Source organism: Vipera berus, assembly GCF_964194415.1.
Source record: "Vipera berus genome assembly, chromosome: 7".
Classification (NCBI taxonomy): Eukaryota; Metazoa; Chordata; class Lepidosauria; order Squamata; family Viperidae; genus Vipera; species Vipera berus.
Genome location: NC_138209.1, coordinates 21,681,764 through 21,825,942, shown reverse-complemented (window position 1 = coordinate 21,825,942; position 144,179 = coordinate 21,681,764). Strand labels below are relative to the sequence as shown.

General features: G+C 39.1%; 1 protein-coding gene across 2 annotated transcripts; it reads left to right on the top strand.

Moving 5' to 3' along the window:
* The first annotated feature begins 73,644 nt into the window (after positions 1–73,644).
* Positions 73,645–135,566, top strand: CXXC4 (CXXC finger protein 4). Of its 2 annotated transcripts, XM_081332266.1 has the most exons (3): positions 73,645–74,948; positions 117,135–117,185; positions 135,139–135,566. In XM_081332266.1, the coding sequence occupies exons 1-3, from the start codon at positions 73,803–73,805 to the stop codon at positions 135,181–135,183; spliced, it is 1,242 nt and encodes a 413-aa protein (XP_081188392.1). In that variant the 5' UTR covers positions 73,645–73,802; the 3' UTR covers positions 135,184–135,566. The 2 variants fall into 2 exon arrangements, with proteins under 2 accessions (XP_081188392.1, XP_081188393.1); XM_081332267.1 differs by lacking the exon at positions 117,135–117,185.
* Positions 135,567–144,179: the final 8,613 nt, after the last annotated feature.

The following is a 144,179-nucleotide window of genomic DNA, read 5'->3' as shown; positions in this document are numbered from 1 at the left end:
GTAACAGCATTCTGTACGCCTTTGGCGTCTAGTCATGCTGGCCACATGACCACGGAGACGTCCTTGGACAAGCGCTGGCTCTTCGGCTTTGAAACGGAGATGAGCACCGGCCCCTAGAGTCGGAAACGACTAGCACGCATGTGCGGGGGAACCTTTACCTTTAATACAGTATAAATGTCCCCTTTCTTTTTGGCAACAGCTTCATGAAAAATATCATACTGCTAGGGTTTTAAAATCTATTTGCTTTTGTTATATGTGAAGTGATGATTTTATTCTTCCAAGACTTGAGGTAATTCATGATGGTACAGTGACAGAAAGATATTTGTTGTTTCTTATTCTCAACATTTCTGAATTAACAGAAGGGAAGGCAATTATAGGTGATTTTTCAAACTGCCTTTGAAGGATTAGGGAGTGGAAATGCCCTTTGCTCTTTTCTATAAGTCAGATTTTTAGGTATTTGAAGAATATTGTAAACTGGGCCCACTGTCTTGGCTTCCTGAGAATTAGAGAAAGGAATTAGGAACTTCAACTAGTATATTCACTACTCCTTGAAGCTAAAGGAAAAGAAATGCACACTCAATATGTCCATCTGTGTCTTTCTAAATATAATTTCTAGGCAAGAAAAGGCATAGGGAAAATCATGCTAGGGGAGAGAGAATCCTATCCCATATTATTAGGTCTCAGTTAAAATCACCCAGAGACTGCTATTAGCATTAGAGTAGTTGCTTGTGTTAGTGCCATTGAGTGCAATTGTCAGAAATTTGTGGAGGATAAAAATTGCACTGGACTTCCTTGGATTTAGGGGTGGGAAGATTTAAATATCCTCTTTTGCATAAGCAGCACCCATGATTTGGTAATTTGGTAATACAAAGTCGGAGCTAAGAAAAGGGATTACAAATTCACAGAAATAAATATTTCATATGATGTTTTTTTTTATTTTCCCCCCTTTCCTCACCCCCCTTCAAAAGAACAAAACAAAGCAAAATTGGTCAGTTCAATCAGTCAGTGGTAGAAGAAAGGTTAATTGAATAGCATCTTGAGATGCTGGTTTTAAAGAGTCATGTATGGGCAGCATGGAAAAGGTGATCCCCCCTTTTCTTTTTAAAGACTGCAACAGCCGCTTTCCCTTTTATATAAAAAGTTGAGAGAGTTACAAAGAATCTGGCATCTCATATATTTAGTCTGCATACACCTCCTTGATGCCAGGAATCCATTAGTAGTGAGAAAAGAGAATGCTTGCATGCACAAACATAAAGTAACACAGCACCAAATTAACGCATCACTTGCATTTCACACTGCCCCTGCTTTGGGCTAATTAGCAGATAAATTAAAACTCACACTTGTCAGCCATGGCAAGAGCACACTGAAATCATTCTGGAGGCAATGGCACAGTGTTAAAATAACATGAAAATATTTATACCTTAAATAGTGCTCACCTTAAAGCTACCAAAATATTTTCTTGCTAAGGAGCAGGCTCAGATCGGCTGATTACTTTTTGCAGCTGTGCTAGAGTTGAGATTTATTTAAGTTAAATAAATAGAAGGAATATGGTGACTGGCTTTATACAATTACATCCTAGCTTCAAAGCAAAATGCTACAGATGCTATGGAACTGTATATAGTTTCTCTGCAGAGGTATGTTTTCTGATGGCAAGGAATATTCCCAGATGTTTCACATTAAAGCTATTGGATGCGTGAATTCTGAATGACAATGGCAGACTATAACTGGTATCTAATTATATTTTGCACTATGGGGCAAAGCTACCATAGCAGTCAATCCAGAAGAACTGCAAGAAATAAATCAAAGAAGAAACAAAGGAGGGTGGTTTGTTGATTCATGGCACAACATCTAACGAGAGAAACATGGAAAAGGAGCATAGAATCAGCCAGGTTTTTTCCCTAATTTCAATCAAACCAAAATAGGGAAGGAAGGGACGATGAGAGTATGTCTTCCTTTTCATCTGTGTCCGTTGTTGGAAAATCAACAACGAGAAAGACACATAGCAAATTGTTCGTGTGAATCCCCAATAATAAATCTTAAATATTTTGTACACATAAAGCAAAGGCATCAGTCATAGGAAAGACCTCAAAAGTTGGGGGAAAAAATAACGATAATTGAAAAAGCAGTTGAAAAACAAGATAGGTAGATACTGCCAGTGATGACATGATGAGCTTACAAAAATTTGAAGAAGCAGTTACTGACAGTCAATCCTTGCGAAATTATTTTCATAAAGTCATGAAGAATGAGAAAAAGTCAAGCACTGCATAACAACAATAATACATAGCAATGTTTCAGTCTTGTTTTGGCTGTTCTAAATCTCTTAAAAATGCACAGAAAGGTGTAATGAAAGGAAAGGAAGATAGTAGCAACAGAATTGAATGGATGGACCTCAATCATAATTATTACCAATGACTTCAGTAAATTTTGGAGGAGAGAAAGCCTGTTAGATCACTGGAAAGTCTCTCAGTGTGTAATAATATCCATCTGGTTGTGTCAGAACCAAACATATTGGATCAAACCCAATGCAACTTTCTTACTTTCAGGAAATTAGAAAGAAAAAGAATGCAATTAAAATAAATAGGAAGAGCATAAGCACCTGTAAAATCTGATGGTTTTGTGAGAATGATTTTCCAAAGAAGATGATGTTACAACTTAGACAAAACACTGACTGCACATTATTCAGAAATTGTTCTCAAATAGCCACTTGGCTCTTGTGCAAATAAAAACAAACAAACATCTAACACCCATCTTCACACTTTACAATACTGTCAATTTACCATTAAAATAATGCATTGTATAATATGAGACCAGGAATACATGGCAGGAAAAACACACAGTCTGTGAGCCAAAAGCTATCATCTGCATATGGAGTTCTGCATTTGAGACTTCTCCGTTCAATTTGGAACTGTTATGCTCACCATACTTTAGCATAAAAAAGAATGAATTCAATTCCTACTCCCTCCCCCCATTTTTTGGCATGGTTAAACATCTATTCTTAGCAGATACTCTTACTATTTAAGTCAGTCTTTCCAAACCTTGGACAATAAAATGTTATTGGACAACAATTCCCATCACCTCTGACCATTGGTAATATGGAATGGAATGTGGGGGGAATGGTAACGGGGGAATTACACTGACATTTGAAGTGGAGGCCAATCATTTCTCTCTCTCCTGTGCCCCCCACTCCGCCCCCCCACCCCAATCATCTATCTCTTTATTGAAACTCATTTAGAAATCCTTCAATCCAGTCTTCAAGGGATATTTTCTGAAATAGCCTTTTGGAACTTTAAGTCTCTCCATGAACTAGCTTCTCTTTACAGTACTTAACTAACATTCTTAATTAAAAGCCAGCAAAACCTAGCAAACAAATCAAGAGAAAATCGGAATAACAAAATATACAGCAATGATACTTCAAATGAAGAACAGAATCTACTTTTCAATCAGGTGGTCACATCTCGACAAAATATAATAATTACAGATCCAAGGGCACCTCTTTCCCTTGCTTTGAGGTACTTTTCCATTTTTAGAAGCACTCAGATGATGTCAACATTATAAATATATTCTGTAGATAATTATTTTATCTTGTTCCCTCTCAGCTAGAAGATGTAATTCTACCTTATCTACTAGTCAACTTGAGCCTTAATATAGGATGGGGAACCTTGATCTGGCAGACATTTGCAGCTTAGCAATTTCAACCAGGTTGACTCTAGGAGGAGGACATCAGATGCTCATCAGAATGTACAAGATCAAACAGAGAAATGGTTCTTGAAGTCACTTCTGGCATTGGAACTCCACCTTTGATTAGGTCTGAAATAGCCAGTAGATAAAAAGGGAACAGAATTGGAGTGTACTGCTTTTAAGGATCTCACTTCCGTTTTGGGTGAGTGGGTGAATAATATTTAAATCAAACATTTTGTAGAAACAGTCAACTGTAGAGCATGATTCTGCAATTTAATCTGGATATCATTAAGGCATGTATTGCTTTAGTGTGATTTTTCTGAAAGATACAATTATTGTAGCAACACAATGTTGGTGAAGCATTTTTATTTACTGTCTCCATTTCAAATAGCAAAGAGAAACACAAAATCAAGGATAGGTGTGAACCAATTAATTAAGTGAGAATATAATTTAATACAAATACAAATCCTTCAGTGGAGCTTTCCCCAAGTAACTCTTGGATTTAATTCCACTTTTTTTAATCCCACTAATGTAGACATTGATTCATTTATATAACATAGAATCAAGGATAGGTGTGAAGCAATAAATTAAGTGAGAATATAATTTAAATAAAAATACAAATCCTTCAGTGGAGCTGTCCCCAAGTAACTTTTGGATTAAATTCCACTTTTTTAATACCACTAATGTAGACGTTGATTCATTCATACAAGCAGGTAAGCATAGTCCAATTCACTTGATTTGGACAGCATATTGTGTGAATCTAACCATTATATTAAACCATAAATTATTGATTTGCATTTTACATTAATCTAGGCAGTAGCAATTTATAAATAAAAAATGGCTAAACAAAGCATGCCTTAGCATGATGTGCAAATCCAGTGATATTGTGTGTGTGTGTGTGTGTGTGTGTGTGCGTGCGTGCTATATGCTGAGCCATAATAAATGCTGAACTATAACTTTTAAAGACTGTAACTTTGTGGTTGAGGAACCAACATCAATTCTATTTTGAACAGCACACCTTAATTAAGCAAATTGTTTTTACTGATGTGCAAACCTAGTTATTAATTACTTATCTGAAACTGATAGAAAAAAGTGTTCCCATTCAGACAGATGAAAAAGAGCTGGGAGAGAACAGGAACCTACTGTATGGTTCAACTAAATTAAAAATCATATATGTCTATGTATATAATTTAAAGAACCACTAACTCTTTCTCTTCCTTCTACAGTTGCAGTATTTCCCTGCCCTCCTTTATGTTTTTAAGAAATATATCTCATGCTATCAAACTTCATCCTTACATAATTATTTTTCTACCTAGTTTGCTATGGCAAGGAAGGCTTCATAACTCTCAATAGTTCCAAATATTACTGTATTTTCAAAACTCCTAAAAGCAGCTAGTGCTTGCTCTGCTCTGAAAAGGTGGATCAGTCTCATCCTTCTTCTACCAGAAAAGTACGATGGGAATAATTAAACAAAATTGAGTTTGCTGAATGCTTATGTTTCTGAATGGAGAGAAGTATTCAAGAGAAGTATTGAATGCATTCAAAGGTGATACCATGAGAGGATTCACAAAAAGCAAAAGGACTACCTTGTCAATGTCAGAGGATAGACGAAAGATAAGAAGACTTAATCTTCACCTGAGGGTCATGCCTTGGATCTAGGCCAACTACTGTTTCAACTAATTGAGAGATGGAAAATTGACAATAAATTGTGTAAATTCTTTTCTTAAGTCTGAATATAAATATTTCTAATAATTATCCACAAAGAGAAATGCACATATCCTAGGTACATTCATGTATTAAGTGCATATTATAACTTGCTTCATGCTTAAATGGTTCACTGGGGAAGTGATAATACTTGACTGTCCTGATAAAACTTCTAAATTGTTTCTAATGGATTTATGTTTACTTTTAATGATGGACATGTCTTTTTTAAAGGAATGTGGTCATGTTTTATTAATGTTAGCCACCTTGAGGATCCTTCTGAAGGCTAATGGGCAGGTACAACAAATTTTATTAAAAACTATGAACAAATATCCACCTATCCACTTTATATTGCTCTGGTCCTCCTTCAGTCTATTATTCTGCTAAAAGTACAAGTGTTTTATAGGTCACTTGTACTCAAAAGGCCAATCAGAAGTCAGATCACTTGGCTACAAAGAAAGAAACAGTATCAATTTCTGCCATAGTTGGCTGCATAGTTGATCAATCATCTTGCCTCTGAAGATACCAACCACGGTTGTCAGCAAATCAGAAAATCTGTTCTATACACCATGTCAGTAAATCCCAGAGTTGAACACTGCCCAATACAAGTGACTCAGGTTTTTCTACCCCAATTGGACCAATAAATACTGCTCAGTTTTTATTTCTACACTAATATATAGACTAGAGTCATTAGGCGATTCTTTCACCAAGTAAGTTGAGTCTCCCATCCTAACTTCTTCTTTCCCAAATTTTATGAACTTGAATTTTCTATGGATCACCCCTTAGAATGAAAGGTTCCAGAGTCTGAGTTAAAGGGCACATATGAATATTTAGCTGACTAATGACTTCAACTTTTGGATTTGTATTCACTTGATAGATGCACCATCACAATTAAAGTATTAGCATCTTGGCAGTTTTTAAGTGGGTAGTAAGTTCTTGTTTTGGTCCATTGGCTGCCAACAGAGCTAGCAGCAGAGGAGGAGGAGGAGAGACTGGGTCAACTTGGGAGCCTTTGGAAGGCTCTGATGAGGAAGCAGAATCAGAGTCAGATGCAGAGCCAGGGGCCATCTGTCTACATCCAGGCGGATAGGCTGCTGTCTTTGGAGCCTGAGTTAAGTGAGGGGGAGGAACAGATGGGACCCATCCCAGATGCACGTATGCATGGAGAGGAGAGGAGAGGAGAGGAGAGGAGAGGAAGGCAATAAGCTGCCTCTCAAAGAAAAGAAGACATAGATGCTAGCCAGCCCCTCCCTGGCTGGGAAATAAATAGTAGGCGTTTGGGAGTGGCCTGTTGTCACAGACAACCATATATTTACCAAGTCAGATTCCTTTACCAGAACCAGGTTTGTCAGGACTACTTGTTTTGTATTTGAGGTGCTAACTGAGTCTCCCAGCTGGGAATTAATAGGTAGTGAATTTGCCTCAGTTGCTGTGAACAGGGACTGTTTCTGCTTGGTTTAATCCTTGAAAGACTTTCTATCTGGAGGTCTCAAGTGAACAGAGACTGTTCTTGCCCTGTGTCAGGAGGGGGAAAGACTTTCCTTTGTGAATACTTCCTTTTGGTTTCGTCTACCCAATGTGAGCAAAGATTGTTCCTGCCCTGTGAATAAGCAACTTCTCATTACATGTGAAGGCTGGGTCAAAACAGTTCTATCAAAAAACTTCAACCGTAAACTCCTTGGGCAGTGGTGTTTGCAGTGGGAGGGGGGAGCAAAAGATAAAAGAGAGGTCATGCAAACTGCCCCTTCTGCATATTCACCAAGATGTCGTGTGTATGCACAAGAGATACAGACTTGCAGCACTACTTTTGTCATTTTGACAAAGATGGTGGCTCTTGAAGACATATCTGCTTCTGCATAATCTCATGTTGCTTTGTGGAACAGCCTGAAAAATCAAGAGACTACATACAATTTGAAGCTGTGCCTTTTTGAAGAAAATAAAAAGAACCCTAGAATTGATATAGTGTTTGTATTTCAATAATACTCAAGTTCTCAATGAAAGGAAAGAAAGGAATAGGAGAGGCTGACATACTTCTCACCTCCTGATAGTCTGGAACAAAACACTTAAGAGAGACTGGATGGCACTCAGCATTGAAATCTGATGCCTGCAAAATGTGTTCATGTACTTTGCACACTGTAATGCCGATTCCGAAATTGTTATTCACATAAATCTCCAATACCAAGTTTGATCACAACTGAAAAATCTACCAAGAATATTCAGCATTGTGAGAAAAAGATAATTGTGATCAGAACTTTTACAGGGATAGCATGAAGCATATAGATAATTGGGAGGCGGCAGGAGGGAACGTTTGCAAGCCAGGTGTGCCCCTCCAGCTCCTCTATGTTTGGGGGATTTGAGATGGTTAAGTTGCCATAAAACCCTAACTCCACAAAAATGCTTATTTTTCCATTTTATCATGGATATGAAAAGGCAACTAGGGTGCCCTATTTTTTCCCTCAAGTCCCCCAAATAGGCAGAAAGTTCTGTCTACACCAAGATGTAACTTGGTGTAAGAGGGCATAGAAGAGCAACAAAGATGATCAGGGGACTGGAGGCCAAAACATATAAGGAACGGTTGCTGGAATTGGGTATGTCTAGTTTAATGAAGAGAAGGACTGGGGGTGACATTTATTTATTTATTTATTTTATTACATTTATATACATTTCCCGAAGGACTCAGGGCGGTTTACAGGGAATTAAAAACCAAAAATACAAAAGTTAAAAACCAAGTTTAAAAAAGATTAAATTTATCCCTGTATAAATAAAACCCCAATTAAAATAAATTAATCCTCAGCCTGGGCCAGAGAGCTCGAAGAGCCAGGTCTTCAGGCCCCGGCAGAATGAACGGAGGTCGGGGGCAGTCCTCAGCTCCACTGGCAGCTGGTTCCAAAGGGCAGGCGCCCCCACTGAGAAGGCCCTATCCCTGGGTGTTACCCGCCGGCAATCTCTTACCGGTGGCACCCTGAGAACACCCTCCCTGTGGGAGCACACTGGATGAAGGGAACTTGATGCCGGCAGCAGGTGTTCCCTCAGATATCCCGGACCCAAGCCATGTAGGGATTTATAGGTCATCACCAGCACCTTGAATTTCACCCGGAGGGCAACCGGAAGCCAATGCAGCTCGCGGAGTAGAGGTGTTACATGGGAGTATCGGGAGACCCCCATCACAACTCGCGCGGCCGCATTCTGCACCAGTTGAAGCCTCCGAGTGGTCCTCAAGGGCAGCCCCATGTAGAGAGCGTTGCAGTAGTCCAAACGGGAGGTCACGAGCACATGAGTGACTGTGCGTAGGGCATCTCGGTCCAGATAGGGTCGCAACTGGCGCACCAGGCGAACCTGGGCAAAAGCCCCCCTGGTCACGGCTCCTATATGGTCTTCAAAATTGAGTCGTGAATCCAGGAGGACGCCCAAGTTGCGAGCCCTATCAACGGGGGGTAACACCTCACCCCCCATCGTTAGAGATGGAATAGTCTGGTTGACCCGAGATGCCGATATGCACAGCCACTCAGTCTTGGCGGGATTGAGACGAAGCCTGTTTCTCCCCATCCAGACCTGGACCGCCTCCAGGCACCGGGACATCATGGCGAGGGCATCGCTGGGTTGGTTCGGGGTAGAAAGAAAAAGTTGGGTATCATCAGCGTACTGATGATACCCCACCCCGAAACCACGAATGATCTCACCCAGCAGCTTCATATAGATGTTGAACAGGAGGGGCGAGAGAACCGACCCCTGAGGAACTCCACAAATGAGAGGCCTCGGGGCGGATCTCTGCCCTCCCATCAACACCGACTGCGAGCGGCCCAGGAGATAGGAGGAGAACCACCGTAAAATGGTGCCTCCCACTCCCAACCCCCTGAGACGCCGCAGCAGGATACCATGGTCGATGGTATCAAAAGCCGCTGAGAGATCTAATAGGACCAGGACAGAGAAGCAACCCCTGTCCCTAGCCCTCCAGAGATCATTCACCAGCACGACCAATGCCATCTCCGTGCTGTATCCGGGTCTGAAACCCGATTGGTACGAGTCCAGATAATCAGTTTCCTCCAGGAACAGAGGAAGCTGATGCACCACCACACTCTCAACAACCTTCGCCAAAAAGCGAAGGTTGGAGACTGGACGATAGTTATTTAAAACAGCCGGGTCCAAGGCAGGCTTCTTGAGGAGGGGTCTCACCACCGCCTCCTTCACCTGAGATGGCAATCAAAAGGGAAGTCTCAGCCGTCCTCTCACTCCGGCTGAGGGGTCCAATCTGGAGTGGAGAGAAAAGGGAGTCCTGGGCCAAGCCGTGGGCTACCCAAACACTGGGCTACCCAAACACTGGGTAGCAGTGTTCCAATATCTCAGAGGTTGCCACAAAGAAGAGGGAGTCAAGCAATTCTCCAAGCACCTGAAGGCAGGGCAAGAAGCAATGGATGAAAATTAACCAAAGAGAGAAGCAACCTAGAACTAAGGAGAAATTTCCTGACAGTGAGAACCATTAATCAGTGGAACCATCTGCCTCCAGAAGTTGTGAATGCTCCAACACTGGAAGTCTTTAAGAAGAGATTGGACAGCCATTTGTCTGAAATGGAATAGGGTTTCCTGCCTGAGCAAGAGGTTGGACTACAAGACCTCCAAGGTCCCTTCCAACTCTATACTACTGCTGCTGCTGCTGTTGCTGCTGCTGCTGCTATTATTATTATTATTATTATTATTATTATTATTATTATTATTATTATTATTATTATTATTATTATTATCATTATCATTATCATCATTATCATTATCATCATTATCATTATCATTATTAAACCCTTATTGTCAAAGTACAGCCATGTATACATTGAGATTGGCTGAGCCTCCCTTCATGCCCCCACCACCACAACTCACAGTGACAACAAACCCACCATCTTGTTACACCATGTGAGCTAATTGCACAACACACTGGCCTCACAAGTCAATCCTACATAAAGTTATTTCCCATTCAAGAGCCTGAGAGCCCATGGATAGAAGCTGTTCTTCAGCCTGTTGGTACGGCTGGCTATACTCCTGTATCTCCTACCCGATAGCAGGAGAGTAAAGAGAGTAAACAGGTACTGACCAGGGTGTGAGTATTATTATTATCTTTCACCCTAGGAATGCAACAAAATTAAAAGTGTACATGTACATATTAGTGCTTGGTGTGTACTTTCCCGCACTATGTGGCTCTCTTTTGTACTTAGATATTCCCACATTTCAGGTGATGCTATCATGGAGCATATGACTTCATTTTGATATCCATGTGGCTTTTAATAGACATGGATTCATTTGGAGATGCAGGACCAGATCCAGAATGTGATGAGTACCCAGCTTGGAGGACTGCCAGACTAGAATTTCAAGTCAGGTCTGATAGCCAGAACTCAATGAGCCAGATTCATAGTGGGGCAAGGCATCATGAAGCTGCAGCTGGCCTTTTCTTCAGATGCTTCCATGCCTGTCCTTTTCTTTCACCCTCTATCTGAAAGCAAAAACAAGAATATTGAACAAAACTGAAAGTTCTTTACAGAAAGATAGCAACAAATTCTGGTATAACGTAAAGACACACCAAATCACTTTCGTATTACCCAAGGTAGATTTAAGGTAATTTTTGGAATTCCTGATGGTGTTGGCATAAAATTTCAGCTTTTTTCACCATTAGTGTCATTTGGGGATGCTAAGACCTGTAGTTCAGTAACAGTTGGGAGGTTATAGACTCTTACATATGGCATGTGCTTTTGTGGGTCATAATCCACTCCATCTCATGCATGGAGTACAGACCTGAAAAAAAAATAGATATATCCACAACAACTTAATAATTCTTTGTCACGTTTTGGTACCATGCATCTGTTGAACTTGATTTTGATTCAAGAAAACATGTGATAATAAATTAGTTAATTTTTAGGACTAGGATGAAAACCCTTTATTGTTCAGGTCCTATATTTAATATAAATGAGGCCATGTCATACATAAGTGAGGACAGGATTTGCTGTTTTCCTTAGGTTTGTGCAAAGGAAGAATTCAAAGAATATATTTGTATACACATTTTGTTGAGTTTATAGTACATTTTTTTTGCATGCCTCCTGCCTTAAAACATTGGAAAATGCTTACCAACTTTCAGCAGTTGTGATCAAAATGTGTTTCATGAGCTACAAAAAATAAAAAAAATAAAAAAAATTCAAAAGCACATGTACCTCAAGACTGCTATTTTTGCTGCAAAAGACTAGCACAACTGGCATTCTGCCAATGTATATTGCAATCACTCTTGGAAGGCTTTAGGTTTGATTCTGTTCTTGGTTAATACACTACAGGTAGTTTTCAACTTATGACCATAATTGAGCCAAGAATTATGGTTGTAAGTTGTGCTGATCATTAAACAAGTCATCACACGACCAACTTGATTCTATTACTTTGTTATGGTTATTAAATGAACCCATTGTCCATAATAGACATTTTATTTGCCAGAAGCCAGAAGTAAAATGCCAATTTCCAGCAAAAAAAATTGTAAATTGTGGACACAGGATGCTGCAAACAGCCATAAATGCAAACTGGTTGCCAAGCAGGCAAAACATGATCCTGTGACCCTGTGTGGAATCTGGCTATTGGAACTTTGAATCTGGATTATGAGTATCTTTTTGGGTCCATTGTAACTTTGAGCAGTCACTAAGTGACCAGTAGGTTAAGGATTATCTGTAAATGCCCATTTATTCTATTCTAGTTTAGTCCAGTCCAGTATTATATTTTGTAAAATATTATCATTTATTTCTTTTTTTAATCTCATTCCTTTTGTGCACCTTATAGAAATATCTCTCTCTCTCTCTCTCTCTCTCTCTCTCTCTCTCTCTCTCTCTCTCTCTCTCTCTCTATATATATATATATATATATATATATATATATATATATATATATATATATATATATAATTATCTATCATCTATATATCATCTTTCTCTATACATATCTGCATACCTACCTACCTACCTACTTACCTACCTACCTACATACATACCTACCTACCTACATACATACAATTAAGTCTATGAGATAAGCTTAGGGATTAAGAATTGTCAGACCACTTCTGGCAGGGTGTGGACTAAAACTAATTTTCTCTGTTGTATATGTTTTCTTTTCTGTATGCCTATTAACTATGGGAACATCCAACTATTTGAGTCTTCACGGTTTAAAGTGATTTAAATCCATACATGGAAGCATTCTTCTCACTACTGTTTGCAAAACCTAGATGCAGTAGATGGAGACATTGACACATTCTATGGCAAATTACAACAGTTGTCTAATGCAACATTAAGAAAGGAATATAACACTTAATAAGTGATTAGAATGTAAAGGGTGAAGAATTTGGAATTATGTGAAGATTTGAATTGTGTAAAAATAATAAGAGAGGAGATAGGTTCATAAATGTTTGGTGAACATAATTATTTATTGCCCACACATATTTTAAATGACTTAATTATATATTCTATACGTTGATATCACCAAATGGACAACATTGAATTAATAGCCTACATCGGGGGTGTCAAACTTGCAACATCATGTGACGTGTCACGATGTATTATGACTTTTTTGCCATTGCCGGAAATGGGGTGGGCGCAGTTTCGCTATGATGCATCCAGACCACAGGCTGGCAGTTTGACACCCCTGGCCTACATAATAGGGAACAGAATCAGTAGAATACGTAACAGGGAATAGATGTTGAAGAATACAAACTTATTAGCCAGGACATATCCAGGTGTGGTCTGTGCATGAATTGTTAGTGTCAAATATACAGGTTAAACACAGAAATTCAAAGAGATGAGGTGTGTCAGAAAGATTTGAAATGGAAGACATAGAATTGGAATAGAAAAAAAAAACACCACATCAGTTTCAGCACTGTTAACTTATATGAAAAAGAATCCGAAGTGCTATGGGAATAGATAAGAGTGTGAAAACTGCAATGGAAAAAAATATTCCCAAAACTTCAAAGAGGAAAAGATCAAAGTGATTTTCAGAACAAGCCATCGTGTATAATCAAGAAAAGACAAAAAAATGAAGTAAGGACAATAAAAATTATATATGACAATTCAATGCAAGAATTTCAACGTAAGGAAAGATATCTCAATCAAGAATGTTGATGGAGAAAAATAATAAGAAAATGATCTTTTAAAGTAGATTAGAAATTTTACTACTAATGCATGAATTAAGGTTGAGCAATGATTCAGATACAAAGGGAAAAGGTGATTGGACCAACATGCATATTGTATGCACTGGCAATTCCTTAAACAAATTGCTGCCAAACAAGCCCAGAAAAGATAAATTTGATTTAAAGACCTGCAGTTAGGTGTTCATATGTGTGACATGCATGTATTCATTCAAATCAACGTTTCCTTTTCAAACCCAGATTGCTATGCAGACCTGGTAGGAATACTAAAAAGTAATCAAAAATACTAAAAAAGTTTCTTGAGAGCTGTACCCCTCTGCAGGGAGGCAGGACCTATTAGAATGGTCTACCCCCATTGGCTACTGGACCCAGATGGGTTCCAGCAGGAACTGGCAGTTATTATTGCAGATAGGCTGTGCAATCCAGGCAAGCACTTAGTCACTGTTTGGAATAGGAAGGTGACTCAGGCTCTGGATAGGATTGCATCCATGCGACCTCTCCTCACCCGTAGACCTCTCTGCCCTCCATGGTATACAGAAGAACTGAGAGGGATGAAATGGCTGAAGAGAGATCTAGAGCGCTTATGGCAGAAGACGAGGGATGAACTCGATCAAACACGGGTAAGGATGTGCTATTAAGACCTAGCTACTTCTCCACACTAATTGCGTCTGCAGAGAAATGAAACTGAACCCTGGCAAAGACTGAGTGGCTCTGGGTTTAGGAGTTTTTGGCCCAGGGAGAATTGCCACCTTTGGTCTTGGATGGGGGGGCATTGCCCCAAACAGACCCTGTGCTTAATCTGAGGGTTCTCCTGGACTCACGACTCCTACTCAAAGAGCAGGTGGCAGTTGTGGCCAGGAGGGCCTTTGAACAACTGTGGATTGTGCGCCAGTTATGCCCTTTCCTGGACCAACAATCCCTACTCATGGTCACTCATGCCCTAGTCACCTCCCATCCTGACTACAGCAACACAGTCTACATGGGGCTGCCCCTGAAAAGCATCCAGAAGCTCCAGTTGCTGCAAAATGCAGCAGCCCGCATGGTTTTGTGCAGACCTTGGTGTGCACATGTATCACCTCTGCCAATGAACTCTGGAGAACCCAGAGTGGGATGGAGTCCACTAAATGGTTAGTATGAATGTGTGTTGTCTCCGGGGTGAGCTGGTGGGGAGTTATTATTTTATTACTTTTATTATTATTATTTTTACTTCTTTTATATGGTGTTTTGATATCTGTGTAAGCCGCCTTTAATTGCCATGTGTGAGTAGGCAGCAATATAAATTTTCTAAATAAGTAAAATAAATAAATAAATCAGGAAAGAGGTTTGATAAAGGTAAGAAAAAAAGAGAAGGAAAAGAGAAGGATTATACTGAAACCATGTATTGGATTATTAAGAATAGAATAATAATGACTTTATTGTCACTTTGAATGTACATTAATCGGCATGCATTAAAATGAAATTTCATTGCATTTGGCTCTCAAACAGTCATCACCTCCGATATACACTACATAAATATGACAAAAATAAATAAATAAATACAGAATACATATACCCATTAAATGACCAAAACAGTAGCAGAAAATCTTCAGAAATCATCTTCTCTAGAGAATAAGGTAGAAATGGCAATAGATCAATTGATTTTCAGAAAAACAGCAGGCACAGATGAAACATCTACTGAACTGTTTAAAGGTGCAGGAGAATAGGCAGTTAAAATGCTAACAGGCCTGTCAACCAACATAAACTAAAGGTGTATGGGCTATGGATTGGAAAAGTGTTGTGCATATATTGTATTCCTAAACTGAAGAAGGGCAATGCAAAAGAACACATAAATTATACCATACATAGGTAGTCTTTGACTTACAACCTTTTGTTTAGTGACAGTTCGAAGTTACAATAGCACTGAAAAAAAGTGACCTAGCACTGTTTTCACTTAACGACCGTTGCAGCATCCCCAGGGTCACTTGATCAAAATTTGGATGCTTGGCAACTGGTTCATATTTATGACAGTTACAGTATCCCAGGGTCATGTGCTCACTTTTTGTGACTTTTTGACAAGCAAGGTCAATGGGGAAGCCAGGTTCACTTAACAACCATGTTACTAACCTAACAACTGCAGGGCATCACTTAACAATTGTGGCAAGAAAGTTCATAAAATGATCAAAACTCACTTAACAAATGTTTCGCTTAGCAACATAAATTTTAGGCTCAATTCTGGTCGTAAGTCAAAGATTACCTGTAATTAATTCCTCATGTTGGTAATATTTTGCTTAAGGTCTTATGAAAAAGAGTAGAACCATACAAGGAAGGCCAAATAAACAGACAGGCTTTAGGAGTGCAGAATGACATGGGACCAGATGTATAATGCAGAGAGCAAGAAAATACACACATAAAAGATTTACCCTATTTCATTGATTATGGATCTTTGGATAGATCCTGCAGCTTGTGAAACAAACTAATAGGTATGCCAAATTACCCCTCTTTATACTTCTATAGAATCTTTATAATGAACAAAAAGCTACTGCAAGTATTAAATCTAGAGAAACACAGTGATTCAGAATAGAAAAGAGAATGAAACACAATGTATATTTTTCTAATATCTATTTAATCTATACAGCAAATATATTTTAGGAAAGACAGTATTGAAAAGGAGGATAAATGGAGTCAGAACAGGAGATCAATACACTAATAATATGCAGATGACATCATATTGTTAATTGAAATTAAAGCCTTAGAAAAGCTCATTGTGAAAATAAGAATGGGAGGCCAAAAATATGACATGAAGTTAAATATTAAGAAGATTACAATACAATGCCAGCCTGTATGTGTAGTGAACTTACACTTGACTATGAAGAAATAAAGGCAGTTGATAGTTTTATTTTTTGGATGTAAAAATTGATAAAGGCAGGTAGAGTGTTGGAAAAGTCAGGAGGCGATAAATTGTAGCAAAGAATGCAATAACAAACTTAGACATGAAAGACAAGGGCTTTTGTTATCACAGAAATAATATTACAAATTATCTACCCCATTGGCTTTTCCTGATGGCTATAGCTGGTGAAAGACTACACATAGGCCCTCTTAGGAACTGGCATTTTTGTGCTGGTTGGATCCAAAATGTCAAATTTCTTTTTTGAGATCCCTAGCCTGGGCATCTTATCCATGTGTTCAGTGAATGGAAACAAGGAAAGAATGAGCCAGATCTGCAAAAAGAAGAGCCATTGACAATCTTCTCTCCTTCTAGTTCAATGTCTGTGGCGATTCTCAGTCATCCAGGTCATAGTTATCCCAAAGATGCTTTTCCATGAGGTAACTGGACTTCCTTGTTTTTCTTTGAAGATGTTTTGCTTCTCATCTAAGAAGTTTCTTCAGTTCTGACTGGATGGTGGGGAATGGAAAGATTTATGCTCTTGCAGACAGCTGTTCATTTGCATTCTTTTAGAGAGTCATTAAAGCTACCTGGAGGCTTATCTGTGTCTCCAGGATCACCTGAGTAGTGCAAATGGGTATGGAGCCTTCTTGGAACTGCTAAAAGGACTGTGTTGTAGACAGAAGACAGATGATGTTGGATCCCTCCCCTGTTTTGAAAGAGGGCTGTTCAGTTTGACATAGATGGCCTCTTTGAAAAAGGAGTCAAAGAGGCCCTCTATGTCAAAATTGAATAGCCTTCTCTCAACAGAGGGGGAGGGATCTGACATCATCTGTCTCCAGTCTTCAACAAAGTCCTTTCAGCAGTTCAGAAGAGGGAGTCAAGCTATTCTCCAAAGCACCTGAAGGCAGGACAAGAAGCAATGGATGGAAACTAACCAAAGAGAGAAGCAACCTATAACTAAGGAGAAATTTCCTGACAGTTAGAAAAATTAATCAGTGGAACAATCTGCTTCCAGAAGTGGTGAATGCTCCATCATTGGAAGTTTTTAAGAAGAGACTGGACAGCCATTTGTCTAAAATGGTATAGGGTTTCCTGCCTGAGCAGGGGGTTGGACTAGATGACCTCCAAGGTACCTTCCAACTTTATTATTATTATTGTTGTTGTTGTTGTTGTTGCTGTTGTTGCTGTTGTTGTTCCAAGAAGGCTCCACACCCATTTGCACTACTCAGGTGATTCTGGAGGCACAGATAAGCCTCCAGGTAGCTTTAACAACTCGCTAAAAGAATGCAAACAAACAGCTGCCTGCAGGAGTACATATCTTTCCATTCCCCACCATCCAGTCAGAGCTGAAGAAGCTTCTTGGATGAGAAGCAAAACGTCTTCAAAGAAAAACAAGAAAGTCCAGTTGCCTCGTGAAAAAGCATCTTTGGGGCTTCTTCTAGTTATTTTCGTTCCAACAGTGCTCCAGATGTAGTGGTAACTTTGGTTCAGATTGCCCCTCATGGTCAGATTAGAATTTCTGGGTAAACTTCATCCACTAAATTATAGGAATTGTGTCTTTCACTATTCCATTTTTCATCAACAGCTTAAACTGAAATTTAAGATGTCCATGAATGATTCTTAAGTTTGAGTTGTCAGTAGATAGTCAGATAGGAATGATTATCTATGACTTCCAAATGTCACTGTTTTAATGCAGGAGTTAAACAATATTCTAAAAATGCATTGTATAATATTAGATTCAAAACCACACTATAAAATTCTGCCATTCCCATATCCATCCCTCACTGATTATTCTGAAGACAGATTCCCATCCCCTGTGATTGTTAATAAAAACAACACCACATGTTTTTCAACCATTATTACCCAGACATGTATACGCTTTCTGATTGACTACTTATTTGGACATATCTCGCTCTCTCAAAGAAAATGAAAATGCTGCGGGTTTTTCTCTCTCTCTCTCCCGGCCCCTTCTTCTTCTTTCCAATCCTGTATTCTGTATTGATTTAAGAGACACCAGGTCCACAGAGGAATCATGTCTCTCTCCATGATTATGCTTTGTATGTGATGTAGGATTAAAAAGGTAAGATGTGCCTAGTACAGGAAGAACAATTAGCACACTATAGTATGGGGGAAAATGAGCAATAAGTACAGATAATACACGGATGTAAACTGAAGAAACTTTTGACTTCTTTTTTTAAGGATTCAGTTGAGACATTTACAAAATACAAAACAAAAACAAAAACCCACATTCTAAAATGTTTTGCAGTAAGGGAGGTTGAGACGCAAACAGCTTCAAATTTCTAGTGTGCTAACAATGTGTACAGCACTCTGCTTCCTGGCTTGCTTGTGGACAGCTCTTGTTTGTTTCTATATTTGGCACTGACTCATCTATGCCATGGCTAAGCTGTGCATGCGTGAGATGTCAGGTGCACAGGAGTTTACATCATCTGCCATGTTGATGCATGAAATTTTTGAATTTGACCTTGAGAACAATTCAGCAGCATAGAAGACAAAGGTCAAGCATCAAGACTGCAGACAGAAATGTCAGTCACAACATTTCAGACACCATTGGTAAGAACTGTCATGAGAATTTAGCCAGACAGTTGCTTAAGAAACAATAAAAAGCAGAATGGACCCAATCCCTTTGGCAGTATTTGTTTGCTTAAAATAATTAAGAGACATTCATCAATGGATCTGCCTTAGGAAAAAAGAGATCTGGTCACCTAAAATCAGGATGTCTAATTTTTTGGATCACCTTCATTATTAAAATTCTTTGCTGGTCATATACTAAGTCTAAGTGGGGTCACTCTGGACAAGCAAGAAACACAACCCAGTGAGTCATAGTTGCTAAGATGAAGAAAAACCCGGTGTTCCCGATTTTTGTGCATGGAACCACTTTCTGCTAAAGCCATGTTTCCAGTGAATTCAGCTCTCAAATCACTGCAAAATGATTTCTATTTCACCAAAAATTTGTTTACTATATTTAATTTATTTTTACTTCTTTCCCCAGATGGTTCCACAGAGCTTTTCAGACCTTTTTTTTAGAAAATAAAAATAAAAGCAAATAATAAATCTATTAGATAATTATTTTTAGATCATCTTATGTGCCTGGGAATCATTGGGCATCTATTAGAATGCTCTGGAGCCTATACTGTGAAAATTACTTTAATTCATCATGATTAATATAATTACTCCCATGCATTTAATTATTTCCCCCTTTTCCCCCTTTTGGGGACACTGGGGAGCCATCCCCCAAGACTGAGGAGGTATGCAGACTGTTTTGGCAGGCACATATTGTGAATCCCTGGCTTAAAGGAGACAAAATCGGATGGATGAAGGTGGAAATGTAGCTGACAATTTAAGAAGCTCGAACTTACTAAGCACAGCTCATCTAAGACCCCTCTCGGTCAGCACACAGAATGAGCCCATTTCAGAACACAGACTGACCTTTGCACTTAAATGTTTGTGATTTTTTTAAAAAAAACATATTCTTATATGAACTTATATATAATATATATAAGCTATATCATTAGCTATATTGCTCAAAGAAATGTTCTTCTGCTGTATTCTGTACCTAGTTAAATTGTTATACTGTGACAAACAATAAATGTACACATTTACTTTTAAGGTTCTTCTCATTCTTTTTTAGTTTTAAACTTATATCTGTTTCGCAGATGTATCTGACATATAACAATGAAAGGACAAACAATAGGGTATGACTTGGGAAAATATATGACACTCATCAGTAATTAGAATAATGAAATTATGAAAATAATTTATTTCCTATTTAGGCCAAACAGGAAATATTAGAGATTACAGATTCTGGGATGACTACAATGTCTGTCCACCTTTGCATACAAATAATACTTGCTGAAATTATGCAGTTTATATAGTGATTATGCTGTTATACTGTATCTTATATGCCTGGCTACTCTTTCCACAAATTTCAAGCATCAGAATGCTAGCAGAAGCACAGAAAACTTAAGTGCTTGGGATATGGGTGTTTCAGGTTGAAACAAAACAGATTCTGTGTACAGGTAATCCTTGTTTAGGGACTGCCTTGTTTAGTGACTGTAGTTACAACAGTGATGAAAAAGTAGCTTTATGACCAATCCTCACAGATATGGCCTTGGAGGTTTGTAAAGCAAAGGAAAGCTAAAATAAGATCATGAGCACAATTGTGGTTTCACTCAACAACTTCTTAACAACCAAGTTGCTGATCATAATTGTGGTCACTAAACAGGATTATCTGTATCATAATACCAGTGATTGCTTTGCTGCTTTCCCTTTGGGAAACAATGATTAGCAAAAATCAGGTTGATTTCTATACATGTTTTGTTTTGGTCAGAATCCAGTTCTCACAAATGTTTGCTGCCTGATAAATATTCATAGCACATTAGTTTGTTCTTCTTGTGGAGCTGTTGGTATCCCAATTGTCACGTTGCTCATGTTCTTTTCTACAGCTTCTATAATCATTATGCAGAAAGTTTGTCACTTTTTTTCCTCAGAGAAGTGATGCATCTTTACACAAACGTGACAGTGCAGAATTTCAGTGGCTGCAATTTTTTCTATAGCACAGAGAAATCTCTTTACCTGTTGCAGCAATAGAATTGTTCTGGATCATGGAGAAAGATGGACAATGGTGTTTGTAGATATACCATGCAACATTAACTTGGAAGAGACTCACCCCTCCCCCAGATCTATTGGTACTACTTGTATTCAAGGCATGTTCAACATGAGATAGTTGTGCATAGTCTTCCCCCTTCTTTGTGCTTCCAAGATCTTTCATTTGGTTGTCTTCCCAATATAAGCCACACCCACACAGCTAATTTAAACAAGTTAAATCTCATATCTTCTTTTCAAGGAATCCTATGATTTATCATTCTTTAATGAGTTTGAAGGATTGGCAAGACAAGTCCTAACATTGGATAGTGTGAGGCAGTCAAGAATAACATCAAACCAACTCTCAGACCTGCCACAGCTTAAACTCCTAAATAGAACCGATCTTTGTCTCCGTTTGTTGAGAAAGGTATAGTTTTATTAGAAGTGTACTGCAGAATGCAAAGCCAGAACTGAGAAACGTGCGCCCAAATCCCTATGTTTAACTCCCTCCTCTTAGCTCCCTCCCATCACCCACCCCCAGGCAACCAATGAGGTTCAGGCAAGATGTTTTCATAACAGACAGTACAAGCACAGTTTGGGGTGCAGCTGGTATTTGGGTGACCTTGAAGCAGGGTCTCAAGGAGATACATAACTTACTTTTGTTTCCCCCCCCAAACCTTCCCTGTTATATTTTCTCCCTGCCCAGAGTTCGTGACAGTCTGTCACTGAATAGTAGTAAAGCACAAGCAAGCATGAAGTGGCAGCTGACACCAACAATCAAGAAGGAAACAATACCCCAATCAAGGAACAGCCAAACAAGCTAACGGTAAACACCCCAACCAAAGAACCCCTAAGACCACCCCCCACCAACACTGACACGGCAAACCAAGATAATACAGTATAAACTGAGAGAAAACTCCACTCCTTACTCGCAGTTTTAATTTTATCGAGGACTGAGGACCCTTCACTTCTCCCATCTGCTCTCAATAGCTCTGAAAAGCTCAGGAGATGTGGCAGACAGGATTATCTGTACATAAAATCTCTGAAATACCTATTGTTCTGTTCTCTTTTTCTTCTTGGAGCTGCCTAGTCTTTGTAATTGTGTTTTTAGCTCCAAGACCCATGGTAGTAACATTACTGGAATAGATTTTTTTTAAAAGGCTTGGAGACTTTTAAAATAATAACAGTATTTTCAGAAGCTCAATGCACTTATCTTAAAACTCCTCTCATAAAAAGGAACAAAAGTAGTGTTCCCCAAATTGTCTCTTTTTCCCCTCTCCCTCCATGTAGGTGATCTTGGTGGGATTCAAATAATTTAAAAACTGGTTCTCTGCAGGTTGGGATGCAGCGGGGAGGCGAGGGAGTCGCTACCATGAGGCAGGGGGGAGGGGGGAGCTGCCCCATGCACCCTGCAACAGTTTACTGTGCCGAAGGGTCCCTGCAGCCAGGCCTACCACACCCTGACACCTGTCATGCCTTGCCTGTTTGGTAGTGACTTCTCCCACTTTCTCCTTCTTCTTCCTCCTTTGAGCAGCCCTTCGCTCCTGTTGCTTCTTTATCAGTCCCAGAGTTTTGTCCGGAGCCTGTGCAGAGAGTCTTTGGAAATGAAGCCCTGCAACTTAGGGACGGTGACTGGAGCTCAGGACCCCAAGGTGGTTAAGGTAGAAAATGGCAGTTTGGGGGTTAATGTCATGGTTCCGATAGATGAAACCCATCAAATGAATTTCCAGGCAAAATTCTTCCTTAAAGAACATTTTATTCAGGAAACAAAGTATCAGCACTGCATAGTTGAACCAAAAAACTAAATTCCTTTCCCCCCCGGATACAAAGTAACAAAGTGCAATTCCCACCCCCAATAAACTGTCATAAATCACATTCCCCAATTAGGCTTTCTCCCTAGCTCCTCAGCCCGCCAAAATGTTATCAGCTTGTCCTTGGGCTCCCTCAGTAGCATTATTATTATGGCTACCTGAGCTTTCATCCCAACCCCCTCCCCCCCCCCCCCGCTGCACCTGATTTCTAAAAGCAAAAAAAAGCATAGTAAAGGAGAAGTTAAAATGGCTGCATTTTCAACAGTTGTCAGAGCGGGAACATCCAATGTTAGCAGCGTTGACACAGGTAGGGTGGGAAACATTCCCTTCGCTTTTGGACCAGCTCCGAAATGGGCTGGAAGGAGCGGCCCAAGGACTCTGGCTTTGCAGCAAGCAAGGGGATTGGAGGCATGTGAATGAATGCTAGTCTGGCAACTCAAAAAACTGTTTTTTTCCCCCGTGCTGGATTTTAACTTTCTTTAAAGTTTACTTGATACAGAACGGGCATGGGAATGGTTCCCACCCCACCTGATCTCTGTGGGGCTTCATTTCCAAAGACCGTCTGCACAAGCTCGAGACAAACTGAGATCTAGAACAGAAAAAGCAGCAATGGCAGGAAAGGGCTGTTCAAAGGAGAAGGAAGAAGGAGAAAGTGGGAGAAGCCCAAGGAAGACCTCCTCTGTCACCCTGCAAGTGGAGACAGAGGTGTGTGTGGGGGGGAGAAGGCAGGCGATCCGGATGTGCTGCACAATGGCAGCAAGCAGAGGCAGGGAGGAAGCCTTCTCCTGCCTGCCTCTGCATGCTGCTACCATGCAGTATGTCTGGATCACCTGTTTCCTCCCCTCTGTCTCCACTTGCCTCCACTGTCTCCACTGTCTCCTTGGGCATGGAACAGGGCGTCAGCTTCAGTTGGTGCTTTGGAGAATCTCCTCCATCACCCTGAGGAGCGTGAGAGTGGCAAGACCTGAACGGCTGAAGGGAGGAGCTGAGAGATAAAACCTCAGCATCAGATTGAAAAAAAACTTGGAAAAAACAGAGATGGGAAGACCAGGAGTGGAGACTCAGATTTATCATAACTAGTTTGCCGAACTCAACAAAAGATTAGGTATAGGTTCTGCCAAACCAGTGCAAACCGGCTGAATCCCACCACTGATAGTTCTGGAGTTTGAAAAAGAGGGCGGGGAACACAAGTAGCTCATATTATTATTATTTATCATATGGTACCTTCACATCATATTTTGATTAAAAATGCAAGAGATAGATATAAAATATGAAATATAAAATATTATAAAAGTATGTCTAGATTACAGTTTTGTCAATAATTTATTTCAGAATCTGCACAAATGCCCTTCTTTTCCAATCTAAGCACTGGCATTAGAATGATGTAGAGCAGGGATGTCAAACTGCCAGCCTGCAGGCCGGACACATCATGTGGAAGCCGTGCCCACCCCATTGCTGACAATGGCAAAACCGTCCCGATACATTGCGTGATGTCACAAGTTTGACATGTCTGATGTAGAGGATTATGTGGGGACTGGAACCATTGCATTGCATATCATCCATGATGTCATAGACACCCATCCAAGAAGAGTCTGTAACATTCATGAATCATGGTCCAACAGCATTGTAATTGCAAACCTAATAAAATGACGGTAAATGCAATACTAATACTGAATAGCGAGGAACATTTCCATTGCCCCTTTATTTTTACTCTCTCTCTTTTTATTAAGTTTTATTCGTTTATAACATAAAATACGAAAATGCAAAAGCAAATAGTAGGGGACAACAGTAGAAAAAGAGAAAAAAAAGGGTGTGAAGAAAGGGGGGGGGAAGAAACAAAAGGCACTGACTTCCAATTCTCTCTGTTGCAGTAAAATCAGACATTAAAATCAAATCTCAACTTTTTACATTTCTGTAGTAGTATGTAGTAGCCATTTCTATATCAGCAAATCAGTCTAATCAGTAAAACCCAAAATCATGATAACATTTTTTCCACCTCAATCACAAAGTCCAGAAGTGGGTTTCCAAGTAGAAACAAAAGTACTTATATTCTTTTCTTTTATCAGCACAATTTAGCCATCTCATTTTTTCACTCATTGCTATCTCTGTAAATATTTAGAGTCACTGTCATTATTTTTATTCTTTCTTAACAAACTTCTTATTTTTTCCTGCCTGTGTCTTTTCTGGGGTAAATGTGTTGACTGGACACTTTGAGACATCTGTATGGCAGATTTTACCTTTATAGTAAATCATTCATGCTGCCACATTTTCAGTAATCCAAAACCTATGTTAGCTTGTAAGAAAATATCTGTGACACCACTTTCACTGGCACACATGTTTTAAAACATAGTTATGTCTTTTTTTTCCCTACTCCTTTCCCCTTCTCTTTTTCCTTCTGCAAATGGCTAGCGAGATATTTTGTATATTGTATGTATTAGTACTAGAATAAATGCCTGAATGTTATCCAAGTCATATCATTATCTATCAGCAGAGCTTTGCTTGGATATATAATTCAAATTTTAATTTAATTATTTTAATTGGACAAGGTCAATTTCAACTGTAATGCTGGCATGGAATCCCTGTGGATTTTTCATAGCAAAATATCTCTGTGTTTTTTAACTACGTGTAGAGAGATCTGCTTTAAATCATTTTGAACATTTTCATGAGATTGCTGGGAATAGTGAATGGTACATCTCCACCAGCATTACTCCTAATGAAAACCATGAGATCAATTCCTCCTCCCTTTTTCAGTCTTCAGCGTGCTTCAGACTGCTCCTCAATCTTTCAAAGTAAGTTTTAAAGGCATATAGGAATTTCATGGGACAGAGAAGAAGAAAGATATTTATTTATTTGTATCCCGCCTTTATTATTTTTACATACAACCCAAGGCGGCAAACATCCATCACACTTTCTTCCTACTATTTTCCCCACAACAGCAACAACCCTGAGAGAGAATAACTGGTCCCAAATCACCCAGCTGGCTTTTGTGGCTAAAATGGGACTTGAACTCACAGTCTCCCTCTTACTATCCTTGTGCTTTAACTACCAGTTTTTGCAATAGTATCCCATGAGTGGTGCAGCATGCAGTCTAGAAGGGATGGGAAACAAAATGGCTTCCAACTTCACTGGAAATTGTTCTACCAAGGAATCCTTGGTTATAATCTCAAATGTTCCGCCATCTTTATCTGGGTACTAGTTTTTACTGCCTTTTGCACTCCAACCCTGTATTGTTAGCTTTGTTCTTATTATGGATGTGATCAGTGCTTTTTTTGTAAAAGAAAAAGGTGCCGGAACTCACACATGTCATACAACCCGCCTTGCCTAGCCTACAAGGTTCCATCCAAAAAAGGTGCTGGAACTCCGTTCTGAGCATTCTATGACAAAAAAAGCCCTGGATGTGATTGACTTTCTCTTCAAATGTGTAGTAAATTAATCCCAAAATATTACTCAGGTGATGCCTATCAGATGTGTTACAAGAAATCTTCACCACTCAAAAGATTCAGATCAGTGGTATCTAAAGAAAGCACTGATAAAACAAGCATTGCTATTTTTATTTGTGCTTAGTTGCATTCACTTTACATTTGTGCTCCCTACATTCTGTCCATCTTATAACTCCATTCATCACTAAATTATCTCTAAAAACCCAAAGGTAACCAGGTTCCACAGTGCTAAACAGGTCATAGCCCTTTCCAACTCGCCATTCTGACATGACAAATGCCTCAGCAGGAACACTAGTCTTCCAGAGAGAAATTTCTTTAGAACAGAAATTCAAGTTTCCAGGATCTAATAGATCTAGTGTAGCTTCCAGGAGGGTATGCCTTCCTCTAAATCTCAAGAGAAAGTAGTTACTCTATGAACGACAGGACTTCCCATCCTAATTTCAGACTCTTTCCTCTAGGCCAGGGGTAGGCAACCTCGGCTCTTTTATAATTCGTGGACTTCAACTCCCAGAATTCCTGAGCCAGCCATGCTGGCTCAGGAATTCTGGGAGTTGAAGTCCACGAATTATAAAAGAGCCAAGGTTGCCTACCCCTGTTCTAGGTAAAACCAATTCAAAATACAACCATGACACCTATGTTGGGCTCTTGATGAATGGTGAGATTCTCATAGCAGCCTTGAAGTTCTCAGCTGAACTTATTAAGGAGGCTTCAGCATGGAGTTCTTTAATATCTTCCTTCAGGCCAGTTTGAGATTTCATTAGAGAATACAGTACGATGAACAAAGTACCAGCAATACATGGGTTTGTCTCTACCCAAACATTTAACATTAATCCTGATGCTAGAGCAAAAGGATTTCCTTGTGAGAATAATGTCGTCTCTGCACCAAACAGCAATCTAGATAGTGCTGGACCAAGTAGCCAGGAAGACAGCACTGGTGAAGAACAACACCTCCAATTTCATCTATCCAATCTAAGTAACAAGAATCAGGTAAGCCTTCTTATTGATTATTAAACTATGGGTGGGAATGTTATTACAATCAACCATGCATTTAAAAGGAGACCCAGTTTGGTGTAGTAGTTGACGTAAGATTAGAAACCAGGATATTGTGAGTCCTGCCATAGGTTCAAAGCCAATTGGGTGATCTTGGCCCAATCACTCTTTCTCAGCCCTAGGAGGTAGGCAAACCACTTTCGAAAATGTTGCCAAGAAAACTGTGGGAGCTAGCCAGACAGTTGCCAGAAGAGAACACTGACTTGAAAGTACTATATACATGTGTGTATGCATTCGCTTGTGTGTGTACGTGCACCTAGAAGATAGGTTGCCTTAACAACTTTGATCTTGAGGGATGGATAGTTTTCAAGTATGTCAACCTGAAAACCTTTCTTTTTCTTACCCATCTTTTCTCCTTGCTGGAAGTAATTTAAATAAAAATACATTTTTTTCTCTTTCTCTTCTTTCTCCCCCATAGAACAAACTGATGAAGATGATATCCATTCAGTCATATCTGACTTTTTGTGATTCTATGGGCCAGGTCTCTCCACATCTTCCAATCTTGCACTACATGCTTACAAATTTGGAGCAAATGACTTCTCCTTGTAAGATATTATTAAGCACCCATCCAAAAGATTTTCTTCCTTTTTGCTATATTTTCTTTCGCAATTACAAAATACAGTTAACCTGGGACTCTGTATCCTGTCCGTTCCTAATAGTTCAAAATAACGTTCTAATTGCTTAATTATTCCAGTATGATCAATATTTTTTAAGCTCATATTCTGAGTAATTTTCAATATCCTGATCACCCAAAGCTTAGATATAAAAGCTCTTCCAACTTTTCAGTAAGACTAGATTCATTTGTCACTGGCTTTTCAGCCTTTCCCCTAATAGCTCTTCAAATTCTTCATCTATCTGTGTGCTCCTAATACACTGAAGATAGCTGTCAATTGGTTTCCTTCATTTCCGTTTCATTTTTTTTTAAAACAAAAGGACATTTCCCACTTCAGCGTTTCCTGCCAATCTTTCTAAAAGTTTAATTCTGAGTGGAGTGTCATAATTAGATCTGCCAAATAGAATAGTACAATAAAAGGAACCACAAAGTCATATTTGAGAAATTCTTACTACTGTGTGTACTGGAATGAAACTACAGAGGATTATTATTGCCAGAGAAAATGTAATGTTAACATATGGCATGGTTACTTTTATAATAGTACAATCAGTTTTATAGAACAATTGACTCAGCATTTCTAGCACAGCAAAAATTACTGGGTTTTTAACTACCTTTCATATTCCATAATGATTATCCAATCACATGAAACCTACCAGGCCACACCTTGAGATAACACTGGAGAATGTCTGTGCTGGGTGCAACAAGAAATGTTCATAAAGTTCTATTTGTTATACTCCATCTGATAACTATTCAGTAACTTTCTTTAGCACAAAGCTCTGTGAAAAGGAAAAGGAGTACAAAAAAAGAAGAGAGAGGTCAAATTTGCTTAAGTTTAATTCTTTCTTAAAGAACATACCAGTTAGGGCAGGGGTCTTCAAACATGGCCCTTTTATAACATGCTGGGTGAGGAATTCTGGGAGTTGAAATCCACAAGTCATAAAACGGCCACGTTTGAAGACCCCTGAGTTAGAAGAACAATTTGTGGTGGGCGCTACCATTGGCTAGGAGGAAGTTCAGTGGAATTCAGCTGGTTCAAACCACTTCGGCAGAACTGGTAGCTAATTTTTTGTTGCCCAGGCCCAGAATGGACTTCTGGAAGCAGCATCCACACTGAGAACCAGTTGTTCACATATTTGAATCCCACCACTGAGAAAGTGCCTGCCTCAAAAGTTGAACATTAAGAAGTAAAAATACTGATGAAGTAGGGATGCATAGATGAGTTTCTATCCACTTCACTGTCTATATAGTTAGCCATTTCTGTATTCATTAAGGAATACTTTAAAATACAAAATAAGAGGCAACTATTTTCATATGTACTTTACCAGGCACATACATTTGTTGTACATCTTTTTAACATACACATTTTTGCATCCAAATGATAGAGATGGCCATATCTAATTCACCTTGGCTAATTTTAAAAATGTTAAGCATGGGCCTTAGATTGGAGACTACCAGAAACTCTAGACTTCTAATGTATGCTGAACAGCTAAAAAAACCCATCCTGCAGGAAAGCAATTATAAATACTGTATGTCCAACCTCCTAATATATAGCTTTTGGTTGTGCTTAAAAAGAGCGGAAGACTTCTTCAATCAATTCAGAAATCGATAATCTCATGGAACAAGGCATTCTAGAGCCTGTTGATGTGGGGGGAGTGGGAAACTCCCATCATTAACCCTCTGAAGCCTAACGGGGAGGTTTGTATATGTGCAGACTATAAATGTACATTGAATAAGGTTCTTAGTCAACATGCTTACCCAGTTCCTGTAGTCAGCCATATTTTGGCTTCATTGCAAGGGGGAACTATTTTTGCTAAGCTCGACTTAGCACAAGCATATCAGCAATTGCCGGTTGATGAGGCCACAGCCGTGGCTCAAACAATCGTAACGCACAGGGGAGTATTCAAAGTCAAACACTTCCAGTTTGGAGTCAGTGTGGCACCAGGTATTTTCCAAGGGGTTATGGAATGCACACTTAAAGGTATTCAGGGAGTCTGCCCCTATTTTGACAATGTTCTCATTGCCGGAGAATCCACTGAAGTATTGGCCAATAGGCTCAGGGCTGTTTTACAGAGGCTTCATGATGCAGGCCTCAAATTAAAGAAAAACAAATGTAGTATTGGGGTTTCATCTACGGAGTTTTTGGGTTTCCGCATCGATGCTAATGGAATACACCCCACAGATTCAAAAGTGAAGGCCATTAAAATGGATCCAAGGCCAAAGTCAAAAGGGGAGCTGCAGGCATTTTTGGGCTCCTCAATTTTTATCACACATTTCTACCTCATAAGGCTGCCATAGCAGAGCCCCTACACAGGCTGCTTGATAAAAAAAAAAGCCCCATGGAAGTGGTTGCCCTCACATGAAAAAAGCTTCCAAACTTTGAAAAGTCTCTTATCTGAAAAGTCTACTGTCACTCATTACATTGAGTCTAAACCACTTTGTCTTGCATGTGATGCATCTCCCTATGGGGTGGGGGCAGTTTTGAGCCATGTTGAGAGAAATGGGAAACAAGTTCCCATTACCTTTTATTCCAGAACCTTATCATCTGCTGAGCGTAATTATGCTCAGATTGATAAGGAAGCTTTGACCTTACTGGCAAGTGTTAAAAAATTTCATGATTATTTATATGGCAGGGAATTCACTGTCCACACAGATCACAAACCTCTTTTGGGGTTGTTTACAACAGACAAACAAAATCCTCACATACTTTCACCCAGAATGTTAAGGTGGTCCATATTTTTGTCTGCATACACTTTTAAGTTACTTCATAAACCAGGGAAGGAAATGGGCCATGCAGATGGCCTAAGCAGACTGCCACTGCCACTAATGGTGCCTGACCCTGGACCTGCTGCTAAAATATTGTTATATTGTCTATTCAGGATTTACCCAAATTTCCCCTTCATGCTGGGGACATTGCTGCTGAAACTGCCTCAAATAAAATTCTGAGCAGGGTATTGTCTTGGGTATACATGGGGTGGATGGATAAAAGCCCAGGATCAAAATTCCAATGTTATTTTGTCAGGAGACATGAGTTGTCTGCTCACAAGGGCTGCATTTTATGGGGCAACAGAGTTGTAATTCCCACCTCATTGAGGGATAGAGTCTTACAATCTCTACATGAAGGCCACCCTGGCATTGTAAGGATGAAGGCCTTAGCTAGAAGCTACCTTTGTTGGCCAGGTCTGGATAAGGCTGTAGAGGATCAAGTTCATGGTTGCTATACTTGTCAGCAATCTCGGCCTGAAATGCTTCAGGCCCCAGTTCACAAGTGGGAAGAAACACATACGCCCTGGTCCAGGGTCCACATTGATTATGCTGGGCCTTTTCACGGACAATTTTTCCTGATAGTTGTAGACAGCCATTCCAAATGGCTGGAGGTAGCCCCAGTTCCTAATATGACTACTGCTAGGACCATCCAGGTGCTGAGAAAACTCTTTGCAACACATGGGTTGCCTGATGTTCTGGTTTCTGATAATGGGGCTCAATTTACTGTTGCTGAGTTTCAAGCTTTTCTCAGGGCTAACCTCATCAGACACGCTACATCTGCACCATTCCACCCTTCGTCAAACGGACAAGCCGAACGGATGGTAAGGACTACTAAGGACGCACTCAGGCGTATTATCATGGGTGACTGGCATCACAGACTGGCTGATTTTCTGCTCTGCCAGCACTCCACTCCCTGCACAGCTAGAGGTAAAAGTCCTGCTGAGCTTCATTGGGGGAGATGATTAATTACTAAATTGGACAGATTGCATCCAGACCACGTGGCAGCAGAAGCCTCCAGGCCGAAGCCCCCGAGGGGGTTGCAAAAAAAAGCAATATCCAGTTTTACTCACCTCTGAATTAGGAAATGATCCAATACCATCACTACCCCTCTAAATTATAGAAAGCACTGAAAAATCCCTTCTAATTCTCTTTCTGCAAGGCTGGTCTTTAAGGCACAACATGTTTTACACTGACAAGCTGCTGTTAACACATTTTTGTTAATAACTGAATAGCAAAGTTCCTGTAGGCATGGCATTTTGCAGCTCTAAAATCAGATACCATCGTTAGAGTTCATATCTTTCTCTGGGTACCGATAAAGCATGTTCATTTTTAACATGCTGAAAAACCTTGGTAGTGCCATAATACATTCATAAGTTACCTATGGAGAGCTGCCCTTTAATAATTTTTAAGTCTCAGCAAGAGATAGTTATATGGTATATAGACAATTGTTCCAACACACAATTTGATGCAATTTGTAATGATTGTGAGTCTTTGCAGAGGTGCATCCTCTACTTAGGAAGTGGATGTCTGGGGGTCAAGTAGAGCACATTTTAGAAAATAAAATTAGAGCCATAGTTAAAAAAATATGAATTCCACATATGTATTCTTAATCAAAATAGAAGCTGTGTGCTTGTCCAGATTACTTATCCTTTTGGATAATAAGATAGTTTGTCTTTTACATACCATGAAGGAGATTCTGTGGAAAAGAAAGGTGCGTGTCCCCAAGACAGATTAATCAAATGGATACCGACTGAAATTTTAGACATAGACATAGAATTGTTGGACTGTAAGGGAACTTGGAGGTCTTTTAGTCCAACCCCCTGCCCAAAGCAGGAAATCTTATATTATCTCTAACAAATGGTTGTTCAATCTTGTGTTGAAAATCTCCAGTGACGGAGCATATACAAATTTGGGAAGCGAGCTATTCCATTGATTAATCCTTTTCACTGCGAGGAAATTTTTCCTTAGTTCCAGGTTGGGTCTCTCTTTGAAGAGCTTTCACCCATTTCACTCTTGTCCTTCCCTCAGGTGCTTTGGAGACTAAATCAGCCCCTCTTCTCCTTGAGAGCCCCTCAAGTACTGAAAGACAGCTATCATGTCACCCCTAAACCTTCTCTTTGTTAGTCTAGAGATACCTAGTTCTCTCCACCATTCCTCATACAGTTTAGCTTCTGGATCCCTTATCATCTTTACTGCTTTCTTTTTCTAGGGCCTCAGCATCTTTTTTGTATCTTGGTGACCAGAACTGGACACAGTAGTCCATGTGTTGGCTGACCAGTGCTCTATGAAACAGTACTATCATTTCTTGTGATTTTGATGCTGTCCCTCTGTGGATGCAGCATAGGACTGCATCAGCCTTTTTGGCAGTTACAGCAACTGCTGACTCATATTTAGGTGGTGGTTCATTAGGACACCTAATTCCCTCTCACACATGTTACTTCTGAGCCAGGTACTACCTATTCGTATCTGTGCATTTGGTTTTTCCTGCCTAAGTGCATCAATAGATTTAGATTTTTCAATAAATCAATAGTTTTATATTTTTTTAGCATCAATAGATCACTTTATGTCATAAAACTCTCCAAATGTCACTGAAATCCAAGTTCCACCTGCTCAAACCACTCAAAAAGGTAGGGATTCTATGTTATCTACCAGTCTTGCCCCGAGAAGTGGATGTTGGATGACAAGGGAGTGAAGCAAAGTCAGGGAGGATATGAAGACAGAAGTAAAACTGAATTCTTTTCATTTGTCTTTAACATTTCACATACTGTATAAGTTGGGTACTTGAACTTGTACTGGCTTTCTTAGAAACAAAATCAAAACAATTAAAGCAAATTAGCGTAAACAAGAAAAGATATTCTCAGACATCTTGGGGTACTGTATAATATTAACTATATCCTGATGGCATCTACCCAAAATTATATGTAAAATTGCTAAGCACCTAGCAAAAATATGCATTTTTTTCTACAAATTAAGGATGGTAATTTGTGGGGTAGGGTGTCGATTACACTTTTGACCATAATAGGTATGACCATCATACCTATTCTACTATTTTATTCTACTCTTCAAAGGCTGAATGCTTGCAGCAGAGCTACGTTTGTTGAATGAGCAATATTTACAGAAATAAATGAAAAATGGAGAAGCAGCCAAAACTTGGTACTCTACAAAAAAGTCAATGAGGCATTTAACTTATTTGTTTTCAATTCCTCAGTGAAGATCAGAGATTCCAGGGTTGTATGCTGTCACTTGACTGGAACTGAAAAGTATCTTCAACTGTTGGTTAGATAAATTCACTAACTTTATTCCGTGAGAACAGGGAACATGCTATGACATTCTCGTTCACATCCTGTGGGCCATCTGGGTCCTTTGGGAAGTCCAAAAGCACATAATGGGTCTCTCTATTATGTTCTCCAGTACATTGTAACTTCCACATTTATCTTTTTACCGTACATACTTAGAGATATGTTATCTCAAAGCTGAAATAGCTGGAATGTTTGGAATATGAAACATCTGCACCACTTTGGTCAGTGCTTTTTTTGTAAAAGAAAAAGGTGCCGGAACTCACACACATCATACAACCCACCTTGCCTACCCTACAAGGTTCCATCCAAAAAAGGTGTCAGAACTCCGTTCTGAGCGTTCTATGAGAAAAAAAGCCCTGACTTTGGTTATTTTAATAGATAGTGGCACACCTATCATCTTTGAATTTGTTTAATTTTCTTTTAAAGTAATTTGATCCAAACTTGGTGGGGGACAATATGAGATCAGCTCAGTAAGCCTGGTTGCCCAACAGCAGCAAGGTCAAGAAGGACTACATTGCATATGCTGCATGACCCATTCAGTTAAACAGCATTTATGAATGTGGAAAAGTATCTCTATTACTCTTGCAGTTATGGAGAAGCATCATCAGCTCTGAAATCATCATCATTTATTATCAAACAGACAGGGATGACCTTATCATTAGACAGAGTCAAACCATTTGGGCAACCATCTCCTTATTTTGAAGAAAGAGGCTGTATGGGACATGTGCTCCCTTGTTATATTAGCTGACTGCCCTGAGGGGTAGAGAACCCTGTTTCTTTACTGTTATTGAACATGAGGTTTGCATACAAAACAGAGAAGCCACCATATTGCCTTTGGCTTCTGATAGCAAAATACTTTAAGGCTGCCCTGCCAATAGCTTCTAGATGTCATGTACAATTAAAAATAAATTTAATATTCTCTTACTAAGGCATAGCTATTGATTAATTGATACATATTTTCACACAATGTTGAATGGACTGGGAAAGAAGTGTTTTGTTATCAAAACCTAAAATCTCCCTTCATGGGTGAAAAACTAGACTCCTAACAGTTATAGTATAATGAAATAAATATGCAAGTGTGTGTGTGTGTGTGTGTGTGTGTGTGTGTGTGTGTGTGTTTGTGTATTCATCTCAGTATGGACCATAAATGTATATCCTTATTACTGATAATAGGAAAACAGGAAACCATGTTAAGGCACTGAGATTCTCCTTCCCTACTGTAAATGTATCTGCCCACCTGTTTAGATGAAGCAGTTGAAAATCCCTCAGAGTTTTTACAAAATATAAATTCACTGACTTAGAAACCTCTATATAATTTGTTGTTTTTCATAGTCTGGAAGATTAACTCTATCATTTCCTCAGGAAACAAAACTGAATACCTTGCAGGTCTTACAGGCTTATTTTGCTTCCCACTAAAAATTGGCTCTTAATTAATATTGGGTCAAATCTCTCCTCTTGTTTTCTCAGTATTGTCTTCCCAATGAGTGACTCTTTTGTTTTTCAGCTTCATTCTCCTGATGCTTTTCAATTTCCTTTAATGGTGTTTGAGTTTATTGACACAAGAAGGAGAAGTGTGGGTTTTTTCCCCTCCATTGCACATCTCACTAGCACTTCATAGCCCTGTCTATCTTAGCTTCCGGATCTGAAAAAGCCCTATGGAAAAAGTTCTCTCGGGAGATTTCTTCAGGATTGAGCTGAGGATTCTGCAAATTCCTTGACAGGTGACTGTTCAATTAAAGAGAGGAAACATACAGTATGTTCTTGAAAAAGTAAGTGCAAGAACCCCATGAGAGTGCCCTACATATAGAAAGACTATATATAATCTGAAGTAGTGCTTTTTTTGTATAAAAAAGGTGCCGGAACTCGCACACACCTTGCCTACCCTACAGGGTTTACCTTTGTAATTGAAAAAAAGCCCTTCAATTTTTAGTGTATCTAAAAGACTAGAATTTTGTTTGAGGTAAGTTAATACTATTAATGTTACCATGCACTGTGTGGCTTTAAATTACAAGAAGGCATTTTATTAAACTTTTGGGACATTTACCACTGGCATACCCATTTAGTTTAATGAGAGGAAATGTCAGCTTTCTGTGTGGAATGAAATTGGCCCAATAAAACAAAATTTGGTTGCTTGTAAAAGATTGAATTATTTTTAAGAAGTTGTCAAACAAGGTGGAAAAATTTACATGTGGAGTTTAATATGGATATTGACTTGAAACAAATCAAAGTTGAAACAAATCAAAGTTGAAACTTTGTCAGTGAACAGATTACTTTTAATTTACCTTTAAGTTAAACCCAATTTAATAAATAGATCTGATTAAACCTCATCCTGTAGGTCTACCTTTACATCTGACCAATACATAATTAATATATATTTTTATTAATAATAATACCTCCAAATCACAGGACATTGGCTTTTTTCTTATTCTTTCCCTCTGCAATTTGAATATAAAGTATAAAAAACTAAAAAGAGATTTTCGTAGACATCCCAGCCTTTGAACTACCCAAGGAACTGAAAGAGCAAAGTTTCGTTGTTGGGCAAGCTTCCACACCAGCTCTTTCTTTCCTCTTACTTCTCCTCTTTTTAACCTTACACCCCACCTTCTGTAAGGGAAGGCAAAAGGCTCACTCACCCTCTCGTGAAAGAGGGGTGCCATGTTTCTGTGTCTCCCACCACCACCATCAGCTTCCACACCACATGGTCTGACCCAGCCAATCAAGCCACGCTCTGGCTGTGATGCTCTGGTGTCTCATGGCTCCTCCTAGAGGAGGCAGACAGTGCCAGAGGGGACCCCGCTCACCCTGTACTGCCAGCGGGGCATTTTCAAAAACAAATGAGGATAGGAAGGAAAACAATAGGAAAAGAACGCAACTCTGGAAAATCCATCAAAAAAAGGTGCTGGAACGCCGTTCCGGTGCATTCTATGACAAAAAAAGCCCTGATCTGAAGTAATAAAATAATGCCTATGAGAATTTCACTGAAATTTTCTTCCTTGAAAATATTTTTTGAAAGCAATTACTTTTCCATCATATTGAAGGGAAATGGTCAAAACACTGAGAAAATAACACAGCACTAACAATAGGACCTTCACAGACTTGTGACATCCTTTCACTAAAACACATTTTATTCTCAAAGCAAGGAAAACTGCAGGTGGATTTACATATGCAACAAGTATGATTTTCCACAATCAATTCAGACCAACCTTTTCACAGTTTATGAAAAACAAAATAGAGGAAATATTTATTTGATTCCAGTGGAATGGTAACAGATATGAGACTAAGAGGGGAAATTGTGTTGAAATTCTGTAGCTTTCTTCCAGTAATCAGTTGTAATTTTTTTATTTTAAACCATCAATTGAAACTTGCTATAAGATGGAAACATTAAATATTATATATAAGAGTAAATGTGGCTTTTTTTAACTTTAAAAAACTCAAGGACCTATTTAAATGTGAAGTTCAAGAGTTTGATTTGACAAGCAATTGGGAAAAATGAGACCAAACCAAAATGAAAGACAAGAAAAAGGGGCAGTTTTGGAAATGTTTGTTTTATACGTCAAGATTTCTAAAAGTTTTTGTTCAACTTGGAGATAAATGTGATTCTTTGTTGTCCCACCCACAAGCTACTATGGTAATGAATTCCTCTACATCCATAATCAGTGTGTGTTGTTTGGTTTCCTTCTCATCCTCACCCATCTCCAGTCAATATGTGATATAATAATTCTAATTTAGTAGTATTATTTATATTAATATTGATAATAATAAAAAAATAAGTGGAAAAAACTAGTGGAAAAAAGAAAAAGAAACCAAGACATCAAAATAGACCCTCTAAATTCCTTTTTTCCATTTAAGAATGTGTTTTTTCTTTGCATGGAACACTAGCAGAGGGGGCATTGTGAGAACAGGAGGGAAAGGGATATAGGCATTTTCTCCTCATCTGCACTTCATTTGCTCCAAATGTGACTTGGTTTCATTTATTTTAATTTCTTTAACCAGGGAAAATTGTACTTTGGTTCTCAGGTTTCTTTTCCAGAATAATCCAGAACATACAAAGAAACATATCCATCTGCAATACAATTTCTGGCTAGTTTGAGAAATCACTCTGAGTTTTTGATTCTCTTGCAGCAAAATTATTAGTTTGAATGTGAATGTGGGTAAAAAAAAGTGGAAGCTATATTACATTAGCCCATCAACCCAATTATTGTCAAGTAGGGTAGTTTTTAGTGTTTCAGAGTTGACACTTATCAACCTATAAATGTGAGATATCCTTCATGCAAAACATACATTGCTAAGTAGTGGGAATATTGTTTATTGTTATGAATCTGATACTCCTTAAGCCTACCAGACAGGTTGTGGATGTTCAGATGCTCTTGGAATGAATTTCCCATCATCCCCCAATACTGATCTTTATTAGAAATCTACAGCAAAATCTGGAGGATCCATCCCTAGCTTAAGTTCTTGATTTTGAACCTGTGGATTATTTGATTTATCTATACATACCATATAAACAGACAATGATTAAAACCCTTTGCATATCTACAACTTTCTTTTTTGCAAAAGAAATGCAATGAATGAAGATGGCTGTTCAGTTGCTCCATTTGAAGAAAAGAGTAAAATAATGCCTTCATTCAGACAGCCATTGTTGCAGAATCTTCCATGGGCTTATTGTCTAGAAGCCCCTTTGATGAATCATATATTTGGGAGACCTTTTTATCATGAATCAATCCTATGTATACTGACTGAGTAGGAATATTTTATTTAGCAAAGCTAAACTGTATTTAAAGACATATAGGGTGATACCCTGGATTAATAAAAATCAATTTGAGCAATGAACAGTTTTCTGAATTTGACTTACTAAAAATATTCACATTTGTGTAGAAATGATGCAACAGGATGAACAAACCTGCTTTTTGAAACTTGTGCACCAAATTTGTAGACAGGGCATCTTCTAGAAGAGTTCTCGGCTTGGCCATTCAAGTAGGAATCTGGGAACTGGAGCCCCAACAACATCTGGAGAATGCCAGATTGCTGAAGGTTGAAATAGCCTATGAAACTCCTTTATTTCCCCTTGTTTATCATGACTAACACTGAGGTATCATATTCCACAACTGTTTCTCAGGAATAATAACTCTGAAAGTCCCCTTTGCAGCAATTTCCCCAAGCACCTCATTGCCGCTTCCTCAGTAATTATGAGAAGTGCTAGCTCATCCATCATCAATATGAATGCAGCTACTACATTACTCTCTTCTAATTTGCTCCTATAGCTCACAGATAAAGCTATGTTTTATGCAGAAGCTCCCAGATTCAGTTTCTGGATTCACCAATCAAAAGGGAACAAAAAGTGGAAGAAAATGGGAAAGATCATGTAATAAGGACCTTGAAAAAGTACTTCAAATCAACGAAAACAACACCAATCAATGCTGACAAAAGGACTGCTCTATGTAAGGTTGTCCAGCTACAGAGATGCCCCATCACTGGTCTCCCAATTGATCATTTTCTTCCATCTGTCAGCCACCAAAAGTGACTCAGAAACAGGCAACTTGGAGCACCAGGCACACATGAGAAAATTTTATGCAGTCCTTAGCTTATTTCAAACTTGCAGTAAAGCATAGCTGTTCCTCCTCTGGCAGTTTGTTGCTTAGGATAATAAAAGAAAGACAAAGGTAGATAATAGCAAACTTCCCTGAAATGGGGAGAAGGATAAATCCCACTCAGTGTTGCCCCAGTAATGCCTACTGCTTGCTTCATTTGCAGCCAACATTAGATGCAGCTTCAACAGATTGTTTTTCCAAAAACTAGTAGCATCCCAAAATTATACTATCCAAATTTGATGGCAAAATGGCCAGTTTCCAGTAGATTATTTTATTTTGTTTTGAAATAAAAAAAATGTGAAAATGGAATTAAGAGGGGAGGCAAAACTCTCCCATTTCTGTTTTTTCAAAACAGTCTGAATTTGCACGGAACTTTAGCGCTAGAATTGGAGGCTGAATTGAAGACATAGTTAAAGTGTCTTCCAGAAACATCCTGGAAAATATCCCCACTCTTTCTTTTACTGGATGGGATCCTGAGTTGTGATCCCCAAGTCTGGGAATGCTATATAGCCCTGACTTAACTGTGGTTTTTGGCAAGAAAAAAAATGAGTCTGCTGCTGATGCTACAGCAGAGGAAAAGATTGAGTTGCAAGGGGCTGGAAATACTGGGAGTTGTACCCCCTCTCCCCACCAGTGGGAGAAAGCTAATGTATTGAATTGCTTAATGTTCTCTGCATCAGGACAGAGGTGCTGGTGGGCTGTCATAGAGATCACTTCTAAAATATGGAGAGGAAGAAAATCTGATCCACAGAATGCTTAATGTGATGATTTGTCTGACATGTGATTCTTGTTTCCTAGGTGATATTATAATCAATAACAAAAGACCCTGAGAGAAGATTAGATGAAAAAAAAATTGCAAGAAATTTTCTAGGGCAATCTATACTAATACTCTGACTAAAGAATTAAATATATTTAAGGTACATATTCTTCTCATTTTGGTTCTTTAAAAGAATCACAAGGCAACTTCAACCTATAGATGCAAGATGTTGTGGCCCCTATCACACTGGGGTTGGAGATAAAGAAATTCCTCTCCAGTAATGAATTAGCTTGCAAGACCTTGGACTTGATGTTCTGTCAAAATCTGCCTTGCCATTTTTCAATCCTTTTTTCCTCCATTAAAGAGTTTCTTTTTATCTCACTTTGTTCTTTGGGCAATGGAGAATTTCTTTCAATTTTCTCTTGGTAGTTATTCTGAACTTACCTTATTGTTAGAAGTGTTCAAGTGTGCTATCTTAGTGGGGTTTTTTGCCACAGATCTTCCAAGCAAATTCTCTTTCATTGAAGTGAGTGAGGATTGAAAGGAAAAAGATATAGGAATATTTTTTTTTTGTATTTTTGCACAGGATTTTGGACTAGTCATTTTGGAACATTTCCATACTAACCCGTCTCACAGGGATGCTTTGGGGTTCTAGAAAAGAGATAATTTCTATATATCCTTTCCTAATCATCCTAATCATCATAATAGTAAAGTTGGAAGGGACCTTGGAGGTCATCTAGTCCAAACCCCTGCTCAGGCAGGAAACCCTATACCATTTCAGACAAATGGCTGTCCAGTCTCTTCTTAAAAGCTTCCAGTGTTGGAGCATTCACAGCTTCTGGAGGCAGGTTGTTCCACTGGTTAATTGTTCTAACTGTCAGGAAGTTTCTCCTTAGTGCTAGGTTGCTTCTCTCCTTGATTAGTTTCCATCCATTGCTTCTTGTCCTGCCTTTGGGCACTTTGGAGAATAGCTTGACAGCCTCTTCTTTCTGGCAGCCTCTAAGATATTGGAACACTGCTATCATGTCACCCCTCGTCCTTCTCTTCATTAAACTAGACATACCCAATTCGAGCAGCCGTTCCTTATATGTTTTAGCAACCAGACCTCTAATCATAATTGTTGCTCTTCTCTGTACTCTTTCCAGAGTATCAACATCTTTTTTACATCATGGTGACCAAAACTGGATGCAGTATTCCAAGTGTGGCCTTACCAAGGCATTGTAAAGTGCTATTAATACTTCACGTGATCTTGATTCTATCCCTCTGTTAATGCAGCCTAGCACTGTGTTGGCTTTTTTGGCAGCTGCAGCACACTGCTGGCTCATTTTTAAGTCATTGTCCACTAGGACTCCGAGAGCCCTCTCACAGTTACTACTATTGAGCAAGGAACCCGCTATACTATACCTGTACATTTGGTTTTTCTTGCCTAAATGTAGAACCTTACATTTTTCACCATTGAATCTCATTTTGTTAGATAGCGTCCAGTGTTAAAGCCTGTCCAGATGCTCCTGTATCTTAAGCCTGTCTTCTGGAGTGTTGGCTCTTCCTGCCAGCGTGGTGTCATCTGCAAATTTGATGAGTTCCCCATATCCCCTCGTCCAAATCATTGATGAAGATGTTGAAGAGCACTGGGACCAGAACAGAGCCCTGGGGCACCCCACTACACACTTCCCTCCATGTAGATGCGGTTTCATTGAGGACCACACGCTGAGTACTGCCGGTCAGCCAGCTACGAATCCATCTGGTGGTGATGCTGTCTAACCCACATTTTCTTATCTTATCAAGTAGTAGTTTGTGATCTATTTTATCAAATGCCTTACTGAAGTCCAAGTAAATTATATCCACAGCATTCCTCTGATCCACTAATTTTGTCACTTGGTTTGAAGAATGCAATAAGATTTGTCTGGCATGATCTGTTTTTGACAAACCCATGTTGGCTTTTAGTAATGATTTTGTTTGTATCTAGGTGCTTGCTGATTCGTTGTTTATCTTTTCCAGAATCTTCCCAGGTATTGAGGTCAGGCTGATAGGTCTGTAATTTCCTAGATCCATTTTTTCCCCTTTTTTGAAGATCGGAACTACATCAGCTCTTTTCCAGTCCTCTGGTAGTTCTCCACTGCTCCAGGATCTTTGAAAAATGTAGTTCAGTGGTTCTGAGATCACATCTGCCAGTTCCTTGAGAACCTTGGGGTGTAATCCATCTGGTCCTGGTGATTTGAACTCGTCTAGGCTGGACAGGTGCTCACTTACCATTTTCTTGGCTATCTTAACTTGTGTTTCTATTCTGTTGTTTATGGCACTATTTTTGATAGGTTGGTCTGTTTTTTCCCTTTGTGTAAAGACAGATGCAAAAAACGAGTTAAATAGTTCTGCTTTCTCCCTGTTGCTTGTCACCTTCTTGCCACTTTCCCCCACTAATGGACCAATCATTTCTTTAACTTTTTTCTTGTTTTTTACATGTTGAAAGAAGGGGTTTTTTTGTTATTTTTGACTTTGGTTGCAAGCCTTAGTTCATTTTGAGCCTTAGCTTTCCTCACTTCGTCTTTGCAGGCTCGGGCTATTTGCTGATATTCTGACTTAGTTATGTACCCCTCTTTCCACTTTCTATACTTGTCCTTTTTATCTTTCAATTTATCAGAGAGTTCTTTATGCAGCCATAAACAGTTCTTTTGAGAGCTGTTATTAATCAATAACTATATACAGAGGAATCATGTATGGGGGACAGTTTGCAAGGACTTATAGAAAATTACTATGTGTCTGCCCTGAAGTAATGAGACAACATTCTTTGGAGAAGAAGTAGACAATAAGATCATAAATAAAATGAAAATGGACAAGGGATAAGCTTATTCTCTCTGGCCTATTCTATAACTAATCATTCAGGGAATTTAGCTAATACACTTTCCAAAGAAAAGTATGAGAACTCAAATGATTCAACTCTGCTGGATTCCTTCTATGATGCATTTTAAAAATGGATCTGCCTGGCATGAGCTGTTGCAGGAGACTGCCACCTCCAGGTATTCTATCTTCTAGACCTGTCACAACTTTCTGATGAGTAAATGGCTTGTTAATAATGACCTTATTGGCCTGAAATGTTCTTCATCAAACCCCTGTTGCTTGTTCATAAAGCCTTTGGTTGAACTCAAATTCAATCAAAGTTTTAGTAAGATCCAACTGCCATTAAGCCTGTTTATCCATTTTGCCTGTTTTCCCTTCCCTTTGTGATCTACTTCATTAAGGAAAAATAAAGAATATCTTCAGGGTGGTCATGAAACCTCCTTTTAAAAAAACATTAGAAGTGTCAGATCTGCTTCAGGTAGGTCCCTTAGGAAAGAAAGACCCTCAACTCCATTTTGTTGAAGTGATAAGTTCTTTTTCTAAGCATACTGGCTGCAGCAAAGTCAAGCTTTCCCATGGAGGAAGTTACAAGTTGTTCCCTTCATCCCAGCCCTCCCCCCATGACCAGTTCATCTTCAGCCATTGCAGTGCGGCATAGGTGTTTTGAGAAACACTGAGATGTTCCACTCTCAGGATGCATGGCCTTGAGTGCTGGCACAAACCAGTTCTGTTTATCTCTGGTCTTCATCACAGTGCCATCCCCTCTTCCTGTTTCCCATCATATGCCCATATATGTTTATTGCTCATTTGTTCACCCCCACGCCCACTTCCCCCTAGCCTTGGAAGGCAGAATGCCAGCAAGGCACAAAGCTGAAGTTGGCAGACCTAACAAGTAGGGAGGAGGAACTTCAGATATTAGGCTCTACCACCCATGATTCATAATGGGACACCATGTTGTCCAGGCCTGAAGGTCAATGAACATCTGAAAAGTAGTGTAAATCTACATTGACAGAAAAAACAACAACAGTAAATATAAATGTCCTATACAAGTCATGATATCACAGATAGGGAAATACCAGAGTTCTGTTCAGATCTCAGTGGCAGGATAGGAGGTGTATTCATCAATTTTGCAAATGGCACAAAGTTTGCAATAGTGATGGAGTGGTTTCTACCACTTCAGAAGAGAGGCTTAAGGTTCAAAATGATCTTGATGGACTTGGACCTTTTCCAACAAAATGCTATTCAATGATGAGAAATGGTAGGGGATCTACAGCTGCCAAACCAGCCAATGAAATGTGGGCTGCATCAACAGAGATAATGTATTTGTTAAATTTCTCTTGGAATACAGTTTCTGGTTGTGTGGCTTCAATTCTAGGAGGATGTTGAAGAACTGGAAAGAGTTCAAGAACAGCAAATAGTAAAGGGCTTTAAGGTAAAATTCTGTGGTTAAAAGAACTGGGTATGTTAATCCTGAAGGGAGACATAATAGCAGTCTTCAAATACTTGAAAGGCTATCATAGTAAAAAGGATATGGATTTATTCTCCATATTGTCAGGGGAGAAACAGAAGCTAATGGGTAGAAGCTTACACAGGATCCAAATTCAAAATGACGAAATCTCCTGACCGTGAGAGCTGCTAAGCAGTGGAACAACTTGCTTCCTGGAGTTTGAGGTGCTCCATTACTGGAGGTTTTAAGCAATGGTTGGACAGCCATTTGTCTGAACAGGGAATAAGATTAGAAGACCATCAAAGTACACCTCCAACTCAGTAATTCCACAAGAGTTACACAATTATGTCATGATGCATATTACATTATTTTAATAAATACCTTAAAAGACAATATAAACAAGATAAAGATTATACAAGATTATACAACTAAATAAACTCTATACCAGGTCATTGATTAGATCAATGTAAATATTCAAAGTAGGCTACTCTAGCTAGATGGTTTACTTGAAGTTGTTGTCTCATTTCATACATTGATCATACTTTCTCCAGTCATCAAAAATAAGGAATATCCAAAAGAAAATATATTTCTGTAAATTTTAGGCCATTCAGCACAGGCAAGAAAAGAACCCTTAGTTAGCAATTATTGCTGAAGTGTCCTGGGTAGATTTAAAAATGTCAGCTCTCCTATATATTTTTCAAAGATTATGATTTGGTATATGACTAGAGAACAAGAGAGCCTCTATCCCAGATAGTTTATAATGGGGCTGAGTATAGCAGACCAGCCAGTCTTTGTTTTAATGCTTTAAAAAGAGGAATGCGTACTTTGACTCTTCCCTCCACTTATTTATTAGAACAAGGGTTTCAGAAAAGCATGAACTCTGTAACCTATTTTTTACATTGCGTGAAGCCCTGGTTGCGTAGTCCTAAAATAAAGAATACTCACAGAAGGCTGTGTTCACTTAGGATGGTAAGCCTAAATCTCAGAGACTGATGTTTCAACAACATACTAAGATAAGAAAGACCACATTTTAACATAGCAAGATGTGGGAACCCACCCTGTGTATCCTAATATATATAAGATATTAAACATTTTGCCAAATAAAAGAAAATAAAAGAAATCTGTCAAAATAATTGGTGTGACTGATATGTTTATTGAAAACAATAAAAAGGAGACTCCACAGACTATAAAGAAAGAACATTATTTAGATGAGCATAAATGCACTGTATCAATCCAGAACACAGAAAAAGAAAACATACCACTTACACAATATCTTCCAACAAAATGCATATCCACGCAACTTTATAAAAAAAATGCCTGATCACTCAACTCACCACAGAAAAATCAACATAAGCTACGAAAAGAATACTACTCTCACAGGTCAAAAACATAACAGAAACAACCAATAAATTATTACAACCACATAGCATTCCCACAAACCAATTAAAACACCCCAAAACATATTAAATAAACCAAAAAACTCCAGAAATGTTGGATTTCTAGATTACATATGAGGGCAGTTTTATGTTAGAAATAAAGGACGCAAAAAGACTATAATGGACAACCAAAAAGTTTAGCAAAATTTATGAATTAGGAAATTCAGTCTACTAACATCCTGATGTTGAAAAGAAAAATCAGGTCAAGTTCCAAACTGGGAATAAAATGGAGGCTGTTTAAGAATGTTTACTGATGAGCAGAACCAACAACAGCATGCAGTTCTGGGACAGCTGACAAAATGTGGTCATGTAGGGTCATGGCTTACTCTATAGGCAAAAGGGGAAATGCAAATCCTAGGTGTTTGTCTGAGCTAATCTTGTCGACTTTTGGCTTGCCTAATTGTGTTGCTTATCTGGAGTCTCTGTTTGCTGTGTGCTTATGAATAGTGTAGCCTAATCTTTCTGAATGCATACAAAATCTAAAAACTGGACTCTTCATGTTTTTGCTTGAGGCTGAGGCTGCTTTCTGCCTTTGTTGAGATTTTTCTCCATTTCTTCTTTAGGGGAAATATTCTATCCTGCCTCTTTTAACATTCCAGTGTGTGTGTGTGTGTGTGTGTGTGTGTGTGTGTGTGCGCGCGCGCGCGTGCGTGCGCATGCACACTGACTTCCTACATTGAGAAGGAGATGCTGCTGATAACAGAGGTATGGGGAGGCAGTCTAAATGTGTAAATTACTTCAGAGAAATTTGCTCCTTCCTTCTTCCTTTATTCTTTCCCCTCATCTCTATCCACTTTTACTCTGCAAATTCCTTCCTTCCTTCCTTCCTTCCTTCCTTCCTTCCTTCCTTCCTTCCTTCCTTCCTTCCTTCCTTCTGTTATTTCACAAACAAATGTGACATATGCATGTATTCTTTCTATTCTTTCAACATAAATACTCAACCAGATGGGAGTGTGGATGGGACCAGCTGGATTTTTTTAAATATAATTAAAATATAATTTTATTATATATTTTTTGTAAAATAATGAGCAAACAGAGATATAGAGAAAGAGATGAGAAATGCAAAATGGTAAAAATCATGAAAGAAACAAAAATGTTTTTAAAAAGTAACTCCAACTTCTTTTACAGAATCTATAATTAACACTGAAATTTACCCTCCCTTAAACTATATTTTCCATTTTTCCAATTAATAAATTTTACTTGTCATTGAATCAGACTAGTTGGAATCTTAAATATCATGTCTGAGGGTGTTTACAAACTGAATTACAAAGCTTACCATTAATGTTTGTAATTCAAGTTTACAAAGGAGAAAGTAACTCTGATTTTCCACCATTATGCTCATGTGTGGCTTTTTCTATAGATGATGTTCAAACTTAATTGAAATAATAAGTTGTACATTTTCTAACTTTCTTAATAAGCAGGAGACACTTCATATTATGGCACACCAACTTGGTTTACTCAATGTGAAATTTCCACTTTTTTTAGTTGAAGTATTTTTTTACAATACTGTAGGCTTAGTGTGTATTCTAAATTTCAGCTCATATTATGGCTTTTGGAATAGAAAAGTTATAATATAACTATTAGAATACAATAGCATTTTGCATAAGGATTAATTTTCTCCTGAATAAATTTTCACAGAGAGATGCTGATAGAAATGAAAAGAACAGGCTGCTAAATTAATACATTGATTTATAAGAAAAGCTGTGTTGAATTTATTTTAAAGTTATTCCACAATTTTCTTTTATATTAATAGCTACTTACCCAGTACAACTTGGTCTTTTTATTTAGACATTTATTAGAGGACTAGGAAATTCAACACTCTCTGAAACATGGTTTGTGACAGGCAAGATATTCTATCAGGTCAGATATGGTTAGCTTTGCATTATATGCTACGTCACAATGTTGCCTGCTTGTTTTTGAGTTAAGATGATGCCACATGCAAAGGGTGTTAATGAATAAATCATTGTTTGTTTTGAAGAAATAGGCTAAATTTTGAAACCATAGTTTTTATTATTTTTTTTGATGGCAACTGGGCTCCAGTGTTGAATGAGTAAAGCAAATCATTTGAACATATGACTGGTTTGGTTTTATGCAAGGCTGTAATCAATGCCATGGGATAGCAAAAGTTGTTAAAAAGAGAGGAAATAAATTAAAATTAGCAAAATAAACCATGATCACTTTCCTCAAATAAAACCTGGCTTGATTTTTAAATAAATATTGTTTAATAACTTAGAATGTTGTGATTGTATAACCATTTACTTTTTAGAAAAATACTTTTCAAGTTAAGATTTATAGCTACTAATATAGCTACTAATAGATACTAATCGGTTGAAAATGGAGAAAATAAATACAGGGTAATGATTAAAATGAACTAAATATAACAAAAAAACACCAGGTAACAGAAAAATCCATATAAATAAATATATAAAATTAATTTAAACATTTGGTTTATCATCACATCTAGTCCAGTGTTTTTCAAACTTGGCCACTTCAAAATACATGGAGTTAAACTTCCAGCATTCTCCAGCCAGCACAGTAACTGGGAAATTTTATAAATTGAGGATTTTAAGATTACCAAGTTTGAAAAACGTTGATCTAGACTAGGGGTCTTCAAACTTGACCCTTTTATAACTTGTGGACTTCAACTTCCAGAATTCCTCAGCCAGTGTGCCTGGCTGAGGAATTCTGGGAGTTGAAGTCCACAAGTCATAAAAGGGTCAAGTTTGAAGACCCCTGATCTAGACCAGGTAGCAGCACATAGTGTTATTTTCTCATTTGCAGAACAAAAAAAGCTTTTTGAAAATAAGTAACAAATCCATATCCTGGATAGATCCTTTAAAATCAGAAGAGCACCTTTCTTTTCTGTTAAATGGAATTACCCTCTTTGCCATACCCCAGGTTTGACAGAATTAAGTGCTTCATAAAATGGCAAAATAATATGTTTCAAGAATATAATTCAACAACACACTGAGATAATTAACTGTAATATTTCTCCTCAAAGTTAAATTAACATATGTACTGATCTGAAACCAAAACAAAGTTACAACAGAAAAAGGCCACATCACCAAGATAAAAAAATCTAATGACCACTATTTTTCAAATAAACCTTGAGGGACAAATAGACCAGAATTAATATTTTCTGATAAAATAATTTCATTTTTAAATCATAGGAACGGTATCTCACTTTTTAAACACTTGGAATTGTTAATTTGTTTTTTTTAAAAATGGGTATATTCATTGTTCCTTGCACAGATCAAATTAGCTTGCAATATTGCATTCCCACCACCGCGTCACCATAGGCTCGTAATCATCATCATCAAGCACACTTAAGTGTCATGCAGTGGACCGACTCAAGGTTGACTCAGCCTTCCATCCTTCCAAGGTCAGTAAAATGAGGGTTCAGACAATATGTTGACTCTGTAAACTGCACTACAAAGTGGTATATAAGTCTAAGTGTTATTGCTATTAAGAGGAAAGCTAGCAATTCAGTCTACTCAACTGGAATAGTGGACTGGACTCAAGTAGAACAAAAAGCCCTGGATAGGAAGACCAAAAATATAATACCAGTGAGTCATGTCCTTCATCCCTGCAGCAATCTTGACCCACTCTACTTACCAAGGAAAATAGATGGGCATGGAATGTTGCAAGTAGACCAGACAGTTGAAGAAAAATGGACATTGGAAAAATATTTGAAGGACGTGAATAAGACAATGGCTAAGAGCATTGAAGGAAGAGACGGGAGGTCTAATTCTGGCTGCATAAGATCAAGACTTAAGAACAAACACATACAAAGTCAGGTTTAAGAAGACAGCAGCAGACAGCAATAGCCACATTTCCAAAGAAGCTGAAGAAACAGCGAACTACCTAGTTAGCTGCTGCAAGAAGATTGTAGGACTAACTACAAACAACAGCATGACAAAGTAGCAACAATGATGCATTGGAATACCTGCAAGAATACCATTTGCCTGCAAGCAATTGGTGAGACTACAAAATAGGCAAAGTAATAGAAAACGAAGATGCTAAAGTGCTCTGAGACTTTGGAATTCAAACAGACAAGCACTTGCCATATAACAAATTTAACAGTTGTTGGTAAGAAAGAGAACAAAATCTGAATAGTGTATATGGCAGTACCAGGAGACAGAAGAATAAAGAGAAAGAACTGGAGACATTTACAAATACAAAGACCACCAAATAGAAGTAGAACGATGGTAGCAAAATAAAACAAAGATAATACCAGTAGTGATATATTGGGTGCAATCCCAAAACATCTGGAGTACCACTTGAACATAGAAACACACATACATAATTCCTCTTTTTAAAATACTCAAAAATCCTTTAGGTAAATATTCTATTAATTTAAAAGGAAACAATCAAATTACATTAGGGTGATTTTGACATTTGTAGTGTATGTTAACAAATTCCCAGGTAATGGAAGACTTGGGAAAAGAAAAGAGAAAATTACAACAAGAATATATTTTGATTAAAAAGTGATAGTCAAATATAAGTATATACACTGGAGAATAATCTGATTAATTAAGGTGGAATTTATTTCTTAGTAAATGCATAGGCTTGTGCTATACATTACATAAAATATTACTTTTTCAAAGTATATATAGGGATTATTATCTGTTTTACAAAATAAATGTATAGATACTGTTGGGAAATAATATTATTTGATTCCAAAAAAACCCCCACACACTTCTTTAAACAAAAACTTATGCCAAATTTGTTAATCTTTGTGATGCCACAGGATTCTTTGCTTTCTTTTGGCACCCAACAAATATGGGTTATTTGTCTGTTAATTATTCTTAGTGTTTTTGTATCAATGCCATATGTTTCTTCTATTGAAGGATGCTTTGGAAAATTAATTTGATATGTGACATATAAATAATGTCCATATAACTAAATATATATATGAGGACAAGCAAGGTTGCCTGGAGGAACAGCTTACAAAAGAATTACAATACAATCAACAAGTTTATAGCATTAGATGCAATTAGCTCTATAAATCATCTGAGTCTTACTGTCAACTGTCCCATTGGCAAATGCAACAAAAGAAACTCCTGAGACATTATTTTACCACGAGTGTAACTTTACTGATAATTCCACATAGGCACAGAAGAAGCAAAGCCAGTTTTGAAGTTTTTGCGCTCCAAGCAGCAGAGGTAAAATCCCCTTTTCTTTCCTGGGCCACCCACTGTTCATTGTCCACCAATCAATTATAGTCATTTTGTTTGGGGAAACAGTCTGAGCATCTTGGACCTTTCTCATCATTTAACCTTGGGCACTAGGATGTTGCCAGGAGACAGTTGGCTCTCTTGCATTCCACAATCCCCTCCCAGGCCTCCCTTGCATTCAAATACCTGCCCACCCCCCTCGCTGTTTCTGTTGTCTAGTTGTAAGCGGGGTGCGTAGCGGGTCAGCCATGACACTTACTAAATTGGTAGTTACCTATAATGTTGGTACTGAAGTATAGCAGAGAACAGGGCAGCTATTGTGACTCCAGGTTTGAGATGTTTTGAAGTATGGGAACATAGGACCACATGCTTCTTACAGCCTATGTAGAAACCAGGAATTCCAAACGATTGGAAACAATGTCTCATTCAATTGAAATTAATCTCCAAATATAGCTGCTATTCTGATGCTTTATGTCAGGGGTGTCAAACTGCCGGCCCACCCGATTGCTGGCAATAGCAAAAAAAAAGTCGTGATATGTCGCGATCTGTCACGTGACGTTGCAGGTTTGACACCCCTGCTCTATGTGATCTGACATTTCCCAATGTAGAGTATAAAATCATTCTATCTCCATAGTCTTTTCGAATTGCTTATATCTAAGAATATGGTGCAGGGAGGGTTCAACACAAGATAGGGTAAAAAAATTATCTGAAATGAAATCCATAATGCTTGTGGTCCTACTTGGTTCTGAATCCAAAGTCATTTGTACTATGGATTTTATTTAACAACAGATATGGAGCAAAAACATTTAGACTGCTTTTAAGGACTACTCATTGAGTACGGTTTGTCAGTCACTTACAAATCCATCTGGTGGTGATGCTGTGTATCCCACATTTTTCTAGTTTTCCAAGAAATAGGTTGTGGTCTACTTTGTCAAATGCCTTGCTGAAGTCTAAGTATACTATGTCCACAGCATTTCTCTGGTCTACTAATTTGGTCACTGTGTCAAAGAATGAAATAAGATTGGTTTGGCATGATCTGTTTTTAACAAACACATGCTGGCTACCAGTTATAACTTTGTTTCTAGATGTTCACAGATTTGTTTTTTTATTATTTTTTCCAGTATCTTCCCAGGTGTTGATGTTAGGCTGATTGGTCTGTTGTTTTCTGGGTCTGGTTTTTTTCCCCTTTTTTGAAGATAGGAATCATATCAGCTCTTTTCCAGTCCTCTGGTAGTTCCCAGATGCTCCAGGATTTTTGAAAAATATGGTACAATGGTTCTCAGATAACATCTGCCAGCTCCTTCAGAACTCTGGGATGTAATCCATCGGGTCCTGGTGATTTATGTTCATCAAAATCAGATAGGTGTTCTCTTACCATTTTCTTGCTTATTTTAATTTTTATTTCTAGTTTGTCTTTTACAGTTGTTTTCGGTAGGTTGGGCTATAGTTTCTGCTTGCATGAAGATGGATGCAAAGAATGAGTTAAGCAGCTCTGCTTTCTCTCTACTGCCTACTTACTCTCTACTTACTTACTTACTCTCTATGTTTTGAGGATTCCTCTGCACAGCTTCATCCTCTGAAAAGAAAAGTCTGATCCTGGGGTCATGACAAATGAAACAAGTAACAAAAAGAATCTCCAGAGTTGTATTCCCCAATGATTCAATGCATATTCATAGTTTTATCAGAATGCTTTGACACTGCAGGAATAAATATGCTCAAGCCTGAAGACTGAATTCTCCTTCTTCCTCTAGTGTAGCAACAAGAATTTTTTAAAACATAAATTAACTGCAGTTCCTCATTATACCTGAGCTGAAAATTGTAGGGTTTTTTTAAAGAAAACTATTTTGTTGAGAAGGGGGTTCAGTAAAGCACAATTTAAGCCAACTACACTTTGGTGCAAAAGGGACACGGTGGCTCAGTGGGTTAGGACGCTGAGCTTGTCGATCAGAAGGTCGGCAGTTTGGCAGGTCGAATCCCGAGTGCCGCGTAGCAGAGTGAGTGCCTGTTACTCGTCCCAGCTTCTGCCAACCTAGCAGTTCAAAAGCATGTAAAAATGCAAGTAGAAAAATAGGGACCACTACGGTGGGAAGGTAACAGCGTTCTGTGCGCCTTTGGCGTCTAGTCATGCCAGCCACGTGACCATGGAGATGTCCTCGGACAAGCGCTGGCTCTTCAGCTTGGAAACGGAGATGAGCACCGGCCCCTAGAGTCAGAAACGACTAGCACGCATGTGTGGGGGAACCTTTACCTTTACCTTACCTTTTACACTTTGGTGCAGTTCATATACAATATAGACAAAATGTGGTAGGCTTAACCAAGAAGCATTAGCTTGAAGTAGTTTTTCAGCCAGAATAGAAAAGGTAGGCTTCTTCTACCTGATCTTTGACCAGGAACATAATATTAAACAATGGGGGTTTTTATTTCCATAACAGGTCCATGTAACTTATGAAACCTAAGTACTAATGAAATGGTTACTCTGTTATTTTCAAAATAATAGTATGACTTGATCACCTTTTTTCTAATCTGATCTCCTTCGGCTTGTTATCCTACAATTTTTACTTTTCTCAGTCAGCCTAACGCCCAGTCACTGTATTGCCTAATTCCAAGGCAATTGGAAAGTGCCAAATTAAGGGAGGCTTTTCTAAGCATTTAATATGGCAAAGAACTGGATAGTTCTAATGCTATCTAGAGTATGAATTAGCCTGCAGCTTGGCCTGGAGCCAGATTCCAAACAAGTACTTGTTCATGTTCCCAGCATGAAAAGTTTTTAAAAGCATTGCTGTCCTGTGATTTCGTTTACTTTGTAATGTTTGTATACCTTCATGGGGTGAGGTTTGTGCTCTTTTGTAGCAGGTGGTAACATTACATGGATCTTGTCAGCAAACCAGCAAGAGCCAAGTGTGACACTATGATATCATCCAAAGTCATGGCAGATCCTTACGTCAGTATGCAGTTACCAAGGTCTGCTTTTAGGAAAATGGAACAATTATTCAATCCTGCATACAAAACACAAACCCAGAAACCAAATCAGCCTAGGTAACTGTTGACAGAGAAATCTTATAAAGCCCCTTGTACTTCTGATCGAGTTATTAGAACAAACAGCACAGTTAATAGTTTCTGATGGCTGCAAAGTGAGACCACCAAAAAGTCAGTTTGAACATCTCTGCCTTAGGGCACCTCTCAGCAGTGCAGTTAAAGGATGCCATAAAAACAGTATTGTCATTAATAATCATTTGAGGGAATAGAAGGGTACGTTCACAGTAGGCTATAGCCCTTGCTGTTAATGCTGAGGTGAGAAGCCATTCAGGCTTATTTAGAAGTCTCTGATTTTGATTCCAGTATAAACGTTAACAATTTGGCTGATATATGCAGTGCAAAGAACATTTGTCTTTAATAAAGGCTCACATTCTTCTGAATTCCATTATTTTGTCTGTAGGTCCATTCAGGTAGGGAAAGTTGCCCTTTGTAAGTTGCCCTTTGGCCCAAGAGGCCAAGATGTCTTTTCTCACTACTGACTCCATGCCCTTGGTTTGTTCTACTGTAGGTTCCATAGTCATCTGAGCAAGGCACGTGGTAATGAATATGGAAACTTCTGTTACTATGCGTTCCTCCATCTGGTATTTCTTAACAGGAAGATCTTCCACGGGCCCTACTAGAGATGTTTAGTTGAGTTGGGCACAAGTGTTCTTTTGAAATTCTTCAGTGAATATGTGGATTAGAATACCTGGATGGTACTGTTTCTGAAGTTCTTCAGAACATGTCCATTAAGAGTAGGGCTCCCCTTTAGCAGTGACAGTGGTCTGATCTCATTGATGTGGAGAAAGCCATGTGAAAAAGTTCCTGCCTGAGGTGTCCTCTTAGGTTTCAACTGAAGTAAGGGAAGCAGTTAACTTCAGACCACTGAAAAAGGAGAAACAGGACTTCACTCACACCTCCTACACACATTGAAAGTAAATATAGATGCATGACCACATTCCATTCTGAAGAAGTTATCTAAAATGCTCTTTTCCTTTGGAAGAATTTTGAAAGCAAATGCTTTTCATCAAATTGAATGACAACTAGTGGGGGAAATGCACATTTTTTCCTCTGGCACCAAGGAATAATGTGTTTAAAATAGCAATAATGATGCATTAAGGGTAGCTCTTACCTGACTAGTTTCTTAAGTGTTCCACAGTTGCTGTAGCTGCCTTGCTGTTGAACTTAACACTGGGCATTCTCTGCATTAGTTTAATTTTTTCATAGTTAGTAATCTGTCTTTAGCTACTTTTGACTAATTAGTGTGGGGTTTTCTGGAATGAACAAATCAAACACCTGGTCCTTAAGTCTCATACTTTTAAAATTAGAATTAACACTAGTTTGCAACTTTCACCTGTATCTTCTAAGTCATTACACACTTCGCAAACTGCTACGGCTTTGCCTAGTGACAACTGTTTGCAGTTAATGCAAGACAAAGTATATTTGTATGCACTGAACTATATATGTGTGATTCCCAACTACCTATGTTTCCTGTACCATTGTCCATCATTGTTCCAAAGGATGCCACAACTTACAAGAACAGCCTTTCAAAGCCAGAAGTGAGAACGGGGATGGATGTGGGAAGATTAACTGGGGAAAAAAATCTATGGGTGTTCTACCCATAGAAACAAGTTTTTTCAGTCACCACAAAGCTGCCCCCACGTAAAACCTAAGGGTGCCATTTTTCCAAAGCTCTTACTTGAATATTAATGAGGAGTAAAAGAATCAAGATCAACCTCACTTTATTAAAAGTGGACATGTGACCATGAATAAGGAAAAGGAACATTAATTAAGGAAGAATATGTCTCTAATTTTAAAGTAAATAAAAATGATTAAATTCAGTGTAATTTTCTTTAAAAAATGACACAGCTAGAGAATACAACTTATTTGGTGTGCTCTCTTGTGCAAAATTGTTATTCCACGGTTGTGAATCTGAATAGACTATACAACCACTGCTAAGAACAGAGGTTCGTTGATTACTAATTTGCTCCTAAGTAACGTCTCACTGTGCAGATAATGAAAAAGACTGGTCATGTGGGTTGCATTAAACAAAACATTTAAAACTTGTTCCACTGTATACAGCATTAGTTACCCCTTTAAGGAAGCTATGCATCTTGTTTGGCTTTACACAAGGAGGTGGAGATAATGTAGAAAAAAGCAAAGACACTTAAGAATGCAGAGAATATTGGACAAAGCTGGAAGCTTTAGTTTGTTAAGAATATTTGACTCAGATAATCACAATTAAGTGTCAGATGGAATGAGGAGTGGAATGAGGATTTTATCAGCAAAGCTATCAACTGATCAAAGAAATCATATTTGATTACTTGTAAGAGACTTTCTTCACTGTTTTATTATAAATAAATGCCAGTTTGTTTCCATTGGCTCCAAGAGGCTTGTATTAAGAAATAATATAAAAACATAATTATAATAATCTAAGAAACAAATATTTCCTTCCTTGTTCAGCTCAGTGAGTATAAAGTAATTCTCATTATCCCAATGCTTTCCTGACAGTCAGGTCTTCAGAAACCAGGCAAGGGGAAGTAATCTGGATATTGGAGTTAAGCTTTTCCACAGGAAGTGACCGATTCCTGAGAACAGTCAGTTATGGGATCCCAGTAGATGATCTTCTGTCAGAGGAGACACCTTCATAATACACTTGCTTCCAGATTTAAAGGACAAGGCACAATTTTCTTTGTTTGGCAATGTATTTAATGATGTGGTTGGTGCATCTCCAGAAGAATATTTCTTTCTATATTGTAGGGTGCTTCTTCTAAGGTGCTTCTGGCCCTCCACATCTTTCATGAAATAATAGGTAAGACTGGTTAACCTACCTGATTAATTGGGGAGGAACTTTTTCCACAGTTAAAAAGTTTACTTGCTTAATCTGATCAATATATCAGTGGAATGTGGCAACCCTCACAATAATAGCTCTGGCCACTTCCAGTGTGGTTTTTATGGATAGCCAAAGGGCAACAAACCATTTTATCTCTGTCACATCTTTTTTGGAATGCAGAAACAAAACACAGCAGCATTCAGTCTGAGGAGACATGGACATGCACCCAACTGTCTCTTGCTGTTATTTTGGAAATAAATAATGTTTGCATAAGGGTACCCTGTGGAACATATAGAACTGTTAAAAGGGAAGGGCAGGGATGAGCCATTACAAGGGGGTCTTGGAGAAGAGTTACACAGCCCAAAGACTGAGCTGAAGTGTGAAAAAGAACCACAAAATAACCTGCCTTGACTTCATTTCCTATGAAACAGAAAACCTAGACAGGCATTCAAAGTTGTTGTAAGCTTTTTGAGGTAGGTCAAGAAAAAAGACACCATAGAGATTGAAGAATGCTACTTTATTGTTGCAGAATATAATAACAGAACCTTGAATCTACCTAGCATTGCTACCTAGGTCAGACACAAAGAAGCTTAATAGCCTCTATTAACTGAAACTTGATCAGGGTTCCAAACTGCAGACAGAAATTACAGATGTTAAGCAAACAAGTTCTCCCAGCTGAGAATATAAGTCAGCAAGATCAGCAAGCCCAGCCCCACTCTTCCACATGGTTTTGATTTTGTACATAATGACCACAAAGAGGCATTATAGAATCTATTCTAAGGAATACAATTCAGCGATGGCTTTGCAGTTGTTATTATGCATAAAGTTCTATATGGAGTTGTTGCAAATACAGTTCAAGTCAATTTCAAGCAGTTAGCGATTCTTCCACATCTGAGTGTAAAACAGCATGTCTACCTTGCTGATATCACAGAGAAAAGTTTGAGTTTGGTATGTTTGTACATCCTCAAAGCCAGGTATATTTGCAAATGCTTGACTTACTTTCTTCATCCATGCAAGTGCTCCTCTTTTCTACACGTAACGGTTGTTTTATGTTACGTTTGTGTAACCAGAATAGCAACAAAAATTGCAGGGTTTTATGCAAGGAGGTGGTGTTGTGAGCACACAAAAGCCAGCATCTGTTAATACAAATGAACAGCTAGGCCTGACTGAGCACATACAGAAAAAACGAGAATGCAGTGGTTCTAATCTGGAATATTACGAATGCAATAGCACTTCCAGAACTCTTATTGTTCTAATAGGACAATGGTGACTGGGAACAGAATCGTTTCATTGTGTCAGCTTCATTCAAAACCATTTTTTTCTAGAGATTAGCAATTCACATGGAGGCCTCTCACTAGAACAGTTAACTGGGTAGGCAAGCAGTACTGAGTCTGTATTAGTGGATGCCATATTTCATTCTTCTTTACACTGTTCAAATGATTGCTGTGGTATTTTTGTACATTAAGGCCTGTTGTTATCAGACAAAATTTGTGTAATTATGGCTAAGATTTATATTAATTTAGCTTCTTTCTGCACATTTCATTTAGGGATAGGTTGGGTTTACATATAGAGCCTTGGTGGAGCAGTGGGCTAATGCCTCCTTAAGTAACACCAGCTGCCTGTAATTAGTGCAGGTTCGCATCCCACCAGGCTCAAGGTTGACTCAGCCTTCCATCCTTCCGAGGTAGGTAAAATGAGGACCCAGACTGTTGGGGGCAATTAAGCTGACTTTGTAATAATGCCGCTTGGGGTGTGTGTGTGTGTGAAAGCCCTAATAAGCAGGCATATACATAGAATGAAGGCTACTGCTAAGCTTGTAAGCCGCCCTGAGTCTTCAGAGAAGGGCGGGATATAAATGGAATTAAAATAAAATAAAAAATAAAAATAAATATTGAAGATACTAACTTGTTTGATTTTGGCTTGTTGTCTTGTGTGAGTCCAGCTACAATGGTCTATGGTTTAGCATATTGTGTGAACTTAGTTGTGGTTAAAATCAATAAACCACAGTGTAACGTGTTATGTGAACCATGTCATGAAATTGATTCAAGCCAAATAATTAGCTTTGTGAGTTGTGCAAAGTCAGAAAAACTTATTAATATTAGATTTCACTTTGAATTTAAGGTATTCAGCCTATTAGGTTTTTGCAGTGTTAAAAAAAAGTATACGTTGGGTGGGGTTATCTGAAGGGCTGGAGTTAACTGTCCTCACAATTGATCACTTTCATGATGAATTTCATTCTGGAGACAATCATGGTAAGAATAAACAAATTTAAAATGGGAGCCATTGTGTGGATGGAGTCCTACAACTTGATGTTCATGCTGTTGTAAACTATCTTTGCTCTTCAAACCTGTAGTGTTTATATGATGGGCTTCCCTTGAGAATGATATCAAAGCTTCAATTGGTTCAGAATTTTGCTACACTATTGTAATTTTGACAGTAAATATGTGAAACACAACAATTCTTCAAGATTAATACTACTCCATCTTGAATATTTGGAAAAGTAGGAAGGAAAGGTGTAAACTGAATGAATGAATGAAGAGTTCATACTCTTTCTGAATAATTCTGAATTTACAGTTCCGAATATATTGGGATCCAAATACTAAAGAAACATTATCACCCAATAACACACAAATAAAATGTTTAGCTGAATTCATTTTCTAATACCAACTGATAAAATATATAAACTTATTCAAAAGAAGCTTTTTTCTGAGTGTATCCCCACTTTTGAACAACCCCCTTTTCTATGTCTACATACAATTGCCAGAGTTGTATGAATGGGGTTAGTGACAAATATTGTAATAAGCTAACTAAAATCTGTTGGGATGAGATGCCCAAAGACTCATTCATGAACTGAGTAAATCCTATGACTTTCTATGGACCTACTATAATTACATGCATTTGGAAGTCCTACTTTATTATGTGAGTCTATTAGATCAGGGCTTTTCAACCAGTGGTACGGGTGCCACCTGTGGTACATTGGCACCTGGCAGGTGGTACGCAACCATCCTAGAAAAGTGGTAGTGGGGGAGGAGAATGAGATGAACCAGTGGCAGCACCGCACAAACCTGAGCAAGAAATGGCTGAAGCTACAGGGCTGTCAGGGCTCAGCGAAAGTGCCAGGATCAGCGTTTCTTTGGGGCTGTCAGGGCTCAGCGGAAGCGCCAGGCTCCAGCTGGAGCTCGGCGCTGAGCCCAGAAGCGCCGATCAGCTGGAATGTTGCAGCATCCCCAGGGTCTTGTGATTTACATTCAGATGCTTGGCAACTGATTCATATTTATGACGGTCACAGTGTCCCAGGGTCAGATCTGTCCCAGCAGATGGGGGGGAATAAAAACCAAACTCACCCCACCCCACCCCCACTGCCAATCCTCAACAGAAATGCTCACAACAATGAAAACCTCGGCCAGGAGGAACAGCGCCGCTGGGCAGGCAGGCGTCTTGCTTGGCTGTGGCATGGGGAGCATTTGTTTCAGTGCCATTGTAACTTCGAATAGTCACTAAGCGAACTGTTGTAAGTCGAGGACTACGTGTACTTCATCTTTTTTTGTTTGGTCATCAAGTTTTTGACACCTTGCTAGGCGACTGGTGGTACTCGGATGTGCCCATATCCTAAAAGTGGTACAATGGGTGAAAGGGTTGAAAAGCCCTGTATTAGATGGCAAAACCTCTCTATCATAGGTTAATCATTTTATGAGAATAAGGACATTTGTCAATTTTGATCTATTTTTACTGTCATCTAGACAACCCGTGACCCCTTGAGACATCCTTTTAGAAATGATAGAACTGGATTCCAACTTTGTGGTTCTGCTGGACTCGGTGCTTCTACTTGAGCAGCAGAATTAAGATTATGGGCAGGAGGGTGTTTGCGCAATTACATTTCAGGTGCCAATTGCAACCCTTCCTGAATCAGAGGCATTGGGCAGCCATGTATGCCTCCATCACCTTCCCCACCCTTGATCAGACTACTGCAATTTGTTTACACAGAGCTGTTCCTGAAGACCATGTAGCTTAAACTGGTTCAGTTTACAGTGGCTCAGGTAGGGTGGTGATTTAATTGTGTAACATCTATATTTTGAGAATTCCACTGGCTTCCAGTCAAATTCTCGGTGCAATTCAAGATGCTGCTTATCACTTTTAAAATCCACATTACTTAGGGAATGGCTGTCTGCTTGGAAGTGAATCTGCCTGTCCAATAAGAGGCTCTGTTGGAGAAGAAGTCCCGTTAAAGATCAATGAAGGACTGTCATATAACAGAGACTTCCATAAAAGTCTTCTCAGTTACATGTTTCTCCTATGGTACAATTTCTCCTCACATATAAGAACTATTTCCTCCTTACTGAATTTTGCAAAGAAATAAAAACTTGGCTCTAAGAGAGCATATTTGTGGAGATGTTTTTTTTAAGAATCACTCCTGCTGTTTAGTGCTATGTTAATGTACTTTTTTTTACTGTTCTTCTCATATTTACTTCTCATATGTCACTCACAGCTGTCTGGAGTATAGTGGCATAGAAATATCAATAGTAAATAGATTTTAAAACTGACAAAGCAAGAAAGGAACTCAAACTTTTTAAAATATATGCTTAACATTTTTTAAAAAAATAATATTTTACAGAATATATCAGTTTTCACTATAGTTCACTTCCTTCCTCAAAGTTTTTTTCCTTTCAAATAAATAAACAAATTATTTAATGACTTACATTTTATTAATCAAATGAATGAGCATGAACACATCTCCTGCAAAACCTGCACATGTCCTTGTTCTCTTTTAAATGCAGTTCTACTTAAATAGGTTATTGCTGAAAGTGGCAAAAAAGATAATTACTTGGCTGTCCTCCCAACCCAAAGACCCTATTACATTTAGTGAAACTGCATATCTATTGAGTATTAGTTATTTTTTCATCCGTTTCCTCCAAAAATATGACGTTAAAATGGTAAGACTGGTAATTATGGATTTTTTTGGTCTAGCTCTCCCTCCTGTAGTGTCCCAGGGATAACAAGCAAAGATAGTGAGGTGAAAATAAATATCAATCTCCTAAAATCTGGAGATCAACCATCTCTTTTTTCTGAGAACAGTTCTTCTTTCTTGGCACCAACAGACGACCTTCTTCAGCTGTTATTTTCTTGTGGAGTAGCTTGTGGATTTCCTTTGATGACAGATACATCCAATGAGTTGCTTCCAATGAGGGACTTTCTAACTTCGGAGAACATTTTTAGGAACAACATGCTTTTTGTTCCCATGCTGTCTTTCTTGATTCCAGCCACTTTCTCTTCCTTGCTGGATCTATTTCAAATTCTGAAGTCCTACACAGCCACCAGTTCTAGACAGCTCTAGTATTTGAACGGGGTTGACAAGATGTAGAATCAGTCTTTACATTCTGTTCCACTTTTGTTACCTTCAGAGAGGAAGGGTGTTATTTTGATGGTAGTTCCAGTTCTAATTTTCCGCTTCTCAGCAAGCTTCAGAGTTGAATCTGGTGGCATGAAGCAATTTACTAACAAATGCTTGCAAAGGAAAGTTGTTAATGAGTGTCTCCTTTCTCGTAATGCTTGCTGTTTGGAGAATGATTCTGTCAAATTTCCCAGCAACTTTAACAACAGTAGTCAATCATTGTGATCAGAAGACGGCTCTAGTTCATGCCAGGTCTAGCTTCTTTGAGGTCAGTGAATTTAACAATGAGAGAATACTGGTGGAAGAAGAGGCTGCCAGCAGTGGATTTTTTCAGTGTTGGATGTATTTCTTCTTGCTTTTTTTAGTGGGAGTGCAGGATAGGAGTTAATAAGCTTGTTGTCCTCTTCAATTCTCTAATGATGCTTTAAATGTCCTCTACTAAACACCTGTGGTACTGATGGCAAAATATATTTTGAATCAATGCACAATAAATACAGAAAATACTTCATTTTCACATCATTTTTGCTGTTTCCCTACATTCAAAACTCTCTCTTCCAAACACATTAGGATAGTGTGAGGTTCTTTCCTTCTTCCCAGCACAAGTTAAGCTAGCGTAGGTTATTGCAGAATGGGGATTTAAACCTGGCTACCCTCAAGCATTATATATGTGCTTAAGCGGTGTTTTTTTTAAACCCTTTGTCTGAATAGAAAATTGATCTATAAATGTCTGCTGCACATGAGAGCAACATGAATTGTGCAGTTCCATACAGAGTGACCACCAGAGCAATCTTGTACGTATTTATACAAATGTCTCATTGTTTGAGAGTTTGCTCCCAGAAAATATGCAAATGATTACAGTACAGGCTAAATTACATAATTAGCCATGGGAATAGGGATAGGGGATGGAGAACATGATTTGGTCCCCAGCATTCCTATCTATATACTAAAATTCTCCTGTCTGTCCATCTGTCTGTAGGCATCAATTAACCAAAACAGTGCCGCATAGAACAATAATTTTTGAATCAAGGTACCTAAAATGTACTAACTTAAATGCGTACAAAATCTGGAACCCATTACTCTTGTGGCATTGAAATTTCAAAATTATTCACACAAGTTGCATTTGCAAATTTGTGGCCACTGTAGCACTGCCAGTCAGCCACAGTCACGTGATCATGCTTCTGACGCTTATTCCCACAAACAAAGTCATTGGGGAAGCCAGCAAGAAGACTGAAGTCAGTCCTACTCACACTGCTTTTTTGCTCGTCTGTGGTCATTCTGTTTCTGTTTAAGTAAGAAGATATCTCTGGAAGGATGAGCCAATGGGTCATGGGTCATCTAGTAATTTCTAAATACCTGATCAACTGCATTCAAACTATTATAGCAATTATCCATGAAGATTTGGAATACAATCAATAGAGCCAAAATACTTCAGGGAAAAAAAGAAATTATCAACTTTGTGAGAATTGCATGCGGGGGGGAGGGGGATTCCTATTGAAGCATTGGAGAACTTTATGCACACACTCGTCAGGAAAAAAATAATTTCCTATCATGGATAAAAGTGTTTGAAAACAAGTCCAGTTCTAACATTCCAGCAGAAGAAGCTCTTTGGACTCAAAAGGTTTATATGGCGTCACCTAATCTGACATTTGCCTATTGCAACTTGTTCCAATCCACAGACTGTGGATGGTATAACCATAGAAATACAAAAACATAAACAAAAAATTAAAATCCTAATACTCAAATGAACACAAAGATGCTTTTTTCACGAGGCAACTGGACTTTCTTGCTTTGCTTTGAAGATGTTTCGCTTCTAATCCAAGAAGCTTCTTCAGAGCTGAACTAGCTTCTTGGATGAGAAGCGAAACATCTTCAAACAAAAACAAGAAAGTCCAGTTTGCCTCATTAAAAAAGCATCTTTGGGATAACTATGACTTGGATGACTGAGAATCTCCATAGACATTCAAAAGAACCATTCTTTTTTTTTTAATCCCATTTACATCCCGCCCTTCTCCGAAGACTCAGGGCGGCTTACAATCTAAAGCACAAATCAATGTGCTTAGCAATAGCCTTCATTCTATGTATATGCCTGCTTATTAGGGCTTTCGCCCCCCCCCCAGCAGCATTATTACAAAGTCAGCTTATTGCCCCCAACAATCTGGGTCCTCATTTTACCTACCTCGGAAGGATGGAAGGCTGAGTCAACCTTGAGCCTGGTGGGACTCGAACCTGCACTAATTGCAGGCAGCTGGTGTTACTTAAGGAGGCATTAGCCTACTGCTCCACCAAGGCTCCCAAGATATGCATCAAAAAACTGTATTTTCAGTTTTAAAACAATGAAAAATGGAATTGTTTTGAATGTCTTCTGAATACTGGTACAAAGAGACAGCACAGAACATTTGTAGAGTTCCATTAAAGGACCACAAGGAGGTCTGCGTTCTTGTCTATATCCTCCTAACCACCTATGAGGAGAAAGGTTATTACAGGCTCTCTCAAGGTATTCTTAACAGGCAGGAAAATTTAATCTTGATAAGGAAGCATCTGGTTGTTACTTTAATGAACTTGAGCCCTGCAGCTTCTGGCCCTTCTCTCTAAGTCATGTGCCATAAGGAATAACAAAAGGTTAATTTAGATGCAAAATGTTTAACTCAAAAGGTAAGCATGCCTTCTAATTGAAGTCAGTTGCCTGCATCCAAATGAAGTAGTTTGACCTACCTACCTACCTTCCTTCCTTCCTCCCTCCCTCCCTTCTGACTTTGCTTAGCCACCTAGGTGTTGCCTCTTATAAGGCTGAACTTTGGTGGCTTGTTTTTCAGGCATCTCCTGCCTTTATTCCTACCCCTATTTTGAGGAAGAGAACAGCACAGATGAAAATCACAATTTCGGTAGTATAATTTCAGGAAGCTGGAGCGTTTCCAACAGGGTGATGATGGTCTGCTGACTCCTGATTAAAAGCAAACAAAGCCCAGGCCAGCTAGCATTGCAGGAAAGAGGGCTATAACTTGTATGAATAAATAAGTTACTCAAAGTGTAGGGCAGAAGTAGAGTGCTGGAGAAGAAATGGCTCTCTAAAAGCAGAATAAAGAGCTGGTTCTTCCTAATTCCTCTCCAGATAAAGAGAGAACTCAAGATCTCCCATAACTGTTTCAGACAGTTGCTTCTTGCAAGGAAATTGCAAGACAATGGTCTCCAGTAGGTTAAGAACACTGGGAGACAAGGGCAAGCCATTTTCACTCAAATGACAATGGGCACCTTAATGGACATTGGGTTTGCATATTTCCTTTTATAATCATTTCTGGAAGTTGCTTGTTAATGGCTTTTCAGCTGTTAGGAACCTTTGGATCAACAGGTCTTATAGCACCAGGTGTGTTTCCTTCCATCTTTGGCCAAAGAAGTTTTTAAATACAAGTTTAGAGATTTTTGAAAAGGTGTTTTTCAAAAAAACCAACAAACAGCAAAAGGATGAAGAGAATGTTGATTGGCCTAAGAGTCCAGATGGATTTGAAATAAAGAGTATGGTAGGAAATATAAAAATCCTTCCAATGGGAAAATGCTTTTTGTTTTGAATTCCTTTTAAAAAACATGATAGGATGGAACTTTGAAGGCTGGACACTACAGGAATACAAAAGGAATTAAAATTACAATTAAAAGAGAACATTTAAAATTGACTTAGTATAAAATGGAAGAGAATACTTTTAACATTACACATGCCAAAGGATATTTTGAACAATGGACTGACAAGTTAATAGAGCATCTGCCATTATAGATACACCGTGTTCAAAAAATATTAAGGAAAAGAACAAGATATATTAGACAAGACTGAGAGTGATCTGAAAGTGGATTTAAAAATTGCAGGCTACAATAAGGGTATGGAAAAAGATGTTACCTGCATATAGAAATGAAACTAGCTGATGTCTTAATGATTAAAAAAGGTATACAAATAATAAACCAAAAGAGTGACCTGGATTACTTTCCTACATTGGATTTACAAAAGAGACTTATTCACGTTTTGAAGAATTGTGTGAAAAGGGACAAGGAAAAAATGAAAAGAAATCAAATTCTAGGACATTACTTGAAGGATGTAAGTTCAAGGACATTAATTGAAAGGTTTAAAGATCAAGATTGTTAAAAGGAAGGAATATAAAGTTTATATGATCAAGGTTAAAATAGATACCTTGTTATCTCTGATAACCCTTAATGGATTTTGCTGATCAAGATGAGGCTCTAAATATTTGTTTACCAATAAGAGATGCATATGGGAAAAAGAGATCATTTGTTGTATTTTAAGAAATGAGGCACTACCAAAATTGTTTATCCTTGCTGTGATGAAGGGGAAAGTAATTTCTTTATATCTCTTTCTTACTATATTTTTTTCTTTTCCATACTTTCTATCTTTTCTTTTTCTTTTTAGCTTGTATTCATTTTTTATTGTAATGTTTAATAAAATTACTATTTAAATAATGTATAGCAGAAGTAAAATGAGACATAGAACAGAGCATCATATTTTCCCCCATTAAAGGTAAGATCTTAAGATCAATCCACTAGCTGAGATAGAGAGAAGCACAATGAGAGCCCAGCACAGGTTGTCCTCAATTGAGCCCCAAATTTCTATTGCTAATTTATTTATTTATTTATTTATTTAATTAGATTTGTATACCGCCCTTTCCCGAAGGACTCAGGGCGGTTTATAGGGTAATTAAAACAAGAAATACAAAAGTTAAAAACGATTAAAAAAAATTACAACAGTCCCTGAAAAAGTAAAAGCCCTCAATTAAAATTAAAATTAAAATTCTCAGCCTGGGTCAGAGAGCTCGAAGAGCCAGGTCTTCAGGTCCCGGCGGAATGAACGGAGGTCATTGAGACGTATGTTAAGTGAATTTTGCCCCATGAATACCTTTTTTGCCACAGTTAAGTGAATCACTGCAGTTGTTAATTTAGTAACACATTTATTAAGTAGTTTGATTTCCCCATTGACTTTGCTTGCCAGAAGGTCACAAAAGGCTATTGCATGTCATAAATATGAGTCACTTGCCAAGCAACCGAGTTTTGATCACGTGACCCTGAGGATGCTGCAATGGTCATAAGTGTGAAAAACGTTCATAAGTCACTTTTTTCAGTGCCATTGTAACTTTGAATGGTCACTAAACAAACTCTCCTAAGTCGAGGACTATCTATGTGTAACTTATCTTCTCACCTTGTTGCCTGGTTTCTGTACTTTATAGTGAAAGGATGGACGACCTTGAGACTGTTGATTAACATCCCAAAAGGCAAACCAAATAGCTTTAGTATATTAAAAACCGGAAGTCTGAGTAATAATGGTACACTTCAAGAGTAATTGGTAAGGTCTGCAGAACTGCACTTCTCCTAATGAAACCTGGCCAAGAGAAATGCATGTGCCTAGGAAAGGACGATAATGAGGCAGTGATGGAGAATGGGGTGAGAAATGACAAGCATGGGAAGGCAGGTTTAATGGGGGGTTATGGGGGAGGATTTCATGACAAAGTGGAAGAGTGGAGTTGGGGCTAGAACATGAATGAGAAAAAGAAATCTGAGGAATAAAACAGGAATCAGAGAATCACAGAAATTAAATCTGTAGATGGCTTGTTCATTTTAGGACAGTTTCATGCTGAAATCTAGAAACGAAAGGAAAACTATTATGAGGAAAAAATATATAGCTAAATTATAGGTTCAGGATAAGAGAAGGAGAGAATAAGAAAGAGATGAGTCCTGGGACCCTGAGCAGGAACAAGGTCTTACAAGAGAGGGCTAAGATTAAGAGCATCATTTTAGGTTAGCAATTCAAGAGCAGCATTTTCACATAGTGAAGGAAGCTGGCTTGAAGTCTGGGTATTAAAATAAGTGACAGTGGAAGTCCATGGGAACCTGGGGGGAAAAACACACCCCTCCCCCCAAACTACAATTTAGTGATTCCATGAGTGTTACTACTAAGTGTATGGACATAGCTAGGGGCCTGTGACAATCATTTTGGCTATTACTGCATTAGACTTCGCACTTTTAAGTGAAATTAGAATGACACCAGACAACCTGCAACTTATTGGATCATCCTTTCAGAGATATTTCCTTATGTAAGCAGAGAACAGAAAGACCACAGAACAAGAATCAGTGGTCGCAGCAGTAACTTCCAGTTTCTTGCTGGCTTCCACATTCCTTTTGCTTTTGGAAAACTGGCAGGAAGTGTCAGAAATCATAACATGACCACAGCTGATTTCAGCAGTGCTGCAAAAACAACTGGTGTGAAGTTGCTGCCAGTTGTATAGGTACAAGGGCAATAGGGAGGTGGAAACGCCACACAACCTACAGGCTTCAATGCAGTGTAGGGGAGATGGTGCAGAAACAGCCACAACTTTCCCAAATTTCATTCCCATGGGAATCATGGGTCCAGGTATTCTGTAAGTTAGTCCCTTTGAGTTACCTTGCTTCAATAATTTATGCTCCATATTATTTTCCAATTTTGTCCAATTGAAGGTTACAGGCACAATAGTTTTAGTAGTACAAAGATTATTCTATGCACTTCTGAAATCAGCTTGTTTTTGTCTTTCCCAATATTTTTTTTAAAACAGAAGTGGCTAGTACATCATTTTAATTTAATTTGCATTTAAGTCCAGGTAAAGCCTCCTAGGCAATCTGACTGCTGATGACTTCCTAATACAGACGGTTTGCCATCGAATTTTGGATTTTTTTTCCAGCTCCCTTCCTAGCCTACAATCTTTAATATATTCTAGAGTTCTTCATCCATATACTAAGCAGGTCTGATTCTGATTAGCGTTTAGTTATCAGTCAAGGTCATCTGAATGTGTAATCATATTCCTAACCCTTCTCAAAATTAAAATAAAGAACTTTACTTAGGTCCAGTGAAACAATGGAAACGGCCAACCTCATTCGAAGAGATCAACACGCATCTTGCTAACATAAGCGTGGGGCTGCTCGTTAGCTAATCAACTTGGCTACTTTTGCTTTAGCGAGGGTTACCATCACCTTCACAACTTTCGCTTCCCAATAACTCGCCGCGAGACGATTTGTTTAGCCTTTTGCGGTTCAACTGCAAGATGAACGGCAGCGACTCTCGCCGCGTTTAGGTAGCGCCTTGCCTTCTCTCCGGGTGTGAAGCACCGCCGAGAGAATCCGGCGTCTCAAAATACGCCTTTGGCACACACACAAAGCGCCCGCCGGGGGATCTTCCTTTCCCCGCCAGCTTCCCGCACCTTTCCTTTTCCACGTCTGGAATTCGGGGATCGTCGAGAGCTTTTCGGAAGGCGGCGCGGGGGAAAGACTCCGCGAACCGACCTCTCCTGGTCTCCCGAAGAGGCGCTTCTCCTTCCCGGAGGCCTCCAGCAAATAGTTGCGCGGGGAGCGAGCGAGCGAGGCGGGGTTGGGTGGGGGGGAGGAAAGCTTGGGAGCGAGGCGAAGAGGGCGCTCGCAGAAAGCATCCTTCACGGAGCAACAAGGACCTCCCCGCTGTCTGGGGTCGGGGGTTCTCGCCTCTCCCGCCCAAGTCTTCCCTCGGCGGCCACCCAGCCGCCGACAGGAGCACACCCTTTCTCCTCCTCCTCCCCTCCCCCTCCCCGGCTTCCCTTGCGCTTTCTGCACGCACGCACGGAGGCAAGTGAATGGGGAATCAAGAGGCTGGAGTGCGCGGCAAGTGGCTGCTCCTTACAAATGAGCCTCCAGGCAGCTTTATCTCCCCACCCTCTCCCGGCCGGAGGAGGAGGGGCAGCGCAATGTGGCCGCTCGCTGCGTCGGAGGAGGAGGAGAGGAGGAAAAGAGAGGAGGGGAGGGGATTTGTGTGTGGGGGGTGGGGAGGGGAAGAGGAGCAATGGCCCGTGCGCGCCTCTTGTTCCCGGTGTGATTTGCAGCCAATCATCAGTAGGTGTCCACATCCCCGCATCCTCCTCACCTCCTCGGCGCTGCGGAGCCTTCTCGCTCCTCGCCCCCCCCCGTCCCCTCCGCCTCCTCGCTTCCTTCCCCTCCTCCTGGTAACCACACACACACACACACACACACACACGCAGGCACGCACAAACAGCGAGGGGGAGAGCGAGTCCCCCGACTGCCACCCTCCCTCCATCGCACACAGCGACAGGAGAGACGGACGGAGCGCAGCGCGCAGGGAGAGACCACCGAGCACCGCCAAGCGCTCTCACACATTCATGCGCGCACACACACACACACATTCAGTGCCTGCTCTTTCCTCTTCCCCCCTCCCTTCCCTCCTCCTTTCTCTGCAACCAGAAAAAAAGAGGCACTTACAGGTATTTGCTTAGTGGATCGGAGTCTTTATTTCTTTCCCACCAAGCCTCCCCACCCCCAACCCGCACCACCGCCCTGAACAGTTTGTTTACAAGTATCAAAGTTGTAATTGAGGAGCGGCCAAAGAAAGACACCTCGGGATATTTTTCTTTTGTGTTTTTTTTTACCCTCTCCTTTGTGTTAGGGAGTGATGTGCAACTAAATAAAGACAGACAGGCGGGTTAAACGTCTGCAAATCCAAGCCCCCAGTCCCCCCAAAAAATACAGAGACTGGTAAGTGATTGTTTTTGGATCTTTCTTTCTTCCTTTCTCTCTCTCTTCTCCCTTCCCCCCCTCTTCATGCGCGCTCTTTCGCTCCCTCTCTTTTCCGCCTCTTGGACCGCTGGGATTGTTAAAGTAGATGAAGGCTAAGCTTCAGCAATAAAAGGCGCTGTTCTATTAATTTATTAATTAATCTGCACCAGCCCCTCCTCCTGAATGTTAAATATGACCTTTGATCTCTTGTCTGTAGCAGAACAGAAATGCAGTATTGAACGTGAACAGTCACATTGATTTAAACAGTGAGAAAATCGTGGATTCTGAGCTGCTTTTAATTTTCTTTTTAATCTGGCTATAGTTTTAATATTGAAAAAAAAATCAATAGCTGCGCTTTAGACTTCTCTTGCGCTCTACATATAATATCGATTAAACAATAATGACATGGTTGGTGGCACCATTATATTTTTTCCCCTTGTTTCTGGTAGCCATAAACCTTGCAAGGGGATTTGGCGGGGGGGGGGGCTGTTAGGGGAGAGAAGAGGTTGGAATGATAGGAAAGAGGGTTTGTGCAAGCAAAGCCACTTTAAGGCTGTGAAAAATAGGGCATGAACGTGCAGTCTCCATAGCCTGACCCCCTTTTATACTCAACATTAGAACCTTTTACCAATCGAGCGCTTTGCCTACCCTTATCCAACAAAGCGACTTCTTTCGAGTAGTTGCTATAGTTTCCTTTAAAATAGTGTTTATGTTTTAAAGTATTCTATTATACATGGTGACCTGCAATCCTATTTGTGTGTGGGAATAGTAGGATTTGCTACCAAATCCCTCCAGGGAGCAGTGGTTTCTTTCATTTCTTTTTCTTTTTTTGCTGTGAAAATGCAAAGGTGGTTGTGTTGTCATTAAAGACTTTTAGCATTCAAGGGTGCAGACTGACCTCCTAGTCTAACAAGACTGAGGTGTGTTTTTTTTAGGTTTGCTTTCCTTTCCTCTTGATTAATTTCCCCAACCATAGTTTTTAGTATGGTTCAGCTAGATGTCTGTCTGCTTTTGCAGGTGGTAGGTTGGGCTAGAAATAGTTCATTGGTCTAATTATGATAGTAATTAGTGTAATTGATAAGTACTTTTCACCTGTAGGAATGGTGTGAAAACTGTTTTAGGCCCTCCAGACTGTCTCTGCATTTAATTTAAAATTAAATTATATATTTAATGCTTTCTTTTACTTTATAGTGCAACTCAGTCTGATCTGCAAACTAAAATCCTCCCAACCATTATTTTTAAATATGACTGGGAGTGATAAACTCCATAATATCCTCCAGCCTGATTGTTGTATTATACTGAACAGGTAATGTTCAGCCTTCAAAAACCTTAAGAACAGCACTTCCAGTCTCTATAAAGTGGCATATACATATTTTTAAATGAACATATAAGCCTGGGTTCAGTACTTAACTTGATTGATAAATTAACCCATAAATTACTCAAACGGTTGAATTCACACAACACACAATGCCATAAAAAATTGAGGTTAAAGCTAACAAAACTTAACATACTTTGGTGACCCTGTTTAAGTCTGTCATAAATATATAAATGTATTCGTCAGATACATCCACAGGTATGGACCTGTGCAGAGAACACAGTGCCTGTTGTCTGCAGCCTTCCTGACTGGGGATTAAACCTGTTTAGAAGGGTTTAGTTGGAAGACAGGAGATTGGCCCTTGGGAAACTGTTTTCCCATCTACTCTCTGGACCCATTTACTCTGGCGCTTTTTGGCTAAGAAGGGCATCACCTACACCAAGAGCCCTGCCTTTGAAACCTCCAACATCAATTCTGCCGAGATCCAGACCCAAGGGACAAAGCGGCAGCTAACAAAACTCTGCAGCTTTCAATATATCAAGATTTGCAGTTATTTTGTGCACCTCTACCCCACTGAGGAGGAGGGTAGACTCTTGAGGGGCACAGTGGAGCCTTACCACACTTATGTTATTTTTAACACCTCGAGAATACTCGTTTTCCCTCTCCTGTACTCAATTTGATAGTTTCCTCCTCCTTTTCTCCCTGGCAATCCGGCTTGTTCCCACCTTCCTTAACGTTCAGATGCCCTCCGGTTAGAGAGGATCTGGAGCCTCTCGCTACCCATCATTTGCATGTGTTTAGCCCTCCAATTGCCCTTTCTCCCTTGGCATTTGTCGGCTCTTCCCTCCCTTCCCTTCCCCTCCCCCGCTATTCTCGGCTATTAAAGCGGGTAAGAGGGTAGCCCGCCCGCGGGGGGGGAGGGGGAAGGGGAGGAGGCTGCGGTGGCCGGATCATGTCTTTATTGATTGTTATGCAAATGAGTTGCAATGACTGATGTACGCCTCCTCTCTGCGTGTCTTGTGGATCTTTTTTTAACCGAACCAAAACAAAAGCACACAAACGCAGCGGGTTCCCCGCCCTCTCCCCGGCCCTCCTCCTCCTCCTCCCACCACCCTCCTCCCCTCCCCCCCCTTTGGCGTAGACCTTTTCCGAAATGACTCTCTTTATTTCAGTGGCGACGGTGCCCGGGCTTGAGAATGCCAAGGAAGAGCCGGCTGCCTGAGACTTCGCCGTCTGGAGAGATGCCCCCCCAAGAGGATTAGAGGATACCGCTTCCCCCCCTTCCCTTCCCCTCCCTTCGACCCCTCCGGCCACCCAGCCCCCGTCTCCGCCCCCCCGACGGCTCCAGTGGCCCTCCTCCCGGCCCTGCCCTTCCCTCCCCTGGCCCTCCCCGGACCCCCTTTCCTCTCCTCCTCCTCCTCCTCTTCCTCCTTCCCTCCCGCCCTGTTGCCCCAAGCCCACCCGCACCCCTTGGGCACCATGAACACCAACGTGTGCGTGGAGACGGGGCCCAACCCCGAGGCGCCGGGGCTGCCCAAGGAGAACCACCTGCCCGACGGCGCCCTCAACAGCCTTGTGGATTACAACTCGGAGATGGAGCGCTACCGCTCCTTCGCCACCTTCTACAAGACCAACGGCGGGGCCTTCCCGCAGGCAGCCAAGATCGCCCGCATCACCACCCCCATCTTCCCGACCGCCGCCGCCGCCGCCGCCGCCCGCATCGGCATGTCCCCCTGGAACTGCGACACGGCCACGGCGGCCGCCGCCACCGCCATGCTGTGGGGCAGCGGCGCAGGAGGCGGGGGCGCGGGCGTCGGCGGGCCTAACCCTGCGGCCGCCGCGGCTGGCGGCGTAGCCCGGAAAGCAGCTGCCGTCGCCGCCGCCTCGTCGGTCGCAGCGCCGCCGCCGCCGTCGGCTTCTTCGCCCGCCTCTTCTCTGCACGCCGCCGCCGGCAGGAGCGGCGGCGGCGGCGGGAGTTTGCACCATCGGAACGAGTCCCAGCGGCTCGGCAAGCCTGGCTGCGCGCCAGCCGAGCAGCCCTCGTTGCAAATGGCCAATAATAATTTCCTCTCCACCTTAGCCCCGGAACACTGCAGACCTTTGGCTGGGGACTGCATGAACAAGCTCAAATGCGGCGCTGCTGAAGCAGAGATAATGAATCTCCCCGAGCGCGTGGGGACTTTTTCCGCTATCCCGGCTTTAGGGGGCATCTCATTACCTCCCGGGGTCATCGTCATGACAGCCCTGCACTCCCCCGCAGCAGCCTCAGCAGCCGTCACAGACAGCGCGTTTCAAATTGCCAATCTGGCAGACTGCCCGCAGAGCCATTCCTCCGCCTCTTCGTCGTCCTCCTCCTTGGGAGCCGCCGGAGGAGGCGGGGGTGGAGGAGGAGGCGGGGGTGGAGGAGGAGGAGGGGGCGGCAGCGGCGGCGCGGGAGGAGGAGGAGGAGGGGGCGGCGGCAACCCAGCCAAGAAGAAGAGGAAAAGGTGCGGGGTCTGCGTGCCCTGCAAGAGGCTCATCAACTGTGGAGTCTGCAGCAGTTGCAGGAACCGCAAAACGGGACACCAGATCTGCAAATTTAGGAAATGTGAAGAGCTAAAGAAAAAACCTGGCACTTCGCTAGAGGTCAGAGGAGATGATTTCTTTCTTCCCAGCCTCCCGCCGTCCCTCGTGAATCCCCTTCCCCCACCTCTTCAGTGCTTCTTGTCTAGTTTCAAGATGCAGCATCCCTTTTCCGAAGCCTCCTTCAGGTTGTGAGGGGGAACTCCCCCTCCCTCCTCGCCCCCCCACTTTGTTGCCTCTCCGTAGTACTGTGCACAAAACATAAGCCACACGTCCTCAACCTGGGGGTGGGGTTGAATTGGACTGCTCTGGACCCAGTTTTGGAGGAGGGGGAGTGGAGAGGCCGGCCGTCTGCAATAAAAATCTGGCCGGGGCCCTTGGGCGTTTTGTTTGGGTCTTTTCCACAGGGAGGAATACCTGGAAAGTTTGTGTTAATGGGATTTGGAAAGGAAAAAAGTGCCACAAAATCGCTCAATTCCCGAGGGGATTTTCCCCCCCACCTTTTATAATCATTACATGAAGATTTCTTCTACTTTTTTTTTAAAAAAAAATACATATTCCCAAGTTGTATATTACAAGTAAATCGATTGGAATCTATGGTCTATATTTTTATCTTGTTACTTTAAGGTGTGTTGTTTGGTGACATGTAAACTATTTTTACTTAATGTGAAATTAATGGTGAAGGGCATTTTTTTAAAGAAAATATGAACTCTTTAGTAGTTATGAAACTTTTTAAGTTCTAAAATAATTTTGGCGGTATAGTGGATCCTTTCCTTCTTTATTTGCTGTGTAGATTTTGCTTTGTCTGAAAATTAAGTCAGGGAGTTTACTTTCTAAAGCTGATTCCAGATCTAAAAATGGTCCTACGTTCATCTGAAATTAAGAACTAGGTAATTTGGAGGTTTTGATAATTTATTGCAAGAGAACAATTAGCAGTAAAGAAGCTAACCAAGCATACCAAAAGTAATACTTTGGATTATGATACGTCCTTACCAAAAATAGCCCTTTGTAGTATATTTTACGATTGGATAAAGAATATCTATGAGTATTTGTGACTGAAATGTATATGCATTTATTTTTTAAAAACTCAGAATTAACAGTGTATCATAGACCTGAAAAGACGTCTTCAAATTTAGTAGACTTTTAAAAAGTAGAAGGGATATTCTGGATTTTCAGTTCATGTATTTAGCAGTCAAAAGAAAACATGTAAAATTATTAATAGCATTATTTTTAGATGGAAGAAAAGAGAGGAAAGACTTGTAATTATTTAAACCCTGTGATTATTAAAATTATAGTATTACCAGGTAGATGAACTTATCAGATGAGTGTATTTGATTTGAGAAAGCAAGTTCTTTATGGAACTTTTAAGACGTAAAGTAGCTGAAATTAGCAACTCAGAGTTGCAACTGCCATTAACAGGAGTTAACTTATACATGGATTTTTTAAAATTTGTGTTAATGTTACTACTAAGTTTAACTTCTCATTTAGAAACCATAAGGGCTGAAAGGAAAACAGCACTTGGGTGATACTAATTTTTCTTCTTCCCTTGCAAAATTGAACTATCCTTTTGGAAAGTTTAATAACTTATTCCCCATATATTTCCCATAGCTGCTTATTGTGCATATATCCAATATCACTTTGCTGCAACAGTCTCTACGGACTATATTTCAGCTGGTAAAAATCAGTTGTATATAAATGTACCTGTTATTTTTGGTTGCAAACACTCCTGTTTATTTCATACAACGTTACCTAAAATGTATATTGTGATTTTTACAATAAACAGTAAATGCTGAATTTGAACACTAAACCATAACTAAAAATGAAAACTTTTTTTTCTGTTCCTGGGTGCATTAAGTGTACTCTTCTGCACAGTTTTCCAATACTCCTCTTTAAAAAAAACATTGTCTTGATTTTGCTAACTAGTTATAAGCAAAGAAAGACTGCAGTTCTGAGCAAATTTACCAAGGATATATATATATTAAAATAACGAAATTTACTTGAAAATTAATTGGATAGGATAAAGCTGACTGCCCTATTCAATCTAACAAAACAGTACCTTGTGTTACTTTAAACAGATATGCCACCTTTGCACAGAAGTAAATTACACTAGATTACACTGTTTTCATGACTGCACTGCCAACTAGCCCAGTGTATCTTACATTAGCTGCTTGTGTGAACCAAGGCTATGTGGTTAGTTTATAGTTCAGTTTATTATACAAATCCAGACAATGAGATTAAGTCATTTAACCGTAACTCAATTTACTGTGGGTTAGTATCTTATGCATAGTGTTTACTTTCAAGCAAGTTGGTGCCAGATTTCAACCTTAGCAGTTAACTGGATAATTTCTGAGCAAATGGCATGTTTCAAAGGTTATATTTGCTGAGAATCTTAAAATTCAGGAAAGAAGAAAATACTTACCAAAGAAAACTGCTTGCATCAACTTCTTGCAAATGCTGTCCTTCTGTCCATTTAAGGGGAAACTAGCATTAGCAGGCAAAATTAGAAGAAAAAGTTGAACCTTCTCATAGTTCTCTGCATGTGGGACTTTCATTTCTGGTCAAAGTATCACAAAGGAACCGTGGCTGAGATGCTATGTTAGCCTTAGAACAGACATGTCAAACTCACAACATCACGTGACATCGCGCAACATATTGGGACGGTTTTGCCATTGCTGGCAATGGGGTGGGCATGGCTTCCACATGATGCATCCGGCCCTTGGGCCGGCAGTTTGACACCCCTGCCTTAGAACATCCCTTTCCATCTTCCACTGCAGCCTATAGATTGATGGAGTTGATAAGTTTTGTCTGATGCAATATGGCTCCTCCATCCTTAAAAACTTTGGATTGAGTTCAAAGCTCATTTTCATCAGTGCATCTGCCTTTTGCAAATCATTCTAACATTTACAGCTCTGAAACAAATACTAAAATCCTGTTAACTTCAACTCTTTTTCTTGAAAAGCAAGTTAGACTTATAGCTGTAAAGTGCAATGATTAAATATTTTTTGATAGTGTGCATATAGACACTGCCCTGTCAATGAAGTAAAGGGGTGAAGGGGTGGGAAAGAAATGTATGTAAGAGGAAATAGCATTCATGAATGAACAGTTAGTAGATGTCTGTGTGCACATTTTTTTTCCTGACAAAGAAGTTCTCAATCTTTAAACATTTCTTGGGCATGTGTATGAGATAATTGCACCACAGTTGTGGCCAGCAAAATGCATATCACTACATTTGGAAACATCCTCACTTTTTAGTTACTTATTTCTTTGTTATATACAAGGACATGTGCAGGTATACATAGATAGGTGATTCATGTAACGTAGCATCACAAAATAGCAACTTCAGTTTTAGCATACATTAAAGTGCTGTGTAGAGACAATCTATAGCTAGCTCAACATCTTGTGTGAACCTCCAAAACAATGTATTAAGTGAACCATGATTTATTTAAATGTGGAGAACTATGCTGCATAAACACAATGCTGAGCTGCAGTTTCCCAATTTTGAAAAACAAATTTCTGTAGTTTTTAACCTATTTCAGTCTAAATAATGGCAGTCATTTTCAAGTTAGAAAGATGTCCAAATTTAACCATCTGTTGAAATTAGAATTTTCCATTTATTGTTTCACTTCTTTTTCTCCCACTAGCCTTTTTTATTGAGCAATAGAGACAGAGCACAATTGCCCAAGGCACATCAAGAACTACACATCCAATTTTAAGGCAATAAATTGGCAGAGCATGTGTGACTGAACTGATGCTTCCCTTGTTTCAGCCAGGAAGAGAAAGTTGGACTGACTTGGTGTCTCTGTCCACAGTTAGCCTGGTGACGAGTCATTGCAGTCTAGACAGGGCTACTGATTTGAACAACTTCAGAACCAGAACCAGTTCTCTTTCTGTTCACAAATATGAACATTTTCCTTAAAAAAATGTAAAAGCAATTCTTACTCTAGGTAGTCCTCTACTTACAACAGTTCACTTAGTGACCAATCAAAAATTGATTATGACAGATTTTCACACGGACCATTGCAGCAAATCCGTGGTCATGTGATCAAAATTCAATATGGCAACTGACATATTTATGATGGTTGCAGTGTTCTGGGGTCATGTGACCACCTTTTGCAGCCTTATGAAGCAAAGTCAATAGGAAAACCAGATTCACTTAACAACCATGTTACTAACTTAACAACTGCAATGATTCACTAGCTGCAAGAAAATTCGTAAAATGGGGCAAAATTCACTCAACAACTATCTCATTTAGCAACATAAATTTTGGCCTCAGTTGGAGTTGTAAGTTGTCGACTATCTGTAGTCACAAGCCGAGAAAAATCTGCTACTTCATGACTAAATTACTTTTAACTGAAATGTTGCTTTTATCCTAGCTTTTTTTAAAAAGAACAATTGCTTTTTTTCTTAAGTGAATCTCATCCAAAGAACACTTTGATCACTTAGTTTTTTCCATAAAAAAGTATCCTATAACAATATAAAAAGTCTGCATGCTAGCATAGTAGTAAATATACAAACTAAGATTGATGTCACACACAGCTCTATGTATTCACACCCATCCACAGCATTCATTTAGATTTATGATATGTTTAAAGAGGCATAATCATTATTCATCCAGGAAGAGTACTTTTTATCCCCATTAGTGTACAATAATATAATTCCTTCTGTAAAATATAGACTGAGGGGCATGGCTCAGTACCGCCTCTTTCATGCAGTGAAAAACCAAAGGGAATATTGCATATCAGGACATAACGTCTATATGCTTTGGAGCAGAGTCAGGCAGTCCAGGCTTGGTTTTTAATATTTCAAAAGTGATGTCTGGAACTAAACGCTGTCTTCCTGTTGAGCTTCTATATTAAATATAGCTTAACTGTCCTACTCTTCAATTTCCCTTTCATTGGACCTCATTACTGTTATTAAGGCCTTCACCATGACCAAATAGTTATATACTACAAATTATTTTCATTCTAATCAAACTGAGAAATGGTTTCATGTTAGGCTCTAGATATCTTCCAATGATCCACTGGTACTTAACTTTCAAGTCTGAATGGAAACTCATGGTTGTTGTGTGTGTTGAAATAATGTTAGTAATTGTAAATCGTCCTTAAAACTTTCACACTTGAAGAGCTGATAACTAAAATTAAGCTTACTAAGAGAAATGGAAGCAGCCGTAGAACCTGTCCTTAAGAAGAGGACAGCAGAAGAGGTAATGTGGTTGGCAATGAACTGTTTTTCTTGGAAAAAGAACGTTGACAACGCAAGGCTACTGAGCTATGTGGACAGTGATGAGTTATGAAGAGACAGTTTCCTCTTGGTTTTCTGTAATTGTGGATTACATTGTTCCATGATGCTCGGCTATATAGGGAGATTGTTTTATGAAGAATAGTCTGGTAATGTCATTAAAATAACTACTGGAAAGTCAGAAGAAAGGTGTGCTTTCTGGCTCTCTGGCTCTTATTCTATTGGATAATGAAAAAAATAATCATACTCAAATTAGTTTTTTTCTCATATTGCATTACATACAACCATATAATTGTTAATTTATTAACCTATACCCATAACCTTATGATTAACCTTACCATAACCTGTTCCAATTTGTAAAAGCTTTATTAGGGGAAAGTGTACTTTTATCATTTTTGGGAGGGGTTCATGTTTTTATTACTGGAGATTAATAACTGTCATAAAATTAGTTTTATTGTTACTGTTATTTATCAGTCACAAAGCAAAATGTTTTCTCGTGCAATTTTAGCTACACTTTTTGTGTGACTTTAGGTAAATGTGGGGTTTTTTTAACAATGTGTTCAGTTTTCACCAATATACATTATATATTATAACAATATATGATTGCTTAAGTCAGAGGTAGATGGCATTATTTCAGATTTTGCTAAATGTATGCACATCTTCCACTTCAGTAGATATTCTTCAAAAAGAAGTTCAATTTATTCACCCTAAACTGACTTCATTGCTAAATTTACCTAAATCATTATTCTGATGTTTGTTATGGAGCCATGAGAATTTCATGAGTTTGAGAATTTATGAGTTTGAATGTTCTGAAGTGTGGGAAGGATTGAAGATTTCTGAGTGAGGCAGCTGGTAATATCAGACCAAATAGATTAAGTGACAGGAACAGATCTATAGGCTCTCTGCTGATCAGCTGTTGCAATGGCCTCCTGATTTTTTTAACTTATTTAGAGAAAGAGAGTTGAAATTTGATCTCCAGATATTTTTTAACCTCAGCAATATTTATTGTTTATTTATCTACATAAATTATTGTAGGCTTCTTGTGAAAGCCATGCATTGCAGATAAAATATACTAAAACAGTTCAAAATAATTTAATCAATTTTACCATAAAATCATTCTGTAATTAGCCTTTTCTAAAACATCTACAGAGCATCAACCTCAGGAAGGCTAATAAAAGAGTGAACTAGTTAAAACCATACCCCAAATCTCCCTAAGACACGTTTACTTATTTCAGGTAAATGCCATAGTTTGACAGCAGACACAGAGAAAGAAAATGTAATGCAAAAAGTTTGCATTGAAGAGCCACATATTCAAGCTTTTTAAAAAGTCTATGGAGGCAACTGGACTGTTTTTCTTTGAGGCAGAAGAAGAAGACATTTTGCTTCTCATCCAAGAAGCTTCATCAGTTGTGACTGGATGATGGGGGGATGATAGGATAGGTTCTGACAGGATGGTGGTGGGGGAAATAAAAGGATTGTATTTCTTTGCAGAAATTTCTTTAAAAGGATTTTTCAAAATGGGAGTTACGGCCCTCACATCAGATTTCTGTACTGACCCCCCCAAATAGGTTAAGTTAGCCCTGGCACTTAGAGCTGGGCATAGAAATGCAATAGCAACTGATGCAGTGGTAAATCATGTTAGATGAATCTGACTGCCCACCCCAAACAACACCTGAGCAGCTACATTTGGTGACAGCTGAAGTTCCCAAATCATCTTCAAAAGCAATCCCCGGGAGAGCACATTGTAATATTTCAGTTTAAACATGACACTTTAAAATAAAATCAAATAATCAGCATGTATTATACTGATGCATACGGTACATATATGTTAATTTTGTGGGTATGATTGCAACTATACAAAAGATAATATACCAGAAGGTTTCCCAAATAAATGTCATTGGAATATAAAAATAATTCAGCAACATCATTGTTTTCTTCTATTTTTTCAGTTTCTTTTAAAGGACCACAATCAGGATTATGCTAAAAATAATTCCAGGCTTTTTTATCTCTAGAAATAAATATTCAAATCACTATTAAATCTAGTGGGATTGCATAAGAATATTTACACCTAATAATCAAAATTAATAAATCGTTCAATAGATAAGTCCCAGAAAACCTATTAGTACATAACAATTTTTTCTGGCTTTACTACTAGTCTCCTGGCACATATCTGACAATCATTTGTAATGTATAAATATCCTGAAAAAAGAAGGCCCAATTTATGTATTACAATATTGAAATGAAATAATTTCTTAGTATCCTATGAAACATCATGTCTCTCTGCAGTAAAATACAGATAGCAGAACTGCTCCAAATTCTCATATTTTACTTGAAAATGCATGATAATCTGCCACAGGTGAGGTGATTTAATTTCACAAAAGATGCTGATAACCTTGAAATTTAGATTTCTAAATTTAAAATGTCTCTCTAGGTGGTCTGCTTCTTTGTCAGTCATCTTTTGATACTTAGACAGTTAAACCAATGACTGAATGGTCATGGCAACCTGTGAATAGTAAGTCCACTTAATTATCTGAACAGGTCAACAGTAGTTAAAAGGGAAAGTAAATGAGAGAGATGTAGAGTAGAAAATCTTAACAGTACTTTGAAAGAGGACAACATCGAATCATCCTGTCCAAAAGCATCAGGAGCCAACATCAATGATACATGTAATATGTCAAGCTATATAAAATATTGTATAAAATAACATCAAAACTGGCTGTTTAAAAAAGGACATCTTAATGAGCCATGCAGATAAATATTGTTATAAATTATTAGACACAATCTGTTCTTGCATTTTCTACATGATACAGTGATGTTTCCTGTTAACACCCACAGTTTATATAGCTCCCTATATAACCAATAGTAAGATTAGCTTCAAATGAATCTGCTAGTTTTATAGAAACCTTGTGAATTATGTTTATTGACTATCTTGGGGGGAAGGGAGGTTATTAAAATTTCATACAATTTTAAAGTTTCATTCCAATTTATTTTAAAACCAGGTCTGACATGCATTGTATTTTTCAGTATTTAAATTCAGTTTTCCATGCAAATGGTGGAAAATATTAGGAATGTCTTGTGAATTCCAGTAAAATTTGCTAATGTATTTTGCCCGAGGTGACAGTGACTGTTGGCATAATCCTAGGAAATTGCATTTAGCTATTTGGAACTGAATGTAGAATGTATAGTTTTTAATCTAGCTGATTTTGTACACCCATTGCTTATATGTTATACAGTCTGCCGTTAAGTAGGTTTATAACAATTTTTTTTATTGAATTTGGTCATTCTTTCTGTCAGGGAAATATGTATAAAATTACAATGGGGGGGAAATGAGTTTGATTTGATTGCTAAATTTCTTACCTTCGTGTGATATTTTTAGTATCCTGCAGAAAGTGGGTTAATATTACAAAACAGTCCTTTGCCTTTCATATGTAAGAAGTAAATATATTGTGGTTATTCCATTAGTGGATAAGTCTTTTCCATTCACAGGAGTGTTGTTTCCAGAGTGCTAAAAGAGCATGGTATGGGAAAATAACCTGAGATATAGATGCTCAAGCTGTTGTTAAGATCATTTGAATCATTAAAATGTATATATAGCTTGCATCTTCCTTATAGACCAAGTTTCACTTCCAAAATATCATGATGTGTAAGTTGAGAAGTTTCCTTATAGGTTGTATGAAAATTGTAAATACCATTAGAATAGTTTCTTTTTTCACTGACTTCTTTGGATCTGGGCAAAGGATCCTTAAGAGTATTTTGATTAGAAAAATCAAGATGTACATATTGAACTAAAACTGGTTTCCTATGTTCCCATGAGTGACATAAGCCAATTTATTTCTTTGAGTCAATCCTGTTTTCTTCAATTGGACATAACTACTTATTATGAATCTTGTATTACTTTGCAGTATAATTACCAAGTTTCATTTAACTGTGGCAGAATTCCCTAGCTCGATTTTTATTCATTAAGACCCTTAGGCTGCCCTCTGTTTTGTAGATATCATTCCTACTGATATATTTATGGGATATTAGACCAGGATGAAGCTGATAGTTCAAGGAGTACTAATACTCATCAAACTTGATTTTCCTATTTTAGCTATAAGAGAGGAAAACTTGATTTAGCAGTAGTCACAGTTTATTGACTTGCCCAAAAATCAATGGACAAAAAAAGAGCTAGCTCCTACCTGTCATACAATGACACAAGAAGCCTCATGTCCTAATTAATATATGTGTCTTATAACAGAGGTTATAGAGGTCAGAGTTATATATCTATATATCTATGTTCAAAAGATCTTTGTGACCACTAAATACTGTAATGAGATGGAGTTTTCTCTCTGCTCCCATCTGATAGCCATGTACATGATAGCAGTCCAGATTTGATATTAGTCAGAAATAAGGACCAAGGAAGGCAATGAAACTTCCTTCCAGTTAATTTTCATTAGATAGCTACCTATAAATCCTAAATCTGGCTTGAAATTCAAAAGGCTGATTATAGGCTGAAGTTTATACAGATGTATAAGGTAAAGGTAAAGGTTCCCCTGCACATGCGTGCTAGTCGTTTCCAACTCTAGGGGCCGGTGCTCATCTCCGTTTCAAAGTCGAAGAGCCAGCGTTTGTCCGAGGACGTCTCCATGTTCATGTGGCCGGCATGACTAGATGCCAAAGGGGCACGGAACACTTACCTTCCCACCGTAGTGGTCCTTATTTTTCTACTTGCATTTTTACATGCTTTCGAACTGCTAGGTTGGCAGAAGCTGGGACAAGTAACAGGCGCTCACTCTGTTACGCGGCACTCGGGATTCGACCCGCCAAACTGCCAACCTTCTGATCGACAAGCTCAGCATCCTAACCCACTGAGCCACCACGTATTAACCTATATATTACATATGTAATATAAACCTAATATTATGCAAATGAGTAGGCTTTTCAGAAAGACAAATTCTGTAGGGAGATAATATTAATATGTAAAATTAATATGTAAAATTAATATTTATTTGCCAACATTCATTAAACTTAGGTATTCCCATGACTGCATCTTAATTTCATTCATACAATGGATATTACATCCAATCCGATTCTATAACATCTTAGGAGGTCTTATAATAAGCAATAATTCATAGTTGGTTGACAGTGAGGAAAGATAGTTGGTTATTTTTAAAAAATAACCAATATACTTCTATATTGCTTCCAATACAATTATAGTTCAAGGTGATTTACACTACAAATTAAATAGAATGAAATAAAACAATAGTTAAAGAATGTAAAATATTCATTTGAAAAGTGGTATAAAAACTATTCAAATTTGAACAGATGCTATAGGAAATAGCATTCTAAACTATGAGGCCCTCAACATAGTGTTCACTTAAGATTTGCTTCTATCACATTGTCTTCTTGATGTAAGAACTGCCAAACTTGTCTCCCCCCATAAGAAATACTTCCTCAAACCATAGAGCTGAGTAAGGCAGAGGTGTTATCCCCCTAAGAATGTAAATTATTATAAAAGTAATTAATACAGTCTTAAACATCCACTGTCTTGCTAATATATGTGGTTTTTACCTCTTAAGAATTGCAATCCAAACTGGAATTGAGAATGCCAGCACTGTAGGGAATTCTTGTAGGAAAATATATATGGAGGCCACCAATTTGGGGAAGAATAGATTTTAAATACTTATGCAACTATTAAGAATTTTGTAAATCATTCTCCAGCTGTTTAAGTAGATCTGAGGCCTTTTATACTTACTTGCGCTCAATTTCTATTTGTACTCACCCAGATAGAAATCTAAATTTTACATAAGTAACTTGTCTTTATATTCATAACAACAGCAGCAACAAAACAAAATGGAAAAAATGTTTATCTTGACTGTGTTTATACTTGGAAGATGTATCACTTGAGCATTATATAATTCATTACCAGGATAGCTTTATAAGTTTTTATATACCTCTGGACCATTTTGGAAGTTATTGCATACCAAACAGCTTTTGGTACAGATTACTTATTGGATCATTTTAAGAGTCTGGAGGTCCCTAGTCTGTACTCAGCTGATTGAATCTGGGTTAAATTCCTAATAAAGATATTCTGGTAGGCCTCAGCTTTTACTTTCCAACTTTGTATGTCAGCAGAAACATCTCCAGAAGGATTTTAAGTACTGGTAATGTTTGAATGAGGATATGGACTCTTGTGTAGTTGAGGACTGCTTTAATGCAGGATTCCTCATTTTGGAGACAAGTATAAACATGCTAGATGAACGTAAGTAAAATTCCATGTAACCCATAGTTCAGAATGAAGTTGGAGGTGATGGTGAAGTATGTAGAGGGCGTCAACATATTCTCCAAAGAACCTGAAGGCAGGATAAGAAGCAATGGATGGAAACTAATCAAGGAGAGGTCTAACCTAGAAATAAGGGGAAAAACTTTGACATTTAGATCAATCAGTGGAATGGCTTGCCTTCAAAAATTATGGGTGCTCCTACACTGGAGGTTTTTAAGAAGAGATTGGACAGCCATTTATCTGAAATAGTATAGGGCACAGGTGTCAAACCCGCGACGTCACATGACATGTCACAACGTATCACGACTTTTTTCCCATTGCTGGCAATGGGGTGGGTGTGGTTTTGGTGTGACTCATCTGGCCCGTGGGCCAGCAGTTTGACACCCCTGGTATAGGGTCTCCTGCTTGAGCAGGGGGTTGGATTAGAATACCTCCAAGATCCCTTCCAACTCTGTTATTCTATTCTATTCCACATTTGAAGATAAATAAAAAGTCCTTTACTACAGGTACTCCTTGACTAACAACAGTTCATTTAATGGCCATGTGAAGTTACAGCACTAAAAGAAGTGACTTACGACCATTTTTCACACTTACGACCATTGTAGCATTCCCATGGTCACATGATTAAAATTCACAACTGACTCATTTATGACAGTTGCAGTATCCTAGGATCATGTGATCACCTTTTACAACCTTCTGATAAGCAAAGTCAATGGGGAGGCCAGATTCACTTAACAGCCATATTACTAACTTAACAACTGCAGTGTTTTGCTTAACAAATGTGACAACAAAAGTCGTAAAATGGGACAAAACTTACTTAACAAATGTCTTGTTTAGCAACAGAATTTCTGGGCCCAATTGTGGTCATAAATCTAGGATGACCTGTATCAGATTTCAACAATCATTGATTGGCTTCTAACTCAATGCTTTTAATGATTTGCTAGTCCTATATTTCAGGAAATAGCAGACAGTTTTAATAAATTCTATTGCATTTATTAGCACAAAGTCTCCCTGCATTTTCCACAGATAACTCTTAATTTCTTTTTGTTTAAAAATACTTTCCTCTTGTTCTAGAGTAAGGATTAGCAAGGCTTTAATTCCTTGCCCATTTGCCATGGATCAGGAAAAACTAGAAAGCTAGATGAATAATTCTGATTTAGATCTCCTGGCATGATGGTTTTCCACCTGCAGAATTTTCCTTATGTATTGATCATTTAAAGTAGTACAGACACAAGCAATTTCAGCAGTGATGAAGTCTTCAATTAGAGAGGTGGACGGGAAAAAGCATTAGAATGCTGCTGTGATAATACTTTAATCAGGTAGAAAATGTCCTCTAATAAATAGTTATTAAATACATAAACTACAGTAACTGAAGAGACTTTCAGTGGTTCCATTCTTTACAATAATAATGATAACAATTTCATTTAAAAGATCTTGCCTCCTTTAGTTTTATGAAATGGATATGGTCAGAATCAGCATAGCAAGCAGGTAGAGCAATTGTATCATTCCCTGTAAACCAGACATGTCAAACACAAGGCCCAGGGGCCGGATCCGGCCCGCGAAGTGGTTTCATGTGGCCCGCGAAGCCATCCTGGAAAAAGTGAGGGAACGGCCCCCACTGCCTTGGCCGTGGCCCAGAGACCCTCCTTCTGCCAGAGACCCTCAGATCTGTCCCACTCCTGCCCAGGCCCCCATAGGCACCCTTGATGTGAACAATGTAGAGCTGGCCATGCCCACCCAGTAGGCCATATGCATTCTAGCCACGCCCACCCAGTAGGCCACGCCCACCCTGGCCATAACCACCCAGCCCCCTGAGGGCAACCGCAATGCTGATACAGCCCTCAATGAAATTGAGTTTGACACCCCTGCTGTAAACTAGTCACAGCTATTGCCACAGTATATATGACATCATTTTGTCCAGATAAGCAGTTTCACTTTAAGAGTAACCTGTTTTTGGAGGCAGTAGAGCAGGCATCACAGTTATCATCCAAGACATATTTCATTATTTTTTAAAGCTTTGCCATGCTAATAATTTACATTAGCTGGAATGTACATTCAGACGAAAAATACTTATCTCATAGAGTCAGTTTGCAACTACCATATATATCACTGTTACATGGGATTATAATACCAAAGTAGAATCTTCCCTAACATATGCTTATAGAAGAAAACTAAATATTAGATTAGGTAAAGCAGTGGTTCCCAACCTTTTTCTATACCCCGCACCCCTAGAACGCTTCTGATATATTCTCGCACCCCTTACAAAAGTTGAAAATAACGGCAATGAATTAGGCATATACACTATAATTTTGAAAACCCAAGTTTTTCGCACCCCTGGAATATCATCTTGTACCCCCAGGGGGTGCAAAAGCACCCCTGGTTGGGAACCCCTGAGGTAAAGGATGCAACTAGATTTCACATATAAAACCTGTGATTACACTGTCTCTCAGTATAACATAATTCTAACGATTTTCCTGCACAATCTTCCTAGCTAGATAATTCTCAGAAATTATTGCTTTGTGGGAAACATGTTATAGGTAGGGAAAATGAATACTATGCATTAGAATATTAGCTGATTTAAATCAATATTTTCTGCACCATTTTTTACAATGCAACATCAATAATTCTAAGCTTGGCTAGTTAAGACTAGGTTTAAGCAAGGTTGGGCTATATACTGTAGACTGGAAGTGGTTATCCAGGATTCCACATGGAGATTTTTCCCCACGTTTCTCTGCAATACTAAACCCTGAACTTGATGTTGCAACACTGAACTCTAAGAGGCTGGTTAAATATTTGCCAACAAAGCAAAATCAGCTTTAGGATGCCTATTGTAATAGGAGAAAACTTAGTGGATAGAATCCTTTTGAGACATTTTTTTTATTTGATTCCCACTTAACTATATATTCGATTTATCGTGTATATGGTAAATGCATGTGACTAGGTCTACCACATCTCCTTGGGCTTTGTTTCTACAGAAAGATTTGAATCAATATTTTTTTTAATCCCATTTATATCCCGCCCTTCTCCGAAGACTCAGGGCGGCTTACAATCTAAAGCACAAATCAATGTGCTTAGCAATAGCCTTCATTCTATGTATATGCCTGCTTATTAGGGGTTTTGGGGCCCCCCAAGCAGCATTATTACAAAGTCAGCTTATTGCCCCCAACAATCTGGGTCCTCATTTTACCTACCTCGGAAGGATGGAAGGCTGAGTCAACCTTGAGCCTGGTGGGACGCGAACCTGCACTAATTGCAGGCAGCTGGTGTTACTTAAGGAGGCATTAGCCCACTGTTCCACCAAGGCTCAAATGCAATAGTCATTTAAAGCTAGTGACAATGACAGAAAAATGTCAATGCACACATAGATAATGACATGGTGAGCCCCTCGTCTTTCACAGTTGCAAGTATATAAGTTGCAAAGTTTGCATTGTGATGTCATGGCACTTGTCATACTTGTCCTCATGGATGTTTCTGATGCCCACATTCACTTAAACATCTCAGAGTGGCTAAAGTACTCATTTAAAATCATGTGACTTGGGAGCAGCTTTATCAATATAAGGTACCATAGTTTTGTCTTTGGAATTCTAGATTCTCCAACTACGTTTCCTTATTATTATTTCCAGAATTGTTGTTAGTTGCGAAGTCATGTCCAACCCATCATGACCCCATGGACAACATTCCTCCAGGAACGTTCCTCTACCATCTTCTGGAGTCCATTTAGGCTCATGCCTACTGCTTCAGTGACTCCATCCAGCCACCTCATTCTCTGTTGTCCCCTTCTTCTCTTGCCCTCAACCTTTCCCAGCATTAGGCTCTTTTCCAGTGAGTCCTTCCTTCTTGTTAGGTGGCCAAAGTATTTGAGTTTTAGCTTCAGGATTTGGCCTTCTAAAGAGCAGTCAGGGTTGATCTCCTCTAGGACTGACCGGTTTGATCGCCTTGCAGTCCAAGGGACTCGCAGGAGTCTTCTCCAACACCATAGTTCAAAGGCTTCAATTCTTTGGCGCTCAGCCTTTCTTAAGGTCCAACTTTCACAGCCATACATTGCAACTGGGAAAACCATAGCCTTGACTATACGCACTTTTGTTGGCAGGGTGATGTCTCTGCTTTTTAGTCTGCTGTCTAGATTTGCCATGGCTTTCCTCCCCAGAAGCAAGCGTCTTTTAATTTCTTGGCTGCAATCCCCGTCTGCGGTGATCTTGGAGCCCAGGAAAATAAAATCTGTCACTACCTCCATTTCTTCCCCATCTATTTGCCAGGAATTGAGAGGGCCGGATCCATGAGCTTGGTTTTCTTAATGTTTAGTTTCAACCCAACTTTTGCACTCTCCTTCTTCACTCGCAACAAGAGGCTCTTTAGTTCCTCTTCACTTTCTGCCATTAGAATGGTGTCATCTGCATATCTTAGGTTGTTGATATTTTTCCTGGCAATCTTAATTCCAACTTTTGATTCATCTAGCCCTGCCTTTCTCATAATGTACTCTGCATATAAGTTAAATAGGCAGGGTGACAGTATACAGCCTTGCCGGACTGCTTTTCCAAGTTTGAACCAATCAGTGGTTCCATGTCCAGTTCTCACTGTTTCTTCTTGACCCGCATATAGGTTTCTCAAGAGACAAATAAGATGGTCTGGCACTCCCATCTCTTTAAGAACTTGCCACAGCTTGTGATCCACACAATCAAATGCTTTAGGATAGTCAATGAAGCAGAAGTAGATGTTTTTCTGGAACTCCCTAGCTTTCTCCGTGATCCAGCATATGTTGGCAATTTGATCTCTAGTTCCTCTACCTCTTCGAAATCCTGCCTGTACTTCTGGTAGTTCTCAATCCACATATTGCTGGAGTCTAGCTTGTAGGATTTTAAGCATAACTTTACTAGCATGTGAAATGAGTGCAATGGTGTGATAGTTTGAACATTCTTTGGCACTGCCTTTCTTTGGAATTGGAATGTAAACTGATCTTTTCCAATCCTGTGGCCACTGTTGAGTTTTCCAAATTTGCTGGCAAATTGAGTGTAGCACTTTTACTGCATTGTCTTTTAAGATTTTGAATAGTTCAGTTGGAATACTGTCACCTCCACTAGCTTTGTTGTTGCTCAGCTTTCCTAAGGCCCATTTCACTCCACATTCTAGGATGTCTGGCTCGAGGTCAGTGACCACCTCATCGTGGTTATCAGGGATGTTAAGCTCGTTCTTGTATAGTTTTTCTGTGTAATTTTACCACCTCTTCTTAATCTCTTCTGCCTCTGTTAGGTCCCTGCCATTTTAGTCCTTTATCATGCCCATTTTTGCATGAAACTTTCCCTTCATCTCTCCAATTTTCTTGAAGAGATCTCTAGACCTCCCTATTCTATTGTTTTGTTCTATTTCTTTGCACTGTTCATTTAAGAAGGCATTCTTATCTCTTCTAGCTATTCTCTGGAATTCTGCATTCAATTAGGTGTATCTTTCTTTTTCTCCCTTGCCTTTCGCTTCCCTCCTGTCCTCAGCTATTTGCAAAGCTTCCTCAGACAACCATTTTGCTTTCTTGCATTTCTTTTTCTTTGGGATGGTTTTAGTTGCTACTTCTTGTACAATGGTGCGAACGTCTATCCATAGTTCTTTAGGCACTCTGTCTATCAGATCTAATTCCTTAAATCTATCTGTCATCTCTACTGTATATTCGTCAGGGATATGATTTAGTTCATACCTGAGTGGCCTAGTGCTTTTCCCTACTTTCTTCAGTTTAAGTCTAAATGTTGCAACAGGAAGCTCGTGGTCTGAGCCACAGTCAGTTCCTGGTTTTGTTTTTACTGATTGTATAGAACTTCTCCATCTTTGGCTGCAGAGCACATAGTCAATCTGATTTCTGTGTTGACCGTCTGGTGATGTCCATGTGTAGAGCCGTCTCTTGGGTTGTTGGAAAAGAGTGTTTGCTATGACCATCATATTATCTTGACAAAATTCTATCAGCCTGTTCCCTGCTTCATTTTGTACTCCAAGACCAAACTTGCCTATTATTCTGGTTATCTTTTGGCTTCCTACTTTAGCATTCCAATCCCCCATGATGATAAGGACATCGTTTTTTGGTCTTAATTCAATAAGGTGCTGTAGAGCTTCATAGAACCGGTCAATTTCATCCTCTTCAACACCGGTGGTTGGGGCACAGACTTGGACTACTGTGATATTGAATGGTTTGCCTTGGATTCGAACTGAGATCATTCTGTCATTTTGAGGATTGTATCCCAGTATTGCTTTTCCTACTCTTTTATTGACTATGAAGGCTACTCCATTTCTTCTGAGGGATTCTTGCCCGCAGTAGTATACCTGATGGTTATCTGAATTAAATTCACCCATCCTGTCCATTTTAGCTCGCTGATTCCTAAGATTTTAGATTTTAGATTTTATTAGATTTATATACCGCCCTTTCCCGAAGGACTCAGGGCGGTTTACAGGGCATTTTAAAATCACATCAGTATAAAATACAGAGTTAAAAGAGAATTAAAAGATGTCGATGTTCAGTCTTGTCATCTCTTTTTTGACCACGTCCAGCTTTCCTTGATTCATGGATCTTACATTCCAGGTTCCTATGGAGAAAAAATCTTCACAGCATCGGACTTTCCTTTCACCACCAGACACATCCACAGCTGAGCATCCTTTTGGCTTTGGCCCAGTCGCTTCATTCTTTCTGATGCTACTAGTACTAGTCCTCTGCTCTTCCCCAGTACCATATTGGACACCTTCCGACCTCAGGGGCTCACCTTCCGGCGTCATATCTTTTTTCCTTTTGGTATTGTCCATGGGGTTTTCATGGCAAAGATACTGGAGTGGGTTGCCATTTCCTTCTCCAGTGGATCACGTTTTGTCAGAACTCTCTGCTATGACCTTTCTGTCTTGGGTGGCCCTGCACGGCATAGGTCATAGCTTAATTGAATTATGCAAGCCCCTTCACCATGACAAGGCAGTAATTGATGAAGGGGATTTCCAGAATTAATTACATGTATAAAACTAGACACAGTAATAATATTGCAGTACAGTTGTGGTCCATAGGACAACTGCTGTCCTCCACTGGGTTAAAGCATATGTTTTGGCAGTGCAATAGAGCTCTGTGCTAAGGAAGCTATACAGAAGTCCAGTTATTGGGAAATTTTAGTTATTTGCAGGCAGGCAAGGAAGGAAGGGAGGGAGGAAGGAAGGAGGGGTTTACAATGCTGCTAGCTTCCATAAGAAAATTCAACAGGGAAGCCAACAGGAAGTTAGAAATTGCTCCTGCTCAGTGATTTTTTGCTTGACTATGGTCAGTCTGTTTTTCAGTTTAAGATAAATATATATGTCTGAAACAATAATTCAATGGGTCACAGGCTTTCTAGTATCCTATTAAACTTGGTTGCTGTTTAGAACAGGGCTTTTTACAACCCATGGTACACGTACCACCAGTGGTACGCAAGCACCTGGCTGGTGGTACGTGAACCCTAATTACATTCGGGGAGGGAACCAGTTCAAACGGAGCTGCACAGACCTGGAGGAGATCAGTTGGAGCTGCAGAGCTTGCCTGAATCCCCAAGATTTGCCACATTGCGACATAGTAATTGGAGCTTCTGGTGTACCCGGAAGAGAAGAGGAGGAGGGCGGAGAGAAGAAAAGGTATAAAAGGGGCAGACCGGCCTGTTTTCAGAGGAACAGCGAGTGAGGAAGGGTGAGTGAGCAAGTGGCTTGTTTTGGGGGGAAGGGCTACCAAGCACATGGCTCCTGCCCAGCTTGCTTGCGGAAAACATGCTGCTTGCTAAGCGAAGCCCCAGGATCAGCGCCAGGCTACGGCTGTATCAGCTATAGCCCGCTGATCCTGGGTTTTCACTTAGCAAGCAGCATGTTTTCCTCAAGCAAGTGAGCTTGGCAGGAGCGTGGGATCAGCGTTTCTGAGCGTGGCTCAGCTGTAGCTGCACACGCTGATCCTGCGCTTCTGCCAATTTCACTTACTTGCTTTCCGCTTGCTTTCTGCAAGCAAGTGGGCTGGGCAGGAGCCCAGGATCAGCGTGTGCAGCTACAGCTGAGCCGTGCTTCTCCACGCTGTTTTGCTGTTTTTTGCAAAGTTGCCCCGGGTCGGTGGAAAAGCCATCAGTCTCCCCGCTGCAAGCATGGGAACTGCCGGAGCTCCTGATGAACCGTGTTTAAAGGAGAGAGAACCGAGCTTGACCTGCACGGCTGGGCTGTTTCTGCTTTTCCTTTGCAACTTGGAAGAAAAATAGTAATAATAAGAGGAAAGGTTCTTGCATGATTTCCAGATGTTTCCGTCCCCCCAACCCCATCCCAAGAAGCAGTATTTATAGTTTGGACTAGCAGGTTGCTTGGCTGCTCTCCTCCTTTGCTCGTGGGGCGCACACGCTGCCCTTTGCAAAAGACTGAGCCCCCGCGGTTTTGCATTGCAAGGAGATTACTTCACCTGAAAGAAGGGTGACTTGGTGGCGATGCAGGTTTGTCTCCCTTCCTTTGGAGGACGCAGAAAAGCATTGCTCTCTTCCTTCGGGTGGGTGTAAATTAACGGGAACTGTAGCAATGTGGCCAGAAATGGGCATCTCTCGACCGCTGGGGAGAGCTATGGGAAGAACGATGTACACGGAGAGGATCGGGGAACTTGGTTCGGAACGCTGGGCTCCGATAAGGGAAAAATGACTGGGAGAAGTAGCTGGTTCATAATGTAACATGCCTGAAGACGGGCAGGTTGTGTGAGGTGCACCGGTTGGGGTGAAACTTAGAATAGGGGGACCTGGCTCCTAGTAGAGTACCTGCTTTGCCTGGTTTTGGCAGGCAGCAGTGCATTCTCCTTACCACACGGAGCAGCTGGGCGAGGTGAACCGGCGACATCCGGGCCCTGCCTGTGCACGTGCAGAGGCTGAGGTGCATGCACTCTCCTCTGCCTCTCCGCGCGCACAGGCAGGGCCATGAGGTCACCGGTTCACCTTGCCTGGCTTTTCCATATGGTGAAAATGCGCCGCTGCCTGCCAAAACGAAGCTGGGGTCTGGGCGGCTTAGCACAGGACAATGGAAGGGAGGGAGGGAGGGAGGGAGGGAGGGAAGGAAGGAAGGAAGGAAGGAAGGAAGGAAGGAAGGAAGGGAGGGACAATGAGAGGGAGGGAAGGACAATGGAAGGGAGGGAGGGAAGGAGGAAGAGACAAAGGGAGGGAAGTAAAGGAAGGGACAATGGGAGAGAGGGAGGGAAGGAAGGCGCCCACCCCAGTCCCATCCCCCTCCACCAAAAACCCACGGATTCCCCCCCACAGGCATCCCACAACCTGAGTGATGAGCTGGCCATGCCCCCGGCCTTTGATCACATGGCCCTGTGACACTGAACGTCATAAGTATGAATCAGCTGCCAAACAACCAAATGTAAAACACATGACCCTGGGGATGCTGCAACAGTCATAAGTGTGAAAAATGGTCATAAGTCACTTTTTTCAGTGCCGTTGTAACTTTGAACAGTCACTAAGTGAATTGTTGTAAGTCAAGGACTACCTGTACTTTATCATTTTTTTCCTTTTTTTTTTGGTCAAGTTTTTGACACCTTGCTAGGCGACTGGTGGTACTCAGATATTGCCTTATCCTAAAAGTGGTAAAATGGGTGAAAAGGTTGAAAAGCCCTGGTTTAGAAGACATACTTATTCTTCAGTTGAAATATTTCATGTGATCGTGAACATACACATACATTTTAAAATGCTGTATGTTTTGACAATTTTATATATCAATCATCTACAACCTATTGTCCTATAGACAGATAGCACTATTATCTCAAATCACCCTGAATTGATTTGGAGAACATCAGGTAGGGGAAGTCTGCTCTATGGAATCAATCCATAAGTCTTACCCCTATAAATATAACTAGGATTTTTTAGATATTTCAGCCCTTCTGATTTTAAATAAAACTTTCTTTCCCTGTCTTTTTAAAATAATCTAAGATTGCTGGTTCAGAGAATGTCATCCACAGAGGTTCTTCAGAGTGTTGTTATTTAAAAATCTGCAATGAGAAGGAAATTCCAATATAAATGTGGAAGTAATTTTCAGCTTTTATTAAAATCCAGGTCGTTCATTTAGTGGACAGTTTTAATAAGCTTGAAAAGAGTCTGTGTTCTCTATTTTCAATAAAAGGCCCTAAGATTATTCAACATATGTCAGGTGACAGAGGGAAGTAAGTATATGGAAACCATTGGAAGAAATAAAAAATAGCATTTTAACTGATGCTAAATTTGACAGAAGATTGTCTTCTTAATTTTCTGTGGTGTTGATCTTACAGTACTTAGCCTGCTCAAGAAACCATGTCTCCATTGTGTGACTTTAGAGCAGTTGAACCAATGATATTCAGAGGGACAATGATGCATAAGGGGGATCATCAATACCTTTGATGTCACAGAGGGGCTTGCAAGCATACGGCCAAGCACCAGATGCACTTAGTAACAGGGCCAATGTTGGCCAAATTTCCAGCCCATTATATTCTCTCTCACTATCTGTGCAGCCTATAGGACTTTCTAAAGTAGCCTGATTTTAGATCCTCATTTGTCCCATTAGCATTCCAGTTCCTAGTATTTGTAAACATGGGTGTTACCCTTTTTTAATAAAAAAATAATAATGATCTGTGTACTGCTTTGAACATAATGTATGCATGTTTATGCAATTGCATTTGCTTGATTTTTATTTTATATTTTCTTCACATTGCTATTGTGTTTCTGTTTCATGCAAACACCTGTCCTGAAATTGTGCAGGGTAATCTGATGCTCCCCCTTCTGTATCATATGTTTTCTCTTGTTTATTGAGTTATATTCTGCCATACCTCAGATATGACAGCCATTTAATAATCCTGATGCTGTAGCTCTACAGGGGCTAAAAAGATCCCAGCAGGCTTGTTAACTTCTGCTCTGAAACATTATGGGAAATATTTTCCTGTCCTTAAAATCCATGGGCTTCTGATTAATTTATTTTAAGGCTGTAAAAATCCATAACCAGGTTATGTGGGAAGCATATTGAATTGCTCTTCCCATCCAGTTATTTAAGTTCTCTTTCCCCATTCCCAGGTTTTTCCTAGCCATTTAACTGCTTCTATGTTATAAAGTAACTTTGATCAGTATGATTACATCTCACAAATCTTCATTGAAAAGTCCACAACAAATATTTAACTTTTTTTTTTTTAAAAAAAGAAAAGTGTTAAGTATCATTCCTGTCTCAGGAGAAATACAATCTAGACATTTATATAAATATATAACTTGTTCTTGTTTAGATACAAGGAATGAAGAAGATTAAATAAAAGAAATTATTCCAAATGGGATATGAATTGTATTCCAGATGCAATGAAAGGGACACCGAGTCAGTTTTTAAGGGGAAAGAAGTTTTCAATAGTAATCCCTACCCCACCCGCACCTCCTTTTTTTTTTTTTTAGAAAAAAGTAATGGGAAACAGGAGAAACTGTTGATATGTTACATCAGGCAATTATAGTGTACTGTTTGTCTAAAAAACTACTATAGGATAAATTCTAGGGGTTATTTAAATGCATGTCAGGCAGCATGTTTTCCACATGCTGCTCAATTAGCCAGCCTTGTTATCAACTCAGTATTTCACATTGTAATAGATTTTGGGAGCCTGGTTCACAGATGAATCTTTCATTCTCAATACTTGTTGGGTACATGAATGCCAATCAAATTCACTGCAGTTAGTCAACAAATCCATCCATTTGTGTATATGTGTTTGTGTGTGTGTGTGTATGTGTGTATAAAATGTGTATATGTGTGTATTTATGTATAGGTGATCTAATTAGGAATGATGTGAACATTTTATTCAGGAAATTATAAAGCGGTCATATTCATGATGCATCGTTCTATACATGCAAGTGATTTCTAAACACACATAAATCAACAAGTGATGAACACGCATTTTTGAACTAGATCAAACTGCAAGTAAGTGATGAAAAATTGAATAGGGTCACCCTGTAAGGGCCATTGCTGTGCATGATGGAGCATTTGATCCCTAGATGAGTTTTGCAAAACTTCCTTTTGCATTTTCAGCTGTGGTAATTATGAACGTGCTCTAGAAAAAAAATGAAGCTGAGGTAATGAAATGTTTTGTCAGTTACTGTAATCACATGAACTTAATATATGATTATACTGTAATCAGGTGAACTTAATATATGATTCTGATGAACCTGAAATCTTGGTCACCATTTTGTGTCATTTGAAGGATTGTACTCAAGATCCTGTTATAATTTGGATGCTCGAATTTTTCTTAAGGCCCAACTTTTCTGCCCTTAGTTTTATGTATTTTGGGCATGTTCATACTTCTCAGGAGGAAAAATAGTGTTACATTTATATGGGGGAAGTTGATGTTGCCACTGCTCTCCAAAACAAAATTACTTCCATTCAAAAGTGAAAGGTGTGAGGGAAGAAGGGGATATGGAATTTCATCCCATGTTGCTTTTTGAAGGGCAGCAAAAATAACCTGAATTAGGGCTTTATGTGTTGTTTGTAATATGGTCTGATTAATGTTTCCTCTCTGTGTATGTAAATAATTTAACGATCAAGGTGCTGAATTAGGAGTAGAGAAGTATAGGTTCTAGTCAGTGGTGGGATTCAAATATGTGAACAACCGGTTCTCTGTGCGGATGCTGCTTCCAGAAATCCATTCTGGGCCTGGGCAACAAAAAATTAGCTACTGGTTCTGTTGAAGTGGTATGAATTCGCTAAATCCCACCACTGGCTCTAGTCCTTCCTTGAACATGGATAACTGAGATGTAGCTGACTTTGTGCCAGTTAGTTTGTCTTAGACTAGGACACAGGTCTGCAACCCGCGGCTCCGGAGCTGCATGCGGCTCTTTCAGCTGTCTCCTGCGGCTCCCAGTCCTCTGCCATGTGAAGTCCCCCAGTGGGACTAAAAAAGTTCAACCAATCAATTCAGATATGCAGGGTAGGTGCATATCTCGCCTTGGCTCCACTCTTCAGTCAAACCCTGTTCTGCACATGCGCGCATGTACGCGCATGCGCACACCTTTTTGCGGCTCCCAGTTTTTCCTTTTGTGAGGGAACCAGTTCTGAGTGGCTCTTTCACTGTTTCAGGTTGCTGACCACTGGACTAGGAAGTCAAAAAAACATGTACCTATCAATCCACATGTGACAAACATGGCAGACTATGAACAGAGCTTCATCTGAGTGGATTGATTTGGGATGACACTGTTAATAAATGTACACACACACACACACAAAAAATATCTCCCACACACACATACTATTGTAGGGACAATTGAAGGTAGGAAATGATCCATAAAAATGTTAAAACAAATTAAAAGAGGACTGTATTATAAAAAGGAATAATGATAACTGTTGTAAAGACATCAATACCGTAGATGCTGTCTCATGAATTTTGGAAAGCATGCAGGAGAACTGAAGGATAATCAAAAATCCACGGGCAAAATGCTTGGAGCACAACTTTATTACCCAAGACTTCGATCTTTGCAGCAAAATTGAGGCTTGAGCTGCTGAAGATAACTGTGTAATCACAGCATAAGCCCATGGGATTTAACCGGGAAATAGACTTCTGCCCCAGCTAAATTTCCATAGAGGCAAGTTATGGTACACCAAGAGCCGCAATAACAGGCAGCCTGGTACAAGAATACAATCTGTTTTCTCAGGAAAGGAAGGGGAAAAAGATACTGAGAACAATCAGAAAAAAATAATTTAACATAAACTAGGAAGTTGCTATTTATTATTAACTCTTATATACTATGTGGAATGGGTTCTGTTAGAGAATAGAAGATTTTAAAAAAGGAGCGATCTTAATAAGATCTGTTTTCTGTGGTTTTCAAATACCGGTAAATTCAGGTGCATCTTTTTATGAAGGGGGATATTAAAATGTAAGTACTAGGTGGCATACACACATTTAAATAAATAGGGAAGCAAGTGAATTTAGGACTGAGACTACAAATATGAACCAAGCTAAGGCTTACCCAAGGATTTTGAACACGCTTCTCCCAATGTAAATCCCAGTGACTTTTCTCAAGTTACTTTAAAAATTCAAGTGTGGTTTCTAAAGAAGGGATGTTGCATGAGAAAAAAAAATCAAAGTGTCTTAGGCTCTTAGTAGATTATTTTTCTGGAAGCTGAAGTTAAGCTCAAACATTTTGACAGTAACATTCCCTACCTTCTCTTCCTCCACCCCTTGTTTGCAGGTGACATTGGAAGCTGCTGTAGGATGTATGAGTGAAAAGCAAGGATACAGAGGTTCTAATCGTAGTCAGAATAAGGAAATTACTCAAGCTCAAAATTTAAGAGAAAATTTTTATAAAATGTTTTATAGATGGCATCTGGATCCCAAGAAGTTGTCCAACATGTATCCTAATTTACAGTCTAAATGTTGGAGATGTGGTAGTTTAGAAGCTACCTATTTTCACATGTGGTGGACTTGCAGAAATATAAAAGCTTTTTGGATCAAAATTTGGTGGAACATTCAAAAGATTTTTAAGAGAAAGATAAAGTTTTCTCCGCAATTGTTTTTATTGGGTATTGTTGTAGATTGTGATGTTAAAGAAACTAACTTGATGTTGAACATGATAACAGCAGCACGGTTACTGGTGGGACAATATTGGAAGAAGGATAGTTTGCCCACTGTAGAAGAATGGGTGTTTAAAGTTTCGAATCTTGCAGAAATGTCTAAGATTTCTGCTTATTTGAAAGATCATTCACAGGAAAGATATATTTCAGTTTGGAGGAGATGGATAAATTATATTCAGAACAAATATGGGACTAAAAAGTTCCATTTAGCTTATGAGTAGATTTTAGTGGGATATTGTTATTGGTACTTTCTTTGTAGTTATGTTAAAGGGGAGTTAAAGCACATTATGAATTTGGTTAATTGTATATTATGCATAATTTTTATTTAGAATATGATTATTGTAACTATAATCCTGTATTTAGCTCTGGGAAGTGGGGGGGGGGAAGTGGGTGGGAGGGATTTGGGGATATATTGTAAAATTTTGTTTTTGTAAAACTCTTTAATAAAAAAAAAGAATAAGGAAATACATGTTTCAAAAGAAGTAGTAAAAGGTGTCAGAAACTGCAAAGATTAAAAAAAAAGCTCATTCCAAGGATGTGAGTGGGAGACCAGTGAACAAAAGAAAAAGTGAATATTTATTACTATACAGCTAGTCTTTCCTTAGTGACCGCCTCATTTAGTGACCATTTTCAGTTATGATGTGATGAAAAAGTAACTTAATGACCAATCCTTGCCTTTACAACCTTCACAGATTTGGAAAGGAAAGGAAAGCTGAAGTAAAATTGTAAGGACAATCATGGTTTCACTTAAAGATCACTTAACGACTGAGTTGAATCACTAAATGAGAATTGCCTGTATTTTACATTCAGGTTACATCACTGAGCTGACTCCTTGATAGCAGAAATGGTAAGTATAGAACTGTTTAGGAAGGTTGTTCAACTTTGGGTCAAACTTGATATGATAACTGACATATTAGTAGAAAGCAGAAATGAGTTTCTTTAATATTGATCTAGAATCTGCAGGGAGAAGATAGTTTTTTAGTAGACCTTCATGTAATTTACAAAGGTTTAAATTTTCCTTATCTTGCCAGGAATCTTAGGAAAATCCTGTCCTAAATCTTAATGTCAAACTGGTTGCAATTTCCATCTAAAAACTGCCTTTAACTCAGTAACTTCAAGCAGCCAGATTGCCTGCTGCTGAATCTAGTTATGTGGTTGCTTAGTTTGATCAGGATCATCTGAAAGTGCTGATTCGTATCTCTTTAGTAAGATTAAAATATTTCTTTGCTGCTAACTGATATCCTGGAGGCAACATGAATAAAGGTTCTTTGTGTATGTGTAGGTGGCCAGCTGCTTTACAGCTGAATACAGAGTAAACAGGTGGCCACTCAGGTGTGAGCAGCACGTGTCTGAGGGCCCAGTTGACACATGAATGTCTTTTAAGGTGAAAGAGGATAAAATCCATGTAAGTGTGTTCGCTTGTTTGTATACTCGATACTCTTGGGCATTCATGCTGGAGTATCACGCTTTTCATAGAACTGTATCTTTTAAGGAGATGGTATTTAAAGTATATCCTGGCTTCTTAGTTAAAGAGATTGGATGTTCTTATAACCAATACATCTGATTTAGAGAATTTACTTAAATTCTATGTACCTGGTTTTTGCAGTGAGTGAAAGATCTTTTTTAGTGATTTGAGAATGTTGTCCTGTCTGATTAGAGGGCTTTAGAAATGTAACTGAGAGGCAGAATAATTACTGTAAAAAAATCCCATCCTGATCCAAATCCCTGCAAAAGAAAAGCTTCAACATAACTTGATCGTGTTGAAGGAGAAGGAGGAAAATATACATTCTTTAGTACGTGATAGGTTTGTTTTTAGTGGTGCAAGGCAAAAAAAAAAAACCAAAACCAGTTGGAATTAGATACTCAGTAATATTTGCATTTTTATCTCATCTTTCTATTTATATAAACTATTAAAGACTATATGATGGAGGAATTTAAATCCAGCCTTTATGGAGCAATATTTTTTTTTAAAAAAATCTAAGTTTGGTTTTTCCATTTCTCTGTGTAAAAATAAGTTTGCCATACTACCTTTTAGGAATAGCTGTAACTAAACACAGTTATCAGTCTTTTTTCAGGATCATTAATCTATAGAGGATAGTTACAGGGGAAACATTGGCTACGTCTTTAGTCAAGACAAAGCAGATGCACCAAGCCACTTTCCTAAGGGGGTGGGAACAGTTTCTAGGAGGGAAATTTAAAATGAGCAATCAGTATCTTTGATGCCTTGGGAAGACACTTTCCTGGTGATTTCAACAATAACTGTTTAACTTAAGGCTGCCCTAGAGGATCAGCCAATACAGATGGATTCATGTAGTTATGAGGATGGCAATGTCTGGCCAAGTCCTTTGTTTAGAGAAGTGGTCTAGAAAAGAGAGAGGAGGCTGGCTTTGTTAAGTTTTTTAGATGCCAAAATAGTCCTTCTTTCTGATAAAGATATGGAGAAAAAAAGATACAGGCCTGGTTTAGTAGTTTTCCTGGTTTATGGATCAGTCATGGATAGCCTAAGAGTTCTATATTCTCTTTGGAGGATTCCACCTTTATTTATTATTGTATTTTGGTACAACTATTGAATGCATTAAAGAAATTAAAAACAAAAATATTAAGATATATTTATTTGGCCTAGAATCCCTGTCTCTATTCTCATGAATAAAAATAGATTTTTAATTAATTAAAAGCTGCTCTGAAGATGTATATTCACTTTTTAAAGTGAATAAGAGGTTAGAATTCTTTAAATCAATGTTTTAAATCCGTGTAATACCTGATCTTAAAGAGTTGTTCTTCGATTAGGCAATAGGATCAAGTCAGGTTCAAAGCTTGATTGCTGAGTTTGAGAGGGCTTGAGTCACAGTTTTACAGTACTTCCAGTTGGGCCTAATGGGACTAGCCTTCAATACCTGTGGTACCTGACAGGGTTCCATCTTGTTCTTTAAGCTCTCCTCATTTACATGAACTCACTGAGGGAAATCAACCTGAGTTTTGGAATGAGGTGTCATCAGCATAGAACAGAGTTCCCCAACCTTTCCGGTTTTGCGGACTTGCAGGGGGGTAGAGGAGATGGTTCCACGCTAGTGGTGATGTGCATGCACATGTGCTCACCCACTATTTCCACAGCCCAGTTCCAAACAGCTCATGGCCTGTTAGTGGGTTGCAGCCTTGGGGTTGGGGACTACTGGCATAGAACATTATTGATGACAGTTCTATTATGCTTCATTATCCATTTCCAGAGAAGCAGTACCCTTGAATGTTTCCTGAATATATTATGAAGGAGGAGTTTCTGAAATTAGAAGAGATTGATTTCCAATTTATTTTGGAAGAACACACTCAAATTCTGGTTGTGTTGTGATTCAGCCTCAGCCTGTGGTTTCGGCAGCTGAGTCTGATGATTCTGAAGAGGAGGAGGAGGAGGAGGAGGAGGAGGGGTTTGGAGAGCCTTTGGTGTCAGAGGAAGGTTCTGATGCACTGCAGAACTCTCAGCCAGGCCCCTCCCGTCTTGTTCCTCCTCTGACTCAGCTGTGTGAGCATGAGGGATTGGAAGAAGACGATCCACAGCTGGCTCTGTTCAGGGATGCTAGGAGCAGGAGGCAATCTAGCAGAGCAGAACAGAGGAAAGCAATGAGGCAACTTGGGAGAAGGCAATGAGAAGCCATGCCTTGGGACTGCTGATAAAAGGGGAATGTGTGGGAGGTGCTGGTTGCTGAAGGCAACCGTTTGAAGATCTTCTGCTAGAGTCCTGGTCTGTTATTGGTTTAAGTCTTGTTTGAACTTTTCGTTTAACTTTTGTTTGAACTCTTTGTAAATAAATTTGGTTGGGTTTTTCTAGCCTGTTGACTATAAAAAGGGGTTGTCCCTTATATTCAAACAGGGCCCGTCGTAGGCTGGAACAGAACAGGGTTCCTTGTGAATCAATGGATTCAAGAGTGGTGATTATGGTGAGAAGCAACTATGTACAATGATAACTAATCTATCATCTATTTCCTTTCTTCAGCAGGTTTCATTTGGCAGTGGTTATTCAGGTTTTGTTTGCATTTCATCCTGATTGCTGCACTGTATTACTAGGGGCTATTGTTGAAAAGGTTCAGGATTATACTGCAATATATGTACTGGTTCCTAGTTATTAACAGTCAATTTAAGGAGTTGATATTAACCTTGAAACTAGTTTAAAGTAGTTTAGGACATGAGTTCTAGAGCTGTGGTGGCGAACCTATGGCACAGGTGCCACAGGTGACACACCGAGCCCTCTCTTTGGGCACGTGCGCCGTCGCCCCAGTCCTAGGCCTTCAGCTGGGCTTTATAATACCTGTTCGCTTTAGGCCTCCACCGCCGTGTGCAAAAAAAAAAGGTTCAATCAATCAATTTCAACTTCTCCGGGGGAAAAAAGTTCTCACGAAGTTGGAATTGATTGATTGAACTTTTTAGTCCCACCCAGTCTGCTGTTACCACTGCAGCCACGCCCACCCAATTGGCCACACCCACCCAAAGGGCCACGCCCACCCGGCACCTGATGATACATAAGTGGGTTTTGGGTTGCAGTTTGGGCACTCAGTCTCTAAAAGGTTCTCCATCACTCTTCTATAGGATTGAATTGTAATTATGAAATAGTCACGAAAGACTCCTTTGAAGATACTTCTGCTGTCTGGTTATTCTTTCTGGCATGTAGGTGAAGAGTTGTATTTGAAAGAGAAACCTGCTAAGATTCATCTCTTTCTTTGGGCTTGAGGTTATATTAACTTTTTAATGTTCTGTTTTGTTTTCAAATTACATTAACAACTGCAAACACTTGATGGAGTAGAAATTTTTAGTATATAAGAATATGAAATTTATGAATATGAAAGTTACGGGAAGTTCATATACTGAAAATTTCCCATTTTCTAGCGCTAGAGCCTGCTTCATACCTGCCCGTTGAAGCCGCTTGGGCCTGGTTCATACCTGTTCCTTAATCTGTCATTGCTTGCTTACAGGAAAGTTGATGACTTACAGTTGGGCCTGGTTCATACCTGTTTCTTAATCTATCATTGGTGGCTTACAGGAAAGTTTATGACTTACAGTTCTGTGTTTGAATGGATGTGAAAATGATGTTAACATAAGTCTCTTGCACTTGATTTCTAATAGCTCATCACACATGTTCCCTCAAGAAGTGAACATGTGTATGTGTGTGTGCAGGGTTCAGGTGCAATTACATATCACAAACCCCCATTTAAATAAGCCATTCACTCTGCTTTTAATGCGATTGTCTGAAATGAATGTTGGCTGTACATTGAACTTAATGAATTAGAGATGAGGAACTGATCAAAAATTCTTTGATATGCGATAGTAACCTAATGTTATTTTGAGATTTTTATTCAGTTTTATGCAGCTTGTAAAAACTCCTGTTTTCTTTTTGTTTCTCCCCCCCCCCCCCAATGTGTTTTAAATAAATAAACAGACATATAGAACTCAGCGGGAACAATTGTTCTGGCCTCCAGTTTGACCATGAAAGGAAATCTTAGGGAACAAATAATATAATTTGATTGGGTGTTTAGGTATGCTAGAACCACTTCATCCTCCTATATATTGTCTGGCTTTTTATTTTATCCGCAGTACAGAATGGCAAAACATTCAAGTGAGTGTAAAGGTATTCCACTATAGGTTTTCCTGAAAACCTGGTGTATGATTCTGTTTATATAGATGGATATAAATATATACACATACACCAACTTACACAATTTGCTTTGGAATGCATGCTATAAATTATTGTCACACCTTCTGCCAACAATTGATTAGCTTAAATATCAAATCCATTGGTACCTTGGTACTCAACTGCTTCAAAATTCGTCAGATTGGTACTTGGCACATTTTGACGCGAAAATGTTGTTCTGGTATTTGTTGTTTCCATGGTACTCGATGCACTGCAATAGGAAAAGGGGGACGGTTGTGGAGAATGGACAGGAAGTTGGCCATACTGAGAAGGTCGCTGCAAAAGTAAGAGGAGGATAGCCACAGAGAGCAGACAGGAAGTTGGCCATGCTGGAAAGTGACTTTCCTAGCCGAAACAAAGGGTCATGTGGTAAGTCATGTGGTTTGATTGTCACTCATTTTTAGTATTCATCACGCCTCCCAGAACCAATTACGGTAATAATACGTTCTGAAGTACCACTGTATTTTTTGAGAGTATAGTAACTTATCTACTAAAAATTTATTTGTTCAAAAAACAAGATTTGTTCAGACAGATGTATGCTGATTTCTAGTAATTTCTAGTAATCACTGTTTTGCTGTAATAAAAAAGGGTGAGATGCTTACAGATCAGTCTCTTTATCTATAGAATTTTTCCTGTCTACTCTTTCATCCCCTTTACATTTTGTCTGTCATTCATACCAGATCATTTTTTTCATTTGCAAATACTATCCACATTGTTTCTGTATATGCTGAAAACTGTTCCGGGAAGTTGGCTTTGTGCCTGATTAATGTGTTAGATCAGTAAGGGCTATACAGATCCAGTTTGTGACAGAAAGCCAAGAACAGGCACGTCCAGAGTACGGAATTGGTGCAAGAAGACTGTGTATATGTCAAACAACATAAAGTTTATTTCCATAAAGTTTGTTTCTAGTAATTTCTAGTAATCACTGTTTTGCTGTAATAAAAAAGGGTGAGATGCTTACAGATCAGTCTCTTTATCTATAGAATTTTTCCTGTCTACTCTTTCATCCCCTTTACATTTTGTCTGTCATTCATACCAGATCATTTTTTTCATTTGCAAATACTATCCACATTGTTTCTGTATATGCTGAAAACTGTTCCGGGAAGTTGGCTTTGTGCCTGATTAATGTGTTAGATCAGTAAGGGCTATACAGATCCAGTTTGTGACAGAAAGCCAAGAACAGGCACGTCCAGAGTACGGAATTGGTGCAAGAAGACTGTGTATATGTCAAACAACATAAAGTTTATTTCCATAAAGTTTGTTTCCATAGCACGTTCTCTGACAGTGTAGTTATTTATAGTATGTAGTAGGAATATTTCTAATCCACCCAATATCACAGATTTCTGCAAAGATGACAACACTATTTAAAACTTTGAACATTAAAATCTGTAAAATAATAAAAAGAATTAATGACACAGGGAAGAGTTTATACTTTGTGTAATAAAACAGTACTATAGAACCAACCTGCCCTAGGACTTTGTTAACAGAAGCAACTAGACTTTAGACTATGAGAAAAAAAAAGTCAAGTGAATGAGGCTTGTGCTAGTTACAGAACTATTCATTTTGAGTATGAGTACCTTTGTATTGAATAGAATATTTAATAACTCTACATGGCACACATTCATAATAAATATAATATGTTTGGGGAGCGGAGCTAACCCTGACCCCCAAATCTGATAACTTTAGAAAAGTTAGATGCTAATAGTTTTTCATTTCAGTTAGCACTGTATTATTATTAATAAGTGCTAAAGAAAAAAAAGTCACCTGACTTTCTCCATCTCTCCTTGAATTTGAACTTCTTAAGATGGAAGGCTATTTATATTGGTAACAAATGTAGGTCAGTCTAGTTTTTTCCAGCTTCACATCCATCCTATTAAAAAAAATGTATGTCACAATGCAAATTTCACCCTGCTGGGACATGCAAGTGTCTAATGGGAGAGTTTGCTTTATAAACGTTACAATGCCACATTTAGTCCCATGCAATAAAAATATATCTCCCCAAGTTCTCAGCCAGCATTTCAGCCATCCATCCAGGAAGTCTGGGAATTGCAATCTGAACGCATTTGGAGAATTTGTTTGGGAAAGCTGTATTTTCCTCTACAAGGTGAATTGTTTTTAGAGTTATTTGGATTTGTCTGGGGGAAAAGGTGAGCGAAGCAGAAAGGAAAGGACAGAGAGAAAGTTGCTGTGATCTAACTTTCTTGGGGACAGATTAGATAATTCTCTAAAGAAAATAAGGCCAAGTTTGGGATCGTGGCACAGGGAAAAAATATTGATTCTCACATGCTATTTATGTAATTAGAGTATTTCCTCTCAAAGCTGCTATTTATCCTGAAACTTTCTAGGGATATAAGCTTTCCCCTGCATGGTAAACAGCAACTTGAAGAGATTTATTGTAAGGGGAAAAGTCAGAGATTGTTCTACATTGTGGGGGTTCCCAGTTTAATCACACATATACGGATGCACCTCTGACGCATGCACACAATAGCTGCTATATAAAGGGAGAAAAGCAAGACAGATCAAATTACTTCTCTGCAATGGCAATGTATGTATACCTCATACTGATTTCCAAATAAAATAGGCAACTGTGAAGAGCTTTTGTTTTTCTTTTACAGTTTCTGTATACTTGTAGAAATCAAGAAAACAAGTGTCTCATTTCTGCATTGATAGACATTGGCTTATTTATAAAACAAGTGGAATTCTATTGTTTTCTTGAATAGAAACTAAAAGTAGTCCTTGACGTACAACCATTTATTTAGTGACCATTTGAAGTTTCAGCGGTTTTGGAAAAAGTGACTAATGACGATTTTTCACCTTTAATGACTGTTGCAGAATCCTCATGGTCACATCATCAAAACTTTGGCCACTTGGCAACTGGTTCATATTTATGACGGTTGCAGCATCCCAGATTCATGTGTTCCACCTTTTGCGACCTTCTGACAAGCAAAGTCAATGGAGAAAACCAGATTTACTTAACAACTGTGTTACTAACATAACAATTACAGTGATTCACTTAACAACTGTGACAAGAAAGGCTGTGAAATGGGGCAAAACTCACTTCACAATTGTTTTGCTTAGCAACAGAAAATTTGGGCTCCATTGTGGTTGTAAGTGGAGAACTACCTGCAGAAATCAACTGATTTCACAAAATATACTGTGTTTTGAAATATCACAGCTCCACTGGGAATTATGTACAACTGTACTTGCAGTTTTGCAAGTCATTTTTTAAAAAATGTTGCTGTGATAACAGGCAAATTGTTTTCTGCCCTACAATGGATGTGTATTGTTTGTGATATCTTTTGCTATGTTCAGTATTCTTGTCTATAGTAAAGGTGCAAATGGAGTTTCAGGTGGTTTTACCATGCAGTGTTAAGATGGATTGCTAAAGTGAACTGAAGAAGATAGGGTGAGCTTGATCACATGAACCTGTGGGCTGCATGTGAAAGCTAATTATGGTGCCAAAGGTTTTTTTTTAATAATATTTTTGTATTTTTGTATAGCTCTTTTATCTTTTGGTTGTGAACCGCCCAGAGTTTCATATAAGATGGGTACCTATAAATAAATAAAATGCAGAAAACTCTCAACTCACTTCAGTGATCTGCTATATTCTGCTTTTTTATAGTTTCAGGTATGGCAGCCCAATTCTGATTTAGTTTTAGTGAGAACAAAGTATTCCAATAAGATCTTGTTTCTAATATTTTTATTATTTATTTTAATCCCATTTATATCCCGCCCTTCTCCGAAGACTCAGGGCGGCTTACAATTTAAGCACAAACCAATGTGCTTAGCAATAGCCTTCATTCTATGTATATGCCTGCTTATTAGGGCTTTCCCCCCCCCCAAGCGGCATTATTACAAAGTCAGCTTATTGCCCCCAACAGTCTGGGTCCTTATTTTACCTACCTCGGAAGGATGGAAGGCTGAGTCAACCTTGAGCCTGGTGGGATGCGAACCTGCACTAATTGCAGGCAGCTGGTGTTACTTAAGGAGGCATTAGCCCACTGCTCCACCAAGGCTCTCTTAATACCAAATCATACTAAATTATTTTTTTAACTAAGAGAGATACTTTGTGGTAGATTTCATGCATCATGCTAAGTCATAACATTGCTTGTTTGGTGTTGACTTATTAAGTTGTATAAACCACCAATTAGGTTTTTTTCTCAGTAAACCATGGTTGAAGGATTTCTGTCTTAATACAGTGTGTGATCCAGGCTATTGATCCAGGCTTTTATGTGTCTCCTTTCTTCCATTTCTAAATGATACTTCTTTTTTGTTCTCTGAGAACAACCCTGGACAGTATGGGAAATTAAAGCAATGTGTGATTCCCAGTTTATTGTTTCAACTTTTGATGTCTCTTTCTACCATATCATTCATTCATTCATTCATTCATTCATAAAATTTATTGGCCGCCCATCTTACCACAAGGTAACTCTGGGCAGCTTAGAATCATAAAAATATATCTATCCATATACCTTAAAACATAAATAAGTGAAAAAGCAACAATTAAAATCTAATGGTTAAAATCTTTTAGGAATTTTGGAAGTATAGTTGCCAAAAATTGGCAATGTCTGTTGCAATGACCTAGCATACATGTATGAAAACTTCATGCGCTATCCAAGGATATACAATTCTCAGGTTCTTGACTAAGAAAACCATTTTGCAATTAAACCCAGAGCTGCTGCATTGCCTGGTCCCCAGAAAGCTACCCAGGATACGACAGCCAATTTAAACAGTCTCATGGGTTGTATGATAGCCTTAAATGTATCCTCCTTCTGTCAGATACAGCACACGGCTTTCCTCAGTGTGAAGCCTTCCAGAATTCATATCCAACATGGCTTTTGGAAGTTGTAGTTGTTCACATTTTGAGAGCAGCTGGTTGGAGGAGAGCTAGTGTAGAATAACTTGATCAGGGTGTTTATTTTTCAGCACTATTAGAACTGACTTGAAAAATGAAGTTGATCATATCCATTTTACATCATTAATATCATATGAATCTCTACAATATTTCTTTTATGAAAGGAGAAAGAAGGTTCTATGTATTTTAACAGCAGCTTCCATCGGAAATGGCTGTGATCACAAAATGAGATTATGTACGGTAGCATCTTTCTATGACTTTACCCAATGTCTAATAGAAACATGTAACTTGCAGTGTTTGCACAATGACATGTCACACATTTTGTTATTCTTCACATTGATATCCATTATCTTAGCTGAATAAATTAATAATACTGTTGTTTGGTTTGGAATCCCAAGTTTCTGATATTAAAAATCCTCCTCTTCCTCCTCTTCTTTATCATCATCATCATCATCGCAGTGTCAGTGTTATTTAGCAATTAAAGTTCTGCATTCAGATTGGAACTCCAAAATTCCTGAAAGTCTTAAAAATAAAAAAATGGCAAAGTAAATGAAGACTGGAAGCTAGGTATTCCTTAGAAGTGGTTCATTGTTTTTTCCAGACATCTTAATTTCATGCAGATCTGCAAGTAATCCACATTCTTATCATATGATGCTTTGTGCCAATATTTCACCAAACAGAAAAATGATCTTAATAATGCTAATATGCACTGATGATTATGGCTCCGAAGAGTAGAGCAATATAAGCCCACAGGATATTATGGAACAATTAAGGAAATCCTATTAGAAAATTAACAGCAAATAACCCTCATGAAAGCATTTATGAGGAATGCTCTGTGTTTTCTGTTATTTTTATGGCAAATAATTCAGATTTTATATTAAACTGTTACAATTTACATAAGAACAGAAATATGCACATCAAAATTAGTTTCTACGCATTTCCCAGTCCTATACAGTGTTCTGTATATTTTGTAGGGCAAAGTGCTGTTGAAAAGTTCACTTCGTTTAATATTTTTCAGACAGAATCTTGTTTTGGTAATTGCAAACATTTCAGGAAAGAAGCCTTGCTTCTTTCTTTTTTAAAAGCTGAGAGGGATAGCTAATATTTCAGAGGAGAAAGAGAAGGTTCAGAACATGACTGAGTAGTGGGAGAAATAAATAGGATGGAATTTAATGAATGTAAAGTTCTATATCAGGGAGGAAAAACAAGAGGCGCAAAAATAGCATGGTGGAAACCTATCATTGGCATTAGTGCATGTAAAAAAGGATCTGGGTGTTCTTGTAGACCACAAGTTAAACAAGAGTCAATATTATGATGCAGCTGCTAAAACAGGATTATCTTGAGGTGTTTCCACCGGAGCCCAGATTCTTACTTGGCCAGATTCCACTTGGAATGTTATCTCCATTTCTAGGCACCCTAGTTCAGAAGGCACAATAGCAAAATAGAACAACTTCAGAGAAGGGCTACCGTTACAGTGGGGAATCTGGAAATAAACTCTTTGAGGAATGCAATAAGCTTAGCCATAGAACAAATTACTGAGGGAAAGTCAGATAATAGTCTTCAAATATCTGAAGGATTTTTAATAGAAGAGGGAGTGAATATGTTCTGTATTAACCCTGAGGGCAAGATAGAAACAATGAATTAAAACTGCAGATAGTCCTTGACTTACAATGGCAAGCAAGCTGAAAATTTCCATTGCTAAGCAAGACTTGTTAAGTGAGTTTTGCCCCATTTTACGACCTTTCTTGCCCCAGCTGTTAAATGAATCTCTATAGTTGTGAAGTTAGTAACGTGGCTGTTAACTGAATTTGGCTTCCTTGTTGATTTCGTTTGTGAAAAGGTCGCAAGAGGTGATCACATAACCCTGGGACACTGCAACCATCATAAATACATGCATATTGATATTTGTCTTAATTTTGATCACATGGCCACGAGGATGCTGCAGCAGTCATAAGTGTGAAAAAGTCATGTCATTTTTTTCAGTGCTGTTGTAACTTGACCTAAAATGATTGTAAGTCGAGGACTATCAGTATAAGGATGAATCTTACTCTCACTGTGTATTACTGATTATTGCAAAAAGAGATCAGTAGCTAGGATATATCCACCTCTATTGCACAAGCTGCTCTGGCTTTGGTTTCTTTCTGAGTTCAGTTCAAGGTGCTGATCATCACCTTTAAAGGCCTATATGGCACAGGACATAGGAGTGTGATGGTTAGGATGCTGGGTTGGAGATTAGCAAGCCCACATTCAAGACCCAAGTGCTACTGTGTGGCAGGGTGAGCTCCCGTCATTCGCTCCAACTCCTTGAAAGGGACATGGAAGGACACCACCACCCCGGATGTCCCCCGGGCAACAGTGATATCACCAGTTATTTCTTTCAACCTGGAGGCACCTTAAACTATCCCTCCAACGTGAAATGGGGAAGGGTGGCAAAGGGCCAAGTTATCTGCAGACCAGACCGCCTTTTCCTAAGGACAACTACCTGTTCTACCAGATATATCAAATATGGTGGGCTCACTCCTAGTGCCTTCCCTTAAATATTGCCATCTTATGGGAGCTAGGTAGCATGCCTTTTCTGTAGCAGTCCTTGCCCTATGGAACATTCTTCCCCCTGGAGTTCAGCAGGCCTTTATCCTCCTAGCCTGACTTGGAACCAGTTTTTTGTTTATAATATGGTTGCTTTCTATAGTTTTAACATGGTTCTTACGTTTTAATGTTTGATTGGGAGCTACCCAGCATTTGCTATAAGATGGGCAGCTACATAAATGTTTTAAATAAATATAAATCCCTGTTGCTTTGAAAGACTTCCAGGGTCTTGAAGGATTAACACTTTGAAAAGTGTTGGAGTAGTAGGTAAAACAGAAGTAGAGCTCTTTTTGATATTCTCTTGCTGTTTCCACCGTGCTGCTAATATTATCTCTATGATCTCATGTCCCCTGTTGTTTTTGAAAAGTGCTTGTTCAGCTACTTCTCTAATCTCATCAGGATCTTGCTGGCAATATTAGGGTAAGTGACGTGCAATTAGAACATTCTTTTAAATTAATTTTTTTTCCAATCTAAATTGTTTAGGCTTGAGACATACGTAGACTTTTTCAGGTCTTTGATCTGTATGTTCCGTATTTGTTTTCATGGGGGTCTTGTGATCTTTATTGTTTTCATGCCAGCCTCCTTTAAGAGCCCCAAGAGGATTTCATATATCCCTGGAGCTTTCCTATTTGCCACTTGTTTTATAGCCAATCAGGCTTCTTCCTCAAGCACCTTTGGTTCTGCATCATACTCTCTCTTGAATATCATGCCATCTAAGTTGGACTTGCACAGGTTCTCTATATATTCCTTCCATATCGTATACATCCATTTCCATGCTTATTTCTTATGACATTGACATGAGGTTTGATTGTTTCCATGATTTTGTTGTTTTCTTAAATAGATTCCTTGTTCTACCCATTCTCATTATTTTCTGTTATTTGTCTACAGTCTGATGATATACAGTACGTCTTTACTTTTCTAAGCAGAAGTTTTCACCTGGTCTTTACTGGTCTTTTTCCATAATTATTTCTGTGGCCTTGATAACTACTGTTCTGGCTCTTTTTTATATGGTTTCTTCTTTTATAATCATTTTTTCCAACACTTTCTTAGGCTCTCATCCTGTTGGATCCAGGTCTTTGTATCTATTTGCAACCTGGAATCGATCATATTCTGGAATGAGTTCTAGATTATAACTCATTAAAAGGTAAAAAGGTTCCCCCGCACATGCGTGCTAGTCGTTTCCAACTCTAGGGGCCGGTGCTCATCTCTGTTTCAAAGCCGAAGAGCCAGCGCTTGTCTGAGGACGTCTCCGTGGTCATGTGGCCGGCATGACTAGACGCCAAAGGTGCACAGAACACTGTTACCTTCCCACCGTAGTGGTCCCTATTTTTCTACTTGCATTTTTACGTGCTTTCAAACTGCTAGGTTGGCAGAAGCTGGGACGAGTAACAGGTGCTCACTCTGTTACATGGCACTCAGGATTCGACCCGCCAAACTGCCGACCATCTGATCGACAAGCTCAGCTTCCTAACTGAGCCACCGCGTCCCTTATAACTCATTAGGATTGGATATTTTCTAATTCTTCAGTCTATTTCACTATTTCAGTTATTAGTAGCCAGTGGTCTGATCCACAATCAGCACCTGACGATATTTTGCAAATTCAGCATGTAATGTTTCCATCTGTCTATATAAAATATAATCTGTTTGATTATGATGTTGTCCATTTGGAAACATCCAGGTGCAGGGCCATCTTTTGTGTCGTTGAAATCGTGTTAGCAACATATTTTCTATATAGAAGGTTATTGGTTATTTTCTAACATCATTGCATGTTTTAATGCATGGAATGAAGCATGTTAGAAAGATTAAATGTATTAATCTTTTAGTATATCATTGTGGTTTACCTATTAGATGTGATTTAGCCTGTCAAGCTAATGTTACTAATGGTCTCATTAACAAAAGTAAACATATTGGTGAACTTTCCTTCAGTAAATATGTTTAGAATGTGGATAACCATGTTATCATGGGTGTTTCATTTTGGAGGTCTGCATTGAAAGAGGATTAGATATAGTGTCTAGCTAACCTTTTCCAACCTTGTGGCTGGATCCAGTTCACACCACTTCTCAATTTTTCACTATTCCCAAGCAGAATAGTGGTAGATGATCAGCAGCAAAACATAAAGCAATTTCCTTTAACCCCTATCTCTGTTTCCAAAAATGATCATGTTGATCATCAGTGTCAATAATCAGCGTTGAGATCCCCTACAATGGGTGTAAGATGATTTATTTGCCCAGCTTTCTCCTTGTTTTACATGGTGGAGTATAATTTTGTGCATTGAAAATGATGTTAAAAGCAACAAAAAGAGTACTTAAGATGCTCCATTTTTGCAAGGCTGCTGTCGGGTTTCTATCTCTGTATCTGGCTAACTAGGAGAGAGTGATTTTATCCAAAATAAGCCTGTGACTGTTTTGGAGTAAAACTGACCTTTTTTTGCCTTTGCAGCTGGGGTTTCATGTTTGCATGATACATAGCGTCTCCTTTGACCTACTTATGAAAGTCATGTGAACAGAACCTATCCTGTGAAAAGGCATTATTTAATCCAAATGGGGAGAGATGCAAAGTGCCATTTTCTCTCTCTCTCTTGTGTTAAAAGTAAAGGAGTTCGGCCTCATAAGATGCCACACTGTAATCATAGCAACTTAGTAATGGGGATGGCCTTGCAGCTGAAATCTGCTGTATAGAATGTCTTTTTCACACAGTATTGCGAAGTCTTTAGCCTCCACTATTCCCTTTGAGGTTCTCTTGACAGTCTCATTTTGTTCATATTTATAAAGACATAAGGTTGAATACTGAAAAATCACACCCCTCTGCAATGTGTTGCCCAAGGCAATTTCTTTGAATCATGTTGTGGTGTGGCTGACAATAAGCTGTGAAAGTCTCCCAGTGTAAAGAGCACTAGGTTCCAGATGTGTTGTCCCATCAGGGCTGTGTAGTCAGGCTCATCAAAATACATTTGCTAAGATTTATTCTACTAACATTTATTTAATACCGTGTTGTTATCTGTGTACCAATTCCAGAAAGTATTTTTCAGCTGCAAGTGAGTATTGGGTTTTCCTATCCCACACTGTTTTTCTCTCTCTTTAGAAATTACATTTCTGTGAGGGAGAAGTCAAAACCCACTTTTTTCCCTGTCAGGTGAGCAAATTGATTTTTAAAATGCTGATGATATTTTTCTGTTGTGGTGCTAGTTTACTGATATCTATTTTTTCAGGGTGCGCAGTTTTCAAATGCAGGCTTATTAGATTTTAACTGTTTTAAATGTATCAGAATTTCTGTATATTTTATTGTTCCATTAGAAAAAAAGAACTTTGAAACTATTTCTAAATTTTGCCTTCAATTCAAATAAACAGGTGTGTGTACCTATAATTATTATATATATGGTACCTTACATACTTTTCTATCCTTTTCGTTTAAGTGAGGGAAAATCACATTTAACAAGATATATGAAAAAAATGATATACAAGAAATTCAGTTTAAAACAAGAAGTATGATATTATATAGGGATTTTTAATGTCTTTAATGCATGTTATTGAAATAAATTTATGGGAAAACAGAACGTGTGTTCTCCCCACTTATTTCTGAGTATGCAGTTTTCACATATCATTATTATCAGTGCATATCTGAAACACACAGTTCTTTTTCTGGGTGTTATTTGTTTATTTATAAAAATTATACAATTCATAGGCAGCCCAGTTCCCTGTGTTTCTTGGCAATATTAATTGAGCGCTTTAAAAATTCTTTATGCTTTTGCAAAATAACCATGCTATTTTAGTAAAAGCTATATAGAAATTGTTTTTATTGTTATAAAAAATGTTATAAAATAGCAATTCATTAAATTGTTTGTGTTGGTGTGAGTGTGTAAATTGCAGAATAACTTCAGCTATTAGGCATTATTAAAGAGAATAAATAGAAGGAATTACAGTAATTTGATAATAGAGTTCCATGTCTGAGTTGGCATGCTATGATTTGTTCTGGGTCAATACAGAAATTACTTCCCTAAGTCTTTACTGTTATACAAATATAATGGGGATAATAACTTAAAAAAGTCTACCATAGTCAATTGCTAGCTGGGAATTCTGGCACTTGTGGACCTAGCACATTTGAAGGGCAACAGGTTGGCTGCTATCTATCTGAACAGCATATTAAAAATATTGTGCAATGATCTGCTTACAGTTTTCTTATGATGTTGGGAAGTGGTGCAGCGGTTAGAATGCAGTACTGCAGCTACTTCTGCTGACTGCCGGCTGCCGTAGTTCGGCAGTTCGAGTCTGACTGGCTCAAGGTTGACTCAGCCTTCCATCCTTCTGAGGTTGGTAAAATGAGGACCCAGATTGTTGGGGGCAATATGCTGACTCTGTAAACTGTTTAGAGAGGGCTAGGAAGCACTGTGAAATGATATAAGTCTAAATGCTATTCCTATTGCTATTATCTTTCATTGTAAGTTACAGGAATTATTTCTAATACAGCCTTTAAAGATATGATAGAATGTGCATATTTCATTCAAAATAGCCTCCCCCTTCCTTTAATAATACAATATATTTGGTATATGCGGGGCCTCATTATCCCACAAAAAATAAAGTATAATCTAAAAAGATTTCTGGGCACATCAAGTTGCTATCTTCCTTTGAGACTGTCATTTTAAAAACAAAAAAAATACATATAAAAAACTAATAATTGACAATGAATTTATTTTATCAAGAAGTTTAGGACTTGAAAATGTTGACATCAAATGTAATTCCAATAGTTCTTGAAAAAAAATGAGTTATATGGCATTATTGCACAATAACAAATGTTATATTGTTATTATATTTACCATGGCTGTTATTATACTCATTCCTATTTACCAATGTTCCCCTAATTTTCTTCTCCTAAAAAAAGTTTTTGTTTTCTATTTCTCATGTCTTTAGAATATCTTTATGTATCTACAAGTATTTTGTACTGTGTTTTTCCTTTGTTCTCCAGGATGATAGATGGAGAATCCACGAATGGGTTAACTCTGTCTTCCTGCCCAATTAGACTAAGTCTGTCAAATTTGCCACGCCTCTCCTGGGCCAGGATACCTCCCAGTCATGACTTAGTCTGTGCCCAGAATAGACGTGAAAATTTTGGCTCCCAGTTTGCACACTGAATTCATTGAGCAGGTTGTATGGTTCTTTACTTTCCGTTCGTGAATTCTCCATTTCCCTCTCTGCACTTCCCAGCCACTGCAGAAGGCCTTCTTCACAGGCCTCAGCCTACATTCCTTCTTCATCTCTCTAGCTGCGCTGGGATCAGTGCAGCTCTTAACCGCTCGGCGGATTTTCCTCTCCCTTTGGAGCTTCAAACTCCAGGAAGCATTTGGCTTCCCAGCCACTGCAGAAGGCCCTCTTCACAGGCCTCGGCCTACATTCCTTCTTCATCTCTCTAGCTGCGCTGGGATCAGCGCAGTGCCATACTGGGTAGAGGTGCCCTTCTTACTCTGCAGTCTCCAGGAAGCCCCAGACCTCCATCCCTTATCGTGGCATGCTCGTTGCGGGCACCATTTTGGAAGCCACATGGGGAGGTTTTCTCTGGAAATCCTCTGCTGCCTTTCAAGCGTGCCTGTAACAGCTTTCCTTACCGGCTCTCCCTATCGTCAGCCTAACCCTCCTAAGAGTTTTCCTCAGTAGTGGCCACCATTTTAGGTGCTGCTATCGCTCCAGGTGCGGCCTGTCTCTGCCAGCCGCAGGGGCGTGGAGTGCACGTTTCTTTGAGCTAGAGGAATTAGAGCATATTGCCACCCACTCCTTGACCTCATAGGTAAAGCAGGCGCAGGGATTCTTTTATACTTCTTTTCTTCCAGCCTCTGCAGAAGGCTCTGGGACCAGAGTTCTTCTTTTGGCATCAAGGCCATAGAGCGATAATATCGCAGGCCACACATTTGAGGTTACAGTGGCCATCAGTTTCGGCTGTTCCTACAACATCAGGTTCAGTCACCTTTACCTCGCCTCCCTACCTACATTCTCTGGACAAGCCTCTCAGAAATGGATGGTCAATTACAGGAGGCAACAGTTATAGCCCTAGGACCCGGCCTAGGTGTTTCCTCGTCCACTCCAACAGACGATGTGTGCTGGCCATGCCATTCTTGGCCTTGCCGCCACCAACTAGGTCTAGTGAGCTGGCCGTTATCACTGAGATGATCTTGCCACCACTAAGTGAGCTACGTGTGAGCTGGCCATTATCACTGAGGTGATCTTGCTGCCACAGTAGACCTGTCCAGTGCACCAAAGGTGCTTTCAACTGGTATTACGGCCATCAGGAGCACAGAGTGCTATCCACAGAGTGACACAGTCAAGACCTGAGGCCACCTTTATGCCCACAGCAGCCGGTCTTTGACCCTCAGAGGCGCAGGGAGCGTGGTCACCAGAGCAATTACAGGCCCTGATCTCCCAGGTGGTCGCCCAGGGGTGGGCCTCGAACGCCAACAAAAGTCTGGACCCGATTCGGTGGCCTCAATGACCCTGTCTTATCTCTCCCAGTCAGGAGCTCCAGACTTTTCCGATCTTATTTCTCCCTCCCGGTCTCCTCGCAGCAGAGTATCATTCTCTGAGGAGTACGACCCAATGGACCTGCCACTCTCAGAGGATGAGGATCTTGCTCCAGACCCTCCTCCCTTTGCGGGCCTATTCAATCCAGTGGTCTTCAAATCATTGCTCCGTAAGGCCAGCGCTACTGCTAAGATTGATCCTGACCAGGTTGCCCAACCTGATCCATCCACCAGCCCTAGGACTTAGGCAAGTTAGTGGCTGCTTCGGAGTACATGGCGGATGCGTCACTACATGCTGCCAGATTGTCGTCTCGAGCCATAGCCTCTGTCACTCCTCGCAGGCTCAAACACTGGTGAGCGGATGTTAAATCCAAGTGGCGCTTGGCTGCCCCGTACTGTGGTGGTCAGCTGTTTGGAGAGGCCTTGACACTTTATTTGGTGGAAAACAAGGACAAACATAAGGTGATGTCTCACCTCCTTAGACAGGCAGATAGACGGCCTACCCCATACGCCCGTAGACATTCTTTCCGATCAGGGTCAGGATCGGAGTTTGCTCCACCTTCCCGCTCCTTCCCTCCCAGGTCAGACTGTCAAGTTGACCGATCTGGGACCAGAGACAGACCCAGGGCGCAATTTCAGGCCAAATGGCCCTTTCGAGGCACGGGGGGCCATCCCTTCAGAAGATCCAAATGACTTCAGGGAGTCCCCCCCCAATTGGTGGCAGATTGACTCTCTTTGCTCAGAAATGGGAGACCACCACCACAGACTCCTGTGTCCTCGACACAATCAGGTGCGCCCTGTCTCTAGAATTTATATCCAACCCCCCAGAGCGCTTCATTTCTTGTCCATTGTCAAAAAATCCAGTCAGGAGGGCTCTCGTGACAGAGGCTATTCGGCACCTCTTGGAAATAAGGGCCATAAAACCAATACCGGCTGGACAGCTAGGAAGGGGGTTCTATTCCATCCTCTTCGTCGTTCCGAAGGCTTTGGGAGGATGGAGGGCAATTCTCGACTTAAAGGGGCTGCACTCTTATTTTGCATACAAGAAATTCAAGATGCAAACGCTACAGTCCATCTTGGCCAGCATCAGGAGGGGAGACTTCCTGACATCTATCGACCTCACGGAAGCATACCTCCACATCCCCATCCTTCCCGACTACCGGAAGTTCCTCAAGTTCTGTTACACAAACCACCATCATCAATACAGAGCCTTACCGTTTGGCCTCTCGTCGGCTCCAAGAGTATTTACAAAGATTTTGGTGGCACTGGCCGCACATTTGAGGTCAGTTCCGGTACGCATTCAGTGCTACCTGGATGACATCCTCATCCAGTCCCTTTCTGTTCAGACGGCTCAATCGGACCTGGCCTTGTTTATCAAGACCCTCCAAGACCACGGGTTCTTGGTGAACTTTTAAAAGAGCCAGACAGTTCCCTCAACCGGCCTTCTTCACCTGGGCTCGGTCATAGACACAAAACTATGCAGAGTTTATCTCGGGAACGTCAGGACAGCATCCGAGCCCTGGTTTTCCAGGTCCAAAGGGAGCGTGTAGTTACACTGGCCATTCTCTCCCAATTGTTAGGGAAGATGGTTTTCTGCATGGCGATAGTGCCATGGGCCATACTACACTCCAGGAACCTTCAATGGTTTTTGCTCCCATTTCAGAGACTGGGCACCAGCTTCTCCAACCAAAGGGTAAGGGTTCCATCTCAGACCCTAAGATCCCTCCAGTGGTGGACCTCTCCAGCGGTAGCCAGAGGCTCATTATTCAAGGAGCCTGTTCGGCTCACCCTAACTACGGACGCCAGTTTGTTCAGCTGGGGAGCACACCTAAGGCCACAGTTGGCTCAGGGCCAGTGGTCCCGGTCAGACCTGAAGCACAACATAAACTGGTTGGAGCTCAGAGCCATACATCTGGCCCTACGTCACTTCCGCAACAGGGTGGTGAGACAACATGTCCTGGTCCTCACGGACAATGTGGCGGTGAAAGCCCATGTGAACCGGCAAGGGGGTACCCGTTCCAGGTCCCTTATGGCTGAGGCCCAGTTGTTGGGATCCTGGGCAGACCAACCTCTTCTCCCTCAGGGCCAAGCACATCTCAGGAGAGGCAAATCAGCAGGTGGATTTTCTGAGCAGGTCGACAGTGGATCACTCCGAGTGGTGCCTGCATCCCGATCTCTTTGGGGAGATATCGGAGAGGTTTGGTCATCCGGTACTGGATTTGTTTGCTTCTCCGGTGAACTCCCAGCTTCCAAGGTTTTTCTCCCGGCTCCCCTCGCCAGGGGCAGAGACAACGGATGCCCTCTGCAGTCCATGGCTTGGGGGCTTGCTATATGCGTTCCCGCCTCTCCCTCTGATCCCAGCGGTCATCCGCAAGATACTGCAAGAATGGGCAGAGGTGATATTTGTTGCATCACACTGGCCAAGACGGCCATGGTTTGCCAACCTCGTGAGCTTTTTCATCTCTCCCCCATGGGGGATTCCTCCAGGTCGCATTGCATTCAGCCAGGGAGCTTTGCAACATCCAGAACCCCAGTGGTTCCAGTTAACTGCCTGGCACTTGAACGGCGGTTTCCGATGTGTGAGTCCTATTCGCCGGGTGTAATAGTGATGATTCAGGCCTCCAGACGGCCTACAACAAACAGAATCTATGACTCCACTTGGAGACGTTTCTATCACTGGTGGGCAACGAACCAGTTAGATCTCTCGGCTATTACCATTCCGAGGATTTTGGACTATTTATTGGAGGGGCTAAACAAGGGTTTGGCACCCAATACTATCTGCAGACAAGTGGCGGCTCTATCCATGGTACTTACGTGTGGCATTCAGAGCCATTGGCTCAACATCCTGTGGTACACTCATTTCTCAAGGGAGCGTCCAACACCAAACCGCCCGTGTTTCACTGGTATCCCTCTTGGGATTTGCTGCGGGTCTTGCAGGCCCTTACCTCACCTCCATTTGAACCCATCAGAACCTGTACACTACGGTTCTTGACAAGGTAATAATAAAGTCTTTATTGATTAGTCCTTGGGCCATATCAAAGTGCAAAGTTCCAGCAACAAATTGTTACTAAAATTTGATAAAGGCAATTTAAAATGGAATTTGATAAAATACAATTTAAAATGGAATTAGAATAAAATATGATTTAAAATGAAATAGTAATAAAATGCAATCTAAAATGAAATTGTAATAATGTACAATAATTTAAGATATAGATAAAATATGAGTCGCCCTTGCAATCGACCCCAATCAGTCCCACGTATGCAGATCTCAACTGGACCATTTTGTTTAAGTACTGTGCTACGTTAAATGTTATTTTCAAGTTCTGGCCGGACATAAGGTAAGTTATTTTGATATGGGAATCCCAATGGGTCATTCGTTTGGTATATAGACCAAGATATCTGTCTCTCACCCTCTTATACAGGCAACAGTCAAATAGGATGTGAGCCAGGTTCTCTACCTCTGCCGCTCCGCAAATGCAGAGACGCTCATTGTAAGGTATAGCATGAAATCTCCCATATCTGACCATTGTGTCAAGCTGTTCGAATCTCGCTCTCGTAAATATCTCCCTAAGATGTTTTGGGAGTTGTAACTTCAAATAACTGTCTACTTGAAAAGTACGTTTGTATTTGCTCAGCCATTTCTGAACTGGCAGCTCTCTCTATCAGAGAGGACTTATACGTCTCATGATAACAAGGTGGTCCTTCGATTGGATCCCTCCTTATTCCAAAAGTCAATACCTTGTTTCACAGGATGCAGGAGGTAATTCTGCCAGATTTTTGTCCTCATCCATTTCATGACTTGGAACATCAATAGCACGCCCTGGACATCCACAGGGCCTTATGCCACTACTTTAAGCAGACAGCGTCCTTTCGCAAGTTGGAAGCCCTCTTTGTTTCCTTTCAACCTTCTACTTTGGGGCAGAAGGTTTCTGCCTCCATTATAGGCAGGTGGATCAGGGCTTGTATTGCAGGGGCATACCAATCACATTCACTGTCAGTTCCAAGTCATATCACTGCTCACTCCACTCACAGTGCTGCAACTTCCACGGCGTGGGCAACACAGGCGTCCATTGGGGACATTTGTAGGGCGGCAACATGGTCTTCGCCTTTCCCCCTTTGTGAGGCATTATAAACTGGATAGGTTTGCCTCCGTGGACGCCTCATTCGGTTGGAGAGTGCTACAAGAAGTAGTGCCACAGGGTGGGACGCAGGCCCAGACTGATTTCCTCCCATAGGGACAGGGCGGCTTTGGTATGTCCCATTCGTGAATTTTCCATCTATCATGCTGGAGAAGGGGCGTTGTCTTACCTGAACGCCTTTTCTCAGCATGATGATGGAAAATCCACACCCACCCCTTAGTGTCCATCAGGTCCTGTGTCAGGGGTGTGGGAGCCAACACGTTGGACTGTCGTCAGTAGCTTCGCCTTCGTCGTGACTGAGAGGTATCCTGGCCCAGGAGAGGCATGGCAAATTTGACAGACTTAGTCTAATTGGGCAGGAAGACAGAGTTAACCCATTCGTGGATTCTCCATCATCACGCTGAGAAAAGGCGTTCAGGTAAGACAACGCCCCTTTTCACTGTATCTGGCTGTTTCTAGTTCCTCATCTAAAAAATGAAATGATAAGAATTAATGTAATGATGGGAAACCAGAAAGACTGAAGATCAGTGGAGCACTGACTGTACCAGGGATAGGGTTTGTGTCAAAAACGTCAAGAGGCATGCCATGGTCAAAGACGGGAAAGACGGGTCATTCACATGCATGCTTTACCCTCTTATACTCAGGTTCATATAAAAAGGGTAGGATCCACCCTTGAAGAGTTCACCAACGTTTTCTTCTGCTTCTTTAAATAATTTTGGATGTGTTTTTTTTGTTCTTCATCAGTTTGAATGGAACTGACAAGGTGGGGAGGGGAAGTATAGCACCTCAATATATACTTGCCGATATCAAGTCACTCGATCGTTATATGGGCAGCAAATAAATATAATAAATAAATACATATTAATAATAATAAAAATACTTGTGGATATGCCAAAAATTTTAGGTGCCAAAATGCACCCCCAAAATGGCTTTGGCTTATTCATGGATAGACTTATCTGCAAGTATATACGGTACAGCAATATATTTGTAAAGGACCCTTATTTCCTATATATTTTTGCAGATCAGCCAATCCACAGATAAGCAGACCCTTGAATTTTTAACCAAAATACCATGAACAATGCAAGTTGACTTATCTGTGCATGGCACATTTTTCATGGTATTTTGGTTCACATTTCAAAGGTAAGCTCATCCACAGATGGATTTATTCATGAGTATATATGGTAATTATAACATATTTCTACTGCATCTTTTTTTCTGAACTGTGGAGTAGACAAAGAAATGAACCACAAATCACTTTGCCAGTATTAGAGTCTGTATTGGAATGTAGTTCCAATTGGAATTACATTGGAATGTAGTTCCAATACAACTTTCTTTGATTTTTTACCTTCAGGGATGGTGCCCTTTTTAATTAAAAATGGGAAAACAAAAAATAGAGCAATCTTCCACAATTTGGCACCTCTGGATGACATGAAAATTACAATCCAAGAACATCTGGGAAATTGCAGACTGAGGAAAGCAGATAGAATCAAAGGCTTAAAGGTTATCAAGCTCACATTGTGCTAAATTTTTTAGAATGCCCATACCTTGCAATGTAAGTGAACAGCAGGATTGTTGAGTTTCCTTTGGGGAACAAATCAGCTGTTTGTCAGTATTTGCACCTGCAGAACACTGAAGGCTACATTAAACAATGCTGATCAATTCCAGTTTTATTCCTGGTTTCCCTCCCCCTCACCTCCTGAGAAATTTTTCTTTCCTGTCACTCAGGATAATGATCCCTCTGCAGGCATAACCCAGAAGCCAGAAACTAACTGTAATCTCATCAAGACTTTGATTCCCTACCAGGGACTGGTAAATTTATACAGCCAGGAAACTGGGGCACCTTCACATCCCATGTTGGTTTGCTCAGCCACCAAAATGGATAGATTTTCTTCTTCTTTCAACTTTTAGAATCTGACATTTTAGTGGAAAAATCAAAGAATTTAATGGCATGAATTGAGTTTAAATGACCTCATTGCTTTTTTCCCTTTTCCTCTGAATCTGGACTTTTACTGTTGCTACTTTTAAGCTGAGAACCAGAAAAGAAAGCTGTGTTCAATTTCAAGACCAAGAGTTTTGTTATTATTAATAATAAACTCTGTAGAATTTTGGAGATGCTGTGTGTCTGTTCTACATTGTGTGTATATACGTACGTGCATGCTAAAATAAAAAGGGCCTTTATGTATTTAATTGGGTGCAGAAATTCAGTCTGCAAAAATAAACACTCTGATACTTTTTCTTCTCATAGAAGCAAGTCCCGTTTATTACTGTGAATAGCGTAACCTTGTAGAGACCCATATTGAATTCAACTTTTTAACTTATTCTAGTTTCTAGGTGAAAATAAGGAATGGTAACCAATTCTCAACCAGCCAAATAATAAATTAGGACAATCACATTATGCACTAGAGCAGCTATTTTTAGCTGTGTTCTCTTGCAGCTGTTATGTGGAAAAGCTATATCCATGCTGAATGGAGTTTCACCTACAACTCCTAACTTTAGACTAGTTTGAAACCCCATCCTCCATGTTTCTCATGTGTCTAGTCTGTTCCTATTCATCAAACCTAGTCAATGAGTTAATGGGTCTGTAGCACTTTGCATTTCTCAACTATTTTGACCATCTTTCCCTAAGACATTGTTTTTATGGTAAGAAAAATGATGGAAGAAACAGTGGGAAGGTACAGATGTAACTTTTTATTATCTATACTAGAAGCACTGTAGATCATCTATATACAATAAAAAGATTACTGTAATTGCACATTAACAATTTCTGAAACTTCGTATTAGATAAGGGATTTTTGCCTGTATCTTTTGGGTTATAGTGTAGCTTCCTTTAGTCTGATGCATGGATATTAGATTTCTTAGACCACGTCCCTTTTAGCTGTGATGGCTAAAGTTCATGGAAATTCTAATTTTTATAAAATTTTTATATTTTTTATAAATTAGTACTCTGTGTGTACTGTATTTCTAGTCCTATAATCCCCCAGCTAGATGGAACGCAGCTCTAGGTACTGTACCACAATGTATTTTAACTTGCGTGTTATAATGAGGCTTTTATCATTCATTCCTCTTGTTGATAATAAGCCTAGATTTCATGAAGCTGTTTCCACAGAACAGAACACATCAGACTTTAAGCAGACAACATACCTGAAAAGTTTCCAACTGTCACTTGTGATCTCCAAGCCCCTGCTAGGCATGCTTGAAACTGAGAATAGATTACTAAGAGCTAGAAAGACCTGCTGCTTTCCTTGTTGGTTCTAGTTTGTTGAAGAAGAAAAGAAAAAGAGGGAAACGTAAGAATTTACCATGCAAAGGACTTGACACTGTGGTCCTTTGGCTTTGCTGTGTTGAGAGAATCCAATGGACAAAGCCTGGTTTTGTTTTGTTTTGTTTTTAAAACGGAAGCAAAAAGTGAGCAACGTTGTTTGTGGAATATTTTCATGCTTGAAGACAGTCTGTTTGACTTTTACTTATACATTGGTACATATGTTTTAGCTAGAAAAATTGTAAAAGGGGAGAGAAAATGTATGTCCAACATTGTTTCAGAAGAAAAATGGTTTTTTAAGATATTTTCAGTAACTTACTGTAGTAGTGACAATTATGTTCATGAGCCCTTTCTTTTAGAATTCTCTTTGGGACACATTGGAATTGCTTTGCATGGTTTGGAATGCAGTCTCCTTTTACAGTTGCAAGAAAAAGTATGTGAACCCTTTGGGATTACGTCGAGTTTTGCATGAATTGGCCATAAAATGCACTCTAAACGTCATGTAAGTCACAACAATAGAAAAACACAGTCTGCTTAAAATAATACTACACAAACATTAGCTGTTGTCTTGTTTTAATTGAACATAAGATGGAAACATTCACAGTGCAGGGTGGAAAAAGTATGTGAACCCCTAGCCTAATGACTTCTCCAAGAGCTAATTGGAGCCAGGAGTGAGCCAACCTTGACTCCAACCAGTGTGATGATATTGGATGTGTTGCTGACAGCTGTCCTGCCCTTTAAAAACACACACCTGTTTTGGGTTTACTGGTCTCAAGAAGCACTGTCTGATGTGAACCATGCCTCGCAGAAAAGAGCTCTCAGAAGACCTACGATCAAGAATTGTTGACTTGCATGAAGCTGGAAAGGGTTACAAAAGTATCTCCAAAAGCCTTGATGTTCATGTGTCCACGGTAAGACAGACTGTCTACAAATGGAGAAAGTTTAGCACTGTTGCTACTCTCCCTAGGCGTGGTCATCCTGTAAAAATGACTGCAAGAGCACAGCGCATAATGCTTAATGAGATAAAGAAGAATCCTAGAGTGTCAGCTAAAGACCTACAGAAATCTCTGGCACATGCTAACATTTTTGTTGACACATCTACAATAAGGAAAACATTAAACAAGAATGGAGTACATGGGATGACACCACGGAGGAAGCCATTGCTGTCCAAAAAAAATATTGCAGCACGTTTGAAGTTTGCAAAAGAGCACCTGGATGTTCCACAGCACTACTGGCAAAATATACTGTGGACAGATGAAACCAAAATTGAGTTGTATGGGAAAAACACACAACACTATGTGTGGAGAAAAAAAGGCACAGCACACCAACATCAAAACCTCATCCCCACTGTAAAATATGGCGGAGGGAGCATCATGGTTTGGGGCTGCTTTGCTGCCTCAGGGCTTGGACGGATTGTTGTCATTGATGGGAAAATGAATTCCAGAGTTTATCAGGACATTTTGCAGGAAAACGTATGACCATCTGTCCGCCAACTGAAGCTCCGCAGAGGATGGGTGATGCAACAGGACAATGACCCAAAGCATACAAGTAATTCAACAAAACAATGGCTTCAACAGAACAGAATACGCCTTCTGGAGTGGCCCAGTCAGAGTCCTGACCTCAACCCGATTGAAATGCTGTGGCATGACCTTAAGAGAGCGATTCACACCAGACATCCCAAGAATATTGCTACACTGAAACAGTTTTGTGCAGAGGAATGGTCCAAAATTACTCCAGATCGTTGTGCAGGTCTGATCTGCAACTACAGGAAACGTTTGGTTGAGGTTATTGCTGCCAAAGGAGAGTCAACCAGTTACTAAGTCCAAAGGTTAAAATACTTTTTCCACCCTGCACTGTGAATGTTTCCATCTTATGTTCAATTAAAACATGACAACAGCTAATGTTTGTGTAGTATTATTTTAAGCAGACTGTGTTTTTCTATTGTTGTGACTTACATGACGTTTAGAGCGCATTTTATGGCCAATTCATGCAAAACTCCACGTAATTCCAAAGGGTTCACATACTTTTTCTTGCAACTGTATATATAACTTCCTAATAAATTATATACCCATATATCTTATTTATTATCTGCAGTCACCTTACAATCTGTGTAATGTTGCATGAATGGTTTGGCAGCAATATATATACCATGTTCCAAATAGCTTTGCAAGGCATCTTTATTTTGTCACCTGCATCAGCAAAGAACAGAAGTAGAGAACATACATCAGGAGCTTGCATGTAGGGATCTTGTACCAAAGAAAATCCTGAGGTTCAGAATATAATTAAAAGGCAGAAGGGACTGTGTCTTTGGAAAGTAATTCATTAAAATATTTCCCCCTTTCTATTTAACCAGAACAATAAATCTATATTTAACTATACTGGTCATGAAAGACCAGTCATTTAAAAAAGCCATGGTGGTGCTTCGAATACAGTACTGCAGTCTAACTCTTTATTCTACTGCCAGGAGTTCGATCCTGACTGGTTCAAAGTTGACTCAGCCTTCCATCCTTCCAAGGATATAAATCTAAGTGTTATTGCTATTGCTATGAACACTATCACAGATATTCTATAGCAGGGGTCTTCAAACTTGGCTCTTTTATGACTTGTGGACTTCAACTCCCAGAATTCCTCAGCCAGGCACTCTGGCTGAGGAATTCTGGGAGTTGAAGTCCACAAGTCATAAAAGGGCCAAGTTTGAAGACCCCTGTTCTATAGGATCAGTTTGAGTGGCTGAAGAACAAGTAATACTATAACTTTCTTGAATATCTCTATGAGTGGCTACTGAAGAAGAACACTGCCAAATTCTTACACAACATTCTTTCATTGTAGTGGAGCTTGTGCAACAAAGCTTCTTATTATATTGCACCCATGTTGTTATCCTATAATTATTGATTTCCACATGAATAAACAGGGTGAAAATCATTTGATGTCAGCCCATTTTGTGGGAGTCAGACTACCATTGAAAGATCAGATTCTCAACTTAGGAGTACGTCTGGCAGAATGTTGATTCCAGAAGTTCCTTGACTCAATTTAGACTAACTAGCTCAATTTCTGAGAAGACTACGGTAAATCAGCCATAATGCATATGCTTCAGGTCTTTTAAAACCAAAGTGAAAGTGGCAATGGAAAATCTCTTCTGTTCTGCCAAGAAAACTATATGGACATGTTTATAACGTCATCAAGATTTGATTTTGGCTGTAGGAAGGTTTACCTTTACTCTATAGCATGCTCTGCACAGATTTGTCTAAAAGAGCCTAGAAACTTAAGTTAGTATACAATGCATATTTGAGTGTCTTCACTGATTCCAGAGTTTTATAGCATAGTGTCCCATTGTTCGACCAACTAACACTCTTAGTTCACATTGAGTAAACAAATTATCCTCGATTTCCTGCAAGTTACTCTTGTGACATGCAAGGTAGTATTAGCAGAAAATGTAACTTTTATGGCAGAATATGGAACTTTTTACCATAAGAGATATATTATTCTGCCAGTTTATGTTGTCAGCAGAAGATTATTCTGTATTTAGTAATTTTTAATTGTTTCTTGGCAGGTTTCTTACAATATAGAATTATGAATGAATTTTTACATTTCTTTTTTACATTTTTACTTAGCAGGCTAACTTTAACTGTTTCTATTTTGGAAGTAGGAAAAAAAGAATAAATCCTTTAAGAACTTTTTCAGGAACCCTGTCATTAGTTTGTCGCATATTCCATTAAGGAGTAGACATTCGTGTTTTTTTTAATCTCTCTAGCTTTATTCAGACATAATACATACTTATACTTCGTTGATACATATCGCAAACTTCCCCAACCAGCATACCTTTCAGAAATTTGAACTTTAACTCCCAGGGTTGTAGACATGCTAGCAGGGGAATCCGTGGAATGGAGATTTTCATCTTTTGTGGATACCTATGTCGCAGAAAGCTGGTCTAAAGAACTTTTGGCTCAAGCACTTTTCCATCCCCTTTTTGTGATTTTTCATGATTTCCTGCTCTCTAATCCTGATCTGTCGATGAAAATTGTACTTTGAGGAAAGTAGCAGGGAATGGAAAGACGGGATGAAAGGTTCCAGCAATCCAAAATTCCTCCTCGATTTCTTAATACATTTAAGTTCGGTTGATTTTAAAGATGAAAATATATAAAATGCTGACTTATGAAGTAGAGATGAGTGTGGGAATTTGCTTTATTAAGGCAACATTCTCTGAAATCCTCTGGTTCTATGGTGAATTAATGAAGCACCCCATACCCCAAAAGGGATGTTGATTTTTGAAATAACTATTAAAAGTTTATGTTACACATACTAGCAAGACACATTAAAGTACTTTTTTGTGGGATATCATCTGGATGAACTTTGATAAGCAGGTTAACTAACAGTGCAATAAGTCAGAAGTTATTTTGCATTCTAATTGTTTTCTGTTGTAAGTTGATATAAACATCAAAGATTTTGGAAAGAGTCTACTATGTGATTGTTACTCTGCTTGTTTAAGTAATCTGTTGCAAATTACTGCATATTCATCACAAAAATATTTTTTTCTGATCTGTACTTCTCCAAGGTATTTTGTAGGCAAGGTGACTTAGTGTTGCAATTATGAAGGACACAAGAGGCTAAGGTTGAAATCTTTCTTCCCATCTCAACCATAGAAGAGATCTAGTTAAGAAGTTCAAAGCTCTCCAATGAGAATTTATATGGAATAAGAAACCTTTGATCTTCCAATTGCTGCGGAGTATGTTGACTTGATCAACCAGGAACAGTATTTTGCCAACAGCCTTCAGCTTCCCTATCCAAATAGGCAACAATATTGGAATTGCATTATTGGAGAGATCAGGCTCAGATTTATATCCACTATTTGGTCTGTGACTTAGGTAGAACAAATATCTACCCACACTTCTGGATGCAGAATTCCCAACACAGCGTACAACTTGTTTTGTGGTCTTTGATTGTGATGGTAATAATCTTCCTAGTACTGTGTTGATAGTTCATTCCAGAGGAAATGTCCATCTAATATCTAGTCCCACTTAATTCAGTACTGAATTGATATTCTGTTGCCTTCCTCCTTCTTAAGGAATTTTGGAGGCTGCACTCAAACTTCTCTTAAAAATACTGGGGTAAGTTGGCCTGCAGTCATGAAAGAGAGCATGTGTTTTGCACATAAGGTGTGTGTTCTGTTTATTATACTTATACCCTCACAGTGTGAATTAGAAAATAGCTTAGGAGCAGGATGTAGGAGGTCAAAGTTGTGCCCCATTTATATCAGGGACTGCATTCCGTCCTTGTTAAAACTGGGCAGGATTTCCATTGCCCAGTCACACATGCTATTTTGATGCTGTTGATTGCTCTATTATGTCCAGCACATCCACAATTTGTGCATGTTATTGTGCAAGCACCCAGAAAATGCATGTCTATTAATAAAGCGGAAATGTTTTTGTTATAAATTTTAGCTAAAAAATGTCCCCTGTGCATATTTTCCTGGTAAATATTGAAAAAAAAATAGTTTAGATTAACAGGAAGACTTCTACAGACTAATTTGCAATTATCTCTACACATATCAGTTATCCTGTAGTGCAAGGCAATATTGGCAGTTAAGTCAATCAGGAGGAAACAAAGCTGTACATAGATAGCTGCAAGTGAAGGCCTCTTACACTTGGCAACCGGCAGGAGAAAAGGAAGGGAATTTGCAAAGAGCTAACTAAGGGGATGTCATTTGCAGTTAGGATGAGGCAGCTGAAGCCACATTTTGCTAGCTGATTTCAAGTGCTGCCAGCAGAGAGATCTGTCAAGAGGAGAGAGAGAGAGAGAGAGAGAGAGAGAGAGAGAGAGAGAGAGAGAGAGAGAGAGAGAGAGAGAGAGAGAGAGAGAGAGAGAGAGGGATAAAGGACAAAGGTGAAGCCAAAGCACACCCCATCATTCACATCAGGAAGACACCTACAGAGACATGCAAAGTTACACCAGGCTAAAGATAATCCTATCAGTTTTCCACAAACTGGATTTAATGGAATCTTAAAAACTGCTCTAAAGCACCCACCACTTTTGGATTCTGTACAAGTTCAGGCAGCCAAATCACAGTTTAGTTCAAATGAGACAAAGAGAAAGTCAGTGATATAGTGGTTAAGATGTTGGATTAGGAGTAGGGAGATCCAGGAGCACTCTCAGTCACGGAATCCCCCTGGGACTTTAAGCCAGGTGGCTCTTCTTTATCAGTTCAACCTACATCGCTGGGTGGTTCTGGGGAAGGACTGGAAGAAAGTTAGGAAAGATAAAAACCCATCAAATAAGTTAGAAGGGTTTTTGTTTGTTTTTTTGCTATAAAGCAGCTGCTTTCCACCTGGCACCTTCAAGGTGTCTTGGGAGTATAATATATTCCCCAAATACTAGTGCTATGGCCTTCAACTGACTGAGAATTATATCAGTGCACCTTCCCCAAGCGGGGAAGCTATAGATTAATCGGGGAAGATCATGCCTTGACCTTTTTCTCATTTTTCTTGCAAAAGTGTTCTACAAGCCAGAAGGAAAATGGACTAGAGATTGGACTGATTTTCTATGAACTGGCCAAAAGTGAATTTTCAGTGGTTTAATAGTAATAATAATTAAACTACAAGTTTTAGAAAAACATTTTTCAAGAAAAGTTTTATGTTGATTGTTTATATGTCATAACTTTTTATGTTATTCAGCTGTAAAGTAGTTTGTTGTTTACTGTTGGCAAGATATTTCTGCCATTTTCTTTTTGTGTTCAAAATGTTTACCTCATTCTATTGTAGATTTGTGCCTGAATATTCAGGTCAGCCTAGCCTATCACTCATGGACTGATATAAATAATTGGTGCACCACTTAGGCCACTATATCATTGGCTGATTCTAGTTGTAAACTTTGGACTAACAACTGTAATATACTAGTCTGTTCCTTGCATATTTACCACTTAGGAGATAGGTTGGTTCCATAAGTGGCTGAAATTGCCAATAGTTCACCCAGCTGATGTTTTGAAATTCAAAAAAAGTCATACATTGCTAAAATGATTGTTTCTTTAAATTATTAATCATCAAGAAGTGTTGCATACAACTGGGAAAATTAAAAGCTCAATTGACATGTAAAAGAAAGCCAAAGACAAAACAATTAATAAAAACAAAAGAGCACATTTTATAATACAATGAAAAGAAAGCTTAACTTGTTTTCTTGCTTCTTTTTTTGTAGAGAACACCTGTTCCCAGCGCTGAAGCATTCCGATGGTTCTTTTAAGCAGTAGCATATCTTATTTTCAAGGCAGCCTGAAGTGAAAGGCAAGCTAAAGCCTTGCTTTAAGAAATCGCTTAGTCTACCACTGAAGAATATTATTTTCATTTATGTATAGGGGTTTCCTCAAAGAAAAAAAAATCATGACATAGAGTGGTCTCCAGGTAAGAGGGAAGACGGTACATTTGAAGAGGTTGTATCTGATAAAGCAGAACGTTCCCCCATTGAAATGCCTGAACATAAGATAGTACTGTTTTATTTTCTGTCCCATCATATTCACTGTCTGACGGCATGTCCTGTTGTGTTTCATCTTGTTTAGACAAAGCTTCTGCCATTTCTTAGCAGCTGCATTCTGGGCATTAGTTCCTCAAGTCTTAAAATGACATTCGGTTTCCAACACTCCATATAAGAGAGCATTAACTAGCTTTTGAGGGTTACTGTCTTATCCGGAGACCACCATACCTGGGATCTTGAAAATTGGCCAGTTTGCTCACATTCAGTATACCAATTCTTTTGTTGATGTAATTTAGCTATAACTAGTGAACTTGTTGTCTATTTTTAAAGTGGCTGTTAAAAACAAAATTATACGTTTGGGTAAACCCCTGCTATAAAATAATGTATCTTGACAAAGTACCATATCTCTACTTCATTTTTCCAATGATTTGTGTTTTGGTACTATAAACTGTACAGATAGCCGCTTGTATTTTGTGTGTTTAGACACGAGGAGACAATCACATCTGACCAACTATGGAGATTAACCCATTGTTCATATCAGTGTAGTTCTGCAAATTAAATCTGGAGCAATAACTTTAAGCATTAAGAATCTTCCTCTTCTAAACCCCTCCCCCCCTTTTTTGTTGCCACTGTCCAATATCATCATCAGCAGTACAGGTAATATTCTTACCATACACTTTGCTGTTAGTACCTGGAGCAAAGTTGTTCAAAAGAAGATACAATAATGTCTCTTTCATATATTTTCAGGACACAGTATTGAATGACAGGGAAGATACAGGCAGTAACAGTTAATTCTCATAAGTATTATCTTAGAGCAATTATGTTCACCCATTGATTCAGAAAAGTTTAACGAAAGTCAATAAACTGCAGTTCCTATAAAACAGGTTTTAAAGCAGGGGTGGGCAACTATGGCCACTTTATGACCTATGAACTTCTAGGCTCAGGAATTCTGGGAGTTGAAGTCTACAGGTTGTAAAGGGGTCATAGTTGCCCACCTCTGTTTTAAAGTATAGGAAAACATACAGTTTCAGTGTTGCAGAGCTACAGCGGAATGGTTTGTTACACAAACTGAAAAGAGTTTTGTATGTTGAGAGGAACAGGAAATCTCTCAGTTAATGTATTTACTTTCCTCTAGAACAGGGGTGGGGAACGATGGCCCTTTTATGACTTGTGGAATTCAGCTCCCAGAATTTCTGAGCCAGCCATGGTGTTGAAGTCCACAAGTCATAAAGGGGCCATTGTTCCTCACCTGTGTGCTAGAGGTTGCTTTACAGATCTTTTATTAGGGGAAAAGATACCTGAAATTATTTTTCTCAGTTTGTAATATTTAGCTCTTAGACTAGTTTGTAAATGTAGGTGGGGTTATATTTTTTCTTCTGTCTGAAGGACATGAAACTCAGAATGTCTTTTAAGGTGTTCTCAAATGTTAGCACTTTTAATAGAATTGAAAGTTGGAAATAGATTGTGATCTTTTTCTCTTTAAACCTAATCAGACATTTAATTTATCATTATCCTATTCAGAAAAAACACAAGAAGATGGGACAGTTAAAAAAAATTCTCTATGCAGATTTCTTCATGGTTATGGCCATCTCATCACAATTTAGGCTTGCAAAGTAGTTTATTGGCAAAAAAAAGTGATAGAAGAGTTTTAAGGGAAATCCATGGCTTTAATTGATCTAAAATGAAATGAGAGAGCTTGTTCAGGATTCTGCAATTTGCCAGCAAATTATTTCTTTTTATATTTTTTTTTTAAAAAATCTGTATAATTTTTGTGATTGCCAGAAAGGTGGAGTTTAAAACAGACTGGTAGTTTACCAGAATCTTAGAACATAGAACTTGTTGAGAATACACATTTACAATTTTTATATTCTTTATTACTGACATTAACTTTCCCCACCATGCTTTTGGGTATTTCATTTGTTCATAATTGCCCTGTCATATTTAACAATTGTAGATCTTTCTCACTTGCAACACATAATACATTGATGAAGATTTTTTTAATCTCATAATTGTAAGTACGGAAACAGGATGGTATTATACATTTATTCTCTATGTGCAGTTTCTTATTGAGTCTTTCTCCTTAAAAACAGAAACTATATTCCAACATTTCTCATTAGAAAAATACATGATTCAAATATATGCAAAGCTTAGTACATTGCATAATATATTCCACTTGTGGAACATTTTGTCACCGAATATGAAATTTTCAATGTATAATTCTAATGTATATAAGGATAATAATAAGATGAAATATCTACATAGCATTTTTCTTTCAGCAGTTTGTCATATTTTATTTTATTTTATTTTATTTTGTCAAGACAGAAACTTGAAGGTACTTTGGCCAGTAGCAAAGTGTTATGATTTAAAAGGAGCAGAAAAGGCCATTACTATGAATCATTTCCCTCTCTCTGACTTGTTTTCAACAAATATGTTTTTATCATTTTTATGACTATTTAACTTAAGATAGAAATATTTGTGATCTAACACTAAGAGAATAAATGATTCTTTCCCACCATTCAGCAAGCCCATGATGTATAATTCTGAGAAAGTGGCACCTATTGAAATCCCCTTGAAACTGCAGAATTTACATATTCAAAAGATGCTCTTCAAATGCACAGATTTTTATGAGATACATCGTGCTAATTTTTTATAGGCAAAGACCACGGTTTCATATTCTTTTTATTATGGTACTTTTTACATTTTTTGGAACAACTTAGCTGAGTTTTCTATTGTTTAAAGGAAGGAATACAGCATTTCTGTGAAGATCTGTTACTATATAAAAGAAAGGGTTATTTATAAGGCAAGGAAATTGATTGAGAAAATAGTGTCAATGGAGATATTTAACTTTCAGAAGGGCATTACCTTTTATTTCTTTTTTCTTTTGGCATGCACACATATTCACATACCTATGTACATACTGATTTGTGAAGGATTGGGAAAATGGCCGAGAACTGGCAGGAATTATTAGCAGAATAAAAATTGAACCGAGTTTGAGTGATATTAGAAAGGATGATACTTTGCAAAATCTTTTAGTGATAGATAGTCCTAACCATATAACTTCAGGGGAAAAAATCATTTTTATTGTGAGGCTATTAATTATATGACTATTTTATTCTTGATGTTATTTTCTTTAATATGTTCTGGCCACTATTCTTCAGTAAGCTTTAGGATACAGCCTAGAAGTTCTCAATCCCTAGAATTTGCATCTGATGTCTCTTTTGACCCATGCTTTTATCTCCAGTGATGTAAGCATTTGGCTCTTCAGATTGGCTGCAACTTTTCCTTTTGGCCAAATAGAGATTGTTGGACTACATTTAGCATCTGCTTCCCTGTCCGTTTGTATTTGACATGATACAGAATATTCTGTGTAGTAGATAGGCTTTCCAAAATATTCATGGGGATGTCTATTTGGGTAAAATAGTTCCTTTCCTTGGTGATCTTCCATTCTCTTAGTTGTAAATCATCCTGTATGATTTTTTCCATTCCAAAATGTTAAGATAATACTTTCACTATGCAAACTCATGACTTCAAGTAGTCTGAAGTTGAATCAACATGATGGTTATTTTTCATTTTTGTCTTTTTATCATTTGAGGCTTTTCTGTACTAATTATTTAGCAATTGAGTTATATGGGGCCATTTCCCCCCCCCCCCACACACACACACAAACACTTCAAAATAAATAAATAAAGACAAAACTAAATATCAATATTGTAAATGCTGGAAACCTCATTTTCCCACCTCAGTATTAAACAGCTGGCCTTGTTTGAAATAATTTTTGTGACTCCTGTTAAGAAAGAGAGGGACGAAAATATTAGTTTAGGTTCCTTTTGGTATACAATGATTCATAGCAATGTACTTAACTGTTTTAATACCCAGATGTTGCATGTGTCTGTGTTTTTTTTCCTGGATGTTTTCATTTTTATTTTTTAAAAGCTGATGAATTTGTATATTGTAATTGTGACGTTTTACATATCAAATCTGAATTGTTAAAAATGTCAAACCTACTAATTGCATAAAAATATAATGATTCCCACACATTTCATTTAATTGTGGTAGAATTCTACAGCTTTATAAAAAAAATTCATTTCACTGAAACAGCATTTGTATGTCATTGTGCATTAAAGTATTTTGGTTGCAACTGTTTTGAAAAAGGAAATAGGTTTTCAGACATTTCCTCTTCTTTGTGTAAGAACAAATTATTTGCAATGTTGATTATAGTTAAAATTTTGAATCTTATTTGTGTTTACCACACAATGTCCTTAAGGCTGCAATCCTGAATGCAATTACTTGATGGTGAAATGTATTGAAATCAATGGAACTTCTAAGTAGATCACAATAGGATATGCTGTAAATAATTTTTTTAAAAATATATGATTTGAAATGCAAGTACCTTGTGATAGAAAAGCAGGGTAAAATATTTTAAATAATAAATTTCATATTTTTGCCAGAGTACTCCTTTACTTTTGAAAAAGGGACAACTCTGCAGGAACCAGTAATGGAATTGCCAAGATTGTTGCTCTACTGAAATGAGAAGGGAAGCATAACATATTTTGTGCAGGAGTCTGCCTGACAATATTGATATGCTCAGGATGTAGTCAACAAGATATAACTGAGTAGTATCAGTTATGCCAAATTGTACCATAGCCCAGGTAAACCTGTACAATTATCTATAGACATTACAAGAATGAATTATAGTCATTTCTAGAAGAGAAATAACATATTTCTTTTTGTGTTCCCTCCACTCCACCCCTTTAGGTACCTCATAAAATTAACTATAAAAAAGGAAACTTTAAATTGGCTATGTCTATAATTAAATAATAATAAGACAAATAATTAAATGAACATTCTATCCAGGGTGAAATACATCCAGCCAAATCAGCAGTGAGTCTTTGATCATAGCTGGATGCATAGTGATACTCAAATGGTTGGTTATGTGTAATAGCTAAATGTTTCAGATATTGTTTTGATTAAATTTGGCAGTTTCACACTGAGGTCTGCTGTTTCCTGGTGCATAAAAGACACCTCAAATGTGAGAAAGTATTCCATATTCACAGTTACAGAGAATAGGTTTACTTTTTTTTCCTCTCTCGCAGAAACATAGACCACAAAAATGTTCACCATTCACACTGTTCTCCTATTTCTGAACTGTGCAGTAATCTATTAAATTTTCTAATAGATCTTGTGTAAAGTGTATGTATGCTTGTGCAATTATGAAAAAGCAGTTTTGGAAAATGGTGTATTTATTTCAAATCACTTATGGGGCATGTACAAAACTGTATAAAAACATTCAATTTGCCCAGTAAAGTTGTTTTTGTGATATTTCTGTGTTGTTAAATAAAGGAATTTAGTACTCTAAAATCTCTTTTTTTTTCCCACTGGACAGATTTGTTGTAAGGATCTTAAATAATCAACTTTATATTTTTTTGACGTCCACCACAATAAAATAACTCAAAAGGTTCATATCTAATTCAATAAATGCAAGAAATCTGTGATAAAATATTTGTATAATGTTTTTACTCTTTATTGGCTTTGGGTAGATGTTTGTATCACCAAAAGATTTCTTAAAAGTGCATGATGTTTTAAACAAATCTTTGAATCATAATGAATTTATTGATCCAGAATCATAAAGCTAAAAGTGTCATATAATTAATCACACAATATATATGCAAGAGAGCTGATTTTCTTTCTTTTTGTTAATGGAGAAATATAGGCATTTTTTCTCTTAAATACTTTTGGTTAATGATGACACCATTCCAGTAACAGTGTTAGCACTTTGCATCTGTTTTACTGCTTCCTAGTACAAAGTCCTATTCACTTGCTGGCTTGTAAATTTCAAGAAATAGAACAGGTTCTTTCCCTGTTCCCTTTCCCTAAGTCCATATTGTAGTTATTAACATATGGACCAACTTCAAATAGCTTAAGGTTTTCAACCATATAGTCCTTGATCTCAATGAAGAGTCAATTTTGGGCATATCTTTGAGGCTGCTGAAATCTCATGACAGCAAGTTTTTTTTTAATTTATATGCTTTATTTTTGCCTTTTCGGACAGTTTTTGACTCCTGGCCACTTGTCCCTGCAGTTTTCTAGACAAAAGTTTTTCAGAAGTAGTTTGCCATTGCCTCCTTCTTCCTAGGACTGAAAAAGAATCACTGGCCCAAGGTCACCCAGTTAGCTTTATTCTTAATAAAGGACTAGAACACATGGCCTCTCAGCTTCTAGACTGATGCTGTAACTACTATACCAATCTCTTATTATTATTAATTTAAATTATGATCCCATCAAGCAATAACTGAATAAAAGCAGCAACTGTTTGTTGTTAAGGGTTTAGACAAAGATAACATGATTGTATTTTTTTCTTCAACTCTCAACCTCTTTGAAGTGAACGTAGAGATTTTAAAAATGTTCAGTAAAAATAAAGCCTTATTTATTCATTCATTTAAAATGGCCGCCCATACAGTATCATATACAATAACCATAGGCAGCTAACAATCAGAAACACAAAAAATAAAATGCACCGAGTTAAAAAGCCTTATGCACCAAATGCCATAACACTATCTTCTCAAAAACACAAAGACTGGACTCCCAAGATCTTTCCATTTTAATTTTTTGATCATTGGGATCAATGATTTGGTGGATTTTGTAGTTAAGCAAAAGTCTGGTACTAATTTAGAAATCCTTAATACAGCCTTCAAGAATCTATTGTTTTTATAGGTAATCAGTTTTATACGTCATCAGTTTTAGTTCCTAAATGTGGTCTGATTCCAATATATCTAGAAAATACAAGTTGGATGAGACTACATTAAGAAAACAATAGGTTGTATGAATGGTCTGAAAAGTCATTTTTATTGCAGAAGTTCTGCAAGTCAGGAACATTTCTTTACACCCATGCTTTACATTCTTCCTGTCATCTAGAGAAATTGTCAGTGCTAATAACGAATCTCTTATTTCAGGTTTTTGGGGGAGGGCACAATGCCCAATATACTTAAAACAATATACCTAAAACTTACTGACCCCCAAGTCATCTTGGAACAAGTAATAGCAATAGCAGTTAGACTTATATACCTCTTCACTGTGCTTTATAGCCCTCTCTAAGCAGTTTACAGTCAACATATTGCCCCCAACAATCTGGGTCCTCATTTTACTGATCTTGGAAGGATGGAAGGTAGAGTCAACCTTGAGCCAGTGAGGATTGAACTCTTGGCAGTCAGCAGAATTAGCTTGCAGTCCTGCTTTCTAACCACGGTTCATATCCCTTAATAGCCCTTACGATGTGTCTGGATCCAAAATATGCTAAACATCTGCTCTGCTGTGCCCCACGCGAAGATGGAGAACTTTCTTATGGTTAGGGATTACACAGTTTTATTGCAACTGAAGAAAATGTAATGATGTCTCAAGATCAAAACTGATCTTGGAGCAAGGGATGGAGTTGGGAAGTTGGGTTAAAACAGCTATTTTGTGTCTTAAATCCACTCAAAATAGGGGGCGGGGATAAAAAATCTGCAGGGTTAAGAGGTGAAATGAGTCTTTTTAGAATATCTCTTTCTACTTTAAATCCTTTCTGGGGTGCAGTGAGGATCACAAAAAGGGATCGGTATGGGAATTTCCAGAGGGCTGCTTCTTGTTTACCCATGCTATTGCAGTGCAAAGTAGGTTTGATTTTTGCTAGTAAGCAAAACAATAGAAATAATTTCCAGTGTAGCCATTATCAGAAGACATAGAACCTCTGGCAACTGCAATATTTTCCATTGATAATAGCAGGTGCTCTCATTGTACTTGAATATGAAAAATACAGATAAAACATCCAGATGGCCAACAGTTTTACAGCACATAAAATATAACCTGGTAGCTAATTTGAGTTTTTAAAATATATATTGTATATAGCCAAGGAAAGAAGGGAGGACTTTGACCATAACAAATTTATTAAACCCACAAAGGAAGTTCAAAACATTCCAAGGGACCAAAGCTACCATGTACACTTTTACCAGGAGATTTCCAATGGACAACAAGAGAAAAAAATAAGCTCAGAAATCTATTGGAACTGGCTGTAGGAGTTCCCTGGAATTCAGTGGGGGAGTGGGGAGAATTGCTGCAATAAGAAATAGAAAATGGCTGCTAATAGTGAGGTTACCACAGGAAGGGCAGAATTTATCTCCTAAAATGTCATGCATGCATGTGTGTTGGATGGTGGGGAGAAAAGAGCAACAATAGTAAAACATCCTACTTTACATTGCATGTGAATATGCTTTACTGGGGTAAACTAGTAGATCATTGTAAATGACCTGGAATTCAACCCATGAAACATTCTTTTAGTTTTGTGTCCTTTTCCTGTCTGCAGAACACCAAAGGAGCACTGCTTTACAGAAGTGCCACTGCATGTAGATAAGGCCCAGGAGATAGCTCAGGCTTGGTTATTAGACAAAACTACTGTTTTTTCATCTTTGGCCATTTTTCCAGCTCTTTACAATAAGAATACAACCACTTAGAAATAGTTCATGGACTAATGACTTCATCAGAGGCAGTTTGGTTTAGTGGTTAAGGCACCAAGATAGAAACCAGGAGACTGTTAATTCTGCTCCTGTCTTAGCAAAGCCAGCTGGATGATCTCTTAGCTCAGCCCACCTCTGAGGTGTTGTTTGGGGGAAAATAGGAGAAAGAAAGAGTATTGGGTATGTTTGCCACCTTGAGTTATTCATAAAAATAAACTTTTCTTCATGTCAGAAGCACCTACAAATTAGACACATAAAACATTCAACATTTTACACATGCTA

Excerpts from the sequence above, each read along its gene's own strand:
- CXXC4 (XM_081332266.1), top strand. The coding sequence starts at position 73,803 with ATGAACACCAACGTGTGCGTGGAGACGGGGCCCAACCCCGAGGCGCCG. Across the intron at positions 74,949-117,134 it reads AACCTGGCACTTCGCTAGAG|AAATTACATTTCTGTGAGGG; the intron begins GTCAGAGGAGAT and ends CTCTCTCTTTAG. Across the intron at positions 117,186-135,138 it reads CCCACTTTTTTCCCTGTCAG|AGAACACCTGTTCCCAGCGC; the intron begins GTGAGCAAATTG and ends CTTTTTTTGTAG.